Below are 144,179 nucleotides of genomic sequence, written 5' to 3' on the forward strand. Positions count from 1 at the left end.
ATCCTCGTTTTTCTTCTGGGCAGGTTGAGCCTTCTGATTGTCCTGGTGTTGATTCTGTGGTGGACAGGCTGCAGCAGATTTGGACTCATGTGGTGGACAATTTGATGTTGTCTCAGGAAAGGGCTCAACGTTTTGCTAACCGCCGTCGGCGTGTTGGTCCCCGACTTCATGTGGGGGATTTGGTTTGGTTGTCTTCTCGTCATGTTCCTATGAAGGTTTCTTCTCCTAAGTTTAAGCCTCGGTTTATTGGTCCTTATAAAATTTCTGAAATTATTAATCCGGTCTCTTTTCGGTTGGCTCTTCCAGCCTCTTTTGCCATTCATGATGTTTTCCATAGATCTTTGTTGCGGAGATATGTGGTGCCCGTTGTTCCCTCGGTTGACCCTCCTGCCCCGGTGTTGGTTGAGGGAGAGTTGGAATATGAGGTTGAGAATATTTTGGATTCTCGTTTTTCGAGGCGGAGGCTCCAGTATCTTGTCAAGTGGAAGGGTTATGGCCAGGAGGATAATTCTTGGGTTGTTGCCTCCGATGTCCATGCTACCGATTTGGTTCGTGCTTTTCACTTGGCTCGTCCTGATCGGCCTGGGGGCTCTGGTGAGGGTTCGGTGACCCCTCCTCAAGGGGGGGTACTGTTGTGAATTCCGTTCTTGGGCTCCCTCCGGTGGTTGTAAATGACACTTTTGTGAATTCTGCCCTTGGGCTCCCTCTGGTGGTTTTGAGTGGAACTGCTGCTCCTTGGGTTTAGCTTTAGCAGCTGCTTTCACTAATCGTCTCTCCTGGCTCTGCTATTTAACCTGGCTCTAGTCTTCAGCCTATGCCACTTGTCAATGTTCTCTGGCTGGATTCACATCTCTGCTTGGATTCTCCTGGTTTCCTGACCAGTTCTGCTAAGATAAGTTCTGGCTTTGCTCATTTCAGTCCACATGTTGTGGACTTATTTTATTTGTGCATTCTATTTTTGTCCAGCTTGTCATTATGGATTTTTTCTGTTAGCTGGAAGCTCTGGGAAGCAGATTTACCCTCCACACCTTTAGTCAGGTGTGGAGATTTTGTAAACTCTGTGTGGATTGTTTTGTAGTTTTTATACTGACCGCACAGTATCCTTCCCTGTCCTATCTATCAAGCTAGACTGGCCTCCTATGCTAAAATCTGATTTCATCTCTGCATATGTTATTTTCCCCTCCTCTCACCGTCAATATTTGTGGGGGGCTATCTTTCCTTTGGGGATTTTCTCTGAGGCAAAATAGGTTTCCTGTTTCCATCTTTAGGGGAAGTTAGATCTTAGGCTGTGCCGAGGGGTCTAGGGAGCGTCAGGTACCCCCCACGGCTATTTCTAGTTGCGCTGCTAGGTTCAGGGTCTGCGGTCAGTACAGATACCACCTCCTTCAGAGCTTGTCTCATGTTGTTCCTAAACCACCAGATCATAACAATATACTGTTCTTGCACAGGGACCCTTCTCTTAATGTGTCTACTTCTGGTATTATAGTTGTAAGGAGGTAGACCAGGCTGCAAGTACCTGTATTGAACCAGTTCCGGAACTACTGAGGCAGCATCTATTTTTCCCAGGGGAAGGAAAAAAGGACTGGACCGGGGCCCTGCCCCAGAAGCTGGGGGAAAGGTTATAAGTGAAAGTGCGTGCAGCGTCATGCAGTTTCCCGCCGGTGGTGACAAAAGCAAGGTGCATGTGCAGCAGGTTCCGAGGGGTGCGCAGCCAGGCCATGATGACATGCGGCCGATCCGATACCAGGATGCTGCCGGAGACCACTGCAGTATTAAGGAAAGAGCAAGAAACCCTGTTCAGTTAAGTGCCACATGCCAGCCTAAGAACAAGGGCAGAGTTCAGGACTGTTCGTTGCTGCCCTCTTTGCCGGACCGTGGTCTGCAGGACCTTGCTGGAGAAGCAGCGTGTCAGTGGTTGTTGGTGCTTCAGTCTTGGCGGGAATAGGCAATCCACAGCATGGAGAGAAAAGTGCAGTGCACCCCGTAGCTAACAGAGATCAAGGTGCCATGTGCTTCATGACCGTGAGTACAGGGCCCATGCCGCAAAGAAAGAACCGAGTACTGGATAAACTTTTGTAACACACCTTGCCAGCATATAATTTCCTGCCCATGGGAGACCCTGATTGTGCTGAGGCCTTGTTTGCTCCAGCCGCATATGTTCATAGACTAGGGGCTCAGTGGAAGGTACCGGACACAGACTACTGCTGCCAGAAGATGGACTGTTGTTTGCAGGACCCCACTGGAACAGCACCGCGCCAGCCATTGTTGGCGTCATCGCCTGCTCCGTAATGCCACAGCCTGGAAGACGACTGCCAGGTTAAGTTGATCTAACATGAACTGCCACTATCTTTTCCCTTGTTTTCATTGACTCTGCACATCTTTTTGCATCTGAACTGTTTTCGTCCTCCCTTTAATTGTTTGCCTCCCTGCGTGGAGTATTCCCCTGTTATGTAAAATTTTTAACCCTTGCTCTGCCTCCTGTCAGTCACTGCATCCCGCAACCTGCTCTCACAGTATAACCATTATAAATCAATGCATGGTCACACAGACATTGCAGGTCCTGCACCTCCTCATCACTTGAAACTTTGCATTATTATGTTCAGACTGAGACTTTCACTCACATTTTAAATGTTTTTAATAATGCAGTAGTACACCACTTTTCTCATTTAGGGCTCTATATCCTCATTCTGCAATAATAAGCTGAGCACTTTGATCTCCTCTCTCTAGGCTGTAGAATCCAGAATTGGTGGATGTTTCTTCTGTGCCCTCATCTTTTATAGTCCCTGACAGGCTGTGCTAGACCATATGATGTGATTTTCTGCAACCATTGAGAATTGCAATAAAAATTGTTCAATTAACTGATCCAAGTCAATTCCCAGTGGATTTATCTTTTTATTAGTAATATTAATCATTGTTTTCCTCAAGTTCAACCATTTTATTGTGATTTTATTGAAGAGCAAAATGTTTTATTGTAGATATGTTCTTTCAGTCTCAGAAACCAAGTATGGGTCGCCTCATTATGGTAATGACAGGTCTAACCCAAGCTTGATTTCAAAGACCAAAAAATGGTTAAATCAACTGAAGGATTGGAGCTCCTGTAAAGGCGTAGCTTACCTGCTTCGTGTTCTTCAAGAATATGTTTATGGAACGGATAAGTTCCCAAGACAGTCATCATGCAGGTTTCAATATAATAAAAATCGAGGAGAATGGCAAAGGCTTATCTCATGTGGGAGTTTAATTGGAACATTATTTAACAGTAAGCAGCTAACAAATAGTTAGTTTGGAAGATACTTTACTTGTCTTGTACAGCATATCTTTAACTTTTTTATTATTATTTTAATTTTGCTTAAGTTATTTGCAGTCTATGAGGTTTAGCACAAAGTGGAAAAATTACAGAATTCAGTATAACAGTCCCTTGTAGGCTTTAAAGGCATTAGATGGTGGACTCCCATCATATTATGTACATACTGTAATCCTTTTAGTAGTTTAATAAAGAGGATTAAGAAGAGTTGTATGACCTGGTCCAGCAGGAAAGAGCCCTGTGATTATCCGCCTATCTGCTGGCAACCACGGTGCTTTTTCTGATTAGTAGGCCTAACACAACATCATGTTTGTGTTAGAGCAATATGCTAAAATGGATCATGTACATCCCAGTTAGGTGTAAAAAATGGTAATGAAACCTCATTTATATAAAATATTTGTATTTTATTAGAATCATTAAAAAATAGGTTTGAATTGTACACAAATTTATATATTAGTAGGTGGTCAGACCGGTGAAAATACAAATTGTATAACAGTGCAACAAATAATTAGTAGATGTTAGTATGAAGGCAGCTCAATGTATACATACATGTACAACCTATTAGTCATAACATTAGCACTTATGAATAATTCTGAACAAACCCAGAAAATGGAAGGAGACAAAGAGCATTGTGCAAAGTGATACAATGGTGCCATATGAGAGACAGATGGCGCTCCAGCATCCTGATCGCAAACACACCGTAATGATAATGGAAGGTCACATATGATAAAGTTATTATGTGTGCATCGCAAGGACATCATGTGAGTCACATGGCACAAAGAAATAAAGAAATGACAATGCTGTGGAACAGGTTGTAACAGGAAAACCACAAAATGAATGCTCACCCATAAAGTGAAATGTACCTCTGCATCAAAAAGCCCCCATAGGCATCCTTGCAATGCACGCATAATAACTATCATATGGGACCATTTATGGAAAATATTCCATTAAACTCTATATGTTTGGCATGATTTTTAAAGGGGTTATGCAGTTTAATTGGCATTTTGGTAGTTACAGACTCCCTTTAATATGTCACATCTAGTGCCAGAAAATGAAACGTATTCTAGCTAACATCATAGATTTCAGTTATATTGCTCCCTTTTGGTAAGCCCTGTTCAAAAGTACGAAATGGTCAAAGATTTGCGGAGATATCAGTTCAATTTGTAAATGACCTGAAAACAAGGCTGCATTAAGGAAATGGTCATTTTAATTAAATGGCAAAAGACATACACAACTTTCTTCCACACAGTGCCCAGTTTCAGATTTGTTACAGATCAGACTTTTCAGCGGTGTTAGAGCACCGTCTAAAATGTAACAGATATTCTAATAAAAGTATCAAAAATAAGAAGAATTACATACATACAGTGAACAAAATCAATTACATTACTGTGTGCTCTAAAGTGAGGCTAGCAAACATGTTTGTGCTGGTATGAGAACAGTATCCATTAGAATTATTGTTTATCTGAAAATGCTTCATGATGATATACCTACTATATAAATTCTGTATTCTGCTGTGAAAGACCCCAATTCCCTACCGTTCTCAACAACTACATGTTCCACTATGATTATAGAAACAATCAGTAATGCCCATATAGACGGCACATCATCATTAGTGATTGGCTGTCACAGTAAGGTGCAAGTGTAACATGTACTTACCGTGCAGTAGAAATCAGCAGGGGACAACACAACTTTTGGCCTGGAAGCAGTGGGGTAATTAATCATCAATTGATGGATTTTGCAGGGTTAAGTACCATAGTTTCTGATCCTTTGTTATTGTCACTGCGTATTCTGTTATGTGTTTTATTATTTTCCCCTACTAAAGTTTAATTCTTTAAGTATGTGCCACCCCTTTATTTTGTGCTTTAATCTTTAAAAATACTTAATTTTAAATATCGGTGAAAGAAACTGTCTTAAGCCCCTTTCATACGTCCATATAAAACCAGTACTGTAAAGAAAATATTACTGCTGTCAGTGTTTTGGTTCAGTGTGTCATAGGTATTACATCAGTGTGCCATACATGCATCCATCATAGATAAAGAATTAAATTACAAAGCTTCTCCTATACTTTGCAATATTAAACATATACAGCACACTGACGGCACTCGTAGGACACATGGATGCCATTCATGTGCTGTACGTGTTTTTCACGGATCCATAGACTGGTATGGCCCACGTCATCCGTGCTGCTGGAAAAAAAATGGTCATGTCTCCGTGTGTTTTGCACGAACACGGTCCTTGTAAAAACACGGACATATGCATAGCACCATAGGTTATAATTGGTACGTGGTGTATCCGTAATAAAAAGGATACCACACATAACAGAAACACATGTATGTGAAGGAGGACTTCTATACATTGCACACATTTATGTGTTTTACAAACATTCTGTGGTTCACCCAACAAACGGACACAACCTTGTGTAAAAGGGCATGACATGGCCTGGTACCAAACACCGAAAAAGCACCAAAATTTTTACAAAAATTTGTGGCTCTAACTAGTGCAATTAAGCGATTGTGTAAATTTATACCAGACATTGCACCAAATTTAACAATCAATCAACGTAAATCACTGTAAAAAAAATTGCCACATTTGTCTAGTAAAAAGATTAAGAAATTTATACTGTCTAAAAGGAAGACAGTTTTAATAAATATGCACAACTGTCTAGATACATTGTGGGTGATGAATGGTAACCCTATTGTCTTACACTTGCTGCAGGTGAGGAATATAAATTTGAGACAAATCAGTAGAACTGAAAAAAATTATTGAATTGCTTCAAATAATCCTAGAGAAATAAAACCTTGAGGTGAGAGATCCAAGTTCCAGGCACAATTTCTCTTTAAATTAAAGAAATCTCTATTGGGACAGCTTACATCCTTCTTCCAATTGTGATGAAGAATTATGTATTTTCTCGTTGCTGGAGCTGCTGCTTTCTTTGTCAAAGTCAAACATAACATAATCTTCTACAATTATTTCTGAAAAGAATAAAGAAACTGGTAAACACAAAGCACAAAGACATGATTCCTGAAGCACAAAAATACAAACAAAGAGATAAGTATTCCTTCCAATAATCTAGCTGAAGCATAGACTTGAACAAACTGACCTGAAAGATCTATGAACTGAACAATGCAGGCTGTGAAATAATATGCATTAGGAATAGAAATCCGGGCATTAAGAAATCACACAATGACAAAATGTGGGGAACAGTGGAGCAAATTAGGCATAGAGGAGCATTGTTAAATGGTGGCATAAAAATTGATAGAGGATATTGGCAGACATAGCAGAATAGTTGTACAGTAGGGAGAGGCAAAAAGAATAGCAGATCATTAGAAGTCTAATAGCTGGAGAAATACGAAATACAAAGAAGCAACTTAGTAATGAAAATGCAGAAATCTGAAATAGATCATAGTAATGAAGGGTAGGTGGGTAATTTTGTTCTATTTCAGAGCTGTACTTTTGGAAGCACACAGGTTGATAACTTTATGGGAATGTGTCTTGACCTTTTTAGGAATATTAAGAATGTATTATTGCGGAACTCAAAGGGCTGAATTGTAATCCCTCTGAATTAACACAAAGAAATATGAACAAACTGGAATTAAATTAAATGCTACAAGATTCAAATTCATGCTGAACAATCTCTGGCTGCTAAAGGTCATTTTTACGATCTTTTAAATTGTATTCTGAAAAAATACAAAGACATCCAAATTTCTTGCTTTTTTGAAGTGAAGCATTTTGTTAAACCTCTTAAATATCTGGATTTTATGCAAACTTGACAAATATATATATATATACAGCTCTAGCAAAAATTAAGAGACCACCGCATCAAAACCATGTCATGGGCAGCCCAATCTCCAGACCTGGACCCCTTTGAAAACCTCAGGAATCTAATTGTGAGCAGGTACCAGGATGCAGTAGCAGTCGGAGGCAGAACAAGGGTTAACAAAGGGATTTAATGAAACAGTGTTACTCCACAAAGGGAGAGAGTAAATGAGGGGGATAAGGATACTAAAACTGTGTCTGGTGGGCGTAGGTATAACAGGGGCAATGAAGGGTTGAAGAAAGCACAAAGGTATCAAACTTATAAGTCCGGCGGTGTTGAGGATCAGTCTCAGTGAAGATAGCGGTGGCGTTCCGGCCTGAACGCCTGAAGAATCTGGCGGCGTCCTGGTCTGAGATGGATCCTGGGTTCCGGTGTCATTGGGGGTCCTGGAATGTCCTTTTGCGGGTTCTGGCTCCACGATGGGTCACGCTGGAGAGAGGACAGTCCTTTCTTTTTAAGCGTTGGCAAAACACTAATACAGGCAGGAGAGTATATGTTTTACGGCTGCACTCAGTTCACGGCTTGAATGTTGAATCTCGAACCTTACCCCTGTGGTCTGGTCATGGGGAGGGCTCACTCATACTCATTGACACTGCGGAAGTGGATGTCAGGGATCTTAAGAGCCGTCTTTTCCTACAGTCTCTGGGAAGTCTCCGTAGGCCTCTCTGACGTAGGCCTACTTTGTCCTGACTGTACAGCACGGGAGGGCTCTTACTCTGCCTCCGCACACTACAGCTTCCCGCCAACTGAGCTCTTGTTCCGTACATTGTTCCCCTCTTATACCCTTCTCGTCCCTGATCTCAAGTTCAAAGGTCTGTCTGGGGCACTAAACTCCTCTGCAACTTGGGTGACAGCACCGATGGTTCCGGACTCGTCCCGGACAAGACATGCCGAGGCTGGCTCTCATCCTTACATTCCCCCTTCCTTTGTGCTCTCCATTCCTCGGATGTGATCTCTTGCAGCAGGCATTTACATTCTCCTGTTCCTTGCACAATTTGTCTCCAGCAGAAATGTTCCTGGTCAAAATGGTTAGGGAGTCTTCCTGCAGTTGAAAGTTCAGAGCGATGTAAACTGGGAATCTCTGTCGATGTCCTGAGAGGTGGATGGATTTGGTTGGACCAACAGGGCTGGAGACATGTCCAATACAGGTTGAACAGTCATTTCGGGAATTACCAGAGTCCCTGGAGTCTCAGATGTCTCTAGTGTCCATTCTTCTTTCTCTTCCACTGTCACCTGTTCTTCACATTCTTCTTCCTAAACTTGAGTCACAGGTGGGGTCTCAGCAGGAGGAGCCTCTTCTTCTTCTTTTACAATGGGATCATGAGATACACACAGGCGGAGCATGTTTCAATGAACCACACAGGAAGGGCCACTCTTCTTCGGGTCGGATTTCATAGACGGGCCCACCAGGGCAGACTTGACGCATGACCTGGTGTGGTGTTTCTTCCCACCTTTAACCCAGCTTGATACACGGACCCTTTTCTCTCACCAGCACGTGGTCTCTGGTCTGCAGAGCTGTCACTCGCAGTGTGGCCGCTGCAACATGTTCCAATTCTTGAAACCGTGTCTGTACCAGGTATTGCAGGGTCTGAAGCCGATGCCGATGTTCTCGCACCCAATTGGACACCCCCGCCCACTGGTAGTCCACCTCTGGGTCCAGCTCCAGCTCAGTAATCTCTTTGCCGTCTCAGCATTTGGATGAAGGTGCGGTTAAAACGTTCATAGGCCCCATTGCCCTGAGGGTGGTAAGGAGTCGTTTGTGACTTTTCAATCTGGTATAAATGATGCAGCTCCTCCATTACCTTCCACAGGAAGCAGGCTCCCTGATCTGAATATATTCTCTTCAGACATCCATTTACTTGAATTAAATTTTTGCAGATGGCATGTGCTGTGGCCTCTGCAGTTTGGTCTCAAGTTGGGGTCACTACCGCAAATTTTGTGAAATGATATACCATCACCAGGCAGTGCTCGTATCCTTGGCAAGCTGGTCCTATCAGTTTATAGTCGATCATCAGCACGTCTAATGGGGCTGAGGTCACTACCATCTGAAGAGGAGCTCTCTGCTCCTGTGGTTTGGTCAGCTCACAGTTCCTGCATTGCCGGCACACCACTTCAACTGCAGTTTTCAGTAGAGGATGATAAACTGTTTTTTGCAGCCAGTGTAGAGTTTTTCCAGCACCAAAGTGTGCTCCTTGTTCATGGGCCTCTTTTGCAACTTCATGCATGAGTGTTCCCAGAATCACCACTTGGCAGACAATGGGCAAAGTTTTCTGGAGCTGGATCTTCTGGTATAGGAACCCGTCTTTCAGATGTAAACTTTCCCACTGCCAAAGTATTTGCAAAGCTCCAATGGTCAGAGTTTCTCTCTCGCTCTTGCTTGGCAGTTGTTCTAGGGCCACCCAAGACCGGATCCATGTGAGATCCTCATCTTCTTGCTGAATCCTCACCCATTCATCACGAGGCTGTCTCAGGATACTTTTTGGGACACCTGCCAGTACCTGATCCTGCGTCGCTGTCAACTTCCTCACAGAACCTCGAAAACAGGAACTTCCTCATCCTCAAGTTCTTCATCCCAGTTGGGACCAGGCTCTCCATGTGGGACTCTGGACAAGGCATCTGCATGTGTGTTTTCGGCCCCTAAGGCAGTAAGTGATTTTCTAGCAGAATTTGGCCATTCTTGCTACCCAGCTTTGTTCTAAGTTCATTAACTTTGCATTCTCCAGATGAGCCATGGGTTATTGTCAGTACGCACCAGCATTTCGCACCCTGCCAAATATTCCACAAATTTTTTGGTCATAGCCCACACCAGTGCCAGCAGCTCCAACTTGAATGAGCTGTAATTGTCGGGATTTCATTCGGAGTCATGAGGGGAGCGACTTGCATATGCCATTAGCCTTTCTTTTCCATCTTGGAGTTGTGACACGACTGCTCCTAGTCCTTGCAGGATGCCATCCGTATGAAGAATGAAGGGCTGTGAAAAGTTGGTATAGGCCAGCACTGGTGCATCTGTCAGGGCGGTTATTAGAGTTTGAAAATCTTGTTTCTGCTGTTCTCCCCATTGTATGTCCCGATTCTTTGCTCCAGAAGGAATGCCCTTCAACAGTTCCAGCAACGGGTTCACTATGTGTGTGAAGTTCTAGTAGCCAGTTAGTTCCAAGAAGGCTCTTAAGTCCTTTAGGGTCTTTGGAGTGGGCCAGTCTCACACCGCTGCAATCTTCTCTGGGCATGGTTTTACCCCTTCAGTTGAAACCGTGTGCCCTAGGTATTCAATCTGAGTACAGAACAGGTGGTATTTTGAGGGCTTCATTTTTAAGACATGCACTTGAAGTCGGCTCAATACTTGCTCTAGTCATTGTAGATGTTCATCAAATGTGCCGGCATAGATGATTATGTCGTCCGGATAGATCAGTGTGGCTTCAAAATTCAGGTCCAACAGAAACTTCTCCATGAGCTGTTGAAAAGTTCCTGGAGCATTTGCCAGCCTGAACGGCATCTGATTAAATTCAAAGAGCCCCATTGGTAGTATAAAGGCCATCTTTGCTCGGTCGTGCTCTGACATTGACACCTGCCAGTAGCCACTTACCAGATCCAGCATAGAAAAATACTTTGGGTGTCAAAGGGCAGAGAGGGACTCTTCTACACGGGCAGTGGATATGAATTCCGTATGGTACAGTGGTTTAGTTTGCCGTAGTCCACACAGAATCGAAGGGTTCCGTCTTTTTTTCTGACAAGGACTATCGGAGCGGCCCACGGGTTCTGGCTTTCCCGGATCACTCCATTCTGTAGTATCTGAGAGAGCATCCCGTTTACTTCCTGAAACAGCTGTGGAGGAATCTGTTGATAACGCTCTCTTATGGGGGCCACTTGTCCCATTGGTATCTCGTAGATGATAGCGGTAGTACAGCCGAAGTCTTCATCGTGCTGAGCAAACACGTCCTGATAGCGTCCCAGCAGGACTTCCACTTGTATCTAGCTAGGTGTTACCCCAGTAACATCAGCCCACATCTGGTCAAGTATTTTTTGCCCCTCTTTTTTCTGGAATGGCTCTGACGCAGAGAGAGTTCTTACAGCTATGATCCAGGGGTCTTCTTCCCTTGCGGTCAATTGGACGGTCTGGGGTGGTATTAATTCTTCTGGCATGCCGATGACTTGGGCTACCTCACTCCTGGGGGACAAAGAGAGTGGTTCTTCCATTAAATTTATACAGAGCACTGATACCTTTCCTTCACATACGGTATCCAGCGTTCGTTCGACCAATAACCCAGGTAGTAAATTCCCAGAGTGGCTGGCTCCAATTGTATCTCTACCCCTTCCAGAGGTGTGCAGGCCCGGACAGGCAAGGATAGCATGGTCTGTCCAGGAGGTATTTTCAGTTCACCTGTAGCTGGGGTAAATATCTTTCCCAGCACTTTCCCTTCACCAGAGGCTTCTTGGGCTTGTGCCGACCGTATCAATTGCTGGAATAACTTTCTCTGGGGCATCTGTGGACTCCACTCTTGCAGGAATGCATCCGGGGCCTCGTTCATCAGCACACTTCCGGACTCATTCAACACATTCATCCCCAAGGTGACCATGTACCCCCGTTCTATGTCCCCCGAGGTCAGCACCACTCCTTTGCGGCCCAGATCCTTTCCGCAGACCTTAATTTGCATCCACGCCACCCCTGCCACTGGGATGGGTAGTTGAGTGGAAGCCATCAATCTTATCACCTGCCCCCATACAGGTCTCATCGCCTCAGGGAAATGTATCCGATAGTACGCCTCTAGCATCATGGTCACTTGAGAACTGGTATCCACCAGGCATCACACAGCCCGCCCATCGATTTCAGCTGAGACTAACGGATACACAAACTAGATTAGTGAGACTTCTGGTTCTTCTTACTGACTGTTCAGGCTCTGAGCAGCTTTCCCCATTCTCAGAGGCTACTAGTTTAATGGGAGCGGCTGTAGAGGCCATCCCCTTTGTGGTCAGACCCGAGCCATATGTCCAAGCTCTCCATATAGAAAGCAGGTAGGGAGTTCTTCCCATCGAGTTGTCCTTTCTCCCCGTCTCGACTCTGAGTACGCACATGGTAAAAGAGGGGGATAAGAATAATAAAAATGTCTGGTGGGCGTAGGTATAACAGGAGCAATGAAGGGTTGAAGAAAGTGCAAAGGTATCAAACTTATCAGTCCGGCGGTGTTGAGGGTCAATCTCTGTGAATACAGCGGTGGTGTTCTAGCCTGAACGATTGAAGAATCCAGTCTAAGATGGATCCTGGGTTCTGGTGTTGTCGGGGGTCCTGGAATGTCCTTTTGCGGGTCCTGGTTCCACAATGGGTTACGTTGGAGATAGAACAGTCCTTCCTTTTTAAGCGTCGGCACAATGTTAATACAGGTGGGAGAGTATATGTTCCACAGCTGCACTCAGTTCACGGCTGGGATGTCAAGTCTCAAACTGCGCCCCCTGTGGTCTGGTCTTGGGGAGGCATCACTCACGCCCAATGACACTGCAGAATTGGATCTCAGGGATCTTAGGAGCCGCCTCTTCCTACAGTCTCTGGTAAGTCTCCGTAGGCCTTTCAGTCTTGAGCCTACTTTGTCCTGACTGTACAGCACGGGAGGGCTCTCACTCTGCCTCTGCACACTACAGCTTCCCGCCAATTGAGCTCCTCTTCCAGCACTCTGTTCCCCTCTTATACCTTTCACACCCCCTTATCTCAAGTTCAAAGGTGTGTCCGGGGCACTAAACTCTCCCCCCTGCAACTTGGGTGACAGCACCGATGGTTCCAGACTCCTCCCAGAGAAGGCATGCCAAGGCTGGCTCTCCTCCTTACATAATCAAGAGGATGATGGATAGTTACAAGCCATCAAACAAAGAAGAACTGCTTAAACTTTTGCACCAGAAGCAGTGTAAAAGACTGGCGGAAAGCATGTAAGATGCATGAAAGCGTCGTAAAAATCATGATTATTCCACAAAATATTGATTTCTGATCTCTTCCTGAGTTAAAACATAAGTATTGTTGTTTCTAAATGATTATGCACTTGTTTTCTTTGCATTATTTGAAATCTGAAAGCACAGGTTTTTTTTTAATTTTGACAATTTCTACTTTTCAGAAAAAAATACAAAATGTATTGCTTGGAAATTCAGAGACATGTTGTCAGAAGTTTATAGACTAAAAGAACAATTTACATTTTACTCAAAAATATACTATATAAAGCTGAATGTGTGTATGTGTGTGTGTGTGTATGTATGTCCGGGATTGGCATCTGCACCGTCGCAGCTACAGCCACAAAATTTTGCACAGTCACACGTCTGGACCCCGAGAGCGTCATAGGCTATATTGTGAGGCGAAATTTTAACCCCGCGCGTTCCAATTCACCAAACAATTTTGCCCCTATCTACATAATGGGGAAAAAAGTGAAAGGAAAAGTGTTGGAAGCGTCGCAGCTACAGCAACAAAATTTTGCACAGTCACACGTCTGGACCCTGAGAGCGTCATAGGCTACGTTGTGAGGTGAAATTTTAACCCCGCGCTTTCCAATTCACCAAACAATTTTGCCCCTATCTACATAATGGGTAAAAAGTTAAATGAAAAGTGTTGGAGGCGTCGCAGCTACAGCCACAAAATTTTGCACAGTCACACGTCTGGACCCTGAGAGCATCATAGGCTATGTTGTGAGGTGAAATTTTAACTCCGCGCTTTCCAATTCACCAAACTAATTTTCCCCTATCTACATAATGGGGAAAAGTGAAAGGAAAAGTGTTGGAGGCAAATTGACAGCTGCCAGATGTGAACAAGGGGGACTTAAAGAATGAGAGCGATGGCGCAAAAGAGTATATACCGATCAGTTGCTAAGGTGGGGCCCCGACATGAGATACTCACCACACATGGGGATATGAACACACACACAAAATGCGCCACACGCTACCACGTGCTTGAACACATATACCACCCTCAGCACACATTTCACCACACATACACCAACCTCGCCACATAAAAGTCGAAACACAAAAGTCGCCGCTCAAAACTCGCCACGCGCAAAACTCGCCACATGCAAAAACTAGGCTCACGCAAAACTCGCCACAAGTGCAAAACTCACCTCATGGAAAACTCGCCACACGCAAAACTTGAACACGCGGAAAAATTGCCACATGCACAAAATTTGCAACACATGCAAAAGTTGCCTCACACAAAACTTGCACATACTCAAAAGGCACCAGACATAAAACTCACCACGCGCAAAACTCGCCATGCGCAAAATTTGCTGCATACAACTTGCTACACTAACCTGTTACATGCAACTCGACACACAAAAAATTGCTACACGCATGTTGCCACACAAAACTCATCTCACAAAAGTCGCTACATGCATGTCGCCACACACAACTCAACACACACAACTTGACAAACGAATCTCGCCCTAAAACACACACAAGTCTGGTATTAGCCTTCAAAAACAAAAATCTGATTAATAAGCAGACAAACTACAAGAGCAACAAATGTACCATATAGGAAATACAGCAGCTGTCAGTCACATGACCTGTCTATTATGTGTATGTGTGAGCTAATATATACTGCCAGGGGAGGGCTTCCTGTTGGCTGGGGATTTATCAGGCTGCCAATGTATCTTACAAATACTGAGGTAAAAATACTGAGCAAATAACGTGTTAACGAGGTCTAATACAGGAGATCACACAGGTATATACTATATACAGGGGAGATGACACACAGATATATACTATATACAGGAGAGATAGCACACAGGTATATACTATATAGAGGAGGAGATGACATACAGGTAAATACTATATACAGGAGGAGATGACATACAGGTTTATACTAAATACAGGAGGAGATGACACACAGGTATATACTATATACAGGAGCAGATTACCTACAGGTATATACTATATACAGGAGGAGATGACATACAGGTATATGCTATATATAGAAGATGACACACAGGTATATACTATATACAGGAGGAGATGACACACAGGTATATACTATATACAGGAGCAGATTACCTACAGGTATATACTATATACAGGAGGAGATGACACACAAATATATACTATATACAGGGGAGGTGACACACAGGTATATACTATATACAGGAGGAGATGACATACAGGTATATACTATATATAGAAGGAGATGACATACAGGTATATACTATATATAGGAGGAGATAACATACAGGTATATACTATATATAGGAGGAGATGACATACAGGTATATACTATATATAGGAGGAGATGACATAGAGGTATATACTATATACAGGGGAGATGACACACAGCAGGTATATACTATATACAGGGGAGATGACATACAGGTATATACTATATACACGAGATGACATACAGGTGTATACTATATATAAGGGAGATGACAAACATGTATATACTGAGGTGAAAATGAGAGGTGTGAGGTGAAAATGAAAAGGTGTGAGTGCAAAATGAGAGGAGTGAGGGAAAATAGTGTAGTGATTGGAAAATGACAGATGTGAGGTCGAAATGACAAGTGTTGGGGGGAATGAGAGGAGTGAGGGAGAAAATGAGAGGTGTGAGGGAGAAAATGAGAGATGTGAGGGGGAAAATGAGAGGCGTGATGGGAAAATAAGAGAAGTGACGTGCTATAACTAACCACAGATATTTACTATGCCCAGGCAACGCCAGGCTCTTCAGCTAGTATACATATAAAGAGAAAAATCAGACAAACCGAACATTTTGCAGTGGTCTCTTAATTTCTGCCAGAGCTGTACATATACTTATGTATCTTTCAAGACTATTGACACAATAGTATCTCTTTTGGGCGGCTGAGAGATAATAGACTTCAGAAATTACACAGATATGCAAAATTTGGGTTTATTAATTTTTTTTTAAATTCGATGACTGATTCTTCTGTTTTCTTATGCCCTGATTTAAAAAAAAATCTATTTGTAACTATCACATGTGAATTTTGCACAGCAAACCGTATGTGAAATTACCTACAAATGAGATGCACAAAAAAATCTTTATTGTATCCAAAAATTGTACACAATTTTATATGTAAAAATGTATTGAACATTCATTCTGCAACTTGGAATATTGGAAATTAATTCTTGAGCCTTTTGCTTTTCTCTTCAAAGCTTCTCTTGATACCTTTTCTCTTATAGAAGGCCTGCAGATGTCCTCTTTGAAGCATCCAGCAGTGGTCCTCATCATGTTCATGTTCCATCTACCTTGGTATCGCCATTCCATCTGCTTAATATCCTGATTAAATCTTTTTCCTTGCTCTTCGCTAACAGTAACAAGGTTTTCAAGAAAGTAGTTCAAATGTAAAAAATGTAGCTTCAAATTCATCAGACAACGCAATGCTTGGAAAATGTGTCAGAATGTTCTCCACGATGGACTTATATTTTGAATCTTTGTTGTCATCTTGACATTTCTTCACGACTTCTGTAAAAGAATCCCAAGCCAATTTCTTAGCAGATTTCATTTTTGCTTCGAATATGTTGTCCTTCATGATTTTCTGAATATCTGGACCCACAAAAATGCCTTCATTCAGTTTTGATTTGTACAGTTCCTGAAACTTGGTACACAGGTACTTAAAAGTCTCTCCTTTCGGTAGAGATCTCACGAACTGATTCATCAGTCCAAGCTTAAAAGGACCCTGTCACCAGCAAAAACGCCATTAACCTGTACATATGGGCTTAATATTAGTCTTTTATAGCACTCGTTGTTTCTTAGTTGATGGAATGCTTCTATCTTGTACATTGTGGTTGGCTATAATACAACATTTCCACCCTTGCCTGCTTACTTTATTACCACTTCTTTCAATTGTCTGAGTTCATATAAAGTGCCCCTTTGTTCCCATCACCCATCTGTTCTCACCACCAGGTTGTATATGGCTGTATTCTATGTCTATTTATTTTGACATCTATTTTCTTGATGTATTAGACATTTCTTCATTATCTTGACAGCTTGGTTCTTTTCTTTTCTTCACAGGGCATATGTATTATTTTCCATATACTATACAATACTGCTGTAATTTTCATCTACCTATAATACTAAATATATGAATCCCTGTTGTCCGCTTCTTTGTTTATATTCTGCAGAGCCTCTTGTCAGTTCTTTGATGGTATTCATAGAAATACTTGTTTCCCAGCCACCTGTCTTGTATTTTATGTGTATACCATTTTGATTTGTGAATAAGGAGCTCATTTGTCCAGATATATCTGAATAATATTTATGAATTGTATTGGTGGTCATGTATGATACCCCTCTGTCACCATATTATTGGACTGTGATATACGGTAATCAAAATCCATTTGTATGCAATCCCATATATCAGGTAGTGTGGCAATCTTTGCCATTTCTTCTTTTTTATTATGTTTTTATAAGAACTTTTCTCATTAAAAAATATTTTTATGAATTATATTTAAGACACATTCTGCTTCCAGTAATTATTTATTATTTTAATAACTCATTTTGCACCATAGCCACTGGGCTTTTACAATAAATTGTGGTGCATTTATATTTGAGTTGAGACTCCGGAAAGTCACTGAAAATCTTTTGAGGTCCAGTTAGCCTATGTATCTCTTAGAGGTATCTCTGTTTTTTTTATAATTTCTTGTTTGTTTTATAATATGTTTATTAAAGATTATTACAATTTTTAAATATTACCGTTGTTAGGGCTGGCGGAATGCACCGAGTAAATATGGAGATAATATTGGTGCGTTCGCAGCCCGGGGTCCACCGTGCAGGAGTGGAACCTGCTGCTAGTAAATGTCGGCACTATATGGCAGTATAACACCTGAACAGACATGGGTTCCGTCACCCGGTCTGTATAGGAGCGAACTCTATTGCTTCACAGAGTCGCCGGGATAAGAGAACGCTGTGCCCTCAGAAACTCACAGAGGATCACAGCTCTCTAACAGAGCAGGTAGCCTATAGTGGTCATACAGTCAGCAACTGCACTCAAACAACTCCTCTCTGGAGGTGCCGTAATTCTAGTGGCTATATGCCAGCCCTGAATTCATACACACAAACTCCTCTCCGGAGATGCCGGAATTCTAACGGCTTACAGTCGACCCTGAGCACATGCTGACACAGACCACAAGGTAGCTAAGCTCATACACACATGAACTTAAGTTGATACTAGCGAATGGCCATGCGGCCATGCAAACCTTTTATAGAGGAAGCTCTCCAGGACCTTCCTAGTGGTCCAATAGGAACTGCTTCAGGACCTGACCATGTGACCCCCGACCTCCATCCCTTGGGCATGCTCAGTAGAGGAAAAGAAGGACTTAGTCCCAGGAGCATCTGCTCACTGCAGAACAGTGCTGGTTACAATGGGTGAGCCTGGAAGATCAGCAGTAACCATTCGCACAGTATCTGCCTGAGCAAGACGCTGGGACCGATGTCTCTGCTGAGCAGGCTCCACTGTGGCCGGAGAAGAATGGGAGAATGCAGCGGAGGTGGTTCGAGATTCCCCCAGTGCAGCGGCGGGAACTCGACACCTAACCACCGTTACTTCAGAATCTTGTCCAGCAGGTAACGGTGGCGTCCACACTGCAAGTGGTAACACTTCACTCTAAGTCCGTCTCCAACTTTGTTTTGGATAATTTACCTGCTGGGTTGGCATTGAGTTTTCCTTGGCTTCTTCTTCACAATTCTGTTATCGATTGGCTGTCATCTAAAAATATTAAGCGGAAAGTACCATCAGCAAAGTTGGGTCCTAAGTTTATTGGCCCCTATGAGAATCTGGATGTAGTCATTCTGGTGACCTTTAGATTAAAACTTTGTCTAACTCTTCCCATTTTGAATGTTTTCCACTGATCCCTGTTAAAAGAGTTTGTCCCTTCTGTGTTTTCTCCCTCATCCCCACCTCCTCGGTTTCTGTCTATGGAGGTTTGGAAAATGAGGTGCAGAGGATCATGGATTCTTGGATGGTGTGAAATTCCCTCCAACATCTTGTTCATAGAAGGAGATACAGGCCTAAGGAGATATCCTGGGTTCTGGTTTATTGTGTGAAGGCAGATTGTTTGGTCAGGGCCTTCCATCTTAGGTTTCCTGGGAAACCTGGGGGTCCAGTGGCTCTCCATAGAAAAGGGGGTACTGTCATAATTTCAACACTCACTGTGTTCTAGATGCAGGGAGTGTCATTTCAGCTACCTTATAGAATCAGGGTTGTACTGAGATGTCAGTATTGTGAGTGACAGCTCAGCCATCCAATTTAAGGCAGGGCATGCTGAGATGTGAGTGATAGCCCAACTGCCAATCAAGGCAGAGGCATGCTGGGTTTCTTCCAGGTGTCTCCCATTTTGGGTGATTACCTGGCTATTTAACTTGCTAATGGTGTCTGGTTATTGCCAGTCATAGCTTTAGCTCGGTAGTGAGTGTGCCTTATTTTCCAGTGCTCGGTTTCTGATCTTTTGCTGCAAACTTGCCTTTTGACCATCGGTTTGCCCAACCCCTTTGTCTTCATCTGCTACCTTCCTGGAAGTCTGACCTCGGAGTGACCTAAGTTTGCCTTTGCATATAAAGAAACGGACAGCACCACAGCAATTGTGAAAAAACAGCTCCCGTATTTATTCTGCCATCTGCGACGTTTCGGTCCGTGGACCTTTTTCAAGCATCCACGGACCGAAACGTTGCAGATGGCAGAATAAATACGGGAGCTGTTTTTTCACAATTGCTGTGGTGCTGTCCGTTTCTTTATATGCATTGGAGTTTATTTACTGGGATGGACCCCCTGGTGAGGACGTGCGCCCTGTTGTCCATGGAGACGTTGCCTGACTCTAGGTTCAGCACCTGTTCACACTTAGTCTATGTTTGGATGTGACGGGCAGTTTTTTCAAATTTGTATTCATTAGCCTTCTGACTGAGCAATCCTCCGCCTCTTAGCCACAGGTGTTTTAATCACAGCAGGTCCAATACCCCTCCACAGAGAGAAATTTAGTCTAAGAAGAGGATTCACAGGTATCCATTCAGATGAAGGCGTTTATTCTCAGCGAGGAAAGGAAAGTTTAGGACCTGGTATATGAGAGATGCCTTAATGTGGCCACCAGGTACACATGAATTGACCAATTTATGCACTAAACGCTCTCATTTCTTCATATTTCTAGTGCAGTAATGCAGTTCAATTTTCATGTTTCATGTTTGCATGTTTTAGCGCCGCATTGTGCTGCCTTATTTATTTGACTTTCTTTTAAATGGGTTCACTAAAGGGGTTAAGTAGTGGGACAGTTTTATAAGTTAGGTCATTACGGACGCGGCAATACTAAATATGTGTACTTTTATTGTTGTTTTTTATTTACATAAAGAAATGTATTTTTTGGAAAAAAAAAATTTTCTCTTTATTTAGGAATTAAAAAACAAAATATTTTCAAATGTTATTTTTTTTTTTACTTTTTTACTTTGTCCCAGGGTGGGAAATCACTATATAATGTCAGATCGCTGATTGGACACTTTGGGCTCCTGCCCTCAACAAGCACTGACAAGCTTCCTCCCTGCATGACCCGGAAGGACCCCGCGGCCATCTTGGTTCCTGAGGCCTGCAGGGAGGAGGCCCTTGGAACAACGCAATTACATTGCGTTGTTCTGAGGGTCTTAGGGAAGCACACGGGGAGCCCTCTGCCTGTGCGATGATTCTCTATGCCACCGGAACGCTGCGATCTTGTTTGATCGCAGTGTTGCAGGGGTTAAAGTGCCGGGAGCGGTCCATGACCACTCCTGGCACATAGTGCCGGGTGTCAGCTGTGATAATCAGCTGACACACGGCCGCGTTCCCCCCCTGAGAGCGGCTGATTGTGTATGACATACTATCCCGTCCCTGGGAATAAAGGCTAAGGTCCCATGGACGGGATAGTAGGTCAAATGGTAGATAGGGGTTAAAATTGCAAACTCTTAATGCATGTGTTTCTCACAGGGTTACATTTGTCATGGTGGTAAAAATTAGCGTACCTATATTATGCACATATATCCCCTTTCCCTTCAGTGTTTTCCTCCATATATTCATTACCTTAAGGCTATGGTCACACTATCAGTATTTGGTCAGTATTTCGCATTAGTATTTGTAAGCCAAAACCGGGAGTGGGTGAAAAATGCAGAAGTGGTGACTATTATAATTTTCCTCTGATTGTTCCTCACCTGGTTTTGGCTTAGAAATACTGATGTAAAATACTGACCAAACACTGATAGTGGAACCATAGCCTAATTCTTATTGTATCTGTTTAAATAGAGAACTTACAAAAAAAAATGATGCATGGCTGCAAGCCAAGGCAATCCACAATACAAGATATGTTTTGTTAAATGTGGGGCGCAGTCATAAAGTCCAGACTGGAGCACGTATATGCAGTGGTGCAAAGTATAATAGTCCCTCGCCTACCTGCGTAATGCAGATGTAAGGGTGGAATGGCTTCCACCTAAACAGATATTCCCAGAATGGCACAGCACTGATGAATAGTGATGAGCAAGTGTACTCGTTGCTCGGTTTTTACCGAGCATGCTCGATGACCTCCGAGTATTTGTTATTGCTTGGAGATATAGTTTTCATCGCTTCAGTTGCATGATTTACGGCTTCCAGATACGCTGAATATATGTGAGGAATGCCTGTTTGTTAGGCAATTGTGCACATGCTGCGGAATGGTGTGCGGATTTTTCCGCACTGATTTTGGTAAATCCGCAGGTAAACCGCACTGTGGATTCACCGTGGAATTACCATGGATTTACCATGGTTTTTCCACGTTTTTTTGTGCGGATTCCACCTGCAGTTTTACACCTGCAGATTCCTATTGGGGAGCAGGTGTAAACCGCTGTGGAATCCGCACAAAGAATTGACATGCTGCAAAATATAAACTGCTGCGTTTTCGCACTTTTTTTCTGCAGCATTTGCACTGTGGATTTTGTTTTCCATAGGTTTACATGGTACTGTACAACGCATGGAAAACTGCTGTGGATCTGCAGCATCAAATCCACTGCGGATCCGCAACAAAATCCGCAGTGTGTGCACATAGCCTTAATCAAAGAGTCAGATATACATTTGTGTAAAGAGTCCAAGATAAGGTTTCTCCATAATGAAACCAGAAGAAACCCATTCTTCTCAACTACAGCCACATATATTACAGTTAACAGTGTTAGGGCTCAATAAAAAAAAAGAGCAACAGAGGAAGCAGCACAGCTTAGAAGTCCAGAGATTATCAATAGCGTGGAATGCACAGGGCACACAGCCGTCCGAAAGATGAATGGAGGTGCTTGCTTGATATAAAGTATAAATTATGAAAAGTGGGTAGAAAAACCACAACAGCACTCACCAATTCTGCAGTTCAAGTGTCTCGAGACTGTCTCGTTTGTCGCACTCCAGTCTCCATTCACTCACCCGAGCCGTGAAGATGTATTGCTGTGTGTTTCAATAAAGGACACTTGAACTGCAGAATTTGTGAGTGCTGTTGCGGCTTTTCTACCCACTCTTCAGTGTTAGGGCTCATACTCACTTACGCGAGACTCCGCATAGGAATACATGCAGTCGCACGCTCCGCTCCTCTGTACCAGGTGCAGTGCCTGGTATTGCAGTGCGAGACTCATTCGAGTCTCGCGCAAGTGTGTATGAGCCCTTAATCACGATCTCCCATGAAGCCAGCCTATGACTGAGCTTCACAGGAGTACCAAGATGGCAGTGATAAAGGCTGCCATTATAACCCATCAGTGGCCTGTGATCACATCGTGTGAGGGGGCTATGAGAGCTTCACTTAAATGTTGCTGAGAATGACAGCAACATCCACACAGTGAAAATCAGCAATTGAAGGCCAGCTCTAGTTGCTGATGATAGAGACAGATGCCATATATGTAATATAGCCAACATATGACCCCTGATGTATAGGTACATCATTTTGTGCTAAGGGGTTAAAGAGCACAATAACACAGAGGTGTTGGTTTCAAGGGTGTAAACCAACTGAATGATTCCCATTAACCTGTTCACGACCTTGGGCGTATCCATATGTCCAGGTTAGTAAGTACGTACCAACCTTGGACGTATGGCAACGTCCAGGCGATTTTGTGCACACAGGAGCTGTGCATGCACGATCCCTGCAGGGTTTTCATGCAAAGCTCTCAAATTTTCTGAGACCATTCATCAGGGCTGTGCCATTCTGGGAGTAGTCTATTTAGGTGGAAGCCATTCCATTTTCATGTACTTAGATATCAATGTGGCACCCGTCACATCTGCATTACGGAGGTAGGCGAGGGACTATTATACCTCCACAGCCTAGAGTGCTCTTGGCAGTTTAACACTCTTAATGGGATATCGTTTGCAGCATTTAGAAGGGAGGCATAGGGAGGGTGCTACATCTGCTCTCCGATCGGCAAACCCAGTGACATTATTGCAATGGGCCGGTTGTTGCCATGGTGACCCAATATCATCATGATGACATCCGGGTAACCAGACTGCAGCAAGTTAGATAGATCATGTGCAGTGCATGATCTAACTAACTTGTGACTGCAGTACTGACAGGTTATGCAGCATAGCAATGCTTCTGTATTGCTATTCTTTATAGCTGTGATCAGAGCTGTGACATAGCTGTCCCATAGCTGGACAAAGCAAAAAAGTAAAAAAAGTTAATAAAAAAATTGTAAAAATATTAAAAAAAACACACAAAATCAAAATAAAAATATATTGTACCAATAAATACATATTTTTATGAAAAAACTAAAAAAAGTACACATATTTGGTATTGCTGCACGTAAATGACCCGACCTACAAGACTGTCCAACTAGTTAACCCTTTCCGTGAATAAAAAAATAAGAAACAAAGCAAAAAACTATACTACAAAAAGTGGAATAAAACGCAATCAAAAAGACGAAGGTAAATAAAAATGGCATTGCTAACAACATCATCTTGTCCCGCAAAAAACAAGCTGTTATACAGCTCTACCAGGGGAAAAATAAAAAAGTTAGCTCTCAGAATAAAGCGATGCAAAAATAATATTTTTTTTCTATAAAACAGTTTTTATTGTTTAAAAGGGTCGAAACGAGAAAAATTAAAATGTGGTATCACTGTCCTCGTACTGACCCGGAGAATAAAGCTGCCTCATCAATTTCAAGGGGTTTTATCTGAATCACGTCATACGGAGATTTCGATGAAAACCCCGATGTAATTGCTCGGCAGAGCGCTGGATCAATGTGATCCCAAACGTTATGGAAAATGTTCCCAATAAAAGCTTCAACTCATTCCACGAGAAAGCCCCCATTTAGGTCTGTTATCTGTTAAAGGAAATATAGAGGGCTTCCACATTACTGGTAGAACAAAAGCTCTAGAAAAGCACTATGTCTCCTTGCCCCCAAAAAGAAATCCAGCAAATTCTGCACTCCCAAATCCAAATGCCCCTCTCCCTTCTGAGCAACACAGTGTACTTAAACCACATTTAGCGGCCACATTTCTGGCATCTCTGTAGCAATGAGAGCCTACCTAATTTACGAGTATGTATCTCCAGAAGCATGAACTGGGCATAACGTACTGGGAACTATAATGTACTGGCCACTACAAAATCAGATTTGCAATTTTCACTCAGCCACGTGCACTGTTGTTTGTTTCTGGAGAACACGCATGGAGTCAAAATCATCAATACACATGCATATAAATTCACAAAGGGGAATATATTCCAAAGTGGGCTTATTTGAGGGGGTGTTCTGCTCTTCTAGCATTTAGGGGTGCTGTATATGGAGTGTGCAAACTATTCTAGGAAAATCTGCGCTCCAGGAGGCATCATGTCCGCTGCGGACTCCCATTCTCCTCCAACCAAAGTGGAACCTTCTCAGCAGAGACGTCGATCGCAGCATCTGGCTCAAGCTGATACTGAGCGCTTGATTACTGCTGCCTTTCCAGGCTCAGCCCCTGTAGCCAGCACTGATCAGTGGCAAGCAGACATTCCAGGGACTATGTCCTGCTTTTCCCCTACTGAGCATGCCCATAGGTCGACCTCTCATTGGAGGTCGGGGGTCACATGCTCGGGTCCTGTAGCGGCTCCTATTGGATCACTAGGATGGTCCTGGAGAGCTACAGCTATAAAAGGTTTGCGTGGTCACACAGCCATGCGCTAGTATAAATCAGTTTTTGTGTGTATGTGGATGTATGCCTGTTCTGGTGAAAGCTCCGAATCATTACTATCCCTAGTGTTGATGAATGTTTGCGAATGTTGGAGCTGTCTAGCACCAGTTAGTGCCATCCAGCACCAGGCACAATCTACAGTGTCTATCAGCAGCGTTAGCCAGTGCGGCACCATGCGCAACCAGTGCAATTTCCCGTCCCTAGTTAGGGCGGTTAGTGATGTTTGGCAGAGTGGCGATGCGCGCACCCAGTGCGCTAAGCCTATTTTAGTTTAGTTTACTCCTGACACCACTGTAGCGGTGTCAAGTGCAGGAGGTCTCGAGGGACTCTGACCCCGAGTCTTGGGGAAGAGTTCTGTGACTCCTTGCTTGCGCTCTCTGTGTGGTGTCACGGCCCTGTGACGCAACAGGGTTTGCTTCCTTCATGCCGGATGAAGCTAACCCATGTGTGTTTTCTCTTAATACCGCCATATAGTCCACCATTACCGAGCAGCAGGTGTCTTCTCTGCACAGTGGACCCGGGACTGCGAACGCATCTTATATCGCCTCTTATTTATATTTGGTGTGTTCCGCCAGTCCTAAAAAGGTCTAGTTTCCAAAATAGCATCACTTGTTTGGGGTTTTCCCCATTTAGGCACTGTCACGCTGCTGCTATGCAGGTAGATGCAGCTCCACTAGATGGCAAGAAGGCACCGCGCCGAAACGCGCGTTGGGGCTCGTGGCAGTGTGGTCTCCCCTTCAGGTATTATGTCCGGTTAACCATTTGTTTATCTACCTCTTTGCTTATACCACTATCGGTCCTGGTGTGCATGTTTAGGTGTTATATATCTCGCACTTATGCAGTTTAACTATTTATGTACCAATGCACTCTCAGAGGCTGATGTGATATGATGTGCAGTACTATACAGCACACATTATATTACTGTGTGTAACATAAGTCTTTGATATATTATCTACCTGTCGGTACCACGCTGCCACCGTTTGGTGATCATTGTCTCATCTTGTTTTCCCTTTTGATATTATTACGATGTTCTTCTTACTATTACTTTAATAAAGAGTTATATTATTTTTACTTGGTTCCTGCAGTGCTGTTTTTTTTTTGTTTTTATGTTCACTTGTTGTCGCACTGAACCATCTATATATATCCACGCATCCTTGGCATCTTTGGTTAGTGGTGCATGTATGGTCTGGCATATATGTTTTGTAGATGGCAATAGAGTGGAGGGAGGACTGCACACAGCAGGAGCAGACCTGCAGCGCAGCAGCGAAGCCACCACCAGGCGGCAGTGCAATAGTAAAACAAGCCGGGTTGATATTAGTCTGTAACGGAGTTCCAAAGGAATAAACAAGCATAGAGTCAGAAACAAGTCAAATGGCTCAATACTGGTCAGGAGCAGATATGCCAAAGGCAAGAGACAAAACAGCAGGTTAGATTCCAAGCCAAGTCAAGTACCAGGGAGTTCAAACACAAAAGGGGAACACAGAGTCGGGACAGGAAGAGGGGAATAAACAGACACAGGTAAAGTAAGCAAATGCAGCAGGACGAATCAGGGTTCACAGAGTAAGCTACACACGCCATAGGCAGAAACTATAACAGACAGAACTGATGCCAGACCGAGGCAGAGAAAAGTTAACCCTTGACATGATCAGACCAGGAAAGAGACAGGATACAAAACCCTACAAATGTGTTAGACCGCACCTAATACTGACACCGTCTCCATGGACATCAGGGCGCTCGTCCACACCAGGGGGTCCATCCCAGCAAAAGAGTCCACAATCGAAATATAGAAAGGACACCACCACACCAGGAAGTGACAGACAGTAACTTTCTTTATTCTGCCTCCTGCGGCGACGTTTCGGTCCGTGGACCTTTTTCGTGCTTGAAAAAGGTCCACGGACCGAAACGTTGCCGCAGTAGGCAGAATAAAGAAAGTTACTGTCTGTCACTTCCTGGTGTGGCGCTGTCCTTTCTATATTTCGATTGAGGATACAAAACCCTGTCTTGATCATGACAGGCACATCAAGGGCTCTCAAAATATGACACTGCATAAGCTAATGATTCTAGCCAAATTTGCGTTCAAAAAGTCAAATGGTGCTCTTCCCCTTCCAAGCCCTGCCGTGTGCCCGAACAGTAGATTTTGCCCGTATGTGGGACATTGATGTACTCTGAAGAAATTGCACAATCATTTTTTGGGTATATTTTCTCCTGTTAATTTTGTGAAAATAAAATTTTGGACCTAAATGGACATTTTTGTGGAAAAAAGTTACATGTTCATTTTTACCTCTTAATTCCGGTGAAGCACCTAAAGGGTTAATAAACTTATTGAACATGGTTTGAGGGCTTTGAGGGGTTCAGTTTTTAGAATGTTGTCACATTTGGTCATTTTATTTCATATAGAGCCCTCAAAATCACTTCAAATGTGATGTAGTCCCCCCCAAAAAAAAAAGATTTTGTAAATTTTGTTGATAAAATGAGAATTTGTTGGTCAAATTAAAAACCCTTCTAACTTCCTACCAAAAGAAAATTATGATTAAAAAATGTTGCTGATGAAAAGTAGACACGAGGAACATGTTATTTTTTAACTAGTTTGTGTCACATACCAGAGGTTTAAGAGTATGAAAATTAAAAGTTTAAACATTACAACATTTTCCAAATGTTCACCAAATTTCTGAATTTTTCACAAATAAATATAAGTCATATCAAACAAGCTTTTTCACTATCACAAAGTACAATATGTCATGAAAAAACATACTCAGAATTAGTGGGATCCAGACTTATAACCACATAAATTGACACTGTTAAAAATTGTAAAATTTAGCCTGGTCATGAAGGTGAAAACAGGTTTGGGGGCTGAAGGGGTTTATTATAGTAAGTCACTGTGAGGAAAAAAAACAGGGAAATTTGTAGTAATTTTGACACCTTCGCCAACATATAATTCAATTAATCAGTACAAAATGGTGGACAAATTTGAGAAAAAAAAACAGAACAAAATAATAGTACTTATCAATGTTTATTTGGAAAAGGTCTGTCCACTTAGTTTAATAATGTTTTCATTTCATGCTTTAAGAAGTGGGTGTAGAAATGTCTTCGATAATTCCCCCAATGATTAAAGTGTGCAATTAACATTAAAAACGTTTATGTAAATAACATGAAATAACCATTACAGTCTACAAAAAAAGAAAAAGCTTTGGCGTATAGCTTTTGTTAATAAGGATGCTTAAAATAGACTAGACTGCGCCACTGGCATTAAGCTGTGGAGTCTTCATCCTCCATCAGCTTGTCTCTTTTATTTTCATTTCATCCCGGCATGACATGCCTTTGAAGTGTGATCAAAATGTATTTAAATTAGCATTAACATTTTATCTTATGAAAAGCAGTAGGGCCATCTAAATTAGCAATGGTAAGCAACGGAGCAGATCCTTTCACAAGAAAGCAGACAAGATAAAACTCCCACAGTATAACTGTACTTCACATACTTAATAGGGACTTTATAGCTACGGAGAGGTGGAAATACTATTCTAGAATTGTTAGAAAAAAATCTATTCACTTTGTTTTCGCTTAGAATTAAATATACAATCTGTATGGCTCTGGCTGTTTTCCAAGGATTTAACAGTGGTAAGGATGTGCTACAAATAGAAAAGACTTTATTTACAGAACACTGATACATTTAGGGAATGGATATTAGAATAAATCAGTCTTTGTAGCCGAAGACGGATAGGTTATGTGCTTTGAAAATTAACATATCTTCTTATTGTGAGTTTGCTAACCTTACTATCTCTTTATTGTGATAGACTTCAAGCTTTCCAGTATAAGAAACTCTTTCATATTTAAATATGTAACACTCACATATTCCATAACAAGCAGAACAGTGGGGAGCCATCCTTTCCACCACCTTCCTTGAGCTGCGGAAAGGCTCTTGAACATTAAATTACTTTGAAGTCGAGGAAGAATATGGAACTTTAATTGGTCAATTAAATGATCGTATAGTCATTTTACTTGTCAACACAATTTAAATTGCTAACAAGCTTACAATGGAAATAAATACAATGTGACAGTTACTCAGGAAAACTAATACAAAGACATAGCGAAGCTAAAACTCCACGAGATTTTCCTGCTCTACTTTCAGGAGAACAAATGTAAAAAAAAATAAAAACAAATAATCACCCTTTTATTTTTTATTTGACCTAGTTTTTTATAAATGGCTCTCCTCGTTCCATGTACTACAGTCAGTTTATGCTAACGCTTTTTGGCTTCCGTCATGGCCACTTTAACCCCTTAATAGCCAGAAATGACTAGCCAAGTTGGTTTTATTTTTGCTTCTCCGCCTTTCAACAGCCATCATTTTTTTTTCTCTTTCACTAATACGGCTACATGTGAAAGATTGTATTATTTTTTAGCACTGATTTGTGATGTAATTATAAAAAAAAGCTATTTTTTTGTTTATATTTTTACTGTTCATGTTTCACTCCAAATAACCTATGGAATAAATTTCTAGGTTAAAATGGTCATTTAGATATGCGTTGATTTTTTTTTTTCTTACAATTGAATAATATAAAGTATTATACATGATTTTTTTTACATAATTAGCTCCTCAAGAGATTATTAAAGATCTCTGGGGAACTGTTTTTTTTCTTTATTTTATTCATAACTCTTTTTCCACTGTAACTGTTACACCCATATGAGCCCCAGTTACAGAGGAAAACAGCCCATGACAGTGGAAATGATCACTGGCATAGCTAATCTAGGTCTGCTAGGATCGCGCAGCTCTGCTATGCCAGCAGACACCCAGTTATAATGTGATCACCAGGTCCGACATAAGCATTGGCTGTGCCAGTGCTTTAGAACACTACATAACTTGGCTACATTCTTGGCTGAGTCTGACAACTGGGGACTGGCTCTGCTTCTGATAGATTGGACTACTACCACAGGAGAAAATAAACTTAAAAACTTATAGAGGATTTTTCACCAGTTTGAGCATGGTAAATTGCCAACATCATGAAATAATGGATGCATAGCTGAATAAAACGTAGTTTTCATCTTTTATTTTCTCCTCAACTTCCTTGCATAGATATTGGCTTGTACCATTTAGGTTATTATTCATGTTATAGTTCTACAGGGTGCTACCTGAGATTTATCTCTAGGAACATGTACTTCTTCCATTGCATTAGGTTGACTTGCCATAAGCGAGCAGCAATACATATGGGAAAAGGACACACCATTTTCTTCTCACCGGTCTATGCAGCTACTTTATATAGACACAGCAGAGCGGAGTTGTGTGTCATTACAAAAACTTCACATCTCATCTCACGGTGCATTCATCTCTCACCCTCCCCCACACTGACTGCCATGAGATGAGATCTGGAAGTGTTTTTGATGGTCATGTGTCCATTGAGGTGGTTGTGCATACAAACTAATGCCCTTATTTAAAGTCTATCGGACTGATTGAGATAGCCAAGCAATGTACTCAAATATCTCCATCAGTCTTATAGACTTTGAATGCAGGGAATAAGTGAAAATGCTGGTGCTTATTTTTGCTTTTCATTACCAATTTAAAAAATCTTGAAATATAACATTGGCAATAGAACAGTAACAGAGTGTTAAAACTTTGTTTTATAACTCATTTGTCATCTTGATGACACAAAGCACGAGGTACATGAAATGTATCTCATTCAGCAAACCAGTGATCTACAGCTCTTTACAGATAAGGGGTCTGGTTTGGCTAATATTCCTTGTCGATCTCTCTTTAGGTGTTATCTTTACCCTTAAAAAAATTACTAACATAGCTGTTTTCATCTTGCCAACTAGTATAAACTGTAATTTAAAGTAAGCAATATCTAAAAATAGAAATATTGAAAATTACAAGTTATCGTGAAAAAAATAAGTCCTCTAAAAGTGTTGCTGACACATATAAATACATTTTTTTTGCTGATTTACCCTGTAACTGGGGATGCTATATCAGCTCTAGTTACAGGGGAATTTCAGTTTCTTGCTTGCCTAGTAGAGCCTACTGGATTTTCAAGGACCCCACAGTTACTGCTCTGTCCTTACATCCAGTGATCACATTGGGCCAGGAGGAGAAAGCATGGTCAGTGCTTCCTAATATCTTCACAAACTGTATTCACAAGTTCTGGTTCAGTTCTCTGTATATGGAGATTGAAAAGGTAAATCCCTGTCCCCACAGCTTCAAGATCTCGTGCCATCTAATAAGAAAGGAACAACTTTATAATTGTTCTGATCCAATATATCATTAAATGCAACAATACTGAAAGCAGCAAATGTTTCTAACTTGAAATTTAAAAGGATCTGTCATGTTAATCCTTTATGATCCTGCGATGATCTGACATCAGCCTGTCATGGCGATCTTATTTAATGCTTTAAAAGGGCTGTCATCATTAGCCAAGTCCGACTGACACACCAACATCCACACAAATCAATGACTCCTCATCTTCTCCCTTCTCTTTCGTGAGCAATAATCTTCAACATGATTGGCACTGCCATTCCCCGTTTGATAACTGTTATTGCTTCACACAAGCTGACTTCATTTCAGTCAGATGCATTCTAAAGGGGCAATGAGGAGCAAAAGAGGACAGCAATTTCTTAATATACCCATCTCTTGTTCTACACTGGAGATTTAAATATTAAAAACAGAATTCATACGTGCTTAATGAGAAATTATAATGTACATTGTGAGTTCTACCTGGTCTCGGCTATTATTTTCTGGGGCCATAAATACAGTGTCTATTAAGAGGATTTGTATGCATTAAATATAATAAAGTATTAAAAGAAATGTAACCTTTACCTTACTGAAATGTAGAAGCAATTCAAACAGTAATTAACTGTGATGGTAGACAAATTCAACTTGAAGTTTAAACTAGGTAATTATCACTAGGGCTGTCATTGAAATCCCATTTTGGCTGCTTTAATGGTTCTATTTCATAGCTTCCTCCCAGCACCATCTCCACTCCAGGGACCTGTACAGGGATTCAGAAGTAGTTTTGTTTCTAGTATTGCCATAAATTGACAGATGCCGTTTCCTGCTTTGCAATACTCATATGAGTAGTTATGTTTTACTGGGTCCTAAACAAAAAGCTGTCTAAACAGAGCAATTGACCTTCAAATTTGGACATTTCTAAAAGACAGCGAATTAAATTGCCCTAACAATCTTCGTTTGTAGAGATGGGTAATAGAGTGAGCCTACAGCTAAGACTCAGGCATGAGTTACTGCACCAGTCTGTACAACACAACCACCAATTATCATGACATACAAGCACCAACACCCTTCATATAGATAGGTAGAATGGTTTAAGGTAATACAAACAGCTAAAAACAGAAACAGGTTGGAAATGTGGGTGAAATGTAATAAGCATCCTAATAATACACAACTAATTCAACTAGTATCTATTATAGCAACATGGATATTTCCCCCCCAGCCTTAAAATAACAGCCCACAGTCACCCCAGAAATGTGCACCTATTAGAAGTGAAAATTCTAGCTTTGCCCAACTCTTCTCATTTACCCTGTGGCGGTGGCAAATGGGGTTCATATTTGTCGAATTGATGTCATCTTTATATTTTCTGATGACATCAAGCCCAGTAGTTAGTAATGGAGAGGTATCCTTAAGGCGCCTCTCCAATGCTAAACCCACAGTCATGTTGTCAATAAAAAACACACAAAATAAAGTTTTTATTTCAAATAAAAATACACACTGTTATTAGCAGCAGCAGGCATAGGCTAATGTGGGTACTGCTCTCACATTAGCCAATGCCTGTGACCGGAGGTAAACTTTACCTTCATTCACAGCTGCTGGCTCACACTGTCATCTGACCGCTAGTAATAATATTACCGCCAATCAGAGGCAGTGTTTAGTGTGCTGTCATGCAGATGATAGGGTGGCAAACAACGGATGTTCGAGATTGGGTACTCAAACCAAATTTGTAAAAAAATGTTTGTCCGAAATCGAAAATCCAGGGGTTCACCCATCAGTAGTCATAATGTTTAAGTCATGCTGCAAAAAATATGTATTTCAGATTTCTTAAGTATTACTGTATGCATAAACAGATTGAAATAAAAGCAATATACATTTGATTTCCTATAAATGCATATTTTATAGTGAGCAGGAAGGCAGTAAGGAATAGGGTATAGTTAGGTCGTCTAAATTATTCCTTTCGTCCAAAGACATAGTAAATGGACAAATTAGGAATAAGGGTACAAGTAGAAATTCTGGCTTGTCAGTGGTATTTAAAGTGTAACAGAAGACAACCCCTTAAAAAAATCAGTCATAAAAAACTTGAAAAAGTTTAACAATTTTGTTCCATAAATCTCCTAAAAGATAGTGTTAATGGAGTAATGCTGTCATATCCAAAAGTAAAGGCTACCTGAACAAGATTTGAAAGTACACTGTAAGGGTAGCAAACAAACTGAATGTGATGGCTGGTTATTACTTATCTGCTGGAGTGGCTCTTTAAGCAAACAGGAGCTAAATTAGCAGGGCTTTCAAACTGCCTTCATACCAAAATACTGCAATAGTTCTTTCCATTTTCTACAGTATCAAATTAATTGCTAAATATAAATTATATTTTATGTAATATTGCCACAGATTAAGACAACACCTCTAAGTGATATTAAAATCTTCTGGGAAAACACAGTTTAGTTTGATTTGCTACAAAATTGAGAACTGGTTTAGAATGTCGCTTAGGCCTCTTTCACACTTCAGTCTTTTGGCGTCAGTCACTACCGACATAGTGACGGATTGACGGATCCGTCACAATTGTTGCGAAAACGGTTCTAACGGATCCGTTTTTTTGACGGATCCGTTACTTGGGGGTTGTCTGGGAGAAGTATCTACTTTTTGGAGCATGCGCAATTGAAAAAACGGATTGGGGCGACGGATCCGCCGAAAAAACGGTTGCGGCGGATCCGTCGCCCATAGGCGCCCATTCTATGGAATGGCGGACGCGACGGATCCGTCGCGATCCGCCATTTCGGCGTTGACAAAAAACGTTCCAATGTCCGTCTATTTTCAGAAAACGTCCGCCAAATGTCGACGGATCCGTCGCATGGCGGATGGAACGGACGACCATCCGTCACAATCCGTCACTAATGCAAGTCTATGGGAAAATAACGGATCCGTCAAAAAAAAATGACGGATCCGTTATTTGAGGAAAATGGCGGTTTTAGACTGACGCCAAATAACTGAAGTGTGAAAGAGGCCTTAAAATGTGATTTTCTGTGATATTGTCTTTACACCCCATAATAAATTTACAAGACACCTCAAGAGTAGAAAAGCAGTAATTTAGCAAATGCCAGGTTAATTGAAGCAAAATACAGAATTTCATTAACATAAAGAATGCAAATTTATTCCCTGTGGTCTCCTGATTGTTCCAATAAAGTATGTCTGCAACATTGTGTGCGTACATGATTAAATGCACTTTCATTTTAAGACATTCTTACAGTCCCAAAAATAGGCAAGCCATGAATCCTGCAAATATATGCACAATCAGATGTACCCATAAAGTGAAAATCAGATATTTGAGCTCTGTCTGTGAGATAAAACAGTCAACATATAAGTGCCAAATGCAGCAGGAGCTTAATCAATTCAAAATCAACAGAAACAGCGCTGGAATTGGAATTTAAAGAGGATCTAAAGCGAACACAGTATTTTAGATATGATGCAGCAGTGGGTGATTTATGTATCTTTGCCTTCTCCACGAGATCACAGCTCGGCAAAAATCCGGCTGTGGATAGAAGTTACTCTATTTTATCAACTTTATAGTCTGACACTGATGTTATTCAACACACACTATATATACATGCATACAGTAAGACCCTAGAGGCAGCACTCCAGTGTATGAGGTGAAAAATAGTGAATTTCTTGACCAAACTGCAACATTATAGCTACCTAAGTACAGCCTTTCTGGAGTCAGTGTGTATTTAAATCTTTAAATTTGGCAGGGCATCTGAGACTTTACAAAAAACACATATTTAGTTAAAAACTTTTACAAGGTTCTCAAGCAAGGAATATAACTTAAACCCCCCAATTCATCATAATTGTAGTTTTGCATGCCCGCTGAAGCAATATGTGCCTCTTAGGGGGCAGTCAGGCAGTCGTATTGGACCGAGATAGGACGGATTGCCGGCAGCTTTCTTGACCCAAGCATGGCAGCTTCGTAGATTTCTATGCAGCAGTCAAGTTCGGGTCAGGAGAGCAGCGGCGTATCCGAGCACTGCGCTCCGATCTCTGTCTGACTTATACAGCCATCTGACTGCATCATCTCTCGGTTGTCACAGGGTGAAGTACATTTAAGTCATATCTAGGTTACTTTTGTGGCATAAATAAATAATAATGAGAGGGACAAGGTAAATTCATTAAGCTCCAACCACGTTTCAAAAAGTTAGTGGAGCCGGCATAAAAAGGCAACAATATTTTTTGAGCAATTGTGAGTTGTGCAAAAGTTTTGTAACATTTCAAAAAGTTATGCCAGAATTCTGGTGTTAATATTTGGATGGATCAAATAGGCAGTGTTGACTATACAAAAGCGAATGTGCGACTGTCAGCAGGAACTGTGTGTGCAGTAAGAATGCACATGTGAGCCTGGGTAGGTGCAAGGTAGGGTGTACATGTAGTAAGTGTGTATATGTGAGCCTGTACGTTTGTAGTGAGTGTGCAATAGTCCAGTACAGCAGTGCTCATTTACAAGTAATGCTGCCGCAGTTTAGCGTCATTGTTATGGCCACCTCCAATTCTACTAAATTGAAATTAGAACACTATAGACTTTTTGACTTATTTTTTTATGGACTAAATTAGATTACATTTTCATTTAACTTGTACCTCAAGTTACCCAGTAAAATGTGGAAGCCAAATTTAGTTTCAAGTCTTCTGGCAGAAAATTAAGATTCTAAAAGTGAATTTTGACATCCACAATCAGTGTTAAACTCCATATGTCTGCAGCACAGCACCTCATACCTGGCAGAATACTTTTGTGTTTTCAGATTGTATAGATAGAAGTAACTCTACAGAAAGATGCATCACAATTGCACGTGTTTAATACCTTGTCCAATTAAAAAAAAAAAAACAACTCTTCTTTTGGTTTCATGGGCTATGTATCTGCCATAACAGAAAATGAGACTGGACTAGCTATTAAACTGAGTATTCAGCCAGCACCCCACACAGTACTGATGACATGTCGACATAGAAAATACTCTTAAGTAACGACTCGAGCACAAACTGTAATTGGAACTGCAGAAACCTGGACCACTGGTGAAGTTAGTGGAGCTTTACTAGTATAAGTATGAATAGTAGGTCATGTGAATAATTATCAGTGGCTAGATCTATTTATACCAGTAATGCACATTTCTTTAAAATAGACATCCCCTTTCAGATGCAATTGAGGCTGTTACCTACAGATTTTTTAGTTGACAGGAAATATTGAGGCTCTGTCTCCTAAACTGTAAAAAACAATGTGTAGTGATTAGGAAATCCATTCATAACCAATTAAATTCATTATGAATTAATGGGGGTTTCATTCACATTAATTCTGCAATAAGTTGGTCTACCAGCTGGCTGGATTCTATAGGTCTAGGATGGGGTTAAAAATAATAAAATATTGAAGTCGCCTGTCCTGGGCCCACCTATAACCTTTCTTTCCCTTACAGTCCCACATCAGGTAATCCACTAGCTTCAGATTGGCCTTTGGTCTAAATTTTCTGCCTCTGACTAGCGGTCCAGTGGTCTCATAGGTTGCAACATAACAGGCATCCCAATGCAGTCATCCCCGAAAAAAGAAACCGAAGACAGAAGACCGATCTGAAGCTAGCAGAGGACTGCGTGGTGGAGTTGTGGTGACAGGACAGGTAAGGATCAGGCATGAACACCCAAGTGTCATAGTTTATTAATTTTAAAACCCTTCCTGGCCCTAACTTTTATTCTGGTTTGGGGTATGGAGATGTATTTTCAGGGAAAATTCAACTCAGACTGAATTTGAATTGGCATGAATCAAATCTGCCCAAAGCACATTTCAATATATTTGCTCATTTCTAATCTCATGTATTGGAATATCGGGGGACAATCCTGCCAGTCTGAGGAAACTCATAGAGTGCTGTACAGCACAGGAATACCGAAGCAAAAGCACACAATGGTGTGCCTATAAAGAGAAAAAGAAATGATGGCAGTCACCCCCTGACCTTATGTGTGAGGGACTCTAAAGGGTCAGTTTCCTTATAAAAGGTAACTGGTACTATAAATGGAACATGGTAAATGAAGGACCTAATTACACAGTTAACATTGACGACATTATACGAGACCCCCATTGTCCCCCTCCTTATATTGAGGAAAAGTCTTCTAAATTGTAAAATATTTTGCGCCTCCTTTTGAGAGTGGCAACAACCTCCATCAGTCTTCGAAATACTCACCAGTAAAACATTGTGATTTTGTTGGCGGCGGCAAGTTCTCCTTCACATTTTTTGTCAACACAGTCGAGTAAATGGCTCTGTAAGCACTCTAAATGCCTCATTAACAAGCTAAAGGAGTGTTCTGCCAGTATTGCTAAATGCTTATGTAGAATAACATTATCCAAGAATAATTAACCATGGCATTCCTGAGCTAAGTACACTACACCTGTTCTGCTAAAAGATCTGAATACTACCGCGAGGATGCTAGCGACTCGCTTCTACACCACACTTAGCTGCTTTCTGATTCAGAATTGCATTTGTCGGAGTCATTTAGGGGTAGTTTTATCCTCTCTCAGTGTGAGGATTACTAACAGAACAACACCGTACCAGCTGAGCCTTCATATGCCTTGCCATAAAACAGTATGCAAAAATAAAAAGCTCACTATGTCAAAGTACCAATCTGTTCTTCTGACGAGATTGAATCCTCCAAAATGTGATTATTTTGTGTTCTTTGCTGGGAAGTGGTTTCAGAGGTTGTTAAAATGTTTCTTTTCACAGCCCATTATTTCTATTGAACAGCTGCTGCCTTATTACAACGCTAAACATAATATAGTTCAAAGTAAAGAAACCAGCAATAAAACTAGAAGGCCTGAGTAGGCTGTTGTGAGCTTTTCAAAAACACCATTTACACAATTGTGCGGCTAGACTAGAGTAAAAGCACCAAGATGACATATTTTGAAATGAGCAAAATCCGCTCTGATACCTTTTCAAAGAAGAAACATGAAGAGCGTGTATTCGATCTGTTAGTTATACATAAAATAGCATTATAATTTTTAACTTTAAGTGGAAAAACTGCTAAACACATAGATATCAGAGCACAGAATATTTCCTCAACGGCGGAGTCAGGTTATAAAATATGAAAGTTTTATACTCCTCACCTACTTCTTCTAATTTAGACCAACAAGAAAAAAAATGACCGTATATACTCGAGTATAAGCCGAGATTTTCAGCCCATTTTTTGGGACTGAAAGTCCCCCTCTCGGCTTATACTTGAGTCATACCCGGGGGTCGGCAGGGGAGGGGGTGCGGGGGCTGTCTAGTTATACTTACCTGCTCCGGCGCAGTCCCTGCTTCTTCCAGCGCTGCTTCTTTTTCCTGTATTGAGCGGTCACATGGTACCGCCCATTACAGAAATGAATATGCGGCTCCACCTCCCATAGATACAATACAGCAAGAAGATGCAGTGCCGGGAGAAGCAGGGACTGCGCCGGGAGCAGGTAAGTATACAGGGAGGGGAGCGTTGAGCGATGTTTACCTGCTCCTCGCTCTGGTGCTGCTCCGTCTCTAGCGTCCTCTGGCAGTGACGCTCAGGTTAGAGGGCGCGGTGACGTAGTCAGTGCGCACCCTCTGCTGAGCGTCAGTGCTGGAGACGGAGCCGCACGAGGGGCAGGTAAATGTTGAAAGTGCCGGCGTCCTGAGCGAAGAGAGGTATGTGATTTTTTTTTATTGCAGCAGCATTCTATATGGCACAGCTTGATAAGGAGCATCTATGGGGCAATAATGAACGGTGCAGAGCATTCTATATGGGGCACAGCTTTATAAGGAGCATCTATGGGGCCATAATCAACGGTGCAGAGCATTCTATATGGAGCACAGCTTTATATGGAGCATCTATGGGGCCATAATCAACGGTGCAGAGCTTTCTATATGGCACAGCTTTATAAGGAGCATCTATGGGGCCATAATGAACGGTGCAGAGCATTCTATATGGCACAGCTTTATATGGAGCATCTATGGGGCCATGAACGGTGCAGAGCATTATATATGGGGCACAGCTTTATATGGAGCATCTATGGGGCCATAATGAACATTGCAAAGCATTATATGTGGGGCACAGCTTTATATGGAGCATCTATGGGGCCATAATGAACGGTGCAGAGCATTATATGTGGCACAGCTTTATATGGAGCATCTATGGGGCAATTATGAACGGTATGGAGCATCTATTTTTATTTTTGAAATCCACCGGTAGCTGCTGCATTTCCTACCCTAGGCTTATACTCGAGTCAATAAGTTTTCCCAGTTTTTTGTGGCAAAATTAGGGGGGTCGGCTTATACTCGGGTCGGCTTATACTCGAGTATATAAGTATGTGAGTCAATCCTAATTACATAATTGCATGACTCATGCTGTAATAACTTAATTTTATAAAGTGTTTTTACAATACACTCCCTACAAGAATATTAAATTCCTTCCAATGAACAATTATAAATGATACTTGCATTAGTTAAGTTGTCTTTCATATCTTTTTTAGTGTTCCTCAAATATGTGATCCATTGTGCAATACACCATAATCATAAAGGGTTGTCATCTTCTCAGACAACACCTTCTTAATTGCTGCCATCATAGCCAAAAGTGCTGATACCCTTGAAATTGCTTCAGAAAATTAAATATTTTTTCCCAGAAAATTATTGCAATTACACATGTTTTGATATACACATGTTTATTTCCCTTGTGTGTATTTGAAAAAAGCACAAAAAAAAAACCTGAGAAAAAAGGCAAATAGAAATTATTTCACACAAAACCCCAAAATGGGCCGGACAAAATTGTTGGCCACTTTCCAAAAATGGGGTAAAAATATTTTGTTTCAAGCATGTGATGCCCACAAACTCACCTGTGGCAAGTAACTGTTGTGGGCACTATTAAAATCACACCTGAAACCAGATAAAAAGGTGAGATATTGACTCGATTTTTACATTGTGTGTTTGAATGTGCCACCAAACTATAGGTTGAAACAAAGTCATTAACTGAAACTAAAACAGCTGTTTAAGAGGTCTAAAACTGGGTGAGGAACAGTCAAAGTCTGATTTAAAGGTAAGATTGTGAAACACAATTTCACATCACAAGTCATATACCATGGCAATACTGAGGGCAGTAAAAAGACACAGGTTGTGTATTGCATCAGCAAGGTCTCTCCTAGACAAAGATTTCAAGGCAGACTTGGGTTTCCAGATGGGCTGTTCAAGCTCATTTATGGAACCATGAAAAATTGGTGATCAAAGATGCTTTGAGTAGCCAAGCAAACTTAGTGCAGCAGATGAAAGACACATCATACTTCTCTTGAAGGTTTAAGATGTACAACACTGCCATCAGCAAAAAAACTTGCAGCAACTGTTTGGACCCAGCTATACTCATTTACTACTGGAAAAGATTGGCCAGAAGTGGTCTTCATTGAAAAATTGCGGCTAAAAAGCCCTATTTTAAAAGTGGAAACAAGGCCAAGTGGCTCTAATAAGGAAAGAAAATAGGAACCAAGGTGCAGGAAAATGGCAGCAGGTGTAAACCTGAAAAAAATCGCACCAGGCACTCAGATAATCCCTAGATCCAAAGGATCATGTTAGAGAAGGTCATAGACCAGGGGTCTGTGCATAAAAGATAGAGGTAAAAAAGAAGCATATGCATTAATTTATTAAAGTATCAGATATACAAAAAATACTATAGGATATAACGATACATAGACAAAAAAAGTGGTAGAGAGGAGCAGCTAAAAGATAGCATGTAACTATTTGGCTGGAACACAAAGCAAAGCAAAAAGGGCTTGAGAGCAGTACAGGCAATGTGCTCAGGTCAAAGTGAAGTATGAAGAAGGTTCCTTGAAATTTCAGGTTGCATTTGAGCAATTAGAGTTGGGAATTTGATAAGGATTAATGGTGTCCTCAATGCTGAGAAATACAAGCAGATACTTATCCACCATGTCTTATTGGCTCCAAATTTTTTCTGCAAGACTATTACTTCAAATAAACAGCCAAAATCATAAAGAGTTATCTTCAATTTAAAGATGGACAAGAAGTTCTGGGAGTGATGATATGGCAGATAAGAGAACCCTGATCTTAACATTATTGAGTCTGTAATTGTGTGAAGAGACAGAAGAATTTGCGCAAACCTGCATTCACTGATCTAATCAACAAATAAAGCTGCACTCTGTAGTGCTATAGCATGAAAACATTAAATATATGATATATGAATTGCATTACTGCTCTAGAAAATAGGAAAAATTGAGAATACTGGTCAATTCACGTGTATCTAGCAGCCACGATAAGGCAATTCTTGTTGCTGGGAAACTAATGTGAATCATCTCCCGGGCATTCTAGGCTAAAGTCTGCATCTATGTGGGTAGATAGGATCCTGTTTTGATTAAAACTGCCAGAGGCTGATGGGTGGAGTGCTCAGTCAAAGAGCCTATGTATGCAAATAACAAGAGACTGACCATCACTTCCAAACAGAAACCAGATGTGTACTAAGAGTTGCAACCTCCATATATAACCAACAAATCTGAGCACTCCACTCATCAGCCTCTCCCCTCATTTGTCCCATGCTGAAGAGGCATAGTTACCTTTGCTAGCAGGCTGAGAGAGTTCACAGTTTGTAACATCAATGCCACCATGCTATTGATATGACGCGATTAACTCCATGAATGCATCATCCCCAGCAAAGCAGGGAGCTGGGGGCTGGGAGCGGTGTGCTCCTGAAAATTTGTCGTGAGAAAACCTCTTTCACTAACAGGGCAAATGTAGCACTTAAAATGCCTAATATATCAAATTATCCCTGGTATCTTTATTCCCTAAGATGAGGGGGCTATAGACAAAAAGTGGGCGTTTAGTGTCAATATATTCACATATATCGCTACATAGAACATAGAACTGTATTAAAGTGAACCTGTCATAAAACAAACAGACAAAAAGAAGGAGAGGGAATATGGAGTCAGCTCACCACATCCAAGTGCACCTTGTCAGGTCAAAATAGATCAAACGGAGCCATCCCAGACTTGGGCGTAACCATCAGATGCATAGAGGAGGAAAAAATCTCCAGCCACGAAGACCAATGTAGAGAGAGAGAGAGATGTATAAAAACGGTCTTCCGTTGATTTCTTTTGGTGACCAGTACATTTATTTTTTATTATTGATAAAATAAAAGCCAATTTTGTGTACATGTCACTACATTGGTCTTCATCGCTGGAGATTTCTTCTTCCTCTTTGCATCTGTCATAAAACAAAGACACTAATTCCCCAAATACTGTTTTAAACATGCACAGCAGTCTAGTTGGAAGTGAAGCTAAAGGGAGAAAATGCAGTTAAATTCTCCGTGAACCTGCTATGTTCCAGTCAAGTGGTCAGCACTGAGGCAGAGAACAGTCAGCTCCCTGTACACAGTGACAACGCAGTAATCATATCCACCGTTATTTAGTAACATGCTAAGTGTACATATCATTTAGGATTAGTGGGTGTGATAACAGCGCTGCTACAGTGTAGAGAGCGATACAGTGTAGAGAGCGCTAACTGCTCAGATTGACTGGATATGAGTGACAGTAGTCAAGTAACCAGTCAGACTGCAAACAATAGTCCAATTATATTGCCAAATGCATTGCGTATAGAATAGTATTTAACCTCAGATCAGTATTATGGCTGCAGGTACTATAAATACCATTTTTTTCTAATGACAGTTTCTCGTTAGGTATATACGGTAAAGATATTGGACTGCATTTACTAAGACTGGTGTAAAGGCACAAAATTGATTGAGAGGTGCAAATTGGCACAAATTGTTCGTATTCTACATAATGAAGGTTACCTAAACCATCTTTGGAAATCATGGCCAATTTGTTTTGCTCTCCAGTATGTCACTAATTTTTCCCCTAAAATTTAATAATTACTCTAGGAAAGTAAAAATGTTAACTATGTAGAGTATTCAAGTACAGGTTTGAATAACCAAGGGTGGACATATAGTAACTCAAGTAGCCATTATGGGGTCTGTCACAAGATGACCCAGATCAGTTCTCCCTTCCATTTTGGAGATTAATAAAGGGCAATAACCTGAGGAAGGAAGGCTATTAGATGCAGTGACTATAACATTAGAAAAGTATGGGTACATTTAATATGGGAGTTGAGGGTCTTTTAGCACCACACTTATGAATCAACTTCAACATGGTAGTGAAGACATAGGATATCACCTCATATTTCCATTAGTTGGGAATTGAACTGCTAAAGTAATCACACTCATACTACTATGCCTTATAGGTCTGAATAACAATCGCAACTGCACAGAAGGCAGTATTAATGACAAATTACCCTTATCGTTAATTTATACATTAGTGTACTTCTATAGCACTGCATCACATTGTCTAAAAATCTACTGATCCCAATTTCATAAAGTATTAATAGATACAGGTTATAAATGAAGAGAGTATTTCTTAGACAGTACAGAACATTTAATAACTGCAGTGCACACACCTTACCGTGGAAACATTCTTGTAAGGTACATTAATAAGATCTTTTCCCTTGAGGTCAGATAATTGTATTAATTTACATGGTGAAGTTTGGAAGAAATCTTTTAGGATTTACTGTGCAAAATTTTCAAAAAGATTTTTTTGTGTGCATAAGTTCGGAAAATCCTTGGTCTCCATCCTGCAGCCCAATTTCTGATGTCACTGGTTAAGCATAGCTTTAATGAGCAGGTGCCACTGGATTTTTCATGAAAATGAATACCACAGTGCTTAAGAACAAGGCTTAGTTGATGCAGAAGTCAGTAAAACAAGGTCCACTTATATTTCTTCTCTCAAGCATAGTTGCCAACTCTTAATTTGCAGAGTCATTGAGAAACAAAATGTCTCTGAAAGTGATTGCATTGAAACTTTACAGTTATCAATACAGTTTCAGTAATTGCTCTCATTCCTATGTAAGATGGAATTTACAGTATCTAGTCTCAGTCGCCCTATGTCATAATTCATTTATTGCAATGAATAAAATAGAGTGACCAGAGTTAGTCTTGTTTAGTGGGCACAATATTTAATGATGAGGTTGTGCCATCAGTGGCATACAGAAAAGACTGGGGATGTCTCTTTCAGGTTCTGCTTGATACCACAATACCCCTAGTCAGGCTTGGGCTGGGACAGGTGAATTCCCTAGTGGGCTTTTATACAGGAGTAAACCACTTACCCTCTTCAGCAGCTGAAGAGACAGACACTGACACATATTAATGGGTAAGATGAGCGGTGCACTTTGCCCATTTGTTTACTTTTTGGCCCTATAGGTGACACAACGTATACGGAGTTTTTTACCCCAGACAGGGATTCAGCTATATACACTCTGGCACCTTATGCTGCACTAAGCACTTTCCCGTTATACGTTGTACCATATCTAGTATGGGGTTATTCGCTCTACATGCCCATGGTGTTATTACAGTTGTCTGTGTTCTCTGTACAAGCATCATTAGGGATTTTGTGTTGTTAGTCTGTAGTTACTTTCTCTATGTGATTATTAATAAAATTATTGATTTTTTAAGTGAGTATATGGGACTTCTTACTCCATGGATTTTTGTAGGATTATTTAGGACAACATTGGATCATTCAGAGATCCACAATGAACTTCTGGATTGAGTTTCCTGCACTGAAAGTAAAGGGGCAGAATAATATTGCACGCCCCACTTTTCAGTTTTTGATTTTCCACAAAACTTTAAAATAACCAATAAATTACGTTCAACTTCATAATTGTGTTCCACTTGTTGTTGATTCTTCACCAAAAATTTACATTTGGTATCGTTCTGTTTGAAGCGTGATATGTGGGAATAGATTGAAAAGTTCCATGGAGTCGAATACTTTCGCAAGGCACTGTAAAAGATGTTCCCAATGTGATGTGTAATGGCTGCTCTCTGCTTTCTTGATCTCACTGCAGAGATGTGTGTGATTATAACTGACACATCTGCAGGTTCTTTCCAGAAAATCTTTCCAGAATGCACTTTCTTTATGTAAAAATCACACATTTATTTTTCCCAATCTTCTTTCACTCTCAACATTTTTCTAAAAAGGGTGCCATAAAAAGGAGAAGTAAGGTGTGATGAGGCCATGCAAGAAGTGTATTAATATTTGTGCCATAATAAATGCCAGACTTAATAAATTCCCCCTAATATACTGTTAATGAGGAGTGAGATAACCACTCCAAATGTGAGCACAGAGGAGTGCTCAGTCATACTGTAGCGAAGTACAAAGGGATCTACTAATGAGAAGCCTGTAAGTCAGTTTTATAGATAGTAAACAACCCTTCTTATTCTAGTTAACAGTAGACTGTACCTGAACATTAAAGATACCCATACATCTAAGGTAGAGTATTTGGACAAATACGCTCTGTCCTGACTCCTCCAAACACATGTACATTCGGCTTGATTATGCATGTATGTGTTTCTACGGGGATAAGTGAGAAAGCTGCTGCCAAACATCTATGGCAGTTGCTTTTTCAACTCGATAGCCAGAAGATCCAGTGTTGTAAAAAAAAAAGAAAATCCTCATTCCCAGCAACCTCTATATCTGCACCCATGTACAACAGGAAAGACTGGAAACAATTTCAACAAATAAAACATGCATCATTGCTTCTCTTATTTCTGACTTTGTGCCTTGAAAGTATTGCTGATTGTGAATCAAATTTTCTAGATTAAATATCAGTAACAATTTGCAATGAACTGCATGTAATGTAGTGAAATGTAAAATGTTGGCCATATTATTCTTAGAAACACTGTAACAGTTAGATTTGGCAAAGTAAGACATCACTGGTTTCTAACACCTGGAACTTTCGAACCAATTTCCAATCAAAAGGGAATTCTGAAAATACATGCCAGTTTTTCTCAGTAACATGTCTGCATCCTGAAATGAACATCCTGGACAGGTCTTCAGATCACAGACATATTGCGGCTTAGATCATATCCCATATCTCGGAGGAATAGAGTATTCCCCTTCTAAATATAGAAAACACCAGGGAGGAGCTGGCAAGTCTTGGCTCAGGGCATTCACTGTTCAGCAACCATCTGCACGACAGCCTGGCCTGCACATCAAAGAAACTTCACCACGGTAAATTCTTTCTCTTTCATATAAACCCAAACATATATTTCATTAACGTGTTTATATACATTATAGCAATAAGTATAAAAAGAAGCCAAGTGCTTGTATTAAAAATGCATCTAGCCACAGAAACAGCTATTAAATAGGAAGGTGGCAGAGTATGCGCTTTTTCCGAATATTTATGTTGATTTTTGGAAATGCACCATAATTTAATGATTATGACCAATTATGAACTCACATTTTAGCGTGATTTACAATATTATATCTGAACTGATCATAAGTAATTACAATGAGATATTATTGTATGACAGTTATTACATTAGATACATTATTGAAGGGGTTATCCAAGGACTATTTACTTTTTTTCTTTGGGTCTACAAACTAACAGGCAGGTAGTTGCTAACAGGCAGGTAGTTGCTAACTACCTGCCTGTTGTGCTCATCGCCAATCTTTGCAGCCACAGAGCGGTCACGTCAACAGAGCAGCGGCTTCTCTTCAGCTCTCCTCTGTTGACAGGGCGTGACTGCCAACGTTATTCCGGGGAGCTCGCTGTCAATCAGCATGACGTCAGCAGTCAAGCCCCATCGACGGAACAGTCCCAAAGGTAGTTGTCTCTGATACCTTATTAGGCCCATAGTAAAAAAAAAGTCCTGGACAACTCCTTTAAAGGGAATGTGTCAGCAGGGTTTTGCTATGTAATCTGAAGACAGTATGCTGTAGGGGTTAAATCACAGATTTCAGCGATGCCTCTCTTTTCAAGCTCCATGCTGCTGTTTACTTGCAATGATTGTTTTAGCATCAGGAGCTTATCACTGCTCGGACTAAAGGCTGATAGTCAGATACGCCTTCCTGTGATAAGCAGCTCAGTGTCTATAGACATTGTACATAGAGAGCCTGCTGTGGGAGGGGTTAGCTTCCTCAGCTCTGCTACATTGCTAAATGTAAACTAATACATTGTTAAATTCAGGCTCTCAGATGAGGCAGCAAAAACCTGCTGACAGATTCTCTTTAAACGTTACAAGCTAGTAAAAGAAAGTTAAATTCGAGGAGATATTTATTTGCCTATTTTTGTTTTCTTTTTCACATTGCAGTTGTGGGTGGAGTTAAGGTTTTCAAGATGTTTCTAGCTTATTTCTCATTTGAGAATTTTTTAAAATTTGAAAGGTTTTTCATAAATGAACTCCAGTCATTCCCTAGAGGGAATGTATGTACAATTTATTTGGTGCAATTGAATATGTCCTTTGGTGCTAAAAAAAGTTAAAGACAAAATTAACCCCTTCCCGACAGTATAGGCATGGCGCACCAATCGCACAGCCTCACGCTGAGCGCCACGGCTATCAGGCATGGGTGTCAGCTCTGTGTGAGAGCCGACACCCGGCAGCAATGCCCACAATCGGTGCTAGCACCAATCGCGGCATTTCATCTCTCTGATGCCGCTGTCAGTAGTAACATCAGCATAGATGAGCATTGCATGGCCGTGGGGTCCTTCAGGGTCCTGCAGGGTAGGTGGTCTTTAAGTGTCTGCTGAGAGACGACGCTGACATGCTTCCTTCACTGCCTGTCAGATGCTGATGTGATACTTTGCAGTTTAGAAACATTGCAGAGTATGAGATCTGACACTATATAGTGGTGTCCCAGGATGGGACAATGTACAAAATATATATATTAAAACGTGTAAAAATATTATTTTTAAAAAACCTAAATAAAGAAAAAAATATATTTTCCAATGAATACATTTATATGAATAAATAAAAAAAATAAACAATAAAAGTACACATATTTGGTATCGCCATGTCGGTAACGACCTGCTCTATAAAACTGTCCCATGAGTTAACCCCTTCAGTGAACACCGTTAAAAAATATATAAAAAACAAGACAAAAAACAATGCTTTATCATCATACCGCTGAACATAAAGTGCACAAAAGCACGATTAAAAAGACAAATGTAAATAAAAATGGTACCGCTGAAAACATTATCTTGTCCTGCAAAAAACAAGCCATCATACAGCTCTAGCAGCAGAAAAACAAAAAAGTTATAGCTCTCAGAATAAAGCGATGAAAAAATAATCTTTTTTTCTATAAAATAGTTTTTATTGTGTAAAAGTGCCAAAACATGAAAAAAGATATAAATTGGGTATCGTTGTAATCGTACTGACCTGAAGAATAAAGATGCCTTCCTTACCAATTTTACCACACGTGGAATGGTATCAAAAAAACAAACAAAAAACAATTCATGAATTGCTGGTTTTCATTCATTCTGTCTGCCAAAAATCGGAATAGAAAGCGATCAAAAAACATCATGTGCCCGAAAATGGTACCAATAAAAACGTCAGCTTGCCCACAAAAAACAAGCTATAACATGACTGTCTGCTGAAAAGTGGAAAAATTGTAGCTCTTAAAATGTGGTGATGCAAAAACTAGATTTGCAATAAAAAGGGTCTTTTAGTGTGTGACAGCTGCCAAACATAAAAACCCGTTATAATTCTGGTATCACTGTAATCGCACCGACCCAAAGAATAAAGTCGCCTAATCACTTATACCGCACGAGGAAAAGATAAATAAAACCAATTATTCACCTGCTGCTGATTTTTTCATTCTGCCTCCCAAAGATCGCAGAAAGACTAGGCACACATTTATTTGGTGCTCTGCTCTGAGTGCTTACACCTGGATTTCCATGTAAATCTCTGAAATACGTGATTCAGATGGAACTCTCAATGGAAGCTTCTTTATAATTAGGCAGATGGAGGCACATATGTGGTATTGCCACATTCAGTAGAAATTGTGGGACAAATTTTTGTGCCATTTTTACCCATTTTCCAGTATGAAAATGTAAAACTTGGGGCTAACACACAATCTTGGTGCTAAAAATGTAAATTATTTTATCCTCACTGCCCAATGTTATAAAAGTCTGTGACACACCTGTTGTGTCAATATGATCACTGCACCCCTAGATGAATTCCTTGAGAGGTTTTAGTTTGCAAAATGGGGTCACTTTTGCGGGTTCTGCTGTGTTGGCACCTCAGGCACTCTGCCAATATAACATGGCACCCTGAAACAAGTGCAGCAAAATATGCACTGTAATGTGGTGCTACTTCCCTTCTGAGCTTTGCACTGTGCTTCAAAAGCAGTTTTTGATGACATATGGGGTATCGGTAAACTCAGGAGAAGTGGCACAGCAAATGTTGGGGTCCATTTTCTCCTGTTACCCTTGTGAAAATACAAAATTTGAAGCTAAAAAAAGAATTGCAGGAAAAATGTGATTTTTTAATTTTCATGACTCTACGTTATAAACATTCTTTGAAGCACCTGATGCTCACCACACACCTAGATAAGATCCTTAAGGGTCTAGTTTCCACTAGTGTCACTTGTGGGGGGGTTTCCGCTGTTTAGGCACATCAGGGGCTCTCCAAATGCAACATGATACCCGCTAATTATTCCAGCAAATTTTACATTCAAAAAGGGAAATGGCGCTCATTCCCTTCCAAGCCCTGTTGTACACCCAAACAGTTGTTTTCCCCCACATATTGGGTATCTGCACACTCAGGAGAAATTGCGCAACAAATTGCATGGTCCATTTTCTCCTGATACCCTAGCAAAAGTAAAAAAATGGGTCTAAAGACAAATTTTTATGAAAGAAAAGTAAATGCTTATTTTTTCCTTCCACATTCTAAAAATTCTTGTGAAGCACCTGAACGGTTAATAAACTTCTTGAATATGGTTTTGAGCACCTTGAGGGGTACAGTTTTAAGAATGGTGTCACTCTTGGGTATTTTCTGTCATTTAGGCCCCTCAAAGTCACTTCAAATGTGAAGTGGTCCCTAAAAAAATTGCTTTTGCAAATTTTGTTGTAAGAATGAGCAATCGCTGGTCAATTTTAACCCTTATAACTTCCTAACAAAAAGTAATATGTTTCAAAATTGTGCTGATGTAAAGTAGATATGGGGGAAATGTAATTTATTTACTATTTTTTGTGATATGACTCTCTGATTTAAGGGCATAAAGATTAAAAGTTTGAAAATTGCAAGAGAAAAAGGAAACACAAGTTAAAAAAAACTGCAAATCTGGGCTGAAGTTCTAAAGTAACATATGTCCTTTCAAGTGTCTTCTTTGACACTTCACAGTGAGTACCATACAATAATGGAACAGACACAGAGTTAAAAACTCTGGTTACCATCAATTAAGGGTGCTTAGTAAAGAGAGATTTATATAGCTCACATTAAAGTCAATTATAAGTCTATTTTCCTAAAGTCATAAAGCCGTCTACATGGTCCTGCAGGTCATAAGAAGCGGAATAAAATGATAATTTGATATCTGTGACATAGACCAGCATTTAGTCCTTGCTCACCGGACACTGATCTGCATAAGAATCTGCATCCATAGATTATTTTATATGAAAGAAGGAATCACCAGTGTGAGGCATGTAACTGAAACAGAACAGTAGAACTGAACTTTGTCTTCTTACAAACACAATTGCTCAAGCTCTACAGCTCTGCTGTATTACAACACTGTAATGTGTTGAGATGGATGTTGAAATGCTAAGAGAAACTTGTAGTTGTGTCAGTGATACAGTAATCACACACAGCTCTGTAATGAGATCAGGAGAGCAGATAGTGGTCATTACACATCTCAATGGTAATGTCCCTTTTATTTATAGTGATCTCTGGGGGCAGATTCTCATGTAGATCATGGATTTCTCTGGAATAAGACATCAGATCATTGATATCAAGGTATAATTTTATTCAGCTTCATATGATCTACATATAGATTAAAAGTGTTGAGCCTACTGACAGATTCCCTTTAAATTGGAATATATTTTGGCTGTATCCATGTGGATATTGGCTAAATAAGTGTTCCCAATGAATCTATTGAATCTGTGTATATGTGCATGGAAGGTAGTGTGTGTATTGACATAATCACCTACTGCAATTTTCTCTGGAATCCATTACTGTTCTGCTCCTCTTCTCAGTGATGTCTCTGGGTCACACTGTGCTCTGTGTGACCTGGAAGTGGCTTTTACAATGTAAACTAGTGGCACATCAGAACCAGGCTCCATACGCTTACATTATATAAGAGACTTCTGGCTCACGCAAGAGCATAGAGTGATCCGGAGTCTGCAGAGCAGTGATGACACTGAGAAGAGGAGCGGAACAGCTATAAATATGAGAGAATACAGCAATAGGTGAGTGAATTAACATATACACACTAAAATGAATGCAGATATACACAGATTCGGTAAAAATAAAAGATGCCCTCCCATGAAGATTTTTTTTAAGTGCAAACAATTATTGCATTCATCTTCTACAAAAATGTGTATTGTTGAGCATTACATCAGAAATGAAGGGAAGACTTGGTGCTCAAAACAAGTGTATGCTGCTAGACAATATAAATTGGGTAGCACGTTTTAGAAAAGACAAGACTAACAATCTCTTTGAAAGTCTTGATTGCAGCAGCTAGAATCTGGTATAGAGACAGAGAAAATGACAGCTGGAATATGGTGAAAGAAGTGAAAACAGCAAGAAGCTGATGATGTGTGTGTGAAATGCTCAGAAGCATTCGCAGCTTTGATGAGATGTCAGAAATGCATTCTGAGATGGATAGGTATGTGCCGCGTGACTGACCGGCGTAGTTTGCTGGATTACCGACAATTTAGTAGACGAGATGCTCACTTGGCTATGTCATAATAGATTAGCTTTGCCTTTGTCTTTTTTTTTCATGTTACGAAGATTTTTTACCTTCTTTGAATTGATCTAAAACAGTAAAAAGATAAGAAATACAAAAAGATAAGCAATCAGTAACATAAAACTATAACAAACAAATCTTTAAAAAATATATAGAAAATCATTACAAAATCTTAGAAATTCAGTTCAATTATTGTTCCAGCTAGGGCAACGTCATTGTAAATTTGCTCATTGTTTGAATTCACCTGGACTTCCATATTTCATCTCCATTAGTTATTATTTATAATTTAATAATTGATCATAATTGTAACTAATCAGTCATTACAATAAATCCCTTCAATTGAAGACAGCATATGCACACAACAGTCTCCTAATGACTCATATGCGAGTCCTATACCCCAAATAAATATATGAACCAGGGTGTAAGAAGCAAAATCACACCCAAATTTTGCCACTTTGGAGGTGTTTCTGGATTTTGGGGGCAGGATTTTAACATCCCAAAATTTCTGTGGTAAATGATGGCAAGAATGTAGAGTAAGATTCATATTCAGTAGATTTCATTAGTGGGAGATAGTGATGAGCGAGTGTGCTCGTTACTCGAGTTTTCCAAGCATGCTCAGGTGTTCTCCGAGTATCTTGGGCGTGCTCGTAGATTATGTTTGTGTCCCCACAGCTGCACGATTTGCGGCTGCTAGACAGCCTGAATACATGTGGGGATTCCCTACAAGCAGGCAATCCCACCTGTATTCAGGCTGTCTAAAAGCTGCAAATCATGCAGCTACGGGGACTCAATAATCTACGAGCACGCCCAAGATACTTGGAGAACGCCCAAGATACTTGGAGAACACCCGAGCATGCTCTGAAAACTTGAGTAACGAGCACACTCGCTCATCACCAGTGGTAGACAGTGACTTGTTGCCTGGAGCCACAAAGTGCAGAGCAAAGCATAGTAAACTCTGACACCCATTGAGGTCAGCATCCAGGAAATAAATTTCTTCCACTATTTTGTTCATATTGAGCCATAGCCTAATGTAAAGTAACACTTTACAGCTTTTTAATAATCTATGAGATTAACGAATAGATGAAAGAACCTGATCTCTACAGATACTGATGCATATATTGGTCAATGTGAAATTACTCTTGCATTTACTATACAGTTACTGTATATTGCACTTGAAATATCAGACTTCCTTTCACTATCACTGCACAGTTAATTTCAGGATATGTAAGAACTGCTTGCCCCTATAAATACACACCACCAGGACTTATGTACCATAGTGTAATTTTGCTGGTCTGCACAGATGGCAGAAACTTTGCACAGCCATGCTAGTGAGATCTGTTTTTCGACACGTCCAAAAATCATTATACTACCATTACTTTGTTTTTTTTTCTTCATTTCACCAATGGATAGGTATCAATAATGTTTTTTTCCTATGTGTAGCAAAATATTTACTGGTCATCTTCTGCTGCTCTCAGTGCTGCTCTGGTCCTCTTCTGAACCATGTGAATGGCTGGATTACTGCACTGTTTGCTGGGCTGACTAGAATACACTTCTCAATGTAAATCTATGAGACTCAGAACAAGACTCTCATGGACTTACATTACACTGATAGCATTGACTTCTGGTCAGTCAAAGCTGTGGTCAAGCGATGGAAAAAGTGGGACAGAGCAGCGCCGGAACAGACGAAGACTGCCACCGGTAAGTATTTTACTACACAAAGAGAACATACGTTACCGATACCTATCCGGTAGTCACCAGTAGTCAAAGTTAAAAAACAAACAAACCTGGAGTGGTACTTTAAGCTGTGTAGATAACCAGGTCAGCACTTTTTTGAATGTTTGCTGATGGAGGCACTTTGGTTTTCACAAGTTTCTCCAGTTGATCATAAAAATATGTGTTTCGACCATAAGGTAACTCAATGGCATTGCTTATAATTAATAGAAAACTAAATCTGCTCCATCACTCAAACCATTCAATGAGTAATTTATGACCCTGCTAGATATTTATTAGAATACAGAGTTATCTTCTGTATTATTTTACAGTGGTGCTCTGTGTTCATAATATTCTAGGCAGATCGGGATAATGAAATCTTCAAGTTTAGGAAATATCACAGCTTTGCTTTAACATTAAGCTACAGTATCAGAGTGCACATCAAATAGTTAGATACAGCAGTTATCAAATAATGTCATTTTCTGCATACTCCCATGCATTTAATACTGTGCTCTAGATTGCTCTGTGGTTATACAGAAAGGCAGCATGGCACTAACAGATGAGATCCGGATCCAGAATATACTGAAAATTCAGCAGTGCCCTGAAGGGTGGTTGACATTGTCATATTTATTAGGATAAAGCAGGTGTATCACAGCTAAGTTTTATGGCTCATTTTGAACACTCAATATAAATAGTCATCACTGTTATAACTTAAATGGAGAACTGACTACTTGAAAAGCGTCAGTAGATCTTTCTGTGCTATTTATTTTTTCATTAACATTTACATATATTGAAACTCTGAATTTTGTTCCTCTCTTCCCTTGAGCCTCTTGTTATAGATCTCCTAGACAAGGGTACCATCATTGCTCTATATTACTTGTCCAATGGCAGTTTCAGACTGATGAATTCTGCATTGTTAATCAGGACTTTGATGATCCGAAGACCAACAAAATAAGCATTGTGAAAATTAGCTATTAAACTAGATTGAGGCCATTTCCGAGACAGGATGGCATGAAAAGGACATGTACGATGTACAGGTGAAAATTTACTGGAGAGGAAAGAGATGATGAAATGCTCAAAAAAGGAGGAAAATGATTAGTATAGCCTGCTAATGTAGAGTAAAGTGCTGGTGGTTAATGAGATTTTGTGCACACTTAATCTTTCATAACAATTTAAATGTCATGCCACCGAATACAATCCTGAGGCTGAGCTCTTAGATCTTTATAAGGACTGCATATAACTTGTATGAAGATTATTCAGCTGATGAAGTGCATACTGCGAGTGTATTAAAGGCACTGTAAACCCATAATTTTCCATTCCCATTTGAATTTGCTTCCAGCCACTGTATATAGAGATGAAAGCATAAAATAGTAGCGTATTGCTTTGTATAGAGCTGCTAGTACAGTGCTAAATTGCATACAGCTATAAATGAATCATCCTAAAAAAGAACATATTTACTGATAATCTGTACATACACGGTTACAAAGTGCATCCAACAAGCTATTCAGCAGCCTTCATAATATTTTATATGTTGATATTGTTGTTTCTTTTTCTTAAAAAATAATTCACTTCAAAATGTCTCTTTATAAGGATCTGAAATATTTCATTTTTAATATATTAAGCTCCATACATTTTGCTTTTGTGCAAAGTCATATGCAAAACCACTCATTAACATTGATTTATGCAGCATCTACTATCTCCTTGATAAGCTCCTATACATCCCATGTTATTAGTCTAATCCATATGAAGGGTAGAGGGCATCTGGAACTCTCCAGTACAAAACACTAGTCATAATATTTCTATATTACAAAAAATATATACATTTTAATATTAATCTACCCTAAGTCTTGGATCTACACTCCTCAACATTAAAATTACAACACTGCAAAAGGAAAAGTCATGGAATTAAGATAATCACTGGATTGATAAACATGATCTGCAAATAATGAAAATGTTCAAAACATGTCGATTTACTAAGTATTGAGTATGAGCGCCACACACAGAAATACAGGTGCTTCTCACAAAATTAGAATATCATCAAAAAGTTAATTTATTTAAGCTCTTCAATAGAAAAAGTGAAGCTCCTATATGATGTAGAGTAATTACAAACAGAGTGATCCATTTAACGTGTTTATTTCTGTTAATGTTGATGATTATGGCTTACAGTCAATGAAATCCCAAAAGTTATTATCTCAGTAAATTAGAATACTTTATAACACAAGCTTGAAATACTATTTTAAAATCTGAAACAAGCTTACATTGTCAAACAGTGTCTGCTAAAACCATTAGAAGGTGTTTGCATAACATCAGTTTACGAACCAGATGTCCACCTACAGGTGTGCTACTGACCTCATATCATATCACCATTGTCAAAGGCTGTCAGGGTTCAAAGCAAGACAGTAATGGAGGCTGGAATTGAGGTCTTTTCAGAGATGATTCACACTTTTGTCACACACACTTTTGTCTGTGACATAATGATCGCTAGGAATTGATCTGAAGACCTTTTGGGCAATGCCACAAGGGGCTTTATGAAGTAGCATGGAAGTGTTCAAGGAGCTTTTTTGAACAAGACAACATATGCTGTGCATGCTGCTGTGAGCAGTCTGCATGTCTTAAGGCCCCGTCACACATAGCGACGCTGCAGCGATACCGACAACGATCCGGATCGCTGCAGCGTCGCTGTTTGGTCGCTGGAGAGCTGTCACACAGACAGCTCTCCAGCGACCAACGATGCCGGTAACCAGGGTAAACATCGGGTAACTAAGCGCAGGGCCGCGCTTAGTAACCCGATGTTTACCCTGGTTACCATCGTTAAAGTAAAAAAAACAAACTGTACATACTTACCTACCGCTGTCTGTCCTCGGCGCTCTGCACTAATCCTGTACTGGCTGTGAGCACAGCGGCCGGAAAGCAGAGCGGTGACGTCACCGCTCTGCTTTCCGGCTGACCGACGCTCACAGCCAGTACAGGAGGAGTGCAGAGCACAGCACCGGGGACAGACAGCGGTAGGTAAGTATGTACTGTTTGTTTTTTTACTTTAACGATGGTAACCAGGGTAAACATCGGGTTACTAAGCGCGGCCCTGCGCTTAGTTACCCGATGTTTACCCTGGTTACCAGTGTAGACATCGCTGAATCGGCGTCACACACGCCGATTCAGCGATGTCAGCGGGACCTCAACGATCAAAAAATGGCCCAGGCCATTCCGACACGACCAGCGATCTCACAGCAGGGGCCTGATCGCTGGTACGTGTCACACATAGCGAGATCGCTACTGAGATCGCTGTTGCGTCACAAAACTTGTGACTCAGCAGCGATCTCGCTAGCGATCTCGCTATGTGTGACGGGGCCTTTATACATGCTACCATAGCCTGCAGCATCTCTAGACTTCTGTCTTCCATCAAGCACATCTGGAACATCATTGGTTGTTAATTGCAATGGAAGCTGCCAGCAACAAATCTTGGTGATTTCCATGAGAAAATCGATTCAGCATGGCAGAACCTCCATCAACCATCAATAATGTAATGGTTTGCATGCCAAAGTGCGTAAGTGTGCGTATTTCTGTGCATTGCACACATAATAAATACTGAATGAACTGAGATGTTTTGAAAACTTAGTTTCCAATTTTTCTTCATTTGCATATTATTAACATGTAAATTGATCCTGTGATAGTCTTAATTTCACGACTTTTCCATATTGCTGTTGTAATTTCAATGTTGAAGAGTGTATTTAGATATGAAAAATAGGAACATTATACAGTATAGTATACTTTACAGACTTAATAGAAGACTTAATATAGTATAGTATACTTTACTGTCAGTTATGTCAATATATACCTGACACCTTACCCAGATTATTATTTTACTTTACTGAACGTTTACATATAGGACTGTATTGCTGCACTAAGCACACCACTTTTAATCTTCTAATCTTTTGTATGTCTTGTATTTTATTATTTAAAGCAATTTCCTTACTGTTTATTTATAAGTCTGCTTAATTTCATACAGTTCAGTAAAGAGTGCATAGTGTGTGCCTACATTTTGGAATAGCATTTAGCGCAATTCAGTTCTGTAGAGCAGGACAGATTACAGTGCAGGTTTATTAAAACTATCTACATTTTAGCTGTTATAAACTTATACTAAGGCAATAGAGATTCACCGCACATTCTTAATTCGAATGAGGCATGATTGTATTATTCATGAAAATAAGCATATAAACAAGTTGTTGTGAAATGTGCCACAAAGTTAGCTAGCAGATGCTCTATCTGCGCTAGCAGTTACGGACCTGGAAATGCTGCAGCCTGCGTCCCAGGGTCCGTCACTCAATGACGGCACATCGCTAGCGCACACCCATTGTGGGCGTGCACTAGTGATGCGTCCGACATTGGACTCAATGGCGGCATTATTGGACTGCCTTACACCGCGTTATGTAACGTAGTCCATCTAACGGACGCCAGTTACGTAATGTTAACACAGCCTTACAGTGCAAAAAGAAACTCAAAACAAGGGATTATGCATCCATAGGGGAATTAATGTGGGAGATGGCTTATGTAACAATGGGGAACCCATAGAAGTAAAGAATACAAAAACACACTTAGTGCTTACTTGATTGCTGAGATTAAAGGAAACACTTTAAGATATAGTCACCATTTGAATGAGACTTACAATGGAAACTGCAAAGGAAAGACAATAATGTAAGATGCGAGCAGTAAGTGTAAACTCAATACTATAATATGGTAAGACTTATGACCGGTAGAGATGCCTGTGTGGTCTAAGCTTCATGTGGCACTCCTATGCCTATGCGTGCTGTTTGCTGTAAGGTCCCAAAGGTAGAATAGCGTACTTAAAAAACAGAAGTACGTCATGATGGCACCGCCCACCCGATATGACGTGATACTCGGGTACCAGAAAGACAGGTGCATGTATTGAGTGGTTGTCATTGGAGCGGAGATGCTTACATTGATAAGGGGAATATACGGTATGCAGTAGATTTCTGCACATACATGGTCACTATACAAATGTGGACAAGCATGGAGGAAGTTGTTTGTATGCAATCAAACTGTAAAGACTTAAAAAGAGGAATGCCTCGTGGGGACGACAAATCAAATACATGTTTTCCATTATGGATGGATGTTGAGAGGCACAATTATCAGAACACCAATTAACACTTTTTTCACTGACGTGTTGGATAATCTAGCCGATGTATAGAGAATTGCGCTGCATGTTGAAACATCAACATGTCAGAAAACATTACACATGCTAGGACGGGGATGTCCTACCCCATTTGGGATTATTTTACATGCGATTCAAATTTTATGGTCTATGTCATCAAATGCCCATGCAGCCTTCTACAGTATATATCAGCAAGACTACCCAACATGTCAGGGAACTGTATTACTAGCCATAAGTCAAGCATCCATTGCTGCAAAACATGGCTACTAGTGTTGAGCGATACCTTCCGATATCGGAAAGTATCGGTATCGGATAGGATCGGCCGATATTCAAAAAATATCGGATATCGCCGATACCGATACCCGATCCCAATGCAAGTCAATGGGACCAAAATATCGGAATTAAAATAAACCCTTTCTTTCCTTGTAGGTTCATTCTACATGAAGGAAAACAACTAAGAATAATGCAGGATGTATTTGGGGAGGTGGCGGAGACATTAAAGTCATAGAGGTTTAGCCCAATCAAATAGAATAGCATGTTTTTTTTTGTTTATTTTAAAGACGTTCGGAGTGACAAAGATATTGACTATGTAAATATTTTTTTTATTTTGTCAGATATTGATGTTTCACTATTCCACGCCCTTCCCCTTCTTTTTTTTTTTACTTTTCCCACACTTTCATCTTCATCATCATCAGCATCTTTGACATCAACTTCTTCTTCACCTTATTCATCTTCTTCTTCATCCTTTACCTTTTTTTTTTTTTTATTACATTCTTCATATTCATTTTCTTCAACTATTATTATTCTTCCTATTCTACATATTCATTTTATTCAACTGTATTATTCTTCCTATTCTACTTCTTCATCATATTCTCATTTGTGACAGGCATTCCCGTAGTTGTTATCTATAAAAGTTGGAAGATTACACCTTCCGTTCTGCCAGTCACAAAAGTTACATTTGTCCACGTTCAGTTTGGCCTGCAGCATCAGGCTTTATCCAGGGGCACCACGAGGAGGAACGGACTCACCCCCATACACTGCTTAGTCTTCTTCTGCATATAATTGAGATAATATCTTTTGCTCTGATATTAAGTGTTATGCTTAATGTTCTTCTGCTCTTTGTTCTGCAGCCTCTTGTTCTTCTGCTTCTCGGTCTTCCATGTCGTCGTCTCCAGTGTCGTCATCTCCGCCATCGTCGTCTCCGCCGTCGTCGTCTCCGCCGTCGTCGTCGTCGTCATCGGGGTGGTCTTCCGGGTTGTCGTCGTTGTCATCGGGGTGGTCTTCCGGGTCGTCGACTTTAGGGTCTTCAACTTGGAAATGTAGCAGAAGGTACAAGAAGGCTGAGAAAATGCCAAGAACCTGATGATGGAACTGGAACTCGGATGGCTACCCGAAGGTTCAAGAGCCTATGGAACTACCGAGGACCAGCTGACGTTACTGGAACCCGGTTACTAAGCAGGAGGTACCCGTGCTAAAAAGCACTACCAAGGACCGCCTGACGTTGGCAGAACTTGGATACCCAGAAGGAGGCACCTAAGCCAAAGGCTCTGCCCGGAGCCAGCTGACGGTACTGGAACCAGGATGGGGAGCAGAAGGTACAAGAGCAAAAGACACTGCCGAGAACCAGCTGACGGTACTGGAACCCGGATGGGTAGCCGAAGGTCCAAGAGCCAATGGAACTACCGAGGACCAGCTGACGTTACTGGAACCCGGTTACTAAGCAGGAGGTACCCGTGCCTGAAAGCACTACCAAGGACCACCTGACGTTGGTGGAACTTGGATACCCAGAAGGAGGCACCTAAGCCAAAGGCTCAACCCGGAACCAGCTGACGGTACTGGAACCAGGATGGGGAGCAGAAGGTACAAGAGCAAAAGACACTGCCGAGAACCAGCTGACGGTGCTGGAACCAGGTGGTGGACCCGAAGGCCCACAGGAGAGGAGAGAACAGCTAGGCCACGAGGCAGCCGCAGTTACCGAACCCCAACAGTCCTACAGGGGGAGCTGGGCCTACTGGCACTACAGAACCAGCCTTGACTACCAGTTCACGCAGCCCACATAGGAAGCTCCTAAACTGGAGGCACCCTGGAGTTGGCTAACCCGACCGCACCACGACGGGGCAAGCATAGGCGTCTCAGTGACCTTGACACAACCCGGAAACAGCTGACGGTGCTGAAACCAGGTTTGGCACGAGGGAGTACCTGTGACAAAAACACTGCCGAGAACCAGCTGGCGGTGCTGGAACCCAGATGCGTTGCCCCAGTGTGCAAGAGCCAATGGCACGACCGAGGACCAGCTGACGGTGCTGGAACCCGGTTACTAAGCTGTAGGTGCCCGCGCTTAAAAGCACTACCAAGGACCGCCTGACGTTGGCGGAACTCGGATACCCATGAGGAGGCACCTAAGCCAAAGGCTCGGCCCGGAACCAGCTGACGGTGCTGGAACCAGGTGGTGGACCCGAAGGCCCACAGGAGAGGAGAGAACAGCTAGGCCGCGAGGCAGCCGCAGTTACCGAACCCCAACAGTCCTACAGGGGGAGCTAGGCCTACTGGCACTACAGAACCAGCCTTAACTACCAGTTCACGCAGCCCACATAGGAAGCTCCTAAACTGGAGGCACCCTGGAGTTGGCTAACCCGACCGCACCACGACGGGGCAAGCATAGGCGTCTCAGTGAGCTTGACACAACCCGGAAACAGCTGACGGTGCTGAAACCAGGTTTGGCACGAGGGAGTACCTGTGACAAAAACACTGCCGAGAACCAACTGGCGGTGCTGGAACCCAGATGCGTTGCCCCAGTGTGCAAGAGCCAATGGCACGACCGAGGACCAGCTGACGGTGCTGGAACCCGGTTACTAAGCTGTAGGTGCCCGCGCTTAAAAGCACTACCAAGGACCGCCTGACGTTGGCAGAACTCGGATACCCAGGAGGAGGCACCTAAGCCAAAGGCTCGGCCCGGAACCAGCTGACGGTGCTGGAACCAGGTGGTGGACCCGAAGGCCCACAGGAGAGGAGAGAACAGCTAGGCCGCGAGGCAGCCGCAGTTACCGAACCCCAACAGTCCTACAGGGGGAGCTGGGCCTACTGGCACTACAGAACCAGCCTTGACTACCAGTTCACGCAGCCCGCATAGGAAGCTCCTAAACTGGAGGCACCCTGGAGTTGGCTAACCCGACCGCACCACGACGGGGCAAGCATAGGCGTCTCAGTGAGCTTGACACAACCCGGAAACAGCTGACGGTGCTGAAACCAGGTTTGGCACGAGGGAGTACCTGTGACAAAAGCACTGCCGAGAACCAGCTGGCGGTGCTGGAACCCGGATGCGTTGCCTATCAAAGATTGTCTTCCTACAGCCCCAACTAGCGGTGTTGTAGCAAAGGGTAAGCAGGGGGAGCAGAGTGTAGGCCGAAGCCTGCACTGGAGTCAGCTTTGTGTCTGCGTTGCGTTTGCAGGTCACTTTGCCGGCTACACAGTGGGGGAACAGCAGGCGGTGCTGAACCCCACTAACACATTGGCTGGTGTTTTTCTCTGTGCAGCTAGCACTTCCGGACAAAAACTAGCGGTGTTATAGCCCAGGGGCAGCAAGAGGAGGAGAGGAGCAGAGTGTAGGCCGAAGCCTAGTTAAACCAATTTCAAAGGTAACCTTTAACCCCCCCTCAGGTGTTACAAAGTACACGAGCCACACCTTGTGCAGCATTAATGCTGCACAAGTAAAAGGTTGCTCTATTAATTTTTCTACTTGCACACGCTGAATGCAACACGTACACAATTTAGCCCATTCTACAGTCAAACTGTAGTTGAGGCGTGACTTGTATTTTTAAGGAGACGCAGCATAGGTGTCGCAAATAACGCCTTTGTGCTTGGCGCAGCTTCCTGAGCGTTGTTTTTTGCTGTGCAGGAGTCTGCGCTCTTGTGTTATCCCTTGGCAATGCCCTGTTAGCGCTGCCCATCTTATGACCTCATTTCATGTTGGCCGCTGCGGTTAACGATGGCCATAAATCCCAGACCCACAGTGCCTTTTCATAAAGTCACACTGCGGTGCTGGGATTCGTGGCCTTGAGCAGTAAATATTTTCGACGCTGACACACGTCCTTACACCTGCTTCAGACTGGGCGGCCTCTGCTGATCCCTTTTCGCATGCCGCGGCCATGAGGCCGCACAGTCTGAAGAAGGCGGAAGGAGATGAGTGACGACAGGCGAACATATGCACTGCTCGTGCCCATAAACCACACCCTCGCTGACAAAATAAATAAGACAACGAGGGGCGTTGTTTCACGCAGGGCGGATGCACAGGCGCAGCCAGCTAACCATGATGTCAAAAGACGGGAAGCGCTACCAAGGGGGGTGCTGCGTATCATTAGAAAGGAAAGTCACACCTCAGGGACAGTGGAATGGTCTCAATGAGACACATTTTGTACGTTGAGTTCCATGTGGGCAAGGAGAAAAAGTCAGCCACCTTGTATAAATGCAGCAGTACTGCTGAACAAGGTGGCTGTTATACATAGAAACACCTGGGGGTGGGGGGCAGGCTCCCTTCAATTTCAGTTCATGTGCCTGCATGGCGTTTGCAGGGCACGTTGCCGGCTACACAGCTGGGGAACAGCTGGCGGTGCTGAACCCCACTGACACATTGGCTGGTGTGTTTCTCTGTGCAGCTAGCACTTCCAGGCTAAAACTGGCGGTGTTATGAGCCCAGGGTCAGCAGGAGGAGGAGAGGAGCAGAGTGTAGGCCGAAGCCTGCACTGGTGGCAGCTTTTGTTCTGTTGTGCCTGCGTGGCGTTTGCAGGTCACGTTGCCGGCTACACAGCTGGGGAACAGCTGGCGGTGCTGAACCCCACTAACACATTGGCTGGTGTTTTTCTCTGTGCAGCTAGCACGTCCGGGCAAAAACTGGCAGTGTTAAAGTCCAGGGTCAGCAGGAGGAGGAGAGGAGCAGAGTGTAGGCCGAAGCCTAGTTGAACCAATTTAAAAGGTAACCTTTAACCCCCCTCAGGTGTTGCAAGGTACAAGAGCCACACCTCGTGCAGCATTAATGCTGCACAAGTAAAAGGTTGCTCTATTAATTTTGCTCCTTGCACATGCTGAATAAAACACGTACACTATTTAGCCCATTCTACTGTAAAAGAGTAGTGGAGGCGTGACTTGTCTTTTTAAAGAAAAGCAGCCCAGGTGTCGAAAATAACACCTTGGTGCATGGGCGCAGCTTCCTGAGCGTTGTTATTTGCTGTACAGGAGTCTGCGCTCTTGTTATCCCTTGGCCATGCGCTGTGAGCGCTTCCTGTCTTCTGACCTCATTTCATGTTGGCCGATGCGGTTAGCGGTGGATATGAATCCCAGACCCACAGTGTGTTTGGAAAAAATCACACTGCGTGGCTGGGATTCGTGCCCTTGTGCAGTTAATATGTTTGCCGCTCACACATGTCCTTACACCTGCTTCAGACTGGGCGGCCTCATCTGATCCCTTATCGCATGCCGCGGCCATGAGGCCGCACAGTCTGAAGAAGGCGGAAGGAGATGAGTTAAGACATGCGAACATATGCACTGCACATGCCCATCAATAACACCCTCGCAGTCAAAATATATGAGACAACGAGGGGAGTTGTGTTGGGCAGGGCGGACGCACAGGCACAGGCAGCCAACCAATGATGTCAGAAGACGGGCAGCGCTACCAAGGGTGGTGCTGAGTATCATTAGAAAGGAAAGTCACACCTCAGGGACAGTTGAATGGTCTCAATGAGACACATTTTGTACGTGTTGAGTTCCACGTGGGCAAGGAGAAAAAGTCAGCCACCTTGAACAAATGCAGCAGTACTGCTGTACAAGGTGGCTATTATACGTAGAAACACCTGGGGGTGGGGGGCAAGCTCCCTTCAATTTCAGTTCATGTGCCTGCGTGGCGTTTGCAGGTCACGTTGCAAGCTACACAGCAGGGGAACAGCTGGCAGTGCTGAACCCCACTAACACATTGGCTGGTGTTTTTCTCTGTGCAGCTAGCAATTCCGGGCAAAAACTAGTGGTGTTAGAGCCCAGGGTCAGCAGGAGGAGGAGAGGAGCAGAGTGTAGGCCGAAGCCTCCACTGGTGGCAGCTTTTGGTCGGTTGTGCCAGCGTGGCTTGTGCTGGACACGATGCCGGCTACACAGCAGGGGAACAGCTGGCGGTGCTGAACCCCACTAACACATTGGCGGGTGTTTTTCTCTGTGCAGCTAGCACTTCAGGGCAAAAACTAGCGGTGTTAGAGCCCAGGGTCAGCAGGAGTAGGAGAGGAGCAGAGTGTAGGCCGAAGCCTAGTTGAACCAATCTCAAAGGTAACCTTTAACCCCCCCTCAGGTGTTGCAAGGTACAAGAGCAACACCTTGAACAGCATTAATGCTGCACAAGTCAAAGGTTGCTCTCTTAATTTTGCTCCTTGCACACGCTGAATAAAACACGTACACTATTTAGCCCATTATACTGTCAAACAGTAGTGGAGGCGTGACTTTTCTTTTGAAGAAGACGCAGCACAGGTGTCAAAATTTACACCTAGGTGCTGGGCGCAGACTCCTTACCGTTGTTATTTGCAGTACAGGAGAGTGCGCTCTTGTGTTATCCCTTGGCAATACCCTGTTAGTGCAGGCCGTCTTATGACCTCATTTCATGTTGGCCAGTGCGGTTAACGATGGCCATAAATCCCAGACCCACAGTGCCTTTCCATAAAGTCACACTGCGGTGCTGGGATTCGTGGCCTTGTGCAGTAAATATGTTCGCCGCTCACACATGTCCTTACACCTGCTTCAGACTGGGCGGCCTCAGCTGATCCCTTATTGCCTGCCACGGCCATGAGGCCGCACAGTCTGAAGAAGGCGGAAGGAGGGGAGTGAAGATAGGCGAACATATGCACTGCTCGTGCCCATCAATCACACCCTCGCAGTCAAAATATATGAGACAACGACGGGCGTTGTGTCGGGCAGGGCGGACGCACAGGCACAGCCAGCCAACCAATGATGTCTGAAGACGGGCAGCGCTAACAATGGGGGTGCTGCGTGTCAATAAAAAGGAAAGTCACACCTCAGGGACATTGTAATGGTCTCTAATGAGACACATTTTGTACGTGTTGAGTTCCACGTGGGCAAGGAGAAAAAGTCAGCCACCTTGTACAAATGCAGCAGTACTGCTGTACAAGGTGGCTGTTATACATAGAAACACCTGGGGGTGGGGGGCAGGCTCACTTCAATTTCAGTTCATGTGCCTGCGTGGCGTTTGCAGGTCACGTTGCCGGCTACACAGCTGGGGAACAGCTGGCGGTGCTGAACCCCACTAACACATTGACTGGTGTTTTTCTCTGTGCAGCTAGCAATTCCGGGCAAAAACTAGCGTTGTTAGAGCCCAGGGTCAGCAGGAGGAGGAGAGGAGCAGAGTGTAGGCCGAAGCCTGCACTGGTGGCAGCTTTTGGTCAGTTGTGCCAGCGTGGCTTGTGCTGGACACGATGCCCTCTACACAGCAGGGGAACAGCTGGCGGTGCTGAACCCCACTAACACATTGGCGGGTGTTTTTCTCTGTGCACCTAGCAGTTCCAGGCTACAACTGGCGGTGTTATAGCCCAGGGTCAGCAGGAGGAGGAGAGGAGCAGAGTGTAGGCTGAAGCCTAGTTGAACCAATTTAAAAGGTAACCTTTAACCCCCCTCAGGTGTTGCAAGGTACAAGAGCCACACCTCGTGCAGCATTAATGCTGCACAAGTAAAAGGTTGCTCTATTAATTTTGCTCCTTGCACACGCTGAATAAAACACGTACACTATTTAGCCCATTCTACTGTAAAACAGTAGTGGAGGCGTGACTTGTCTTTTTAAAGAAAAGCAGCCCAGGTGTCGAAAATAACACCTTGGTGCATGCAGCTTCCTGAGCGTTGTTATTTGCTGTACAGGAGTCTGCGCTCTTGTTATCCCTTGGCCATGCGCTGTGAGCGCTTCCTGTCTTCTGACCTCATTTCATGTCGGCCGATGCGGTTAGCGGTGGATATGAATCCCAGACCCACAGTGTGTTTTCAAAAAATCACACTGCGTGGCTGGGATTCGTGGCCTTGTGCAGTAAATATGTTTGCCGCTCACACATTGACTGGTGTTTTTCTCTGTGCAGCTCGCATGTCCGGGCAAAAACTGGCGGTGTTAGAGCCCAGGGTCAGCAGGAGGAGGAGAGGAGCAAAGTGTAGGCCGAAGCCTGCACTGGTGGCAGCTTTTGGTCGGTTGTGCCAGCGTGGCTTGTGCTGGACACGATGCCGGCTACACAGCAGGGGAACAGCTGGCGGTGCTGAACCCCACTAACACATTGGCTGTTGTTTTTCTCTGTGAAGCTCGCATTTCCGGGCAAAAACTAGCGGTGTTAGAGCCCAGGGTCAGCAGGAGGAGGAGAGGAGCAAAGTGTAGGCCGAAGCCTCCACTGGTGGCAGCTTTTGGTCGGTTGTGCCAGCGTGGCTTGTGCTGGACACGATGCCGGCTACACAGCAGGGGAACAGCTGGCGGTGCTGAACCCCACTAACACATTGGCTGTTGTTTTTCTATGTGAAGCTCGCATTTCCGGGCAAAAACTAGCGGTGTTAGAGCCCAGGGTCAGCAGGAGGAGGAGAGGAGCAGAGTGTAGGCCGAAGCCTAGTTGAGCCAATTTCAAAGGTAACCTTTAACCCCCCCTCAGGTGTTGCAAGGTACAAGAGCCACACCTTGTGCAGCATTAATGCTGCACAAGTAAAAGGTTGCTCTATTTAGTTTGCTCCTTGCACACGCTGAATAAAACACGTACACTATTTAGCCCATTATACTGTCTAACAGTAATGGAGGCGTGACTTGTCTTTTTAAGGAGACGCAGCACAGGTGTCAAAATTTACACCTAGGTGCTGGGCGCAGATTCCTGAGCGTTGTTATTAGCTGTACAGGAGTCTGCGCTATTGTGATCCCTTTGCCATGCGCTGTGAGCGCTGCCTGTCTTCTCACCTCATTTCATGTTGGCCGTTGCGGTTAGCAATGGGTATGAATCCCAGGCCCGCAGTGTGTTTTCAAAAAGTCACACTGCGTGGCTGGGATTCGTGGCCTTGTGCAGTAAATATGTTTGCTGCTCACACGTGTCCTTACACCTGCTTCAGACTGGGCGGCCTCAGCTGATCCCTTATCGCCTACCACGGCCAGGAGGCCGCACAGTCTGAAGAAGGCGGAAGGAGATGAGTTAAGACAGGCGAACATATGCACTGCACATGCCCATCAATCACACTCTCGCAGCCAAAATATATGAAACGAGGGGGGTTGTGTCGGGCAGGGCGGACGCACAGGCACAGGCAGCCAACCAATGATGTCAGAAGACGGGCAGCGCTACCAAGGGGGGTGGTGCGTGTCATTAAAAAGGAAAGTCACACCTCAGGGACATTGTAATGGTCTGTAATGAGACACATATTTTACGTGTTTAATTCTACGTGGGCAAGGATAAAAAATCAGCCACCTTGTACAAATGCAGCAGTACTGCTGTACTAGGTGGCTGTTATACATAGAAACACCTGGGGGGGTGGGGCCAGGTTCCCTTTAATTTCAGTTCATGTGCCTGCATGGCGTTTGCAGGTCACGTTGCCGGCTACACAGCAGGGGAACAGCTGGCGTTGCTGAACCCCACTAACACATTGGCTGGTGTTTTTCTCTGTGCAGCTAGCACTTCCGGGCAAAAACTAGCGGTGCTTAAGCCCAGGGTCAGCAGGAGGAGGAGAGGAGCAGAGTGTAGGCCGAAGCCTGCACTGGTGGCAGCTTTTGTTCTGTTGTGCCAGCGTGGCTTGTGCTGGACACGTTGCTGACTACACAGCAGGGGAACAGCTGGCGGTGCTGAACCCCACTGACACATTGGCTGGTGTTTTTCTCTGTGCAGCTAGCACTTCCAGGCTAAAACTGGCGGTGTTATGAGCCCAGGGTCAGCAGAAGGAGGAGAGGAGCAGAGTGTAGGCCGAAGCCTGCACTGGTGGCAGCTTTTGTTCTGTTGTGCCTGCGTGGCATTTGCAGGTCACGTTGCCGGCTACACAGCTGGGGAACAGCTGGCGGTGCTGAACCCCACTAACACATTGGCTGGTGTTTTTCTCTGTGCAGCTAGCACTTCCGGGCAAAAACTAGCGGTGTTTAAGCCCAGGGTCAGCAGGAGGAGGAGAGGAGCAGAGTGTAGGCCGAAGCCTGCACTGGTGGCAGCTTTTGTTCTGTTGTGCCAGCATGGCTTGTGCTGGACACGTTGCCGACTACACAGCAGGGGAACAGCTAGCGGTGCTGAACCCCACTGTCACATCACCTAGTGTTTTTTCTGTGTAGACAACACTTCCAGGTGGCAACTGACAGTGTTGAAACCCAGGGAATCAAAGAGGAGCAGAGTGTAGGCCGAAGACTGCAGTGGAGCAAGTTGAAAGGGAACCTTTAACCCCCCCCCCCAGGCATTTGTTGCTGAAAGAGCCATCTTGTACAGCAGTAATACTGCACATGGAAAATGGTGGCTCTGAAAATTATGCTCCTTGCAAACGCTGAAGTACACACTCATATAATGTGTCCCCTCACACTGTCAAACCGTCCCGGAAGTGGGACTTACCTTTGTAATGTGACACAGCAAAGCCGTCATTCCAACCCCCTTGGTGCCGTGCGCCACCTCCTCAACGTTGTTTGGTTCTGTCACGGAGCCCGCGCTGTAATGTTATCCCTTGGCCATGCACAGTTAGCGGTGCCCGTCTTCTGACATCATGTAGGTGTCAGGCTGGCAGTGCCTGTGCGTCCAAGCTGCCCGAGATCCAACCTTGCAGTGTCATCTAATGTAGTCCCACTGCGGGCCAGGGATCCATGGGCATGCGCAGTGCATATCATCGCCTCTCACTCACCTCCTTCCTGCTTCTTCAGACTGTGCGGCGTCACGGCCGTGGCATGCTATTAGGGATCAGCTGACGCTGCCTAGTCTGAAGAAGCGTGAAGAAGGGGAGTGAGAGGCTAGTATATGCACTGCGCATGGCCATGGATACCAGGCCCACTGTGGGATCACATTAGACGACACTGCGAGGTTAGATTTCGGGCAGCGTGGACGCACAGGCGCAGCCAGGACGACAAAAAATGATGTCAGAGGACGGGCAGCGCAAACTGTGCATGGCCAAGGGATAACATAACAGCGCAGGGTCCATGACGGAATCAAACAACTCTAAGGAGCCAGCTCACGGTGGCAAGGGGGTAGCAATGACGGCTGTGCTGCGTCACATTACAAAGGAAAGTCCCACCTCCGGGACGGTTGGACGGTGTGAGGGGACACATTACATGAGTGTGTAGTTCAGCGTTTGCAAGGAGCATAATTTCAAGAGCGACCTTTCCCTTGTGCAGTATTAGTGCTGCACATGGTGGCTCTTTCAGTAACAAACGCCTGGGGGGGGGGGACAGGTCCCCTTACATTTTAGTTGTGCCAGCGTGGCGGTCGCATGACACGTTGCCGGATACACAGCTGGGGATCAGCTGACGTTACTGAACCCCAATAACAGAGGAGCGACTGTTGACTGTGCAGACAGCACTTCCAGGCACCAACTGGCGGTGTTAGAGCCCAGGGACAGCAGGAGGAGCAGATTGGAGGTATTGCCGCACACACAGCTGGGGATCAGCTGACGTTACTGAACCCCAATAACAGAGGAGCGACTGTTAACTGTGCACACAGCACTTCCAGGCACCAACTGGCGGTGTTAGAGCCAAGGGACAGCAGGAGGAGCAGATTGGAGGTATTGCCGCACACACAGCTGGGGATCAGCTGACGTTACTGAACCCCAATAACAGAGGAGCGACTGTTAACTGTGCACACAGCACTTCCAGGCACCAACTGGCGGTGTTAGAGCCCAGGGACAGCAGGAGGAGCAGATTGGAGGTATTGCCGCACACACAGCTGGGGATCAGCTGACGTTACTGAACCCCAATAACAGAGGAGCGACTGTTAACTGTGCACACAGCACTTCCAGGCACCAACTGGCGGTGTTGGAGCCCAGGGTCAGCAGGAGGAGCAGAGGAACAGAGTGTAGGCCGAAGCCTGATTGGAGCAAGTTGAAAGGGAACCTTTAACCCCCCCCCCAAGACGTTTGTAGCTGAAAGAGCCATCTTGTGCAGCACTAAGGATGCAAAAGGAAAAGGTTGCTCTTTTAATTATGCTCCTTGCAAACACTGAAGTAAACACTAAAAATGTGTCCCCTTATACCGTTCAACCATCCCGGAGGTGCGAATTTCCTTCGTAATGGGACACAGCACAGCTGTCATTCCTATCCCCTTGGTGCCGTGCGCTGCCTCCTCAGCGTTGTTTTAAGCTGTCACGGAGCCTGCGCTGTTCTGTTAGCCCTTGGCCATGCCCAATTAGCGCTGCCTGTCTTCTGACATAATTTGGTGTCAGGCTGTCAGTGCCTGTGCGTCCACGCTGCTCCAGATCCCACCTCGCAGTCTCGTCTAACGTAATCCCACTGCGGGCCTTGGATCCATGGGCATGCACAGTGCATATACTCGACTCTCACTCCCCTCCTTCCCTCCTCTTCAGACTGTGCGGTGTCACGGCCGTGGCATGCTATTACGGATCAGCTGACGGCGCACAGTCTAAAGAAGGCGGAGGGAAATGAGCGAGAGCCCGAGGGGAAGATATGCACTGCGCATGCCCATGGATCCCAGGCCCGCAGTGTGACTCAATCAGAAGACACTGCGAGGCGGGATCTCGGGCAGCGCGGCCGCACAGGCGCAGCCAGCCTGACACCAAATTATGTCAGAAGACAGGCAGCGCAAATAGGGCATGCCCAAGGGATAACAGAACAGCGCAGGCTCCGTGACAGCTTAAAACAACGCTGAGGAGGCAGCGCATGGCACCAAGGGGGTAGGAATGACGGCTGTGCTGCGTCACATTACGAAGGAAAGTCCCAGCTCCGGGACAGTATAACGGTATCAGTGAACACATTTTATAAGTGTTAAGTTCTGTGTGTGCAAGGAGCTAAACCAAAAGAGCTACCTTTTCCTTGTGCAGCATTACTGCTGCACAAGATGGCTCTTTCAGTAACAAACGACGGGGGGGGGGACAAGTTCCCTTACATTTAGGTTGTTGTGCCAGCGTGGCGGTCGCAGGACACATTGCTGGCTACACAGCTGGGGATCAGCTGACGTTACTGAAACCCAATAACACTGGGTCGTATGTTTTTACTGTGCAGCCTGCACTTCTGAGCCGCAACTGGCGGTGTTGGAGCCCAGGAATAGCAGTTGAGGTGGTAGAAAGATGAACACGGCAGGAGACCTGGATGACACCCAATTACTTAATCAGGCAGAGGAGTGGCAAATTCCTGCGAGATCCAGGCCTGGTTCATTTTCAGGAAAGTAAGCCGGTCAACGTTATCGGAGGACAGTCGCATGCGACGGTCTGTTAGTACACCACCTGCGGCACTAAAGACACGTTCCGATAAGACACTAGCCGCAGGGCAAGCCAGCACCTCCAATGCATACTGGCTTAGCTCTGGCCATGTATCCAGCTTAGAGACCCAAAACTTGAACGGGGAAGAGCCGTCTGGGAGTACAGTAAGAGGGCAAGCCATGTAGTCTTTCACCATCTGACGGAACCGTTGCCTCCTGCTGACTGGAGCCGCCGGTGATGGTGTAGACATTTGGGGCGGGCACACAAAAGTGTGCCAGAGTTGTGCCATACTGGGCTTGCCTTGGGCAGAGGCACTGCTTCTGCTCCCTCTTTTGGCAGAGCCTCCCCCACTGCCTCGACGCACTGAGCTGCTTTGTAAAGCACTAGCAGCACTCCTCTCAGTTGGACAGGAGAAGATGATGGAATTCACCAGTGTGTCGTGGTACTCCCGCAATTTACGCTCCCGGGTCAACGCTGGGATGAGGTTTTGGACGTTGTCCCGGTAGCGAGGATCGAGGAGGGTGAACACCCAATAATCAGGCATGTTGAGAATGTAGTCGATGCGGCGGTCGTTTCTCAGGCACTGCAGCATGAAATCCACCATGTGCTGCAGAGTGCCAACTGGCCCAGAAACGCTGTCCCCTGCTTGAGACATGATCTCTGCCCGCTCGTCATCACCTCACCCTCGCTGTACACACTGACCACTGGACAATTGTGTCGCTCCTGTTGTGAATTCTGTGGCTGAGTTCACTTCTGTGGTCACAAGTGGTATTGCAGTCTCTGGGCTTCCTCCCTCAGGTGTTTTGGTGAGCTCGTTGGCTGCCTTGCTATTTAGCTCCACCTGAGTCTGTCTTCCTTGCTCCTTGTCAATGTTCCAGTGTTGGATCTGAGCTACTGCATCTTTCCTTGGGCCTGCTGCTCTGCTAGATAAGTGCTTCTAGTTTGTTTTCTGTTTTTTCTGTCCAGCTTGCTATTAACTTTTGCTGGAAGCTCTGAGAAGCAAAGGGGTGCACCGCCGTGCTGTTAGTTCGGCACGGTGGGTCTTTTTGCCCCTTTGCGTGGTTTTCGTTTTAGGGTTTTTTGTAGACTGCATAGTTCTCTTTGCTATCCTCGCTCTGTCTAGAATATCGGGCCTCACTTTGCTGAATCTATTTCATTCCTACGTTTGTCTTTTCATCTTGCTAACAGTCATTATATGTGGGGGGCTGCCTATTCCTTTGGGGTATTTCTCTGAGGTAAGTCAGGCTTGTATTTCTATCTTCAGGCTAGTCAGCTCCTCAGGCAGTGCCGAGTTGCATAGGTAGTGATAGGCGCAATCCACTGCTGCTTATAGTTGTGTGAGGATAGATCAGGTACTGCAGTCTACAGAGATTCCACGTCTCAGAGCTCGTCCTATTGTTTTTGGTTATTGCCAGATCTCTGTATGTGCGCTGATTACTGCACGCTGTGTTGCCTGATTGCCAGCCATAACAGTACAAGGAGCCCCCCAATGATTCCCAATAGAGGGAAAAAAGAAATCCTGACATCATTTTTTTTTCTTAGCTCTGTCTTCAGTCTTTTTTTTCCCCTAGACATTAGAGTGCTTCAGGACACAGCTGTGGACATGGATATTCAGGCTCTGTACTCCTCAATGGATAATCTCGTTGTAAATGTACAAAAGATTCAAGATACTATTGATCAGAAATCGATGCTAGAACCAAGAATTCCGATTCCTGATTTGTTTTTTGGTGACAGAACTAAGTTCCTGAGCTTCAGAAATAATTGTAAGCTATTTTTGGCCTTGAAACCTCATTCTTCTGGTAATCCTATTCAACAGGTTTTGATTATTATTTCTTTTTTGCGCGGCGACCCACAGGACTGGGCGTTTTCTCTTGCACCAGGAGATTCTGCATTGAGTAATGTTGATGCATTTTTCCAGGCGCTGGGATTGCTTTACGATGAGCCTAATTCAGTGGATCAGGCTGAGAAAAATCTGCTGGCTTTATGCCAGGGTCAGGATGATGTAGAAGTATATTGTCAGAAATTTAGGAAGTGGTCAGTACTCACTCTGTGGAATGAATCTGCACTAGCGGCTTTGTTCAGAAAGGGTCTCTCTGAAGCTCTTAAGGATGTAATGGTGGGATTTCCTATGCCTGCTGGTTTGAATGAGTCTATGTCCTTGGCCATTCAGATCGGTCGTCGCTTGCGCGAGCGTAAATCTGTGCACCATCTGGCGGTATTGTCTGAGAGTAAACCTGAGCCTATGCAGTGCGACAGGACTATGACTAAAGTAGAACGGCAAGAACACAGACGTCTGAACAGACTGTGTTTCTATTGTGGTGATTCTACTCATGCTATTTCTAATTGTCCTAAACGCACTAGGCGGTTCGATAGCTCTGCCGTTATTGGTACTGTACAGTCCAAATTCCTTTTGTCCATTACCTTAATGTGCTCTTTGTCATCGTATTCTGTCATGGCGTTTGTGGATTCAGGCGCTGCCCTGAATCTGATGGATTTGGATTATGCTAAACGTTGTGGATTTTTCTTGGAGCCTTTGCGGTGTCCTATTCCGTTGAGAGGAATTGATGCTACACCTTTGTCCAAGAATAAGCCTCAGTACTGGGCCCAGCTGACCATGTGCATGGCTCCTGCACATCAGGAAGTTATTCGCTTTCTGGTACTGCATAATTTGCATGATGTGGTCGTGTTGGGGTTGCCATGGCTACAAACCCATAATCCAGTATTGGATTGGAACTCTATGTCGGTAACCAGCTGGGGTTGTCAGGGAGTACATGGTGATGTTCCATTTTTGTCTATTTCGTCATCCATTCCTTCTGACATCCCAGAGTTCTTGTCGGACTTTCAGGATGTATTTGAAGAGTCCAAGTCTGATGCCCTACCTCCGCATAGGAATTGTGATTGTGCTATCGATTTGATTCCTGGTAGTAAATTCCCTAAGGGTCGTTTATTTAATTTGTCCGTACCTGAACACACCGCTATGCGCAGTTATGTGAAGGAGTCCCTGGAGAAGGGACATATTCGCCCATCGTCGTCACCATTGGGAGCAGGGTTCTTTTTTGTAGCCAAGAAGGATGGTTCGCTAAGACCGTGTATTGATTACCGCCTTCTTAATAAGATCACTGTTAAGTTTCAGTATCCCTTGCCATTGATTTCTGACTTGTTTGCTCGGATTAAGGGGGCTAGTTGGTTTACTAAGATTGATCTTCGTGGTGCGTATAATCTGGTGAGAATCAGGCAGGGAGATGAATGGAAAACGGCATTTAATACGCCCGAGGGTCATTTTGAGTATCTGGTGATGCCGTTCGGACTTGCCAATGCTCCATCTGTTTTTCAGTCTTTTATGCATGACATTTTCCGTGAGTATCTGGATAAATTCTTGATTGTTTACTTGGATGACATTTTGATCTTCTCAGATGATTGGGAGTCTCATGTGAAGCAAGTCAGAATGGTTTTCCAGGTACTGCGTGCTAATTCCTTGTTCGTGAAGGGATCAAAGTGTCTCTTCGGTGTGCAGAAAGTTTCATTTTTGGGGTTCATCTTTTCCCCTTCTACTATCGAGATGGATCCGGTTAAGGTTCAGGCCATCCAGGATTGGACTCAGCCGACATCTCTAAAAAGTCTGCAGAAATTCCTGGGCTTTGCTAATTTTTATCGTCGCTTCATCTGTAATTTTTCTAGCATTGCCAGACCATTGACCGATTTGACCAAGAAGGGTGCTGATTTGGTTAATTGGTCTTCTGCTGCCGTGGAAGCTTTTCAGGAGTTGAAGCGTCGTTTTTGCTGTGCCCCTGTGTTGTGTCAACCTGATGTTTCTCTTCCGTTCCAGGTCGAGGTTGATGCTTCTGAGATTGGTGCAGGGGCGGTTTTGTCACAGAGAGGTTCTGGTTGCTCAGTGTTCAAACCATGTGCTTTCTTTTCCAGGAAATTTTCTGCTGCTGAGCGTAATTATGATGTGGGCAACCGAGAGTTGCTGGCCATGAAGTGGGCATTCGAGGAGTGGCGTCATTGGCTTGAGGGTGCTAAGCATCGCGTGGTGGTTTTGACTGATCATAAGAACCTTACTTATCTTGAGTCTGCCAAGCGCTTGAATCCTAGACAGGCCCGTTGGTCGTTATTTTTTGCTCGTTTTGATTTTGTGATTTCATACCTTCCGGGCTCTAAAAATGTGAAGGCGGATGCTCTGTCTAGGAGTTTTGTGCCCGACTCTCCGGGGTTATCTGAGCCGGCGAGTATCCTCAAGGAAGGAGTCATTGTGTCTGCCATCTCCCCTGATTTGCGGAGAGTGTTGCAGAAATTTCAGGCTAATAAACCTGATCGTTGTCCGGCCGAGAAACTGTTCGTCCCTGATAGGTGGACTAGTAAAGTTATCTCTGAACTTCATTGTTCGGTGCTGGCCGGTCATCCAGGAATCTTTGGTACCAGGGAGTTGGTTGCTAGATCCTTCTGGTGGCCATCTCTGTCACGGGATGTGCGTGCTTTTGTGCAGTCCTGTGGAATTTGTGCTAGGGCTAAGCCCTGCTGTTCACGTGCCAGTGGGTTGCTTTTGCCCTTGCCGGTCCCGAAGAGGCCTTGGACACATATTTCGATGGATTTCATTTCTGACCTTCCCGTTTCTCAAAAAATGTCGGTCATTTGGGTGGTCTGTGATCGCTTTTCTAAAATGGTCCATCTGGTGCCCTTGGTTAAATTGCCTTCCTCCTCTGATTTGGTGCCTTTGTTCTTCCAGCATGTGGTTCGTTTACATGGCATTCCTGAGAATATTGTTTCTGACAGAGGTTCCCAGTTTGTCTCGAGGTTCTGGCGAGCCTTTTGTGGTAGGATGGGCATTGACCTATCTTTCTCCTCGGCCTTCCATCCTCAGACTAATGGCCAGACCGAACGAACCAATCAGACCTTGGAAACATATCTGAGATGTTTTGTTTCCGCTGACCAGGATGATTGGGTGTCATTTTTGCCGTTGGCTGAGTTCGCCCTTAATAATCGGGCCAGCTCGGCTACCTTGGTCTCTCCATTTTTCTGCAATTCTGGGTTCCATCCTCGTTTCTCTTCAGGACAGGTTGAGTCTTCGGACTGTCCTGGTGTGGATTCTGTGGTGGACAGGTTGCAGCAGATCTGGACTCAGGTAGTGGACAATTTGACCTTGTCCCAGGAGAAGGCTCAGCTTTTCGCTAATCGCAGACGCCGTGTGGGACCCCGACTTCGTGTTGGGGATCTGGTTTGGTTATCTTCTCGTCATATTCCTATGAAGGTTTCCTCTCCTAAATTTAAACCTCGTTTTATTGGTCCGTATAGGATTTCTGAGATTCTCAATCCGGTGTCTTTTCGTCTGACCCTCCCAGACTCCTTTTCCATACATAATGTATTCCATAGGTCGTTGTTGAGGAGATACGTGGCACCTATGGTTCCATCTGTGGAGCCTCCTGCCCCTGTTTTGGTGGAGGGGGAATTGGAGTATATTGTGGAGAAGATTTTGGATTCTCGTGTCTCTAGACGGAAACTCCAGTATCTGGTCAAATGGAAGGGTTATGCTCAGGAAGATAATTCCTGGGTTTTTGCCTCTGATGTCCATGCCCCAGATCTTGTTCGTGCCTTTCATGTGGCTCATCCTGGTCGGCCTGGGGGTTCTGGTGAGGGTTCGGTGACCCCTCCTAAAGGGGGGGGTACTGTTGTGAATTCTGTGGCTGAGTTCACTTCTGTGGTCACAAGTGGTATTGCAGTCTCTGGGCTTCCTCCCTCAGGTGTTTTGGTGAGCTCGTTGGCTGCCTTGCTATTTAGCTCCACCTGAGTCTGTCTTCCTTGCTCCTTGTCAATGTTCCAGTGTTGGATCTGAGCTACTGCATCTTTCCTTGGGCCTGCTGCTCTGCTAGATAAGTGCTTCTAGTTTGTTTTCTGTTTTTTCTGTCCAGCTTGCTATTAACTTTTGCTGGAAGCTCTGAGAAGCAAAGGGGTGCACCGCCGTGCTGTTAGTTCGGCACGGTGGGTCTTTTTGCCCCTTTGCGTGGTTTTCGTTTTAGGGTTTTTTGTAGACTGCATAGTTCTCTTTGCTATCCTCGCTCTGTCTAGAATATCGGGCCTCACTTTGCTGAATCTATTTCATTCCTACGTTTGTCTTTTCATCTTGCTAACAGTCATTATATGTGGGGGGCTGCCTATTCCTTTGGGGTATTTCTCTGAGGTAAGTCAGGCTTGTATTTCTATCTTCAGGCTAGTCAGCTCCTCAGGCAGTGCCGAGTTGCATAGGTAGTGATAGGCGCAATCCACTGCTGCTTATAGTTGTGTGAGGATAGATCAGGTACTGCAGTCTACAGAGATTCCACGTCTCAGAGCTCGTCCTATTGTTTTTGGTTATTGCCAGATCTCTGTATGTGCGCTGATTACTGCACGCTGTGTTGCCTGATTGCCAGCCATAACACGCTCCCTCCTCTGGACGGAGCTCTTCCTCCTCCATTGACTCCTCCTCATCCTCCTCACAAATTGGCCCCTGCGTACCCCTTTGTGAGGAACCACGTGGCGCTGACTCTCCAGAAGCTGATGGAAAAGGTGACTCCTCATCCTCCACCTCTTCCACAACATCATCCCTTAACCCTTGCAAAGTTTGCTGAAGCAGGCAGATAAGGGGGACAGTCATGCTGACTAGTGCATCATCTGCACTTGCCATCCGCGTGGAATAATCAAAAGGACACAAAACCTGGCAGACGTCCTTCATAGTCGCCCACTCTGTGGTTGTGAAGTCTGATCGGCGCTGACTGCGACTTCTTTGCGCCTGATGCAGCTGGTACTCCATAACTGCTTGCTGCTGCTCACACAACAACTCCAACTTATGTAACGTGGAATTCCACCGGGTAGGTAGGTCACATATGATGCGGTGTTCCGGAAGGCGGAATCGGCGCTGCAGAGCAGCAATGCGGGATCTGGCCAAGCTGGAACGCCGCAAGTGAGCACACTCTAGGCGGACCTTGTGCAGCAGGGCATCAAGATCCTGATAGTCCCTCAGAAAACTCTGCACAACCAAATTGAGCACATGTGCCAGACATGGGATGTGAGTGAGGTTGCCAAGGGCCAAAGCTGCCACCAGATTTCGGCCATTGTCACACACTACCATGCCTGGCTGGAGATTCGCTGGCAGTAACCACACATCGCTCTCCTGCTTGATGGCATTCCAGAGCTCCTGCGCTGTGTGGCTTCGATTCCCCAATGAAACTAGTTTCAAGACGGCCTGCTGACGTTTGGCCACAGCTGTGCTCATGTCGGTCATAGGTAAACGTTCACGGGTCCATGTGGAGGTGGACTGTGACGGCTCCTGCAGAGTTGATTCTGAGGAACTTGTGTAAGAGGAGGAGTCAATGCGTACAGACTGGATTCCTGCAATCCTTGGAGTGGGCAGGACACGTCCTGCGCCACTCGCACGATCTGTACCTGGCTCAACAACATTAACCCAATGGGCAGTGAGGGAAACGTATCGCCCCTGTCCATGCTGACTGGTCCACGCATCGGTGGTGAGGTGGACCTTGCTACTGACGGCGTTCAGTAGCGCATGTTTTATGTTTCCCTCAACATGCCTGTGCAGGGCAGGGACAGCTTGCCTGCTGAAGTAAAAGCGGCTGGGCACCTTGTACTGTGGGACTGCCAATGCCATCAAGTCACGGAAGCTGTCAGTCTCCACCAGCCTGAACGAGAGCATTTCCAGGGACAACAGTTTGGCAATGCCTGCATTTAGAGCCTGTGCTCGGGGGTGGTTGGCCGAGAATGCCCGCCTTTTCTCCCATGCCTGTACTACCGATGGCTGTAGAGTAGACTGGGAGTGTGAGGATGACTGGGAAGGTGGTGCTGTGGGTGGAATTACACAAGGTCTCTGGACAACAGTGCCAGAGGTTCTTCCATAGCGATCCTGGGAGGAATCCAAACCAGCTGTGCGTGAGCTGGAGGAAGAGGCAACACGAGCTGAAGAGGTGGTAGCTGCCGCTGTTGGTTGGCCTACATCTTCAGTCTGTTTCTGTAACTCCACCGCGTGCCTGGTCCGCACATGTTTCCACATATTTGTGGTATTGAGGTTGCTGACATTTTTCCCTCTTTTTACTTTCTGATGACACAGCTTGCATTTGACAAAACAAATGTCATCTGCAACTGTGTCAAAAAGGACCAGGCACTGCAAGTCTTGGGAGCGCCCTTTTTGGCTTTGGAAAGATACAGGCTCCTAATGGGTGCCAAAGTGGAGGCTACAGGCTCCGCAGTCTTCCCCCTCCCTCTCCCTCTTTGGCCCGTAAGGGGAATCTCTTCCTCAGAGCTGCTCCCACCACCTTCCTGTTCCTCACGCCACGATGGGTCAACGACCTCATCATCTCCACTACCCTCTGCCACCAACTGCTCCTCCTGGGTAGTCTCGGCAGCACAGTACGCACCAGAAAGCGTCACCTGAGTTTCATCATCAGATGCGTACTGCGCTGTGGTCACCGGAGGCACTGGCCCACCCGCCTCTTCAGAGTCAGAGAGACAAAGCTGTTGGGCATCACTGCACACTGCCTCTTCTTCCATTTCTCCAATGCTGCTTGGCTGGCCCCCTGTTTCCAAGCCAAGAGATTCAGAGAACAGAAGTAGAGACGGCTCCTGTCCTGGGCTCTCTGACTGCCTGGCCAATTTGGCAGGTGGTGAAGAGACAGATGGCTGCTCTCCAGTGGTCTGTGCCTGAGAGGATGTGGCACTAACTGAAGTTGATGCCGAGGCGTTAGCTGCCATCCACCCGACAACGGCTTCAATTTGGTCTTCACGCAGCAGCGGTGCACGGCGCTCTCCGACAAAGCTGCGCATGAAGGACTGTTCCCTGCTGAAACTGAGTGACGACGAGTCACCGGCGCCCGCAGCAGGCACAGAATCACCACGTCCTCTCCCTGCTCCTCTCCCTGGTCCGCGCCCACGCCCATGTGCCTTACTCCCTGCCCTCTTCATCTTGGTTGACAGATAAAGATAAGCAGAAAAGTACTAAGGCCTTATTGTGCTTATTCCTGAAATGATCCTCCTAACAGGTGTAAGAAACACTAATGTTGTAAAGTGTGGACTAAACTTTATTATTTTTCAAATGTGGCCTACACAAGTGTTTAGTTGTGTTTGGTGAACTTTACTTTTTTTTTTTTTTGCAGATCGGGCTACAGAGCTAGTTTAAATCACACGGAGACCGTGCAGACAGCCGTAAACGGCGCTGCAAGGCCCAAAAAACCTCCTCTAAGTTATCCTATTTAGTGTTTTTCCACTATTTAGCTGGAGACGGGTGGAAAGACACTAATAGGGAATTTTTTTTTTTAATTTTAAACAGGCTGCACTATTTGAAAAAAAGGAAATTTTTTTTCAAGGTATGAGGTAGTAACGCACCCTGAGCTGAATCCAACCGGCTATGGCTGCACACAGACTACAGGGCGAGCTGCGCTCACACAGAGACCGTGCAGACAGCCGTAAACGGCGCTGCAAGGCCCAATAAACACCCTCTAGGTTATCCTATGTAGTGTTTTTCCACAATTTAGCTGGAGACGGGTGGAAAAACACTAATAGGAAATTTTTTTTTAAAATTTTAAACTGGCTGCACTATTTGAAAAAAATGAAATTTTTTTTCAAGGTATGAGGCAGTAACGCACCCTGAGCTGAATCCAGCCGGCTATGGCTGCACACAGACTACAGGGCGAGCTGCGCTCACACAGAGACCGTGCAGACAGCCGTAAACGGCGCTGCAAGGCCCAAAAAAAAACCTCTAGGTTATTCTATGTAGTGTTTTTCCACAATTTAGCTGGAGACGGGAGGAAAAACACTAATAGGAATTTTTTTTTTTAAATTTTAAACAGGCTGCACTATTTGAAAAAAAGGAAAATTTTTCTCAAGGTATGAGGCAGTAATGAACCCTGAGCTGAATCCAACCGGCTATGGCTGCACACAGACTACAGGGCGAGCTGGGCTCACACGGAGACCGTGCAGACAGCCGTAAACGGCGCTGCAAGGCCCAAAAACCCCCCTCTAGGTTATCCTATGTAGTGTTTTTCCACAATTTAGCTGGAGACGGGTGGAAAAACACTAATAGGAAATTTGAGAAAAAATGTGCAGCAGGCTGCACTATGAGCAAAAAAGGACAACTGTGTGAGGCAGTGTGAACCCCCCCTGAGCTGAATACAACCGGGTATATGGCTGCACACAGACTACAGAGTGAGCTGCACACACACACACACACAGACCTTGCAGAACGCTGTTAAAACAGCGCTGCAAGGCAAGAGCAAGGTGAACAGTGAAGAACACACAGCGTTTTGCTAAATTAGCCTTTGGAAAGGAAAATAAAGCAATTAGCTATCTCAACTGGCCCTTAGTTAGAACACAGCGTCCTGTCCCTAACTGAAATCACAGCAGAGTGAGCGCAAAATGGCGGCAGCGTTTTTTATAGTGCAGAGTGACATCATTTCAGCAGCCAATCACAGCCTTGCCAGTACTTACATGCCCACCATGCTAAACAGGATGTGCCCACACTTCCAATCATTCCTCATTGGCTGCTGCGTTCAGTTTGAATTCTGGGAACTTCCGATTCCGGTATCTGATACGCGGGAAGTATCGGAATTCGGTATCGGAATTCCGATACCGCAAATATCGGCCGATACCCGATACTTGCGGTATCGAAATGCTCAACACTAATGGCTACTACTACCAGATCATTTTGCTAGTGCCAGACACTTCATCCCAATTATGCTTCCAAGTTATTGAGCAGATCCCCAGACCTGGACGAGGTAACAATCACATCAACTCCTTAATATAGCGAAGCTTACTGGCTATTCACCCTTCAAACCTTGGTCCCCAAGGGCCTGAACAAAGTGATTCGCTGACTACTCTAACAAAAATCTGTTTCTCTCCCTGCAGACACACATTTTTACACTACTCGCTAGGTAAGTTTCCATTGGTGTACTGATAATTGTGCCTCTTAAAATCCATCCCAATACTCCACATTCTCTATCATAACAAATAGCTCGTTATCCCCCCAAGAATTCCTATATTTCCAGTCTTTACAGTTCAATTGCATATAAACAAACTTTGTCCATGCATGTCCACTCCTGTGCTATGATCATGTATGTGAAGATTTCACTTTTCTCATGGCAACCCATAAGCTTTATTCACACAGGCGCAACTACTGCATGCCATGTATTTCCATTATCAATGAGAGTGTCCCCTCTACCATAACAACCACTCAATGCATGAGCATGTCCTTCCGGTAGTAGATACCACGGCACCTTCTCAGTGACATCACTTCCGGTGGGTGGTGTCATTATAATGCGCTTCCGGTCTGGTGGTTTTTAAGTATGCCATTCTACCCATGGGACCTTACAGCAAACAGCATGTATCATGGTATTGAGTTACAGCTCACATCTTACATTATTGTCTTTCCTTTGCAGTTTCCATTATAAATCCCATTGAATTGGTGACTGTATTTGAATGTGTTTCCTTTAATCTCAGCAATCAAGCAAGCACTAAGTGTGTTTTTTATTCTTTACTTCTATGGGATTCCCATCAGTACACAAGCCATCTCCCACATTACCTCACCCTGTTTTGAGTTTCTTTTTGCAAATGTTTGTGCTACGGTACCTTATTACTCTAACTATGAAGCCCATTGCCTTGCTGCTCTTTTTTTACTATTATTATTATTTATTTATATAGCACCATTGATTCCATGGTGCTGTACATGAGAAGGGGTTACATACAAATTACAGATATCATTTAAAGTAAGCAAACTAACAATTACAGACTGATACCGAGGGGTGATGACCCTGCCCTTGCGGGCTTACATTCTACAGGATGGTGGGGATGGAAACAATAGGTTGAGGGTTGCAGGAGCTCCGGTGTTGGTGAGGCAGTAGCTTCGGTAGTGGTGAGAAAGCAGCAGGGTCAGTGCAGTCTGTAGGCTTTCCTAAAGAGGTGGGCTTTCAGGTTCCATCTGAAGGATCCGTATGTGGTTGATAGTCGGATGTGTTGGGGCAAAGAATTCCAGAGGATGGGGGATATTCGGGAGAAGTCTTGGAGGCGGTTCGTTGAGGAGCGAATAAGTGTGAAGGAAAGAAGGAGGTCTTGAGAGGACCAGAGATTACGTGAGGAAAGATATCGGGAGATTAGTTCAGAGATATATAGAGGAGACAGGTTATTGATGGCTTTGTAGGTCAGTATTAGTAATTTGCAGAGGGGGGAAGCGGAGGAGTAGCGAGGAGAGAGATGAATTAGTCGGACAACAGAGTTAAGGATGGACTGTAGAGGTGCAAGGGTGTTAGCAGGGAGGCCACAGAAAACGATGTTGCAGTAGTCAAGGTGGGAGATGATGAGGACATGCACAAGCATTTTAATGGATTGACAGATGAGGAAAGGACGGATTCTGGAGACATTTTTGAGCTGGAGGCGACCGGAGGTGGAAAGAGCTTGGATGTGCGGTTTGAAGGACAGGGCAGAGTCAAGGGTTACTCCGAGGCAGCAGACTTCCAGTACGGGGGAAAGTGTGATGTCCTTAATTGCGATAGATAGGTCAGGTAATAAGATCTATGAGATGAAGGAAAGATGATGAGTTCAGATTTGTCCACATTGAGTTTGAGGAAGCGAGAGGAGAAGCAGGAGGATATGGCTGATAGACACTCCGGGATTCTGGACAGCAGGGAGGTGACATCTGGGCCAGAAAGGTAGATCTGAGTGTCATCAGTATAAAGGTGGTACTGGAATGCATGAGACTTTATGAGTTGTCCCAGGCCAAGTGTATAGATTGAGAACAGTAGGGGTCCTAGAACAGAGCCTTGGGGGGACTCCAACAGAGAGAGGGTGGGATGAGGATGTAGTGTGGTAGTGGGAGACGCTGAATGTGAGGTTGGAAAGGTATGAGGAGATCCAAGATAGGGTGAGGTCTTTGATGCCAAAGGAGGAGAGGATCTGTAGTAGGAGGCAGTGGTCAACTGTGTCAAAAGCAGAGGACATGTCTAGAAGGAGGAGTACAAAGTATTGTCCGTTAGCTTTGGCTGTAAGTAGGTCGTTAGTGATTTTGGTCAGGGCTGTCTCAGTTGAGTGATGCGGGCGGAAACCAGATTGTAGATTGTCAAAGAGCAAGTTAGATGAGAGTTTGGAGAAAAGTTCAGCGTGGACGTGCTGCTCCAGGAGTTTGGAAGCGAATGGGAGCAGCGATATTGGGCGATAGCTGGACATAGCTGTTGGATCGAGGGTTGGCTTTTTAAAAATAGGCGTGATTGTGGCATGTTTGAAAGCAGAAGGGAAGGTGCCTGAAGTTAGTGATAGGTTGAAGAGGTGGGTTAGGGATGGGATAAGTGTGGTGGTGAGGTTGGGGAGGAGGTGGGATGGATGGGGTTGAGGTCACAGGTGGTGAGGTGCGATTTGGAGAGGAGACAATTAAGCTCCATTCAGTGATGTTGGATAGGAAGGTTATGGGGTTTGGGCATTGGTCTGGTATACAAAGGGGTTGTGGTGGTTGAACAATGAAGACTTGCCTTGTTTGGTCGATCTTATTTTTAAAGTGTGTGGCAAAGTCCTCAACAGAGATGACGGAGATTGGAGGGGGCAGTGGGGGGCGGAGGAGGGAGTTAAAGGTTTTGAATAACTGGGTTTATAGGATAGGGAAGATATGAGGGATGTGAAGTAGGCCTGTTTAATAGAGGTGAGAGCAGATTTAAAAGCGAGTGTTGCCTGTTTGAATGCAGTGAAGTCATTTTGCGAATGTGTTTTCTTCCAATGCTGCTCTGCAACCCTGGAAGTTGCTGAAGCTTTTTAGTGGCGTTATTGTGCCAGGGTTGTCTATTGATATGTCGCACCCTGCATTAATGAGAGGGGCAACCATGTCAATAGCTGATACTTGTATATATTATATGTTAAAATGTCTTATTTCGGTATAGGTCACCTGGGAAATACACTATACAGTGTTATATTTTTCTATTGTACAACTCTCATATCTTGGAAACAGAAACTCATGGGCTATTTGCACAGTGAAAAAGTCTGTAGGAACATGTTCACACACCACCAAGAAACTTGAAGACACAAAAGAGCACAGTAAGACCAAAAACACTCAGTTGTAAAAAAAAATCACAGTAATAAGCAAGTGCTAGTAAAAAGATGGAAAAAAACAGGGTATTTAGTTGATACATTTTTTGCAAAAAATGTAAACTAAGCTGCTCCACCAAACATCAAGGTATACCCATATAGAGTAGTCCTAACTGATGTATGTAATCCCTATCTGATGTATTTAAAACCTGATCATCTGTATATTACCTGTATAAGCAGGGTTCAGAGAGGGAATGTCCATGTGGACACGCTAAATGGAACAGCTTTTGTGCAAATGACCCACAAGGAGTGGTGGATAACTCCCCAGTATTGTAGACACAAGAGAACAATTATGGAAACAAAAACACATGGGCTACTTGCACAGTGAACAAGTCTGTAGGAACATGTTCACACACCACCAAGAAACTCGAAGACACAAAAGAGCACAGTAAGATCAAAAACACTCCTTGTAAAAAAAAAATCACAGTAATAAGCAAGTGCTAGTAAAAAGATGGAAAAAAACAGGGTATTTATTTGATACATTTTTTGCAAAAAACGTATACTAAGCTGCTCCACCAAACGTCAAGGTATACCCATCTGTTTCCATAATTGTTCTCTTGTGTCTACAAGACTGGGGAATTTTCCACCACTCCTTGTGGGTCATTTGCACAAAAGCTGTTCCATTTAGCGGGTTAACATTCCTGCTTATACGGGCATGTTTCCACTTGCAAGAAACACGTCCGTATCTCGCATGTGAAAACCAAGCTCTGGCGCCGGCACTTGGGAGTGGAGAGTGCGGCTGCATGTGTTGCTATGCGGCCACACGCTCCGCTCTGGAGTGGCGGCGCCAGAGCTTGGTTTTCACATGCGAGATACGGACGTGTTTCTCGCAAGTGGAAACAAGCTCTAATGGTAATATACAGATGATCAGGTTTTAAATACATCGGATAGGGATTACATACATCAGTTAGGACTGCTCTATATGGGTATACCTTGACGTTTGGTGGAGCAGCTTAGTATACATTTTTGCAAAAAATTTATCAACTAAATACCGTTTTTTTCCATCTTTTTACTAGCACTTGCTTATTACGGTGTCTTTTTTTTTACAACAGAGTGTTTTTGGTCTTACTGTGCTCTTTTGTGTCTTCAACTCTCATATCTAGTCTCTTTTACAGTGACAAAGACCCTGGATGGTCAAAATGTCTGTTAGGGCTAGCGGAATGCACCAAGTATGGATAGGTAGCTGGTGCGTTCACAGCCCGGGGTCCACTGTGCAGAGATATCTGCTGCAAAGTAACGGCAGATAACCTCTGAGCTCACACGTGGGTTAAGTTTCACCCCGTGTGAACTGAAAGCGATCTCTGTTGACTCACAGAGTCACGCTGTGTGTTGTGAATTCAGCTTTTGGGATCCCTCCGGTGGTTGTATTGGGTAATGCAGTTGTGCCTGGACTGCAGGAGTGGACAGGTGTATCTACTAATTGCAAAACTGACTGGGGTATATAGCTTTGCTGGATCCTTTGGTCAGTGCCAGTTGTCCATTGTTCTTGAAGGATTCACTTCCCTGCTGGTCTCTCCAGTTTGCTGTGCTTTTCTACAAAGATAAGTCCTGGCTTTGTTTTTGCTGTCCACCTGCGGTGGACCTTATAGTTCTGTGCATTTTCATGTTTTTGTCTTGTCCAGCTTAGTCTGTGAAGGATTTTTTGCAGCCTAGCTATTTCTTTGGAGATGCAGATATACCCCCCATGTCTTTAGTCAGATGTGGTGATCCGTATTTTCTGCGGTGGATATTTTCTAGTGTTTTATACTGACCGCATAGTACTCTGTTCTATTCTTTCTTTTTAGCTAGTATGGCCTCCTATGCTAAAATCTGATTTCATATCTGCGTATGTTATTTCCCTCTCCTCTCACAGTCAATATTTGTGGGGGGCTATCTATCCTTTGGGGATTTTCTCTGAGGCAAGATAGGTTTCCTGTTTCTGTCTTTAGGGGTAGTTAGATCTTAGGCTGTGCCGAGGGGTCTAGGGAGTGTTAGGTACCCCCCATGGCTACTTCTAGTTGCGCTACTAGGTTCAGGGTTTGCGGTCAGTACAGGGACCACCTTCTCCAGAATCCGTCTCATGCTGCTCCTAGGCCACCAGATCATAACAGCTGTGCACAAAACTATTACCCTAACTAAGGGTTGTGCTTGCTCTGGAACTCTTCTGTGCTAACCGCACACATGAACACATGAAGGAACCAGATGCTAAGCCAAGGCTAATTGCCCCAACTGATGCTAGCTGCCTGCCTCAGTGTACAGTCCCAAAGCTACAGCCTCACACCACATATGTATAGAGTGGTATAGTATCCACTGGCATAAGCCAAACACAATTGATACTAGTGCATGGCCGTGCGGCCATGCAAACCTTTTATAGTTGCAGCTCTACAGGACCTTCCTGATGGACCAACAGGAGCTGCAACAGGGCCTGAGCGTGTGACCTCCGACCTCCAATGAGAGGTCCTCCCGTGGGCATGCTCAGTGCGTGAAAAGCAGGGTTTAGTCCCAGAAAAGCCTGCTCGCCGCTGACCAGTGCTGGCTACAAGTGCAGAGCCAAGAAAGGCAACAGTAACCATTCGCTCAGTATCAGACTGAGCCAGACGCTGGGACCGACGTCTCTGCTGAGCAGGTTCCACTGCAGCTGGAGGAGAATGGGAGACAGCAGCAGACATGGTTCGAGATTCCCCCTGTGCAGCGGTGGGAACTTGACACCTAACAGTGTTAAAACTTTGATGCATATTTCACAGAAACTTGTTTACATGCTTATTTTCACTAAAAATAGATTAGTCAGCTGTTCAGCGCCGCAGCTGCATGTGTCGTGGCTGTGTGACAGTCACAACACATGCATGGAGAACCCAACAAACAGGCTCTCTATGAGTATGACTGTCACACAGCCGTGACACATGCAGCTGTGGCACAGAACAGCTTATTATCGAGAGCGCTCCTGGTATCCAGGTTACCGAGGCATCTATTTGGTAAGTGCTATAGCTATTCGGATAAGCACTTATCCGAAGCTATTCAATCAACTCTATTCGTGATATTACTTTGTGCCAGATTTTTATACCAAAATTTTAGCACATTTTTTTGCCCACAGTATTCCATATTAAGTGAACATTTCCCATGAATGCACGCCATTTTTGCACAAAGTCAAGGCCCTTGTCAGGCACTTCGTTGCCAACTTGATGTTTTATTGTTTCTGGACAGCTTATCAAAAAAATCACAGACAGACAATACTTTTTACAGACACATTAGAAAACTAAAGTACTGTATATCAGTGTGATTGTAAGTGAACAATGTCTACAGCCCATAATCCTGAAATGAAGACATCAAATGCATGCACTGTGAACAGTAAAATGATGATAATTATAATCAAAATAATCTGTATAAGTTTCTTCAGCTTCAAAAAATTCAAGGACGCCTCTAATGTTTTTATGGACAGGGTAAAAAAGTACGCTATTTTTATGGACTGTCCCTGAATTGCTGGATGGTTGGCAACAATGGTCGGGCAAAGCAAATAAAGTGCCTAAAAGCCAATAAATATGGTGCAAAGCTTTAAAGACATATGCAGAATACTGGCACATGCAGCATAGTAAATTTCCTATTTGACATACTGTATTTATTGTACATGGGAACCAGTGTGCAGAGCTTGCTGATGCACCTAGGTCTCCCATCTGAAGGTAACCAAAGACCACTCTCCCACTATTGATTGGTTATCATCTCTTTGCCGTTATATTACTCTAGTCATTGTACCTATTCTGTGACATCTAGCAATAATTTACTATGACTTTATAGTGTTTATTACCTATATTCTTAATTAAAAAATTAACACTATTATTCCTGTGTTCCAACATCACTATCTTTATGTGTTTATTATGTATATATCGTGACATTGTTGTATTTATTACAATGACAATATTGTGTTTATTAGACCTACACTATCACTTGATTGAGCACATTGTACAGTGACATCATAGTGTTTAATATCCCTTTACTGTGACATCATTGTGTTTATTATCTCTGTTCTGTGAAATCACTTTGTCTATTCTTCTGTACCGTGACATCACTGTATTTACCATTGTGGTACTTTGACATCACCTTGTGTATTGTCCTGTACTGTGACATCAATGCATTTAATATCTTTTTACTGTGACATCACTTTGTCTATTCTCCTGTATTGTGACATCACTGCTTTTATTATCCCTGTACTGTGACATCAGTGTGTTTATTATCCCTGTACTGGGGCATCAGTGTGTTTATTAGCCCTGTATTGTGATATCAGTGTGTTCATTATCCCTGTACTGTGACATCAGTGGGTTTATTATCCCTGTACTGGGACATCAATGTCTTTATTATCCCTGTACTGTGACATCAGTGTGTTTATTATCCCTGTACTGTGACATCAGTGTGTTTATTATCCCTGTACTGTGACATCAGTGTGTTTATTATCCCTGTACTGTGACATCAGTGTGTTTATTATCCCTGTACTGTGACATCAGTGTGTTTATTATCCCTGTACTGTGACATCAGTGTGTTTATTATCCCTGTACTGTGACATCAGTGTGTTTATTATCCCTGTACTGTGACATCAGTGTGTTTATTATCCCTGTATGGTGACATCAGTGTGTTTATTATCCCTGTACTGTGACATCAGTGTGTTTATTATCCCTGTACTGTGACATCAGTGTGTTTATTATCCCTATACTGTGACATCAGTGTGTTTATTATCCCTGTATGGTGACATCAGTGTGTTTATTATCCCTGTACTGTGACATCAGTGTGTTTATTATCCCTGTACTGTGACATCAGTGTGTTTATTATCCCTGTACTGTGACATTAGTGTGTTTATTATCCCTGTACTGTGACATCAGTGTGTTTATTATCCCTGTACTGTGACATCAGTGTGTTTATTATCCCTGTACGGTGACATCAGTGTGTTTATTATCCCTGTACTGTGACATCAGTGTGTTTATTATCCCTGTACTGTGACATCAGTGTGTTTATTATCCCTGTACTGTGACATCAGTGTGTTTATTATCCCTGTACTGTGACATCAGTGTGTTTATTATCCCTGTACTGTGACATCAGTGTGTTTATTATCCCTGTACTGTGACATCAGTGTGTTTATTATCCCTGTACTGTGACATCAGTGTGTTTATTATCCCTGTACGGTGACATCAGTCTGTTTATTATCCCTGTACTGTGACATCAGTGTGGTTATTATCCCTGTACTGTGACATCAGTGTGTTTATTAGCCCTGTATTGTGACATCAGTGTGTTTATTATCCCTGTACTGAGACATCAGTGTGTTTATTATCCCTGTACTGTGACATCAGTGTGTTTATTATCCCTGTACTGTGACATCAGTGTGTTTATTATCCCTGTACTGTGACATCAGTGTGTTTATTATCCCTGTACTGTGACATCAGTGTGTTTATTATCCATGTACTGTGACATCAGTGTGTTTATTAGCCCTGTATTGTGACATCAGTGTGTTTATTATCCCTGTACTGTGACATCAGTGTGTTTATTATCCCTGTACTGTGACATCAGTGTGTTTATTATCCCTGTACTATGACATCAGTGTGTTTATTATCCATGTACTGTGAAATCAGTGTGTTTATTAGCCCTGTATTGTGACATCAGTGTGTTTTGTTATCCCTGTACTGTGACATCAGTGTGTTTATTATCCCTGTACTGTGACATCAGTGTGTTTATTATCCATGCACTGTGACATCAGTGTGTTTATTAGCCCTGTATTGTGACATCAGTGTGTTTATTATCCCTGTACTGTGACATCAGTGTGTTTATTATCCCTGTACTGTGACATCAGTGTGTTTATTATCCATGCACTGTGACATCAGTGTGTTTATTATCCCTGTACTGTGACATCAGTGTGTTTATTATCCCTGTACTGTGACATCAGTGTGTTTATTATCCATGTACTGTGACATCAGTGTGTTTATTATCCCTGTACTGTGACATCAGTGTGTTTATTATCCCTGTACTGTGACATCAGTGTGTTTATTATCCCTGTACTGTGACATCAGTGTGTTTATTATCCATGTACTGTGACATCAGTGTGTTTATTATCCCTGTACTGTGACATCAGTGTGTTTATTATCCCTGTACTGTGACATCAGTGTTTTTATTATCCATGTACTGTGACATAAGTGTGTTTATTATCCCTGTACTGTGACATCAGTGTGTTTATTATCCCTGTACTGTGACATCAGTGTGTTTATTATCCCTGTACTGTGACATCAGTGTGTTTATTATCCATGTACTGTGACATCAGTGTGTTTATTATCCCTGTACTGTGACATCAGTGTGTTTATTATCCATGTACTGTGACATCAGTGTGTTTATTATCCCTGTACTGTGACATCAGTGTGTTTATTATCCCTGTACTGTGACATCAGTGTGTTTATTATCCATGTACTGTGACATCAGTGTGTTTATTAGCCCTGTACTGTGACATCAGTGTGTTTATTATCCCTGTCCTGTGACATCAGTGTGTTTATTATCCCTGTACTGTGACATCAGTGTGTTTATTATCCCTGTTCTGTGACATCAGTGTGTTTATTATCCCTGTACTGTGACATCAGTGTGTTTATTATCCATGTACTGTGACATCAGTGTGTTTATTAGCCCTGTATTGTGACATCAGTGTGTTTATTATCCCTGTACTGTGACATCAGTGTGTTTATTATCCCTGTACTGTGACATCAGTGTGTTTATTATCCATGTACTGTGACATCAGTGTGTTTATTATCCCTGTACTGTGACATCAGTGTGTTTATTATCCCTGTACTGTGACATCAGTGTTTTTATTATCCATGTACTGTGACATCAGTGTGTTTATTATCCCTGTACTGTGACATCAGTGTGTTTATTATCCCTGTACTGTGACATCAGTGTGTTTATTATCCATGTACTGTGACATCAGTGTGTTTATTATCCCTTTACTGTGACATCAGTGTGTTTATTATCCCTGTACTGTGAAATCAGTGTGTTTATTATCCCTGTACTGTGACATCAGTGTGTTTATTATCCCTGTACTGTGACATCAGTGTGTTTATCATCCCTGTACTGTGACATCAGTGTGTTTATTATCCCTGTACTGTGACATCAGTGTGTTTATTATCCCTGTACTGTGACATCAGTGTGTTTATTATCCCTGTACTGTTACATCAGTGTGTTTATTATCCCTGTTTATTATCCCTGTATTGTGACATCAGTGTTTTCATTGTCCCTGTACTGTGACATCAGTGTGTTTATTATCCCTGTACTGTGACATCAGTGTGTTTATTATCCCTGTACTGTGACATCAGTGTGTTTATTATCCCTGTACTGTGACATCAGTGTGTTTATTATCCCTGTACTCTGACATCAGTGTGTTTATTATCCCTGTTTATTATCCCTGTACTGTGACATCAGTGTCTTTATTATCCCTGTACTGTGACATCAGTGTCTTTATTATCCCTGTACTGTGACATCAGTGTCTTTATTATCCCTGTACTGTGACATCAGTGTGTTTATTATCCCTGTACTGTGGCATCAGTGTGTTTAGTATCCATGCACTGTGACATCAGTGTGTTTATTATCCCTATACTGTGACATCAGTGTGTTTTTTATCCCTTTACTGTAGCATACGTGTGTTTATTATCCATGTACTCTGACATCAGTGTGTTTATTATTAGTGATGAGCGAATATACTCGTTACTCGGGATTTCCCGAGCACGCTCGGGTGTCCTCCGAGTATTTTTTAGTGCTTGGAGATTTAGTTTTTATTGCCGCAGCTAAGTGATTTACATCTGTTAGCCAGCATAAGTACATGTGGGGGTTGCCTGGTTGCTAGGGAATCCCCACATGTACTTATGCTGGCTAACAGATGTAAATCATTCAGCTGCGGCAATAAAAACTAAATCTCCAAGCACTAAAAAATACTCGGAGGACTCCCGAGCGTGTTTACTGTCTCTGTAATGTGACATCACTGTGTTTGTTATTTCTGTACTTTTTACTTCACTTTGTTTATGATCCCTGTTGTGTGACATCACTATTTTTATTTTATCAGCGCTATGACATCACTCTCATTATTATCCTTGTACTAAGACATCACTATTTTATTATCCCTGTAATGTGACATCACTGTGTCATTATCTCTGTACTGTGAAATCACTGTGTCTATTCTCCTGTACTGGGACATAATTGGGTTTATTATACCTGTAGTGTGACTTCACTCTTTTTTTTATACTTATGGCTTGCTATCTATGGGTGAATTATACATGGACTGTGAAATGACTAAGACTCATTCCTGTAAAGTGATAACACTCTGTGCATTTTCTAGGAAGTCCAGAAATAAAGTTTGGAGACTATAGTCTTATCTGGGAACTGGTGTCTGTGGTGACTCGATGTGCAACAATAGAGGATACCAGTAGTATAAATTGTTTCCAAAGTTAGAGGGGTTCTGTCAGACTATAAGATATGCACATGATTTGGACCATGCAATCCCCAGGTGCGGATGTGACTCCTGTGAACAGTTCCTTGCCTGCAAATGTAGCTGCTGACAATAACCCCAACAAAATTATAAATATACATATATTAACAGATGAAATGAATCACTATATTGTCCCCTCATCAGGCATTGCTTACATGGAGTCCAGTGTTTCAGAAGTATCACAGGTGTTTCTAGTTAATGTGGATATGGACATCTAGGACCAATTACTTGACTCCAGAAAGCGATAAATTCTTAGCACATAAGTTCTGTCAAAGAAAGAAAATACTGGGTCAATGGAAAGTAAAACAGACCACACATGAATACAATGCTCTCTCCTGCCAGGTAAGCAATGGTATTGTGAACGCCAAAAACATGACAACAGTATATGAATTCAAGCGTCAAAATTAGAAACATCCAAATCTCTGACAAATCTCTCATTTTGAGATCAAACTTTAAAGAAGTCCAGTCAGTTTTCACAATTGGCCAATAAATAATTCTGGAGTGTTTATTGTTAGAACTTATATACTTTCCAGTTAGTGTTGACATTGTGAGGGACACATCCTATTAAAAGGAAAAATGGGACTAATCAATCATTATAACATTTCCAAGAGTGGTAACAGAGGCTTTGGATGACATAGCATTCTAGACAATCCTAGGATTCCTTTTTCATGAAGATTCCAAGTATATACTAGGACAGACATGTCAGGAGAGCCGACAGATCCTCCTTAGCAAGCCAACTGGCATGGCTCTTTATTGGTACCCTGTACATCTCCTCTACACTAAACCATGACTCCTATCATTAAAAACCCTTTTGAATCAAAGTTTATTACATACTTTTATTGTAGAAAACCAAAACCATTCATCTATTTACTAGCCAAATATATGCCATTGAATTGAACATTAGGTGTACTATATAAGGAATGTTGAATTAAGTCAGTAAGTTTTGAATAATATTAATAAAAAATAATAATATTAGAAGCATATGAAACATGATGAAAAAGTTGGCAGCTGTAAAAGCCATACTATAGAATGATAAGTGTCTTCTAACATGACTAATTGTAGGCACACTTTTTCTGGTATGAATTAATTGGTGTAATCATATTAACTATAGAAACAGTAAACAGGGTCAGTTAAATGCTGAAATAGGACAATAAAAGCGTAGAACAGGGAAAACTTGTCTTCTCACTCCTGAATATGTCAAAGTTATAGAATTGTAGTTCACAGATACAGAAATGAGATATGAATAGCATAAATGTAATGATATTTGCAGAATTACATTCGCACTATGTTTTTTATCGTTTTGCAACGTCCACTAATTTGTGAAAATGTCAGAAAGGCACCATTAAGCCCTAGCAAAACTCTGTAACTAAAAAGTATATATAATTCTACATATTATATCATGCTGGATGTACTTTCTAAAGAGCATGAGGTGAAAGCTAGCATTCTCTGATGGAAAATAAATTTCCACTATGATTTGGGGCAAATTGTGGCATTATATATTGCTCTTCAAACATTGCTTATTATTTTAAATTAGGACTAAAGAATAAAGGAGAGTGAATGTCGTCTCATTAAGCACAGAGTCATTAAGGGGAATAAGGTAATTAACAAATAGTTTTACACTGTTAGAGCGATTCCCCAATTTGTTGATGAATTTCATGGCTCCTACAGTGTGTCCTGCTGCACCTCTCTGCTGGAGTGTATGAATTCATTTGTTGTAGATATTGGTAATGCTCGCAGTATGAGCAGCCTTGGTCGTCTGATGATGCAGAGAATAATCACTTTCCGCTTTCCCTTCAGTAAAGACTCATTCAGACATCAGTGATTTTCCTCTAACGCAAAAAAAAAGACCGATTTTCATTAATGGGTCAGTTTTCTCCATTGGAGTTTCATTGGCTTTTTTTTTGCCTATGAGAATCTCTCTCAAGCTTCTATCAAACATGAAAATTGAACAGCTCACACATATGCCTTACATGTACAGTATGATATATTTTTTATGGAACTATTGGTGAGTTTGTTCCGTAACTCAGATTTAAATCAGATTAAGATCACTATGTTTTGGTGCAGATAATTCTGTCTACAAAATCACATGGAAGTGTGAACAAACCCATAGCCTATAATAAGAGATCTATCCATGACATAAAAAATACTGATGAATGCATTTTGTTTTGGAAAAACATAAAATAATTTGGCATAGTAATGAGCATAATAAGTGCAGAAGTGCTAAGATTTACTCTCTGTAAGGCAATGGCAATGCAGGATCACAGAATTTGGATGACAAGTATTTCGGTTTGATCTGGTATTCTGGATGCCAGTAATGAAGCATGCAAAAAGAGAAAGATCACTGTATATCCATATAACAGCAAAAAACAAACTTACACAGGAGACTCTGAAGCTGCGGAGCAATCTTTCTTCCGGACAGCTGCGGTGTAGTAACCGGAGAGCTGGGATCAGGTAGTAGAAGGCAGGTGATACATGTCAGCTCAATCTCAGGCAGGGCTGTCACTCCACACTACAGGTACACAAGAGTAGAGCAAGAGTAGCATGCTGGAAAGGAAAGTAACCCGGAGGAATAGCCAGGACTTGGGATCGCTCCATCTTCAGCTGATCATCATGCTGCAGCTGCAAGAGAGAAGGCAGCTGAATCCCCTAGCTGTCATTTATGTGTGGTGCTTTTAATGAATGAGGTGAGGAGGCAGGGGGCGCTTCCTCTCTGCTTTGAATGAGATGTCAGCAGGGTTCCAATAGAGAGAAATGTCGCTCACGGCTTGAAGCTGCTTTTACACCAGTTATCTTTCTTCTCTCATTCTCTTCCTTACATACTCAATATTCCACTTTCTTATCGTTCTTGCCTTACGCTCTAACGCCCCATCAAGATAACTCCTCGCCACCTTCTTTCCCACATTATTTGTATAGCTCACAAGTCCATTACTATTTTCTACATTTTTTTTGTGTCCATTCAGAATGAATGCTTCTAAATGCATATAACAGAACTAATAGGATTGCAATATCTGCTGTCCAGATTTGCTGCCTTAGAAATTAAGGGATGGTAAATATTTTATTATTTTCAGTGCAGATTGGAATCTATTCCCCGTAATGAGGCAATTCAAACTAGGTAGGCACTCACTGTAATATTTGGGATTACTAATGAAAGTCCAGAAAAATGTCTGTCTTCATGATCACTACTTTATGTCTCATGCTCACCATTGCTCATGATATCCAGAGATCCCTTCTAGCGCATTCTACCTGTTCAGTCACTCCCACTGTTAACCTGTGCGTACATGGAATCTGTCAATAGGATCAGCCCTCCTCAGCCGTCTATATGGTCATGTAGGTCATAGGAACCTAAATATAATGATACGTTGATATCTGTGATCCAAAGTCTTACTCCAGAGAAATCCATGTTTTCCTTATATGGAAATGAGTTGTTAATATCTATGGGCCGAACACTGACCCTGATGTGTAATGGCTAGTGTTGAGCATTCCGATACCGCAAGTATCGGGTATCGGCCGATACTTGCGGTATCGGAATTCCGATACCGAGTTCCGATACTTTTGTGGTATCGGGAATCGGTATCGGATCCATAGTGATGTGTAAAATAAAGAATTAAAATAAAAAATATTGATATATTCACCTCTCCGGCGGCCCCTGGACATCACCGCTGGTAACTGGCAGGCTTCTTTGTTTAAAATGAGCGCGTTTAGGACCTGAGAATGATGTAGCAGCTTCTGATTGGTCGCGTGCCGCTCATGTGACCGCCACGTGACCAATCACAAGCCGCGACGTCATTCTCAGGCACTAAACTCCTCATTCTAGGAATTTAGGACCTGCGAATGACGTCGCGACTTCTGATTGGTTGCGTGGCGGTCACATGAGCGGCACGCGACCAATCAGAAGCCGCGACGTCATTCTCAGGTCCTAAACGCGCTCATTTTAAACAAAGAAGCCTGCCGGTTACCCGCGGTGATGTCCAGGGGCCGCCGGAGAGGTGAATATATCAATATTTTTTATTTTAATTCTTTATTTTACACATTAATATGGATCCCAGGGCCTGAAGGAGAGTTTCCTCTCCTTCAGACCCTGGGAACCATCAGGATACCTTCCGATACTTGGTGTCCCATTGACTTGTATTGGTATCGGATATCGGTATCGGCGAAATCCGATACTTTTCGGGTATCGGCCGATACTATCCGATAACGATACTTTCAAGTATCGGACGGTATCGCTCAACACTAGTAATGGCGGCTCTCTTCTCTCTTGATCTCACTGCAGAGCTGTGTGTGATTATACCTGACACATCTGCAGGTTCTTCTCAGCTTCAGCTTCCATCTCACAGGCAGACAGTGCTGCAATACAGCAGAGCTGTGAGAGCTGCAGCAAATGTCTTTGTAAGAAGACTAATTCAGTACCCCTGTTCTGTGTTAGTTTCATGTTTCACACTGGTAATGCCACCTTTTTAAAAAGAATAATCTCTGGAGGCAGATTCTCATGAAAATCTGTGTCTGGCCCAAAACCTGGAACAGCTCATTTACATATATTTAAAAAATGGATAGCTTTGGAATAAGACATTGGATTTCAGATATCAAGTCATAATTTTATTCAGCTTCCTATGACCTACATACATGGATTAGGTGATGTTATCCTACTGACAGATTCATTTAAAGGGTATGCTCACACTGGCATATATTCTCTCACGCAAGAGAATCGGGCCAATTATGCTTATGAAACTCTGCCAGAGTTTGTTCCGAGTGTCATTTGAGTGTAATCTAATCGCATGAGTGCATCACAGCACAGGTGCGGAGAAGACGGAGAGCTTCATTTCTCCATTCTCGGAGTCTGCGCAAGTCGGATTGCACTCGGAAGTCATGTCTGATGTTTCACAGGCACAATTAGATTTTTATGGGTGCGTGTGATCCTAATATCAGAGCCACTTGCAGCATGATGCAATTGTTTTCTCATCCCGAATTGGCATGAGAAGATAATCACTAATCTGCACTGCCTTATAGTATAACACACATCGGCAAGGAAAGCACTCGGCCATTTTATAAGCCAGTGTGAGCGAATCCAAAATCTGAACTACTGCCATACAATTTCTGCACTCAAAAAATAGCATTAGATTGGGCTATATTGAAGAGCGCATTGACTTTTAACATTGCACTGTCATAGGATGCCTTTCTTCCTACTTAAATCAACAAATGTCTGCCCTACTGGTACTATTTGAATCACCTCCAAGCAATGATAGAATAATTCCACCAAGTGTAGAAGCATATGACGTGTAAAAAATAGTCGTTCTTGATAGTCACATTCACTTTTTAGCTCTGAATTGCTTTTTGAAGCGATATCTTCAAGAAGAGTTTGAAGGGAATGTGTCTTCATAAAATAACCTACAGATGTCACCAGTATAACTCAATAAATGTCGTACCATCTTGACAACTTGTCACTTAAAGGTATATTATTTTAGTTTTAATTTCGTAAATCAATAGTACTCATGAAAATAAATATGTTTGTTAAACATTTTATCAGAGGAATCTGCATCTTTCTCCGCCAATAATGATCATTAATTTTGAAAATTCTCCATTCTGGAGGTGAACTCTGTATTCAGTGAAGACAGAGTATTACATTACTAAGATAGAAGATAGTAGTTACTACTGATAAGATTCTATGTGGACAGGAAAGGGAGGTTAAGGGAGGAGCTAGAAGCAGAGGTCCTCCTCCTCCTACCCCCTCATGTCTAGATAGAATCATATCAGTAGCAGCTATCATCTCCTATCTAAGTAATGTAATAATCTGTCTTCACTGAATACACAGTTCACCTCCAGAATGGAGAATTTTCACAATGAATGATCATTATTGGCGGAGAAAGATGCAGTTTACTCTGATAAGATATATTAGAAAGTTGCTTATTTTCATGTATATTATTGATTTCTTAAATAAAAAATAAACAATGGTTATTCTTTAAGAGGACTAAGATAATTTAACATTGCACAAGCCATTGACCAATGACAAGTTGTGTGTCACTTGTTTGGTGCCAGTGCTGTGTTATCTGTATGAAAGTAAACATTACTACATCTAGCAGGTTTTATGTTCAATATATTTTTCAAAAAATGTTGGCAGTGTTTTTTTTTTCATGTCACATTCTGTATCCGCAGTAAAAATGAGAAATCTTGCAATTTTTAAATTGATCACTGGGCCCATTCTAGATTCTTATTAAACAAGCAGTGGAAAACTGACGCAGTAGCTGTGCGGCAAAATGGCTCACATACGCACATGAACCATATACTCAAAAAAAACTGCATATGTAATGTATAATGAAAGGACAGAAGTTCGATTAGTTTTTGAAGCTGCTATTATTTACTTGTAGTAAGAATTCAAATAAGATAGTATAAGTACAAGAAAAAATACTTCATGGATAATTGCATGGATACAAGGCAAACACTTGCACTGCATAGAATAGATCCAAATGGTTTTTAAAGCATCCTTGAAAAAGGGGCCAGCCCCCAAAACATTGTAACTGGTGCGTGATTATATACTATCCATGATGTCTCCATAAAAGGCTGGAGGTATCTACAGCTGATGACGCTTACTTCATGAATTTGCTATGGATCGTCTCCCAGGACTTACTGATGATACCAGCTCGGAAGGCTATTCTATGCAGCTAACATTTGCCTTGTATCCATTCAATTATCCGGCAAGTATATTTTACTATCTTCTTAAAATGCTTACTACAAGTTAATAACAACAGCTTTGAAAACTAATCGGACTTGTATTCTTTCATTATACCTTGCATATAAGGTTTTCTTCAGTATATTGTGCAGTCTAAACACTTTCTGTTGTTTCGGAAAATCAACAAGCACATAGCCATAATAGAGTGACTCGAACCCTATCTTTGGTATTGAAGTATCTAATGCACATGTGAAAACATCATTGTGTTTCAGCGGTGGCGCAGTAATATCACCTATTGTAAATTATGGATCCTGTGTTATTACCTGTGTATTTGTATAGATATGTCACCCGCTATTGTAATTCTGTCTGTGATGATAATGAACACTCTGAAAATTCTTCCTGAAAGGACAAAAATATACTTAAATAGCTGCAATGGCCACTCTAAAAATTGCAAGATTAAAAATTATGCTGTTTTTTTTAATAAAGATCGTTATATATAAAAAAAAATCCCAATATAGTTTAAAAAGAAAATAAGATAGAAACCTGATTTAAAGAATAGGTCATTTTCTGATGACACATTTCCTTTAATATATTGGATTTTCTCAGCCAAGCATAGAAATATGTAGTAAGGCAAGAATAGTACAAAGTCCAAATTAATTTTATCCAGTGACTTTAGAGGTTTAGCTGAACTATTGAGCATTGTACATGGTTAGTAAATGGAATTGGCAAAAGGAAGGCTGCAACATATCCTACCTTAATGCCATGCACTGTAAAAAATGTATATTGTATGCTCATTACTTGAACCGAGCAATTCCTAATGCTCAGATGCTTGTTTCAAGTAACGAGTATAATAGGAGTCAATGGGAAATCAGAGCATTTTTCTGGAAGACCCTACAAGGAGGTCAGGGTGCAGAGAAAATGTTGAAATGGATGGAAAAAGTGCTGAATAGAAGGAGAACGGCATGGGGAAGACTCATGGAAGCATCTTTGACTCCCAGATCGCTGCTGAGAAGAATGGTGCTACACTTTTACTACACTTTAAGGAGTGACAATAGAACATTCAAAAGCGAAGAGAAAATGGAGTTTGCAGGGCAAAAAAGTTAAGAAACATTCATTCCTGTATAATGACTTGTAAATAAGATAAAATTTATAACGGATTTGAAAAGACGAATTTAAGTAAACCAAAATAGAATTTTGTATTAATTTTTATAATTTTTTTTATTAAGACATTGGAAATTTCAACGTAAGTTATGAATGAAGCAAGAACTGCCAAAAATTTAATGTAAAAGGAACTCATATACACTATGTATGAGACATAAAGGAAGGCCTCATACACCTTATGCTCAGATTGTCATGTAGTGATACTCCTAGATTCATAAAAGTTATGCAGTAAGTGCAAAGCCTGACAAAAATTACAAGCAGGGTCATCCATACACAATTGACAGCACCAAATGGAGTGCCTGATTCAAATAATTTGAAAGACTAGTTGATATACTCCTACACGTATAAGGGCTTTTCACAAAGTGCAAAACCAGTAAAAAATTGTAAGGAGGGCTATCCAGTCATCCATAGACCCTTGAAGGCAACAACTTGTAGGACTCATTCAAATAATGTGAAAGTGTAGTTGATGTGCTTCTACACTCATAAATGCTTTGCACAAAGTGCAAAGCCAGTAGAAAATAATAAGGAGGGTAATAGAATAGTAGAGAACAATACAGAACATAGCAAAACTTTAACTCCTAGTTAAATCAGCAAGGTTCCAGAAGTCTCAAAAACAAAGATATTTCAGTTTGGAGTTTAGTATACAATACCTTTTGCACAACAGTGTCCTGTTTCTTCATCAATCTTTGCATTATGCCTCATTTAGACGTCTGTTCTTGACTTATGTGTTCTGTACTTTTTCATTGCCATTATAGTCTATGAATTTTCGTGAACTCAAAAAAGCATGCCTATTTTAATCAATGGGTCTATTAAAGAGTAAACAGCAGCACATGGATGTCTTTGTCATGTGCAATCCTCCCCCCCCCCCCAAAAAAAAAGGAAACGGATATCTGATTCAGCTTTAGAGTAAGTCAGTAATACGAAGCTGCAGGCTTCCTCATTTGACCACCACTTGAAACATGTGCATAGATATATAGCAGAGGTAGAGAAACTAGAGGTGAAGCATAAGGGAGGTTGGGCATGATAAAACGCATGGTTGCACCACAGTATGACACAATAGCTATGCAAATGAAAGAGTATTCTCGCACTGTATTTTATTGTGCCATACAAAAAAAAAGTTTTTTTGCATGTAATGGAACAAGAATTTTAGGAAATTAAACAGGGTGTTTTTTCAGTGTTATTTTAGATTTTGTTATTTTGTATGTTTTCACTGTCATTTTGTCCATGTGCAGCGCCCCAGAGTCCTGGTCATTGCAGTAATGTTATTCTTCCACTAGGGGGAGTGATGTTATGTCTGAGGGCAATAAAGGAGATCACCTTACCAGGTATCACTAACCACACAACACACTTCACACTCCAGGCCACCAGGGGGAGCCATGCTTCTATCTATTAGGGCACTCCTCACAATTAGGTAAAATTGGTAGTCTTGACAGAAAGTTAGGCAGAACAAGGGAGAGGCAGAACAAGTGAGAGGCTGGCTGGCGTGACAGGGAGCCAGATGCAGACTGAGGTCTGCGGAGAACGAGGGTTCACGGAGCTGCGCCTGCCCCACTTGCGGCATCTTCCAAAGAAAGAGACGTCAGAAGGGAATTGTCTTGTAGTGAGTGAGAAATGAAATCATAGCAAAGGAGAGGAATATCAGAGGCAGTTCTGCCCTGCAATAGGCTGCCTCCCTCTGAGGCGCAGAAGCTGGTAGCTAGAACGCCGAGGGAGTAAGGAGCTCTTTGCTTTACTTCAGAGACTGGCAGGACAGTTAATTCCATGTTGGCTGCCCGACCTTATACCCAGGAGGCACAGTGGCAGCTTGTGGGGTCTGGGGCGTCGTAGGGTCCCTGTAAAAAGACTCAGGCCATCAGTCATACGGGTTTGTCCTATCCATACCATCTGGGGGACAGAGAGAAAGACACATAACATCTAGAACACCAACATCAGTTGTGAGGACCTCACCGAGAAGCTCAGCAAGGAGGGACTACAACACTCAGGCGCTAGAGGAAGGCTACTGATTTCCACCTGGATAAGGGGTCTCTGGATTTGCCTTCAGACTAGCCGGACTCTGCCTACCCTGTGATCTGGTGCTCTGGACTGTGGACGCCGAAGCCTTCAGTAAAGGTAAAGAGACTGCAACCTTGTCTCCTCATTCTTCACTGCACCTCACACCATCCACCATCTACACTCTGGGAAGCCCTGGGGACATACTTCACCTGTGGGAAGGTATACCATCTAGCTGCCATAACATCACCCCAGTGGACCCCTAAGCAGAGTCGGTCACCCTGACCGAATACCACAGGTGGCGTCACGAACATTATCCCTTTAAAGACCTTTCCCCCATTTACAACGGACGTACCCCTAGGGCCACGGATCGGGTCAGCCACCGTGACATCCCTGACGAGAACCGAAGGGCCCAGCTCCGAGTACCCCATTGCCCTACTGGGGGTGCTCCACATGCATTTTTTCAGCATTCTTTTAAGTCATATAGAGAAACCTATTTGAAAACCTACTGGGAAAAAAATCATCATATCCAGACCATGCTGTGAGTTAAAATGAAACCACTGACCTAAAAAACATTCTACCAAAAGGTCAAAAAAACAAAACATATTGAACATAGTGTGTCTTATATTGCACGGTAGATTTCAAAGTATCATCTTGCAAAAAAAACATTTAATTTGAGCTTAGATGAGCATTCAAGAGAGGTGATGGGAATGAGGGTCTTGAGACTGACAGGACAGGGAGCTCCTGTTAAGAATCAGAGTAAACAGCATCAAACAGCTTGCAATACATTGTAATATATGAAAAATGCATAATTAAACAGTTGAAAAATGTGTGAAAACTTGTTTTTTTGTGGTATGAGTTAATGTTTTTGGTGGTACCATTTTAGGTTACAAGATTTGATTTAAAAAAAATAGCATTTCTATCACAGTCTATTTTTTACAGTGTTAATCATACATGTTAAAGGGAACCTGTCACCTGAATTTGGCGGGACTGGTTTTGGGTCATATGGGCGGAGTTTACGGGTGTTTGATTCACCCTTTCCTTACCTGCTGGCTGCATGCTGGCTGCAATATTGGATTGAAGTTCATTCTCTGTCCTCCATAGTACACGCCTGCGCAAAGCAATCTTGCCTTGCGCAGGCGTGTACTACGGAGGACAGAGAATGAACTTCAATCCAATATTGCAGCCAGCATGCAGCCAGCAGGTAAGGAAAGGGTGAATCAAACACCCGAAAACTCCGCCCATATGACCCAAAACCAGTCCCGCCAAATTCAGGTGACAGAGTCCCTTTAAATAACATGATACTTGAATAGTTTGGATAATTCTTGCACATGAGAAAACTCTAATTATGTCTAGGAGATGTCAGTCACTCTGTCAAACCTCTCAGATGCCGCAGTTGCATCATCCAAGGTGTTCTTTTCACCTATCCAGATTGCAGGATTTTTTATCCAGAGGCCAGCAGAACACAATACTATCCCAGTAGTTGTGCAGACACTCTTAAATACAGAGTGTGTGATATTATTGCATTTTTGTGACAATAATATGTAAAAATGCAGAGTTTTATAGTCACTAATGTATGCTGTTAATTAGTGACGAGCGAGTATACTCGTTGCTCAGGTTTTCACGAGCACTCTCAGGTGACCTCCGAGTATTTGTTAGTGTTCGGAGATTAAGTTTTCATCGCGGCAGCTGAATGATTTACAGCTATTAGCCAGCTATTAGCAAGGCAACCCCCACATGTACTAAGCCTGGCTATTAGCTGTAAATCATTCAGCTGAGGCGAAGAAAGCTTAATCTCCGAACACTAGGGATGAACCTAGCCACACTGCTGCCTGAGGCGAACTTGAAAACGGCACCCCCCAAACACATATACAGTACAGCCCCCCTATAGGGCTCCTATCTCATATACAGTACCCACATACATTACATGAGTGATAACTATTGTACATTCTACAATAGGTCATAAATCAGACAGTATAGTCCTCCATACAGAATAATGAGCCCCATATATTGTTCCATACAGTATAATGAGCCCATATATTGCTTCATACAGTATTATGGTCACCACATAGTCCTCTATACAGTATTGTGGGCATTGCACAGTGCTCCATACAGAATAACATGCCCCATATATTGCTCTATGCAGTATAATGAGCCCCATATATTGCTCCACACAGTATTTTGGGTACCATATAGTGCTCCATACAATATAATGGCCACACATGATACTGCATACTGTATAATGGCCACACATGATGTTCCATACTGTATAATGGCCACACAGTGCTCCATACTGTATAATGGCCACACATGATGTTCCATCTATATATATAATTGTCTAAGGGTTTTTCCGTCTGTCTGTCTGTCTGTCTGTCTTTCTGTCTGTCTGTCTGTCCTGGAAATCCCGCGTCTCTGATTGGTCAATCAACCAATCAGCAACGGGCACAGCGACGATGATGTCATAAAGGACGTAGACATCCCGCGTCTCTGATTGGTCGAGACCGCAAGGCCTCGACCAATCAGCAACGGGCACAGCGACGATGATGTCATAATGGTTGCCATGGCGATGATGATGTCATAAAGGTTGCCTCGACCAATCAGCGACGGGCACAGTCTGCCGCGAATTCTGGAATCATCATTGTCCATATACTAGGGGGACATGCATATTCTAGAATACCCGATGCGTTAGAATTGGGCCAAAATCTAGTACTGTATAATGGCCACACAGTGCTCCATACTGTATAATGGCCACACATGATGCTCCATACTGTACAATGACCACACAATGCTCCATACTGTATAATGGCCACACATGATGCTCCATACTGTATAATGGCCACACATGATGCTCCATACTGTATAATGGCCACACATGATGCTCCATGCTGTATAATGGCCACACATGATGCTCCATACTGTATAATGGCCCCACATGATGCTCCATACTGTATAATGGCAACACAATGCTCCATACTGTATAATGGCCACACATGATGCTCCATACTGTATAATGGCCACACATGATGTTCCATACTGTATAATGGTCACACATGATGCTCCATACTGTATAATGGCCTCACAGTGCTCCATACTGTATAATGACCCACATCATGCTCCATACTGTATAATGGACACACAGTGCTCCATACTGTATAATAGCCCCACATGATGCTCCATACTGTATAATGGACACACAGTGCTCCATACTGTATAATGGCCACACATGATGCTCCATACTGTATAATGGCCACACAATGCTCCATATTGTATATTGGCCACACATGATGCCTCAAACTGTATATTGGCCGTTTACATGATACTGCGTACCGTATAATGGCCACACATAGTTACTCCTACACACGTGGCTGTGCACCGTACACCTTGCACATACGGCTCCGCTCCATACACACACGGCTCTGCTCCATACACCTCATACACACACGGCTCCGCTCCATATACCTCGCACATGCCCGGCTCCACTCCATACACCTCGTACACAAACGCCTCCGTTCCGTACACCTCATACACACATGGCTCCGCTCTGTACACCTCATACACATTCAGCTCCACTCTGCTATATCCACACTGTAAACACCTCCTGACCCCACACATAAGGCAGCTTACCTCCAGCAGCACCATAGCAACCAGCACAGCAGAGTCCCACAATCCACGGAGGTCCTCCTGATCATGTGACCCCTGACTCCTGCCCTCCTTTGACCTCATCACAGATCCTGTGCACACAGAGCAGCCAATATGTGGTGTGCTGCTCTGCGGTTGCAGGGATAACCGGCTGATATTGCACACCGTGGGTTTTGACTAACCTAACGGTTAGGTTGTGGGTTGTGAGCAGGGGCGCGTGCACCGCACTAGTAACACTCAGCAAATGTCAGGGATTATGGAGAGTCAGCACCACGTGTTCTGACTACTGCTCTGCCACCCCCTGTCTTTCAGTGACGACTGCCGCCTGAATCAAAGGGCTCAACTTGCCTCATGATAGTGGCACCCCTGCCAAACACTAACAAATACTCGGAGGTCACCCGAGCATGCTAGGGAAAACCTGAGCAAAGAGTATATTCACTCATCACTACTGTTAATGCAATGTATTGTGATTAATGTATAATAATAATAATAATAATTTTATTTATATAGCGCCATTATATTCCGCAGCGCTTTACAAATTATAGAGGGGACTTGCATATTGCATATTGCATATGTATAATGCAATTTATGTGTAGCATATATGGAAAGTACTGGATTAAGTTTAGAACATCAGATCTAGGAAGTGGGTTTACAGGTTAACATACAGGTAAAGTGTTTGTGGCTGGCCCATCAAAGGAGGGGGCAAGGTCAAATAAAAAGGGGAGAACTTTCTGGTTAGAGATGGTTGTAGAGAGTTAGAGAGTGGATGACTTCAAAGTGCAGTGGTCTGTAAGCTGAAGCATGTACGTATTGTTCTCGGCAGTAGGAGACGTTTGAAAACTCCCTGTGGACATTCCTGAAACGTCTTTAGCTCAATGCTAGAGCTGGGGGCTACGGAGAGCACCAACAACTCTTCTGTACAGAGGAAGATGGAGTTGGAACCGTCTGAGGGAAAGTTAATGGGTCTTGCAGAGCTAGATGTTAAGTCCGTGGGAAAGAAGGAGCCAATAAGAGTAGGGATAGTTCAGGCTGATGAAAAGGGAAACGTGAAAGTGTACTGTGCTATTGACATAAGCAATGGAAAATGTTGTACCCAATATTACTGCGCATTGCTTTATGATGAACATGGACAATTGAGTAAACTTCTTTATTACAAAACGAACTGGGTGTCCCCTGATGTGTGCACGGCTGTTCCTGTAGATGTAGACCAGAAGGCAGTGGAGGCCTGCAGCTTGCAAGTTAGTGTAACACAGCCTACTTGAGATAGCACACTGGGTTGGGAAGCTGAGTTTCCTGTACTGTGTCACGGCTATGTGAGGCAGCCCCTTGACATTGACTACTGTCCTCTGGCACTTTTTAAAAAGACACATTGAGGTTCATGCACATGAATCTGGAGCAAGTACATCTCCCAGATAACTTGCATATATGAGAACCCTTGACATGAGTTGTGACCTTGCCTATGTTGGACAAAATATCAACTAAGACCTCATGCATTTTTTTATCTTTTTCATAATGCAGTTGGGCTCTGTAGTTTTGGTGTGGGGAATTGGGATGTCTGTCCATGAGGAATGATATATATCTTTACCATCTTTTCAGTTAGCTATTAAAAGGTATCAGCCACTGAGGACTCTCAATTCTAATTATTTGTCCATAAGGAATGCCCTTGTAGAGTGATCTGATAGTATGAGTATGACTATTAAGCTTTAAGCCAGACATTGTGCACTATACATACTGTATCTATGTGACTGTCGTCCTATACAAGTCTTATCTGTGTGCATTTGTAATACTAAGTGTGAGTACACAGCATTAATATTAATTATCTAGATGTCTATTTTCAGTAAGCCAGGAGGCATTGACTATTATCTTTATATTGACTCTTCTTGTAGGTTGAACTGTTATTTGTAAACTGTTGAATGGTTGTTATTTACCTTTTATATCAGCTCCTACAGTATATTGTACTGATATCTTTGCAAAACGGGTATGCAGGGTCACTGAACAATACTGTTTGCTGATGTGTTGATTACACATTATAAACACTAAAGGGTAAATAAATAATCAAGCAATATGGGTTAACCTCGGTGGGATGATCACTGGTCCATGTAGTTTCGGCTAGTGGACTAGGGCACCCGATTACTCCCCAACCCCCACCCCCACGTGTTTCCACACTAAGCAACTGTAACAATCCTCAATGAATGTTAGGGGTATGAGTGGTTTTTCACCAGTATTTTGCACTAATGCTGCCTTCACCTTTCATCATAAGGGTCTGTTGCATCCTGCAGTGCTTTTGTAATGTGACTAGGTATTGTAAAATATGGTAGTTTTTTTCTGTTATATTTTTATGGATTTATGTTCTCTTTCTGAGATTCGTATTAAGGGATTAATATCCCATTATAGATATGGATCGCCCCCACGTAAGGGCAATGGGGTACTCGGTACCGGGTCCTTCAGTTCCCTCGGCGGGGATGTCACGGTGGCCCGACCTGGACCCTGGCCCTATGAGGGGCGCCCAATAAAAGGGTAGAGTTTGTAGATAATGGTAGTGTTCGTGAGGCCACCTGTGGTATTCGGTCAGGGTGACCGACGCTGCTTAGTGGTCCGCTGGGGTGATGGAATGGCAGCTAGGTGGTATACCTTCCCACAGGTGAAGTATATCCCCAGGGCTTCCCAGAAGTGTAGATGGTGATGGTGGGGGGTGCAAGGCACGGTAAATAATGAGGACACGATGGGTGCAGTCTCTTTACCTTTACTGAAGGCTTCAGCATCCACAGTCCAGGGTGCCGGATGACAGGGTAGACAGAGTCCGGTCGGTCTGATGGCAATTCCAGAGTCCCCTTATCCAGGTGGAAATCAGTAGCCTTCCACTTGCGCACAGTAACTTAGTAGGTCCCTACTTGCATTAGCTACCGTAAGGTCCTCACGCTTGTTACTTCTCTCTCTCTGTCCCCCAGATGGATAGGACAAACCCGTATGACGGTGGTGGCCTGAGGCTATTTTATAGGGACCCTAGCGTCGCCCCTCCTCCGCGTTGCCACCTTGTCTGCTTAGGTCCTTAAGTTGGACAGCCAACTTGGTATCGACTGCCCTGCCGGTCTCTGAAGTAAAGCGTAGAGACTATTACTCCCTCGGTGTTCTGGCCACCGGATCTGCGCTCAGTGGGAGGCAGCCTGCTTCTAGCTGGTCTCCCACTGATGTTTTACTCCTGTTGCTATGACTTCTGTGCTCACTCACTACGGCACACTTCCTTTCTTGTCCTTCCTTAGGAGGTTGCCGCATGGGTTGCAGGAGCAGCTCTGTGTCCTTCTTTCCCTTTCCTGGGCTGAGCCCAGTCTGCTCTTCTCCTCTCCTCCTCCTGGCTCCAACTCACCTCACTTCCTAACCAACCCCAAGTTTTACCCAAGTGTGAGGAGTGGCCTAATAGATAGAACCTTTTGCTCCCCCTGGTGGCCGGCGTGTGAAGTGTGTGTGTGTGGCTGTGATACCTGGCAGGGTGAACTCCTTCGGTACCATCAGACGTAACATCGCTCCCCCTGGTGGAAGAACGACATTACTGCAACGACCAGGACTCTGGGGCGCTGCAAATACAATAAACTGTAAAAAAAATTCTCCATAGCCTTTAAAGAGAACCATTCATCAATGTTTTTCATGCTGAAATGGACACACAATGTAATAGTAACTGCAGAGTGTAATAAAACATTGTGTTTGTTTTGCTATATTCCCCTCTCCATTGTGGAGATATTAGCAAAGTATTTTTGGCACCTAATAAGTTAACTTTTGTTAAGTCCAAGTGGAACCCACTATGGATGGCATATGTGCATAGGGGCATCTACCTTATGCTAAATGATAAGTATTGCTTGCAGCTGTTCTTTGAATTGCTTACTATCCTCTCTGATATGTTGAATACCTTTCTTTTGCATTCTCTGTGACATCTACTATGGCAATCTATAGGATGTAAACTATTTGGGACTTTGTATTCCCAAGATAGTGCATCTACTGAACTTGAGTGACAATGTATTTCATTGCCCATGCATACATGCATATGTATTTCTAAGAACTGTTAAATATCTGTATATATACTTATTGCTGTGTAGTTTGAATGCTTGACACTACTGCACCTTACTGTCCAGGTTTACATGTGGTGCTCCCTAGTTTTGCCTACCATCTAGTCTTTCGGACCAATAATAGCCATATTATAGGCTACTGTTGGTGTGTGGTTCTTGGTAGTGTGATGCAGCGGTATGACCATATACGGTGAAACGGCAGTGACCCAAGCAAGTTCAAACAAAACGTTCTTTTATTGTGTTACTTCACACAGTCAATATAGTATACAGCTTCTTCATACAGTCCATTATTAATGCATGGCTATATGACCCAGTCAATACACAGGCCGAAGTTCCCTCTGTCCAGTTTCCCTGGGTGACCGCACACCGGTAACAAGTCTCTGTACTCACTCAGCGCACTGCACTCTTTATCCTCTGGAGTGCAGCCTGGTACATATAAGACAGCCCAAGACACAGGGTGTCAGTCTCTCTGGTTCCTTTAGCCTCTGTGCTGCTCCACACAGAGAGAGCTCTGCAGACAACTGCCCTGTCTGCTTCCAAGAACACACTGACACCCTCCCCCAGTACTACAGGGTTTTTTAATCAGTCACTGCTTCACTATTCTAATTACAGCCACACCTGTGTCTGTAGTACACCCTCATGGCCTCACTACTCTTCCTTGCACATTCTGGAGAGCACATACAGCGCCCCCTAGCTGTAACAGGGGTCACTGCCTCACATATCCTCCCCCCTGTTCATACCTGTGGGGTTGAACATTTGTTACCCCGTTAGGGCGAAAGACAGGGCATCGGTATGCCCCCCTGACATCCCCGCTCCCTACATTAAGAAACCAAAGTAGGGACCGGAACCATTGATCAACGCATGCATCCCTCCCCTTTGCGTTTCTCCTCCATATTTAATTACGGGACCACCCACCCCGATCTCCATTGCAGAAGCCAAACCCTCTTTTCTGATTAACCGCAGATTTGGGCCCGTTTTGGGTGGTCTTTACTTTGTTTACTTCAGGTTCACTAACCCCAAGGGTCATCCTGTCACCTAAGTATCTGCTTTCGGGCCCCTGGTACCGCTTCCTCTGTATCCTTACCCGTGCCTCAGTGACTATATCATGCTGAAATGCCATAGACCGCCCTGGCAACTCTGAGCATATATCTGTCCTACGCCGCACCCGAACCGGAGCCTCTCGACACTGCGGTCTAGCGAGTGCTCTATCTAATTTACCCTGAGCCCCGGCCCCATCATTGACCACTGCCAGAGGGTTTCTCGTGCACACATCCCCAGTCACCTCTGTGATTATACACTCTCGGCTTTTCTCATACCAGCGTCTTTTATATCTGCGTCTCTGAAAGAGACCCTGGATCTGAGCTGTCCCAACCTTACCAGGGAACACCTCCAGCTCAGGGTTCAATGGGGTCCCCACAACCTCTACTGCCACAACCTCAGGAGGGAGCCTATCGGGATTACACTCTAATCCTAAATTGGCGACCCCTGTGGCATACATCTTATAGATCTTCGGGTTCTACACCCGAAACAACATCTTTAGCTTCTCCTGCCGCTACCTCTAGGGGGAGCCTATCGGGATTACACTCTGTCCCTAGGTTGGTGACCCCTACGGCAGGTATTTCAATATCTTTGGGTTCTGCACCCGGTATAACTTTTTCCATGAGAGGGTTTACCCTGGTCTCCCACAGGGACCAAAACAGGGGAAAATCTCTTCCCAACACAGTCCTATAAGGAAGGGTCTTTGCCACTCCCACCACATGTCTAAAGTCTCCACATGATGTAGAAACATTGACCTCCGTGGTCGGGTACTCCCGGATTTCTCCATGGATACCCATCACCTCCACTTTCTGTCCATTGGTGTTGTCCCCAGCAACAAGGGAATGATGGACCAGAGTCACTTTACTCCCTGTGTCCAGGAGAGCCGCTGTTCGGCACCCATTCAGAAGTACCTGGCACAGCTGGGGTTCGCTATCAGCGGTGCCTGTAGTGGTGGTACCGACTGGCTAAGCATACATAGAAATATGGCGACCATACCTGCAGTCCATGGGTTCAGACACCAACGGGCAGTTAGCAGCCACGTGGCCAGGCCCTTGTCAGCGCCAACACCTGATCGCTGTGGCACAACTGTGCCCAGGAGCCGATTTAGTTTTCCCCAGCTCCTGGGCTGGGGAAACCTTACGTGAAAGCCGAAATGGAGCAGTGTCCCGTATAAAGTCCTGAGTGGCTGTATATCGCTCTACCAGTCCCATCACTTCATCCAGAGTGCCTGGGTCCGCTTGACCCACCCAACGCTGTATGGCTGCTGGCAGAGCTCTCACCAGGCGGTCAACCACCACCCTCTCTACCATCTGGAATGGGGTTAATGTCTCAGGCTGAAGCCATTTTTTAACCAGTTGCAGCAAGTCATGCGCCTGAGATCGGGCAGGGCGCGTCTCAGAAAAAGACCACTGGAACACCCGTTAGGCCCGCACATATGTATTAACCCCCAGTCTAGCAAGGATCTCACCTTCCAACTTCCCATAGTCCAGGGCATTGTCCCGACTGAGGTCTATGAAGGCTTTCTGGGCATCTCCCGTCAGGAAATTAGACACCACCTCAGCCCACTGAGTCACCGGCAAGCTCTCCCGCTCCGCAGTGCGTTCAAAGATGGTGAGAAAAGCCTCCATGTCGTCCTCAGGCTCCATCTTCCTCAGCACTGACCGGACCTTGTACCGAGCCTCAGACCAGAATTCTGTCCCTGGTGGACCTGCCTCTCGCATAGCCACAATCTGCTGCATCAACAATTCAGTAGTCTGCTGCTGTTGCTGCTTTTGTAGCTCCAACTGTTGCTGCTGCAACTGCAGCGCCTCTTGCTGCTGCTGCTGTGAGCGGCCAAACTGCTTCAAAAGCTCCTCCATTTTATCAGCTGGATTAAACTGTAGCTTTGCAGGCTTAATCACTGACATGCAGCATGCTTTGGGTATGCCTCAGTTCACATTGCCGCATTCTCCACCATATGTGATGCAGCGGTAGGACCATATACAGTGAAACGGCAGTGACCCAAGCAAGTTCAAACAAAACGTTCTTTTATCGTGTTACTTTGTGATAGAAATATTTATATAACGTAGATCTCACTTGCATGTATACTCCTCTATAATCAAATATACTCATATAAATGCAAATATATCTATATACACTATAATCAATTGCTTAAAATGGCTGACATAAACTGATATAAGCCAGACAGACTGTTCGGTGATTTCCACCCAAAAAAGCGGAAGAACTCCATATGTCTTAAGTGCTGATGAGATGTCTCAACTTTGTCCTAAATACCGAGAGCTACATTTTAGTTGCTTAATCAGCAATCATATGTGCATTAATCACAATATTCCATATATATACAGTGGGGCAAAAAAGTATTTAGTCAGTCAGCAATAGTGCAAGTTCCACCACTTAAAAAGATGAGAGGCGTCTGTAATTTACATCATAGGTAGACCTCAACTATGGGAGACAAACTGAGAAAAAAAAATCCAGAAAATTACAGTGTCTGTTTTTTTAACAATTTATTTGCATATTATGGTGGAAAATAAGTATTTGGTCAGAAACAAAATTTCATCTCAATACTTTGTAATATATCCTTTGTTGGCAATGACAGAGGTCAAACGTTTTCTGTAAGTCTTCACAAGGTTGCCACACACTGTTGTTGGTATGTTGGCCCATTCCTCCATGCAGATCTCCTCTAGAGCAGTGATGTTTTTGGCTTTTCGCTTGGCAACACGGACTTTCAACTCCCTCCAAAGGTTTTCTATAGGGTTGAGATCTGGAGACTGGCTAGGCCACTCCAGGACCTTGAAATGCTTCTTACGAAGCCACTCCTTTGTTGCCCTGGCGGTGTGCTTTGGATCATTGTCATGTTGAAAGACCCAGCCACATTTCATCTTCAATGCCCTTGCTGATGGAAGGAGGTTTGCACTCAAAATCTCACGATACATGGCCCCATTCATTCTTTCATGTACCCGGATCAGTCGTCCTGGCCCCTTTGCAGAGAAACAGCCCCAAAGCATGATGTTTCCACCACCATGCTTTACAGTAGGTATGGTGTTTGATGGATGCAACTCAGTATTCTTTTTCCTCCAAACACGACAAGTTGTGTTTCTACCAAACAGTTCCAGTTTGGTTTCATCAGACCATAGGACATTCTCCCAAAACTCCTCTGGATCATTCAAATGCTCTCTAGCAAACTTCAGACGGGCCCAGACATGTACTGGCTTAAGCAGTGGGACACGTCTGGCACTGCAGGATCTGAGTCCATGGTGGCGTAGTGTGTTACTTATGGTAGGCCTTGTTACATTGGTCCCAGCTCTCTGCAGTTCATTCACTAGGTCCCCCCGCGTGGTTCTGGGATTTTTGCTCACCGTTCTTGTGATCATTCTGACCCCACGGGGTGGGATTTTGCGTGGAGCCCCAGATCGAGGGAGATTATCAGTGGTCTTGTATGTCTTCCATTTTCTAATTATTGCTCCCACTGTTGATTTCTTCACTCCAAGCTGGTTGGCTATTGCAGATTCAGACTTCCCAGCCTGGTGCAAGGCTACAATTTTGTTTCTGGTGTCCTTTGACAGCTCTTTGGTCTTCACCATAGTGGAGTTTGGAGTCAGACTGTTTGAGGGTGTGCACAGGTGTCTTTTTATACTGATAACAAGTTTAAACAGGTGCCATTACTACAGGTAATGAGTGGAGGAAAGAGGAGACTCTTAAAGAAGAAGTTACAGGTCTGTGAGAGCCAGAAATCTTGATTGTTTATTTCTGACCAAATACTTATTTTCCACCATAAAATGCAAAAAAATGATAAAAAAACAGACAATGTGATTTTCTGGATTTTTTTTTCTCAGTTTGTCTCCCATAGTTGAGGTCTACCTATGATGTAAATTACAGACGCCTCTCATCTTTTTAAGTGGTGGAACTTGCACTATTGCTGACTGACTAAATACTTTTTTGCCCCACTGTATATATATATATACTCAGATAACCAATAACAGAGGAGCTAGAGAATATGGTAATTAACTAACCACTCCTTTCTATATGCAATTATAAAACTATGTATGTACAATAAAGTGTCAGTATTGATGGAATGCTTTTCTGTCACAATGGTGTACAGACTCATTCTTGAGCGCTCAAAATACTCAGTCTTATTGGGAATGGCCGCAGCACACACGGGATAGATTTATCCAACCCAAATTTCCATATCAAATGGTGCCCAACAGCGAGGCATGGACGAAACACACAGCGACCCCGCTGACCAGAGAGACGGAGGTGTTGGCCACGGCTTTTGTTCACGGGACCGAGACTGCGCAGCTCCATAAGTAAGGTAAGAAAATGTTATCATCTTACCTGAAAGTCCCCTGTGCCCAGTCCGGGTCTATACCTCTTGCCGGTCAGGTGTGGTCACCACCGCATTCCCAGGTAGTGTAAAAAATCCAAAGCCTGTATCCAAACCCTGGGATCAAGGTGTCTGCTGTGTGCCATGTATGTGTTCTGTGTTTGTGTAAGATCCGGGAGACAGTTGGATGGAACAGTGGCTGTTTTGCTTGTGGTTGCTGGGTAACAGACCGCAGGAGGTCAAATCGCTCGATAAGTTATTGCAGGATTCCCGTGCATAGGAGGAACAGGTAGTTCCAGTGCAGGTGGCTCCAGGCATGGGTAGTGATAACTTAGAGGGCTACTGCAGATTCCCGTAGTGCCGGCAAGCCAGTCAGGATGACCGGACCGGGGTGGTAGATTTCCCGCTTGTGTTTCTCACTCAGGCGGCCCGGGCACAGGTGTGCCCAGTGCGATTAGCAGTAGTCTGTTCCCAGCGCAACCTGCACGTGTCACAGAATAATTAAGAGGGCATCGATTTCTCCCGGACGTCTATATCTGGTGTGATGCAGTGACCCCTGTAACAGGTAGGGGGCGCTGCATGGTCTCCCCAGTATGCGCACGGAGGCGTATTGAGGCTGTGCGTGGAAATTGTGTGCATGGATGTGATGGTGAGACAGTGTCTGGAATTGTGGTTAATGGGAGGTATGTGTCACAGGGATGGATGCTCCCTGCGATGCAACCCGGAGTATCTTGTCTTTAGAGCGCATGAGCACTGAAGATGTCATTTAGTGCACCTGGGTCCGGGTTGTGGGTAGCTATGAGAGATGGGAGGGTCTGGCTACCCACATACCTCACTCTGAGTGGGGGTGCTCACTGTATCTTTTTCCCTGCAGGTGTTTGAGGACCTGCAGTGATGTCATGATCATGTGACCAGTGCATGTGATGTTACCTCACCTGTGGGTGTGGTTACAGGCTACCTAAAGGAGGTGTGTTAGCACATGGTAGTGAGTGTTTGGGAGTCTGCAAGTCTGGGCAGACTTCCATGTGTCCTGGCTGGACACTGCAGAGGGGCCCTGTGTATGAGTGACCTGTGGAAGCCTGTGTTGCTTCCTGGAAAGCACATGCTAGCGTGGGAGGTCCTGGGAGTAGGACTGGATCCCTGAGCAGAGCAGTGGAACTTGGGGAAGCTACAGTCCTCGGTGGGTCTGGACTGACTGAGATATGCCGCAAAGGCAAGTTGGTGATCCCCGTTTGGCAGCTTCTCCAGAAGAGAGGACTGACAAGGAGTCAGCTGGTGGAGCAGGAGCTCCCGTAAGGTACCTTCCTAGACTGTTGGTCCTTATTGTGTTCTATGAACTGTGTGGTAACCCACGGCAACTGGTCAGAGGAGGACCAGCGTGATTAGTTGCTGCAACCTGTGTTCTATGAACTGTGTGGTAACCCACGGCAACTGGTCAGAGGAGGACCAGCGTGATTAGTTACCACAGACTAAGGTTCTGAGACTTAATGTGCTAACGAATGGACTACATGTAAGACAGTGATATGCAACTTGGCTTACGATGCAGTTTATGCTGTACAAAATAAACCGTATGGACTGTTTTTGTTTGAAAAAATCGTGCCCGAGTACGTCAATCCTGTGCCAAGCGAGTAATCCCCTACCCGTTAGTAAGAGCAATCTTACACTGGTTGTCGTTGTCACGTATTGCCGCTTTAAGATATACAACAGTTGTAAGTGCACACAATTGTAAAGGAAAAAGTTTTTTTTTTTCTGTCTTTGGACTTCCTCTTTTCTGCTGCTACAAACATATATCTATTATGAACCACACTGTCACCTTTTTTTCTCTTTTTCTCAAGATTCCTTGTCCCTACATTCTGAATAGTACTAAAGTGTAGCCATTTTTGAAGAAGTGAAACTAAGTGGTATCTATCATTTTTGCTGTGAGCTACTTGTTTTTAGATACGTGCTTTTGGTATCTTTCGATTTAGCAGCATAAGAAAAGGGGAAGTGTGTATCTGACTGTGTTTGAGCACAGAGGGGAAAAAAAGAATGTTTCAATTTCTTTTTTTCCTTTTTTTTTTACTGTTTTGAAGGATTTTCTTCTGTCTTTTTTCCATTTGAAAGGTTTTTTTTTTTAAGTTTTTAAGTTTTACTAAGTTTTTCTTCTGTCCTACTTTCTAAAATTTTCTTTTGTATAAAAAAAAAAATTTTTTTTTAGGTTTTTGGTCGTGCACCAAGGTTTTTTGATGGTATTCTTTTCTTTTTGTCTCGCCTTCTTGCACCAATTCCAATTTTTTTAATTATTCCTTTCTTGTTTATTTTTTGTTTTTATATACCCATCTGTTTGAAGTTTTTTTATTGCCCTTTTTATTTTTATTTTTGCAATGGGGAATAAAGTGGCCGAGCAACAGGATAGCCTTTTGCTTCCTGATGAGAAAACGGCCCCCCAGATAGTTGCAGAACACGAAGGTGTTAAGTATGTGAAGAATTTTAGAAGGTATAGAGTATGTGAAATCCATAAGAATGGCAGACTTCAAGCTGTGGAATGGCATGACATAGAAAGGAAAATAAGGGAAGTTAGCTGATGTTACATTGCTGAACGCTGATACATGGTATACAATAGCAGCAGAGCTTTCATCGTTTAGGTGGTACAGAGAGATATGTGAGCAAACCAGGAAGTGATTTTTATGTATATAAAATGGGGAAAGGTATTAAGCCCTCAGCACCTCCCCATGCTCTCAACAGATTCCATGGTATAGGGAGTTTTTGCACAGTATGTGGTGCGCCCCGCCCAACCTTTGTACATGGAGATGGCGCTGTTGCTCTGACCATGCAGTCTCCGGCTGCATCTGCCATCAAAGAAGAAGGAATTTTTTTTTTTTTTGTCTTTCTCCTCCATCTTTCTCCTTTCTATCCTCCTTTTTCTCTGTCACTCTCTCTCTCCTCCTTCTCCTGTCTCACTCTCTTTTCCTCTCCCTCTCTATCTCCTCTACACATCTACTCCTCCTTCTCCACACCTCTTTCCTCCTTCACTCACCCTCCTTCTCTCCTCCTTCTTCACTCCCCCACCACACCTATCTCCTCCTGCTCTTCCTTCTCCACACCCATCTCCACGCCTCTCTTCTCCTCCTCCTCCTCCTCTCTCTCTCCTCCACACCTCCCATCTTCTCCTCCCTCTGTTCTCCTCCCTCCTTCTACATCACACTCCACACCTCCTCCTTCTCTTTCACCACACCATTTGCCTCCTTCTCTCTCCCCCTTCTCTAAAACACCCATCTTTTGCTCTATCAGCTCCCCTCCCTCACTCTTCACCTCCGCATGTCCCGCCTTCTGCGCACCTTACATCTCTACCTCCTTCTTTTTCTCTGCACCATGTTTCTCCTCCTGTTTCACACTCTCCTTCTCCTGCTTTGCTGCCTGTTGGGCAGATGCCAGGTTCAAGCAATGAGGTGTCTCTGTATCCGGTGCTCACAGCACAAGGCACATTATACACTCCCAATACAGCCCAGCCTCTGACAGTGATGGTATCGGGGGAGGAAGGTGGAGATCCCCCAGTAGAAGGCACCCCCCAAGCTGCAGTTGGCAACCCCCAGACACATCGGGCAGCAGACAGCTCAGCCCTGGGTGCAGAGGGGGGAGGACTGTCATCATCATCATCATCATCATCTGCTGATAATGTGCAACTTCAGCACCGGTCAGAGCTGCCGACATTCACATCAACATAGAGCTATAAGCCTAGTCCACCACAGCTCCAGCAAGGGGGGAGACATCCTCACACAAAAAGGCAGCTCCTAAGTCCAAAAATCAGCCAGTGTATGACCCCAGCACATGCTATCACAAGTATTTCTCTGAAGAAGATGAAGAGGGAACATCATACATGCTGTCCAGTACTAGGAAAAGAAACCCACAGGCACCAAGAATGCAGGGGCAGATAGAGGCACCACCATTACACTATGTGCACTTCAAGTCAGATGACAATCTTCCAGACCCAGGGATACACTCAGGATATATACATTGTTCTTTATTTCTCCAATAATATTCTTTAGTATTTTTTTACCCAGTCCTCTCTGTGTCCATTTTCAGTAATTGTTGCTATTTTTTGCTGCTGTATATTTTTATATATATATTTTTTGGTCCTCCAGTTACAGGCACACTTTTGTGATTGCCTATTGTTGCCCTGTATATTTATATATATTATATGTAATAAAGGCATTTTATTTTACCGTACCTTTCCCTGTTTTTACTATTTTAATTGGGATGCTTATACATATTCACACTGGTGTTTATGATATGTCTTGATCTTCATACTTGAGGTTCTTTGTTCTGTTCTTACACCGAATGGTCTGCCATTCATACACTAAGTAGTGGTCTTTTGGTATTTGCACATTGCACAATCTCTCTAAATATCATTATTCCAGCCCGGTTGTGGTCCGAATATTGGGAGTTATTTTTCTGATCGCTATTTTTGTTTCATGTATTCCATGCCATTTTACTAAAGAATGTAGCAGAACCAGCGAACATATATAGCCACCTGGAATGATCTCTGGGCCATAAATGGAACTAAAAAGCAGGTGATGCACTCTGGCCAATCATGAAGGAACAATTCAAACTTCCAGCAGAATTAGATGTGCACGCTTGGGAATCAGGGCCACAGCTAATTGAACAGCTCAGAGTGTGAGCCAAAGGTAGATTGGCAGGACAAGCCCTCAGCTTACATGACATGAGCCAAGACAAGACAGAGTCTGTAAAGAAGTTTCATGGCAGAGTAATGCAAGTATTCCAAGACTTGGGCTTCACCATTCATGACCAGATACACAGGCAAATGTTGGCACAGGCCTTTGTGCATGGACTGAGACAGCCAGTCAGGAAACCACTGATAGTGGCTAGGCCCGAGAACAGGTCAATAGCAGTGGACTGACCCAGCAAAACAGGTTATGTGCGCCTGGGAGACTGTTTATTGCCTATTGTCACCAAAACTGCTGCCATTATAGCGCCACAAAGAGCGCAAAGAAGGAAACAGGTGCCGTGCTGCTAAGAACGCCGGAAGGGGAGCCAGAGGTGAAGACGTTGGAAAGTGTCAAGCGACACGCCGGAAGAACCGCTGCAGACTCCGGAGAGGAGACACCGACCTCAATAAGGTTAGCAAAGGGGAGAAGCTATGTCAAAGCAGGGGGAAGAAGTGATGGCAGATGCAGCCGCAGCCCCTGTAATGCTCCAAGACCTTGGGTTGGATGCAGCCGTCGGTCTCATGGCACCCCCGGGCCTCGTCACGGATGCACCTGCAGGCCCCATCTTACCACCGCAGCTTCAATCAGCAGGCCGGACCCCGCTGCCCATCATGCCATTGTCCACAGTAGCCAAAGGGATTTAGTCCCAACCAGGAGTGCAGAAGACAGCCCCTCTCATGGGGACCGCTGGCCTGGAAGCGCAACCACCATACAAAGACAGAAGAAATGTCAAGTGTTACATCTATGGCAAGTTTGGCCATTTATGGAACCAGTGCAGAGCACCCATGCAACCCAAGAGTTGGTCCAGAGAAACAGGTCAAGGAAAAAGTACAGAAGGCAGTGAAGTACCCCGTCCATGGGACAGGGGCAAGCAAGCCAGGTCCGCAAGACACTACGCTCCTGACACGTAAAACCCCATCTGCAGGACCAATACCTCAAATTGCCCTGAAAGTGGATGGCGTTGTCAGATCTTTTCTTCTGCACACCGGTGCAGCCAGAAGTGTGATGAGACCTCTGGAACTCCCCGATCCCCACCGGCCTATCAGAATCCTCTGTGTCTTGCATGGGCATTGATGGTCAAGTCAGACATTCTCAGCTTACAAAGCCTCTGAACGTGTGCACTCAGCCAGGACACTCTATTCTGTCCCAGTTTGTGGTGTCAAGAACCTGCCACTCAACCTGCTGGGAGCAGACCTGCTGCAGAAGCTGAAGGCAACCACTGTGTTCCAGGAAGATGGGACCGTGACACTTTCTTCATCCCTGACCTAAGAAGAATCATGCTGGCAGCTCTACAAGAACCTCAAACAACCGATGAGGCCTACCCTAGGAGGTACTGGATATAGTACCAGAGAGTCTATGGTCTAAGGGACCCCAGGACGTGGGAAAACCTCAAGTTGCCCCAGTACGGGTGTCACTCAAGCCAGGTACCCCGTACCCTCATAAGGCCCACGCCAGGCCTAGAGTCAAGCTGCCTCTGACCAACTGAAGGTCTACCTGGAAATAGGAATCATTGTTCCTTGCACATTGCCTTGCAATACCCCGCTTTTCCCGGTCAAGAAAAAAACTATAAAAGGAGAGCCAGTCGATTTCAAAATGGTACATGACCTGAGAGCTGTGAATGACGCCTGTTGTGAATTCTGTGGTCAAGCTCCCTCCTGTGGTCATGAGTGGTACTTCGGCTGGTTCTGTCTATGAGCTTCCTCTAGTGGATGTGAGTAGGGCTGCGGCTTCTGAGTTTCCTTCCTCAGGTGACGAGGTTAAGTCGTTAGGTGCTGCTCTATTTAACTCCACCTAGTTCTTTGTTCCTTGCCTCCAGTCAATGTTCCAGTATTGGTCTTGCTCTCTCCTGGATCGTTCTTGTGACCTGTCTTCCCTGCATAAGCTAAGTTCTGCTTGTGTTACTTTTGTTTGCTATTTTTTCTGTCCAGCTTGCTATATTGGTTTGTCTTGCTTGCTGGAAGCTCTGGGATGCAGAGGGAGCACCTCCGTGCCGTTAGTCGGTACGGAGGGTCTTTTTGCGCCCTCTGCGTGGTTGTTTGTAGGTTTTTGTGCTGACCGCAAAGCTATCTTTCCTATCCTCGGTCTATTCAGTAAGTCGGGCCTCACTTTGCTAAAACCTATTTCATCTCTGTGTTTGTATTTTCATCTTTACTCATTGTGTTTCTGAATCACCAGTTCATAACAGACGCCACAGTGTTTGAAACTCCAATTGTGCCGAATCCGCACACTCTGTTCCCAAATATGCCTTCCACAGCAAAAGTGTTCACAGTCACCAACCTGGCTAATGCTTTCTCCAGTGTTCCCCTTCACCAGTACCTGTTTGCCTTAACGCACCAGGGGGGACACCACACATGGACAGTGATGCCACAGCGGGCCCAGAACAGCTCTTCACAGTTCACCAAAGCAATGTCCACAGTCCTCACCAACTGGGTCACAGAACATGCAGAAGTAACCCTGCTACAATATGTGGACAATCTACTCCTTTGTGCACTTGTAAAGCCCATTCCTTGTCTCTCCTACTCTACCTGGTGGAGCAGCACTGCAAGGTCTCAAAGAACAAAGTCCAGAGGTGTCTGAAGTGAGTTACATTCCAGAGACACTGTATTGCTTACCAGATGAAACATCTGACAGATGACCGGAAGACCACAGTGGAGAAGATGGTTCCTCCAACAACTCCAAAGGCGCTACAGGCCTTCTTTGGTCTAGTTTCATATTGCAGAGCCTGGATCCCTGATGCCTCAGTCCTAATTCAGCCTCTGGATGATTGCGTCAACGTAACCCCGTTCCTCCTGACAGATGAAGCCTTCAGCTCGTCCAAGAAGTTAAAAGGCTCTGTAGTCTCAGCGCAAGCACTAGGCCTACCTGACTACGAGAAGCCATTCCGTCTCTACCTGATGGAAAAAGAAGGCCTTGCTACTGGAGTCCTGACGCAGCTTCAGGGGGGAAAGTAGAGACCTTTGGACTACTTTTCAGCTCGCCTGGATCCAGTTGCAAGGGAAGCCCCCTCCTGCATGAGAGCAGCATTTGCAGCACCGGTCCTCCTGGACAAGACTGCTGATATCATTCTTGGATTGCAGATTGGAAATCCTGGCTCCGCATGACATCTCAGAAATCCTCAACCAAACCCAGCCAAAACATCTCTCCACCGCCAGGCATCTTCGCCTCCAGTGCTCTCTACTCCTCAACCCGTCCACTCTACTCCCACTCCCAAGGGGGGATACAGATATGGACCCTCAGATCAAAATTCTGATCAAAATCTGCATGATACCTTCCGCAGGGATCTGGATTTGCTCCGGACGGATGACCATGATTGCTTCAGCATCATGCAACAGGAAACAGCAGGACTACCCAAGGTGGCAGAAGAGCCACTGACCAACCCAGAGCTGATCCTCTATGTGGATGGCTCCAGATTTGCAGATGATGAAGGAAGATTCCACATGGGATGTGCAGTGACCAGCAATCAAGGGATCCTGTGGTCCAGAAGCCTGCCGCCTAGTCTGTCAGCCCAGGAAGTAGAACTGATAGCGCTGACGAAGGCCTGCCAGATTGCAGAAGGCAAAACTGCAAACATATACACCGATTCAAGGTATTCGCATGGCATAGCACACGACTTTGGACCCATCTGAGCTGCAAGAGACTTCATCACAGCAAGCGGAACAACCGTGAAGCATCATGGAGCCATCAAGGACCTGCTGGATGCACTCCAACTTCCAAAAAATGGTGGCAGTACTAAAAGTCAAAGCACATGGAAAATTGACCACAGTAGAGGCACTGGGTAACAACATGGCGGATATAGCAGCCAAAGAAGCAGCCAAAGGGAGGCAAAATGGAGAAGTGGGAGAGGTCGTAGAGCCGGACGGCTACTACATGATGACTGAAGACAAGAAACCTGACCAGATGACGTCCTGGGATCTGCTCAAAAAGCTGCAAGAGCACGCCCTAAAAAAGGACAAGAAGGAATGCTGGATGCGGAAGGGAGCAACACATGAAGAAAGAAGGTTATACGAAATGGACTACGAACCCTGTTTATCCCGAAGCATGTATCCTATGGTGGTCCAGTGGGCACATGGGCCTACACACAGATCAAAGACACAGATGAATGATCTGATTGGTGCTTATTGGTTCGCTCCAGGGATCTCCACCCTAACAGCCAAATTCACTAGCAGCTGTCTGACCTGCGGCAAATGCAACCCTGGAGGAATGGAGAAAGTTCCCACAAATCATCTTGCCAGACCACTGTATCCCTTCCAGAGGATCCAGATAGACCACATCCAGATGCCGCCAAGTGGAGGATTTGAATGTGCCCTTGTGGTTGTGGACGTGTTCTCAGGAAGGCCAGAAGTTTTTCCCAGTGAAGAACCAGTCAGCAAAGACTACTGCAAAGAGACTACCCTCAGAGATGAGATACGCAGATATGGGGTCCCAGAAGTGATAGGCAGTGACCAGGGACCCGCATTCACAGCAAATCTCACACGGGAGATCTGGTCAGCAGTAGGATAAGACTTGGGCCTACGCACTCCCTACAATCCCCAGAGTAGCGAGAAAGTAGAAAGACTGAATGGGATACTTAGGAACAGGATGTTGAAAGTTGCCAAAGAGACATGCAAACCATGGCATAAGACACTCCCAATAACACTACTTAGTTTTAGGCAAACTTCCAGAAACCCAGAAAAGCTGTCTCCATATGAAATTTTGTTTGGGTCTAGTCCCAGGTTAGGGGTATTATTTCTCTCAGCAGCTGATTATGCAATATGATACTTTGTCTGCTTATGTAATTGAACTCACCAAGAAACTTGCTAATACCCATTCTCGAGTTTTTTTCTTCATTGCCAGATCCAGATTCAGTGTCCGGTATGCACTCCTTGCAGCCAGGAGACTGGGTATTGGTGAAAAAAGTTTGTAAGGAGAACACCACTCGATCCCAGATCTGATGGTCCTGTCCAAGTGCCGCTGATGACACCAACCTTTGTGAAGCTGGAGGGAAGACCCACTTACACAAGCCGAACTTCCCTCTGTCCAGTTTCCCTGTGTGACCGCACGCCGGTAACAAGTCTCTGTACTCACTCAGGGCACTGCACTCTTTATCCTCTGGAGTGCAGCTGGGTACATATAAGACAGCCCAAGATGCAGGGTGTCAGTCTCTCTGGTTCCTTTAGCCTCTGTGCTGCTCCACACAGAGAGAGCTCTGCAGACAACTGCCCTGTCTGCTTCCAAGAACACACTGACACCCTCCCCCAGTACTACAGGGCTTTTTAACCTTCGTCCAGCTGAGTAGGTACAATTGTAACTATTCCATTTTAAAATTGCAATAACTTTTTTTTTCGAAAAGCCGTAGAGGGCTGAAATTCCGTGACATCTCTGCAGTTTTGGTCCAGAATATATTGGCCAAATTTCAATAAAATATATATGAAGGTACAATTGTACCTCTGCAGCCTGTTAACATTGTAAAATTATGCAGCCTGACGAAGGTTAATCAGTCACTGCTTCACTATTCTAATTACAGCCACACCTGTGTCTGTAGTACGCCCTCATGGCCTCACTACGCTTCCTTGCACATTCTGGAGAGCACATACAGCGCCCCCTAGCTGTAACAGGGGTCACTGCCTCACAGTAGCCTGATTGGCTTTTCTTTAGATGTTTTTAATTTATTTGTCCCCCTATATGTTGTCTAGGATCAAATAATAAAAAATTTTTGTATTTATATTTCTTGGTGATCGCTTATTTTTTGCATACCTCTTTCTCTTTTACTGTTTCATCTGTGCTCTAATCTCCCCACATTTTCTAATCAGGATGATCAGGGCTGAATCAATACAGCTCACACATTGAGCAACCTAAGCTATTGTGGGAGCATGTTCTTTTTCAGTTGTGTTGCTGCTTGCTTATGATTGAACAACTCATACAGGAAGAAGAACACACCCTCGGCAAAATTGTGTGCCCAGTTCAACATGAAAAATTTTGTAAAAGATCCTCTTCAAGTAACTTAGGATCAATATTCTACTTACAGTAATTAATTAAAGGCCTCCAAGACTAAAAACAAATACGTTTACGTGATCATTCTATCAGTCAATAGGCTTCAACACAATGTCACTTGTCGCATTTCATAGAAGTCGAGGTAAAATGTGAGAGGAACCAACCTGGCTTTACCAAACCAAATAAAAACCATCTTACTTTAATATCACCTGTAAATAGAAAAATGTATTAAATAGAATTATAAGTAAATAGTGTCAGGGTATCTGTTCCTTCATTGGGTACTGTACCTTAAAGGAAACCATGTTTTTACATATGAAAGTAGTGGTATGGCTGTACAGGGGCTTAATTCCTATTATCAATGAATTTTTTTAGAGATCTGACATGGCAGTCATGAAAAGCCTAAAGTAGAAGCTATATACAAATCAGTTTGGAGGAGCACTGGGGGTATCAATGCGCTTGGCCTGTTATTTCCAAGTGCAGTAACACGCTCCTAGTGCACTTCCAGACAGATTTCCTTATGGCGTTTACTCTAAATTTCTTAAAAACCTAAAGGTACCGTCACATTAAGCGACCCTGCAGCGATAGAGACAACGATGCCGATCACTGCAGCGTCGCTGTTTAGTCGTTGTGTGGTCGCTGGGGAGCTGTCAGACAGCTCTCCAGCGACCAACGATGCCGAAGTCCCCGGGTAACCAGGGTAAACATCGGGTTACTAAGCGCAGGGCTGCACTTAGTAACCCGATGTTTACCCTGGTTACCATTGTAAATGTAAAAAAAAAAAAACACTACATACTTACATTCCGGTGTCTGTGGTGTCCCCCGGCGTCAGCTTCCCTGCACTGTGTAAGCGCCGGCCGTAAAGAAGAGCGGTGACGTCACCGCTGTGCTCTGCTTTACGGCCGGCTGGCGCTGACACAGTGCAGGGAAGCTGACGCCGGGGGACGCGACAGACACCAGAATGTAAGTATGTAGTGTTTTTTTTTTTTTACATTTACAATGGTAATCAGGGTAAATATCGGGTTACTAAGTGCGGCCCTGCGCTTAGTAACCCGATGTTTACCCTGGTTACAAGTGAACACATCGCTGGATCGGTATCACACACGCCGATTCAGCGATGTCAGCGGGTGATCCAGCGACAAAATAAAGTTCTGGCCTTCTAGCTCCGACCAGCGATGTCACAGCAGGATCCTGATCGCTGCTGCGTGTCAAACATAACGATATCGCTATCCAGGACACTGCAACGTCACGGATTGCTATCGTTATCGTTCTTATGTTGCTAGGTGTGGGTACCTTAAGTATGTAAAATTGTAATGAGTCTGACATGTTCACTTCAAGTTCTAAACAAGAAATAAGTAGAATCAGCAAATCAACAAATCACTCTTGATGCACATAGTTTATGTATTTTGTTTATGAACAAATGACATTATATCCAATGTATTAATTTATGGCTGTATTTATTACTAGTCTCCATAGAAGACAGATAGCATAGGTAAAGGTAATACATAGCAAGTGCCTTCTAGTAAGTGGGTGTACTGCAATTAGGCCCAATCTCAGTATACTTAAGTTAAGATTATGACGTCGCATTCCCTTATATATACTATGGCAATATTTTGAGTTTTTTTGTGCTGTGCTTGAAGAGACTGGAACTTGATGACAAAATGCTGCAGTGGCATATAGTAGGAATTACTTATTGTTTCTTGTAAAACACGCTGTTTTATGCAGTGCCCATAACGGTTACAACTCTGAAATTCACCTGTCTAGACAGATGAGCATTTCTGAAGCCATTGCAAATCACAACTACTGCAGCTATATATCACACCAGATTCCATATCTCTTCAGAGAGTTTGCTTTTTTTATCATTCAGTTTCATTTTGCTAGACTGTTCCATTTTATGAACTATAAAGGATAAAGACACAAAACAAGTATACCAGTATTATTAAATGGGTTATCCTATCTTATGTAAAAAAAAATATAGTTCTTACCGATAACGGTATTTCTCTGAGCCTATGACGGCACCACGGAGAGAGGGGATCCACCCACCAAGGACAGGAAACCTACAGATAAAAAGGCGGTACCTCTCTCCCGCATCAGTTGTTTACTAGAGAACGTTGGGAGACTAAGGAATAGAGTCTTGATTTTAACATTACTTGAAGACTTAACTGAGATACCGCGTGGCTATTCAGACCATTAGCATAAGGCACTATGTTAATGTGCACACCCATAAGTGAAGGGAGCTCCGGCCTTCTCCGCCCAAGAGGTTGCTACTGCTCTCGTTGAGTGTGCCTTGATATTTCCCGGGATAGGTACCCCACTTGATGAGTATGACAGACTGATGGCATCAGTGATTCATCTTGCCAGAGTGCCCTTGGAGGCTTTCTTCCTCTTCCAGGGACCCTGAAAGCACACAAAAAGAGAGCCATCCTCCCTACTCTCTCTGTTGGCTTCTATGTAATACATCAAGCATCTCCTAACATCCAATGCATGTAAGGACTCTTCCTCCTTGTTTTTAGGGTTAGGACAAAAGGAGGGAAGGGATATCTCTTGTGTCCTATGGAATCGGGATGCTACTTTTTGGGAGATACGCCGAATCAGTTTTTAGAACGACCCTATCATCCAGAAATTGAGTGAAGTTTAAGGGATAAGATTTTTAATGGGACAGCCGCTAAGGGTTCAAAGGGTGGTTTAGGAAATGCTTTAAGGACAAAATTTAAATCCCACTGAGGGGTAATTTCTACTGGGAGAGGCCTTGATCTACCGGCTTCTTTGATGAACCTGGAAACCCACCAAATCATAGTTGAATAAAGCACCTAAAGCTGCTACATGGACTGTTAGGTGTCAAGTTCCCGCTTCTGCACAATGGGTATCTCGAGCCATCTCCGCTGCGGTCTCCCATTCTTATCCAGCCGCAGTGGAGTCTGCTCAGCAGAGACGTCGGTCCCAGCGTCTTGCTCAGTCTCACTCTGTACAAAGAGTTACTGCTGCTTTTCCTGCTTCTGCCATTGAAGTCAGTGTTGGGCAGCGGCGAGCAGATGCTTTTGGGGCTAAGTCCTGCTTTTCTCTTTCTGAGCATGCCCAGGGCAAGATCTCCCATTGGAGATCGAGGATCACATGCTCAGGTACTGCAGCACATCCCATTGGTCCTCCAGGAAGGTCCTGAAAGGGCAAAACTTTGGTAGCAGCTTCCCATTGGTCCTTTATTGGAAGGTCCTGAACGTGCTGCAACTATATAAGCTGCGCATGACCGCACGGCCATGCGCTAGTGTACATTTGTAAATGTGTGTGTGTGTTGTGAGTGAAAGTCGCTCTTTAAATAACCCTCCCTATTGGATGACTGTTCGCGGAAGGTGTATGTTTGCTATCTAGCGCCCGACTTAGCCATCAGCACGTAAACACATAATACAGCGTCTTATTGCTGTGACCGCCAGTGCGGCGCCTTGTGCTTTCACAGCGCTTTCCTGACCCAAGCCTGGGTGGGTAGTGGCGTTCGCCAGTGCGGCACTGCATGCACTCTCATGCTTCTATTGCTGTCACTCTGACACCTCAGTAGCGGTGTCGAGCGCATGAGGTCTATGTACTCAAATCCTGTGTCTTGGGATTGAGTTCTGAGACTCGTTGCTTGCGCTCTTGGTGCGGTACCACGGCCCTGTGACGTAACAGGGTTCGCTTCCTTCACACAGGGTGAGGCTAGCCCATGTGTGTATTCACTTTGTACCACCATATAGTCCGTCATTACTTGGCAGCAGGTTCCATCTCTGCACGGTGGACCCCGGGCTGCGAACGCACCATACTCTATCTGTCTTATTATTTGGTGCGTTCCGCTAGCCCTAACCTGGACTTTCAGGGTACTTGTGGCCAGACCAATCTCTAATCCGTTTTGCAGGAATTCCAGTATGGCTTTAAGAGGGATACCCTCCTCTATTTTGGCGCCTGAGGATGAAAGGATTTTTTTCCATATTTTCCCGTATTGTTTGGTTGTAACTGGTTTCCTACTTTGTAGTAGTGTAGATACCGGAGAAAACCCTCTGTTTTCTAGTAGCTCTCTTTCAAATGCCAGGCTGTCAAGTGTAAACTTGCAACCTGCGGATGATGAACTAGGCCCTGGGAGAGGAGGTTTGGAGGGTCTGGTAGTACCCATGGGTCGGAGATGGACATTCTCATCATCCAAGAAAACCAAGGCCTCTTCGGCCAGAACGGGGCTATTAAGACTGCGTGAGCACCGTCCTCCCGAATCTTCCTCAGCACTGCCGGAATCAGAGCAATTGGGGGAAAGGCATATGCTAGTTGGTGATGCCAGGGAATCAGGAACGCATCTAGTGAAACAGGGCTCCCCAATGGCTTTATTGAGCAAAAGGTGTCCAATTTTTTGTTCAGATTGTTCATGAAAAGGTTACAATACAAAGGTGACATTAACCCCTTATTACCCCATATCCCACCACTGCACGGGAGTTGGGAGAGAGGGACAAAGTTCCAGAATTGGTGCATATTACAGATGCACGATTTCTGGGGTAGTTGCGGGCTGGTATTTGTAGCCGGGGGGCAAATATCCATGGCTCCTCTCTAGGCTATGAATATCAGCCTGCAGCTGTCTGCGTAACCTTTCTGGCTATAAAATATACGGGGACCCCACGTCATTTTTTTTTGGTGGTCCCCCTATTTTAATAGTCAGTAAAGGTTGCGCAGACAGCTGCGGGCTGATATTCATAGACTGGGAAGGGGCCATCGGTATTACTCCCTTTCCATGCTACAAATATTGGCCCCCAGCCGTCGGCTATCCCCCTCTGGCACAGAAAATTGCACGAGAGCCCATGCCATTTTTTTTCCCATTTTCTTTCAATACTCTAATACAGTTATATGAAAAAGTTTGGGCACCCCTATTAATCTTAAGCTTAATGTTTTATAAAAATTGTTTTTTTTGCAACAGCTATTTCAGTTTCATATATCTAATAACTGGTGGACACAGTAATGTTTCTGCCTTGAAATGAGGTTTATTGTGCTAACAGAAAATGTGCAATCTGCATTCAAACAAAATTTGACAGGTGCATAAGTATGAGCACCCTTATCATTTTCTTGTTTTAAATACTCCTACCTACTTTTTACTGACTTACTAAAGCACTTTGTTTGGTTTTCTAAAATCATTGAGCTTTGAACTTCATAGCCAGGTGTTTGCAATCATGAGAAAAGCTACTTAAAGTGTCCACTTGCAAGTTGTTCTCCTGTTTGAATCTCCTCTGAAGAGTGGCATCATAGGCTCCTCAAAACAACTGTCCAATGATCTGAAAACAAAGATTATTCAACATAGTTGTTCAGGGGAAGGATACAAAAAGCTGTCTCAGAGATTTAACCTGTCAATTTCCACTGTGAGGAACATAGTAAGGAAATGGAAGAACACAGGTACAGTTCTTGTTAAGGCCAGAAGTGGCAGGCCAAGAAAAACATCAGAAAGGCAGAGAAGAAGAATGGTGAGATCAGTCAAGGACAATCCTCAGACGATCTCCAGAGAGCTGCAGCATCAACTTGCTGCAGATGGTGTCACTGTGCATCAGTCAACTATACAACGCACTTTTGCACAAGGAGAAGCTGTATGGGAGAGTGATGCGAAAGAAGCCATTTCTGCAAGCACGCCACAAACAGAGTCGGCTGAGGTATGCTAAAGCACATTTGGAGAAGCCAATTTCTTTTTGGAAGAAGGTCCTGTAGACTGATGAAACTAAGATTGAGTTGTTTGGTCATAAAAAAAGGCGTTATGCATGGCGGCCAAAAAACACAGCATTCCAAGAAAAACACTTGCTACTCACAGTAAAATTTGGTGGAGGTTTCATTATGCTTTGGGGCTGTGTGGCCAATGCCGGCACTAGGAATCTTGTTAAAGTTGAGGGACGCATGGATTCCTCTCAGTATCAGCAGATTCTTGACAGTAATATTCATGAATCAGTGACAAAGTTGAAGTTACGCAGGGGATGGATCTTTCAGCAAGACAGTGATCCAAAACACCGCTCCAAATCTACTCAGGCATTCATGCAGAGGAACAATTACACTGTTCTGGAATGGCCATCCCAGTCCCCAGACCTGAATATCATTGAACATCTGCGGGATCATTTGAAGAGGGCTGTCCATGCTTGGCGACCATCAAACTTAACTGAACTGGAATTGTTTTGTAAAGAGGAATGGTCAAAAATAACTTCATCCAGGATCCAGGAACTCATTAAAAGCTACAGGAAGCGACTAGAGGCTGTTATTTTTGCAAAAGGAGGATCTACTAAATATTAATGTCACTTTTCGGGTGGGGTGCCCATACTTATGCACCTGTCAAATTTTGTTTGAATGCAGATTGCACATTCTCTGTTAGTACAATAAACCTCATTTCAAGGCAGAAACATTACTGTGTCCAACAGTTATTAGATATATGAAACTGAAATAGCTGTTGCAAAAAAAACAATTTTTATAAAACATTAAGCTTAAGATTAATAGGGGTGCCCAAACTTTTTCATATAACTGTATATAATTGCCAAACGACTCTGTCACAGCTTCCGGTGATTGTGTCGCTATCCCACAATCCACCGCGACTGAAAGCTGTGACAAAATCGGCACCGCTATTCCATCGGGAGATCAGCGGTGCTAGCTTTTGGTGTAGTGAAAAGACTAGGATAGTGTAAAGGAAGGTTGGATCATGAAATACTCATAGAAATTAGCCCTGGATTATCATTACTTCTCAAAATGTTTGCACACAAAAAGTATTATTCTAAAATTGAACTGTAAGTTACAGATTTAGCACACATTAAAACTTTATAGCAGGCATATTACACTGGAAATTGTGCCACAGCATTCAATGTTGTTAGCGTAGAATGTGAATTTAATGCTAAGTATTTGAACGTCAGCTACATGAATAGCAGAGGTGCTACCTTGTGTGTCTGTGTGAAGACAACACTGACCTGTTGTAATGACCTGAGTAATCTTAGAGAGACTAAAATATTCTAAAGTCTATTCACTTTGAGTTGATGAGATAATAGCACAACCTACAGTGAATTGCAACTACCAAGCTCCTGTGCCTACATGAGATTTGTAACTATCAATCTTGTCTTGCCACTGTGGCATGTAGAATGGGAAGTTATAATTATTTATTCGTTTCAAGCAAATTACTGCTATATTTTAAAGGAGGCCCTCTCAATCAGACTCTTACAAAGGATCATTCATGACCCTAAAGTGCTACAACCAAATATCCTGGGTTCTCAGAGGTGACCTGTCCCATCTAGGTCTCATAGACTTCTCTTTGCAGGGAACTATGGAGGATGTAAGAGACAGAATGGAGAATATGCTGTGTTGTGAATTCTGTGGCAGAGCTCCCTCCTGTGGTCACAAGTGGTACTTCGGCTGATTCTCTCTATGAGCTTCCGTTGGTGGAGGAGAGTGGTACTGCGGCTTCTGAGTTTCCTTCCTCAGGTGATGTGGTGAAGTCGTTAGGTGCTGCTCTATTTAACTCCACCTAGTGCTTTGATCCTGGCTTCCAGTCAATGTTCTAGTATTGGACTTGCTTCCTCCTGGATCGTTCCTGTGGCCTGCTGCTCTGCATAGCTAAGTTGCTCTTGTGTTATTTTTGTTTGCTGTTTTTTCTGTCCAGCTTGTTTATTTGGTTTTTCTTTCTTGCTGGAAGCTCTGGGACGCAGAGGGTGTACCTCCGTGCCGTTAGTCGGTATGGAGGGTCTTTTTGCCCCCTTTGCGTGGTTGTTTGTAGGGTTTTGTGTTGACCGCAAAGTTACCTTTCCTATCCTCGCTCTGCTCAGAAAGTCGGGCCTCACTTTGCTAAATCTATTTCATCTCTACGTTTGTCTTTTCATCTTAACTCACAGTCATTATATGTGGGGGACTGCCTTTTCCTTTGGGGTATTTCTCTGAGGCAAGGTAGGCTGATTTTCTATCTTCAGGCTAGCTAGTTTCTCAGGCTGTGCCGAGTTGCATAGGGAGCGTTAGGCGCAATCCACGGCTGCCTCTAGTGTGGTTGGAGAGGATTAGGGATTGCGGTCAGCAGAGTTCCCACGTCTCAGAGCTCGTTCTATGTTTTTGGGTTATTGTCAGATCACTGTATGAGCTCTGACTTCTATGTCCATTGTGGTACTGAATTACCAGCCATAACAATGCTGCTGCTATAACTGGATATGTGTGCACAAGAGTAGTAGAGTCATTTGCCTAAGACTAAAGGTACCGTTACACTAAACGACTTACCAACGATCACGACCAGCGATACGACCTGGCCGTCTTCGTTGGTAAGTCGTTGTGTGGTCGCTGAAGAGCTGTCACACAGACAGCTCTCTCCAGCGACCAACGATCAGGGGAACGACTTCGGCATCGTTGAAACTGTCTTCAACGATGCCAAAGTCCCCGGGTAACCAGGGTAAATATCGGGTTACTAAGTTCAGGGCCGCTCTGCATATACTATCACTGGTGTTCATTTGACTATAGGTGATGAGATTAAATTGGTACAGCGGATAGTGGATAGCTAAAAATCTTTTGGCTCACCATTGATATATTTTCCAGCACCTCCTTCAGACAAGTTTTGTGTGCTGTAACCTATGAGGCTTATGGGGCTGTTTAACTAGATCTCTTACTACTCTTTTTGTGCTTGTATTTTTCTTGGCATTTACTATATGTGCATCCACCTGTATTACCATGTACGGTTATTCTGACCTAACAAGAGTGTCAATTGTGGTCATGGACTATTGTTAGTATATATGGCCCATCAGTGTATTTTCTGTGCAATATATTGTTTATGCTAAATTGTAGAGTGGATCCGCCACCTATACTCATGTGGTGGAGGCCTTTTAAATGTTTTTAATGTGCTTTGTGTGTTTTCAATAAATAAATTGTTACTTGGTATCTTATTGTGTTGGTGATCCCATTTTTTGCATACCTTTTCTCTACTTGCTCTGTCCGATATTTACCCTGGTTACCATTGTAAAAGTAAAAAAAAAAACACAGCTGTGCTCTGCTTTACGGCCGGCGCTGACAGTCAGTGCGGGGAAGCTGACGGCGGGGGACGTCACAGACATCGGAATGTGAGTATGTACTGTTTTTTTTTTTTTACTTTTACAATGGTAGCCAGGGTAAATATTGGGTTACTAAGCGCGGCCCTGCGCTTAGTAACCCGATATTTACCCTAGTTACAAGTGAACACATCGCTGGATTGGCGTCACACACGCCGATCCAGCGATGACAGCGGGTGATCAGCGACCAAAAAAAGGTCCTGATCATTCCCCAGCGACCAACGATCTCCCAGATGGGGCCTGATCGTTGGTCGCTGTCACACATAACGAGATCGTTCGCGGGATCGTTGCTACGTCACAAAAAGCGTGACGTTGCAACGATATCGTTAACGAAATCGTTATGTGCGAAGGTACCTTAAGCAGTTGGTTAAACGTCTCTGTCTAAAATATTCTTTGGTACTGCTGCTGCAGACGGATCTTTCCTGTAATGTTTCCCAAGACCCTAGGCCCACTGGGATTAGTGGTCATGCTGGGGAAGATGACTTAAGACCACTGAGCCCAGTAATTGGCTGCAGCAGCTATGTACAGTAGATGGGACATCACACCAACAGTCCTGTCAAAAAGACAGCGGGGAGAAGCAGAGTAGCAGAGTGCTGGAGAGGCAGGGGGTAAGTAATGCTCATTTTGATATTTTAAAGAGATCAAGCCTTGTTCAAGTTACACTTAAAGCAGTACAGAGACTTACATGGCTGATACATGCTGCACACACCTTGGAGGTTCCCTTTGTCATAATGAAACATTTTACAACTCTCTAAGGGTATGTGCACATGGCATCTTTCAGACGCTGGTGCATCCAACCTGTTTTCCTAGGTGAAGCCGAAAATTGACATTTTCCAGAGGCGGCTTTGCTGATGGATTTGCTGCTATTCTTCAGGCGGCTCCACTGCTGGCATCTTTTACACTATACTTAGAAGAGGAAGCTGCCTGAAGAATGAGCATGTCACTTCTTTTAACTGCTTAATGGCTAAAAGACAAGATGGAAATGTCATTTTGACATTGATTTACATGTAGTTCATTTTATATTGCTCTTTATATTGCGCTTTTGTGGCGCTATTTAAGCGGTGAAACCCACCTAAAAAAGACATTGTGTGCACATAACCCAATATTCTACTTATTATCAAGCAGGAATCGTAAAAATTGCAGAACTCTTAATTTTCATTCACACTTGTTGGCAGCCTATGCTTGCTGAAAGAACTCTACTACTGATCATACTGATGGTGTAAACAGGTTATTGAACAACCAACGATCAGCAATCAGGAGCTGATTGTCAGTGTGTCAGTGTTATTCCAGGATCAATAGCGAAAGGAATAAGTGATGAAGCTTTTCCTATACTTTGCAATGTTAAACACAGATTGTACTCTGATGCCATGCCGTGCTGTACGTGTTTATCACTGACCCATAAACTTGTATTGGCCCTTGTCATCTGTGATGACAGAAAAATCGGACATGTCTCTGTGTGTTTTACATGGACACACGAGCTGTGTAAAAGCACAGACATGTGCATAGCCCCATAGGATATAATGGGTATGTGTGGTATGCGTGAAAAAAACGGATAGCACACATACTAGAAACACAGGCGTGTGAAGGAGGCCATACATTGATTAAAGGATTTTAAAGTAAGGAAATTTTCTTCCAAAACCCCTTCTGCATTGGTTGTCCACAGGTTGCGTCTTGCGTTGCATCGTAGCCAAGTTAGTTTCAATTGAGCAGAGCTGCAGCACCCAATGTAACTCATGGGTATACCTGGCACTATTTGTGCAAGAAGGCAACTTAGTTTTTTTTTTTTCCTAGATTGGACAACTCTGTTAAAAAGGTGAATAATTGATACAGCAGAAAAAGGGGCAGCAGTGCCTTTTTCTTTTTCCGTTAAAAAAAAAGGTGACTGACCCATATCATGTCAGCAAGGTATATCAGCAAAGTTAATTCCATTATTTCTATCCATCATTCTGAATCCTTGCTGTGCAGTTTACAAATCTATATTAATGCAGCAAAGTATTGTGCAGAGTATGGTGTATCGCTGCAAACACATGACACTGCTCCTACTAAATGCACTGAGATCAGATGACACCAAACTCAAATCTACCATGCATATTTAGAGGTCTGTGAAATACTGTATCTACTGTATCCTGTTTCTCCATATCACCCGCAACGTCCGGCATGTAACATCATCTTACATTATTAATTGAGACTTTGGCAGCTCATGTGGAAAGCAATAGCAATTGTACGACGCGGGTATTATTTCCTGCAACATTCATCCGCTCATTAACCCTAAAGCTGCCAAATCCAGAAGTGTTGGGAAAGTAAACTAGGTGATGCTTGTCAGTGAATTCCTGCTTAATAACGGATTTCTCTTTAGAAGACAATTTAGTGTTTGAATTAAAATATGAAAATTCTGGTTAATGTAGAAGATCCCGGAGGCTTCTAGCTATTGCGCGTCAGATAACTGCCTTGGCATTTCATTTAGGTGGACCCCATACTGTGTTATCTTTTGCAAAGAAGTAAAGGAATCATTTACTGTCTTGTTAGGAACGAGAAAGTCAGGTGTGACATGATTAACTCAACATTGTTTAATGTTGTTGCTACTAATCAACGAAAATCAAACCGTCAAATGAATTCCCAGAGCATAAATAATGAAAATAAACACCAGCGCAAAATCGAGCAATCTGACTGATATTCCTGAAGCCGAGAAGGAGATTTCTCTGTATCTAAAATGGCTTTAATAACCCAAGAATTGTTCTGAAATGGCAACTAAGACTATGACCATCTTGGTAAACTTGAACGTACTGCCAACTTTATATTGTCTGTCTGACTCTTTATGACAGATAGAAGTCTTATTCAAAGTGGGATTGCATGTTCAGCTCACATCTCCAGCTCTGAGACCCTTAGAGGGGTTGTCTGGTCTTAAGCTAAAAGTTTAGAGTCACTTTATGTGACTGTAGACTTGCGAATCCTCGTATTTTGTGCACTGCGATGTGAAGATTCTTCAGTGCCGGGAGCAGGCGGTCGTGTGACCACAAGTATGCAATATGTATACTCCCAGCTACATTCAGTTTTTGGCCTCACTCAATACTCTTGCATTGAGTGAGGCTGCGCCAATCCAGTCCGAATGTGGCCAGGAGTATGCATATCGCAACGGCCACACCGACCCCACAGAATTCTCACAGTGCGCAGTGCGAGTGATGTAAGGATTCACAAGTCTGCTGTCACAAAGTGACTGCAGACTTGTAGCTTTACACCGGACAACCCCTTTTAGAAACATGTACTTACATATATGTGACTGATATTACCAATTCTTTTCATATTTGTTAAGTTTGGTGTAATGGCCACTTAAAATTTGCAATGTTCTAAAATTACATTATTGAACTTTATTTTTGGCAAAAATGATTTTCCAGGACTAAAATGTTGATGACCTATCCTTGGCTATATCAGTGGAGGCCCAATACCCATCACATCCACCAAGTTGTTACCAGATCCAGCATATATTGGAAACTCCCCAAAAATGAGACCATTTTAACTAGATTATGGATCAAGCAGTGGATTTGTTGCTATGGTCTCCATGCAACATTTGCTTGTTGTGTAGCTCCGAGCTGTAAGCTATAGGAGAAGGATATTTATTTGTACTGCCCCTGGCCACTTTCTTGTGTGCAAGTAATAGGGGCTCTCTTGAAAGAGCAGACACAGAACACTATGACTAAAAGATATGTATACAGGCAGAAAGTGAATATCAGATGGGTAAGACTAGGAAGGCATACTAAAAGAACAAAGAGTTACAATGAAAGTTTCAACCAAGAGTGGGCATGTTGAAAGAAGCCAACAGGAACAACTAACTGAGCGAAAACATATCAAGAAAAGATGGAGAGAGTACATGGAGCACCTCTACAAGGTACAGGAACACCTCTTAAAGGTACAGGAACAAAACTGAGACTGGAAATGTTAGAGAGACACAAACATCCTGCAAAACTAAGTTGTTGATTCAACTAAGTTTCTGACAGAAACAAAGAAAAGAGAAGCCACTCAACAAATATTCGCACACCACCTATTGTAAGTATCAAAAAGGAACAACTTTAATGGATAGCACAATAATAAAAACATTTAAAAACAATACAACAACACTCCCCCCGTCAGGTCCATAGAACAAATATAAATACCTGCTGCACAGAATACATACATATATATTCAGATGTGTTCAAGATACAGTATCATACAATGACATACTGAACAAATAAGTCAGGAACCGGATAACCAGAGGCATAAACCCAAATGACCCTAAAAAGAACTGGGGGAGGGGGGGAAAAAAACACCCAACCCCCTCACATGAGAGCCCCTAAAGAACCAAAATAAATGAAGGGTCTAATACCGTGATCCCTGTAGCATATAATAATGCCACACACACCCCACTGACGGTAAGCAGGGGCGACAATACCAGGGAACTAACAACCAGAACCGCCAGACACCGTGAAGAACCAAACAGTTGCTATATCATCACCTTCAGTAAGGATAGCAACCACGCAGCCAAATGAAGGACAGGACCGACAGGCGGGAGGACCCAATGCGTGTCGCGGTTACAAGGACCGCTTCGTCAGGGGAAGTCCTAACTAAGTTTCTGACAGACAACAAAATGCCTGGATGTGATGTTATTCCGAGAAAGGAGATGCTATTGGCTGTGGAAACTATTTGACCATTACGTTCATACCTCATGCCTTACTTTGACAAAGAGCTAAAGGGGAACAAGCAAGATTCAGAAAAGACAGAAGATCAAGAGATGTGATTACTAACATTAGACGGATAATGGAAAAGGGCAAAAAAATGCAAGGAGATTTATTTTTGCTTCATTGACTACTTCAAAGCCTTCGACTGTGTTGATCACAAAATACTTTGGAATACCATGATAATACCATAATATATCCCACACCAGGATGGATTAAATGTCTGCAAATTCTTTATGGAAAACACAGGGACTGATGCTGATTCTGTAGTGAAACTTATAAAATTCATCCTCACCCACAATTACTTGGATTTTGACAACAAAATCTATCAACAGGAGACTGGCACAGCAATGGGAAGTAAAATGGCTCCAGAGTATGCAAATCTTTTCATGGCCAAGCTTGAAAGTGACTATTTGTCCTCATGTCCCATCAGACCTCTGTCCTACTACCGCTACAATGATGATATTTTAATCATCTGGATGGAGTCGAGCAACAGCTAATGACATTCCATGAACAGTTTAATCAATTTCATCCCACCATCAACTTAAAGAAGTTGTCCACTACAATAATTTTTATTTTTTCATAAATCTTGCTATTATGTACCACTGAAAACATCCACTGTGTTTATTTTAGCAATATTACCTTTTATCATGCTGTAGCAGCACATCTTCAGTGCTGGATCCAGCTCTCATGGGGTTAATCGACAACTTCCTTTCTCCTGAGTTATTGTACTCTAATACAAGTCCCATGATGCATTGCACTGGCCACTAAGCTCGAACCTACCACACCCACTCCAAAACACACCCAAACCCCTCCCTCCTCTCCCCCCTCTATCTTCAAAAAGATTTGTGATGTCATTTCTGTCCAACCTCCTCTTTTACATTTGTCCAACCCACACTCCATTACAGATAGATAGATAGATAGATAATAGATAGATATGGGATGGATAGATAGATAGATAGACAGATATGCATCTATATATCTATGTCTATTTCCATAGATACAGTATGTCCATATCCATGTTTCTAAACCCCTTCACCCCTGGAGCTTTTTTCATTTATCGCTCCCCTTCTTTCCAGAGCCATAATTTTTCCGTCAATATGGCCATCTCAGGGCTTATCTTTTGTGGGACAAGTTCTACTTTTGAACGACACCATTGGTTTTACCATGTCGTCTAACAGAAAATGTGAAAAATTTTCAAAGTGCAATGAAATTGCAAAAAAAGTGCAAATCCCTCACTTGTTTTTTGCTTGGCTTTTTTGCTAGATTCACTAAATGCTAAGGCTATGTGCACACGTTGCGGATTTGATTCCAGATCCGCAGGGTTTTTTGCTGCACAGAATTGCATCAAATCCACAGTGTAGTGCACAACAACCAATGTAAGTCTATGGGAGCCTCAGACTTGTTGTGCACATGCTGCGGAAAAAGCCGCACCGAAACGCAGCTTTTTTTTCCACAGCATGTCACTTCTTTTGTGCAGCGTTTCTGCACCCTTAGACTTTCATTGAGTCGGGCACATCCACAGCAAAATCGCAGATGTAAATAAGATCTGCAGTTTTGCTGCGGATGTGGGTCCGAGAAATGCCTGTTCGGATGTGTGCAGCGCTGTGCGGGTGTGTGCCTGGCTGTTCTGGTGTGTGCGGGACTGTTCGGGTGTGTGCTGGGCTGTGTGGGGATGTGTGGGGCTGTGCGGGTGTGTGCCTGGCTGTTCGGGTGTGTGCGGGACTGTTCGGGTGTGTGCTGGGCTGTGCGGGGGGGTCTTTTGGGGTGTGTGTGCAGGCATCATCCGATAGGACTACAAGTACGCAGCATCCAATCTGCAGCTAATTCGGATATAATCCGGACAGTGGACACGCACCCTACACTAGCCATACATCTATCAATAGATATATCTATCTAGATATATCTATAGATAGATATATGTTGTGAATTCTG

At 43.4% G+C, this 144,179-nt stretch overlaps 1 long non-coding RNA gene across 2 annotated transcripts; it reads right to left on the reverse strand.

The window, feature by feature from the left end:
• Positions 1 to 4,490: 4,490 nt before the first annotated feature.
• Positions 4,491 to 97,768, reverse strand: LOC138638229 (uncharacterized). 2 transcript variants are annotated; one of them, XR_011312470.1, is made up of 5 exons: positions 97,337 to 97,623; positions 95,116 to 95,226; positions 52,125 to 52,205; positions 18,719 to 18,784; positions 4,491 to 6,273 (listed from the first exon to the last, which is right to left on the reverse strand). It is a non-coding gene; the product is annotated as an uncharacterized lncRNA (long non-coding RNA). The 2 variants fall into 2 exon arrangements; XR_011312471.1 differs by lacking the exon at positions 18,719 to 18,784 and having other exon boundaries at positions 97,337 to 97,768.
• Positions 97,769 to 144,179: the final 46,411 nt, after the last annotated feature.

This window comes from Ranitomeya imitator, chromosome 5, assembly GCF_032444005.1.
Source record: "Ranitomeya imitator isolate aRanImi1 chromosome 5, aRanImi1.pri, whole genome shotgun sequence".
NCBI lineage: Eukaryota > Metazoa > Chordata > Amphibia > Anura > Dendrobatidae > Ranitomeya > Ranitomeya imitator.